Genomic DNA, 144,179 nt, shown 5'->3' with positions numbered 1-144,179 from the left:
CTGAAAAGCCGTCTAGACCCGGAGCCTTTCAGTGAATTACAAAGAGGGCGTCCTTTATCTCTAGGGTTGAGGGTATGGTAAAGAGTTTTTCATTCATATTCTCCGAGACACAAGGATGGATTGCTTGATTTACAATTTTATCACAAACAAGGTTAGAAGAGGTGAAGATGTCTTGGAAGTAGCTTGATATTTGTTCCAAGATTTGCTCTTTCTGATAGACAGCGTCTCCCTCCTGGTTCCCTAAAACTGTAAGTCGGTTTCGAGATCTCCTCCCTCTTGTAGATGCATGAAAGAAGCCAGTATTTTTATCTCCTAGTGTTAACCGTAGTTGTCTGCTTGTTTGTTTCCAGAATTCCTCCTCCATTTTGTACGCTAGTAACAGTTCCTTATTAAGGGAGGAGATAAGAAGGCCGTTCGCTGTGGTTTGCATCATCTCTTCGTCGAGGGACAGTTTGAGAGATTCAATCTCTTTCCGGCTGTTGACATAATGGTCTCTACTCTATTTGGTGATTGCTTTTGTGCAGTTTGCTATGCGCGTTGCCACTGGTAGGTTGTGTCCTTTGTTCCAGGCTACTTCAATCAACTGAGTTATCTCTGGATTGTATCTTAACCTTCGGTCGTATCTAAAGATCCGTTTTGGTTTGCAATGTGTAGGATCCAGGATTGAGAGGAGAGGTCTATGATAAGATCCTTCGAAACCAAGGTAATTGCAACGTGCAGTGGGGAAGAGGTCTGACCATTGACTGTTGGAGATAGCGCGGTCGAGCGTACAGTGGACCACATGTTCATGTCTTTTTCCCCTCTAGGAGAAGAAGTTCCCAGTATGTTGTAGATCAAACAGATCAGAGGATGAGAGGAAGCTTCAAAAGGGTACAAACGAGTTTTCAGTTCTGGTTTGTCCACCTTCCTTCTCTTAGTTGTTAACTATCTCGTTAAAATCTCCGGTTAGGAACCATGGGAAATCTCTGGTTAGCGCAATGTCTGAGAGTTGGTTCCATACTCCTTGTCTATTTGGAACATCATGAGCTCCATAAACAAAGTTGCCAAAGAAAATGTTGTTTTTGAATCTTATACTTGCATCAATCACTACAAGAAAATCTATTTTTTAGCTATAATTTTTTTTTGTAGCTAATGTTAAGTTTTCGTGGCTATTTCATTAATAGCCGCAAATAGCCACGAAAGAAAATTTGTAGCGTCGGGCTTGTGGTTATCGATTAAGTGTGGCTATTCGTGGCAACTTTTCTACGATAGAACCGCAACGTTATTTTGTGGCTAATTGCCACAGATAGTAAGAAATATATTTGTGGCTATGTTAACCACAGCTTACAACATACTAAGTCTAGCCATACAATTTTTTGTAATATTATTTTGAGCAAATATATGGATATTAATTTGTGATATAATACATTTTAAACTAATTTTTCATTATACAATTTTGTAATATATATATATATATATATATCAGCAATATCTAGACAAAAGAAATTGTTTTATTTTATAAACAATGGTATTTATGGTTTACAAATGATATCTGGTTTACAAATTGTTTTAAAGATAACCTAAATCTATGTCTTGGATAGTCTCTAGCGCCACCACGAGTATGGCTGGAGCTGAAGGGCCGTCGTGTTGCTCGGTTTCCCTAAGCGCGCCGTCGCGCTCGTACACCATCACACATTCACACTATGTCACGCCGTAGTCTTTTTCTTCTTGTTCCTCCTCTTCCACCTTCTGCTTCTCCTTCTTCAATTCTTCATCCTGAGAAAAAGTAAACAAAGACAAAGACCTTAGAGATACTGGCTTAGTCAGTTCATGGCAAGAGACAGAGAAGAGGGTTAAGCAAGCCTCTTGGTCTTACCTACAGGCAACAGCGCGAAGTCTATCGGATGACTCGCCTGGATCTCAATTCCTCCGCCGCATATGGCACCGCTTCTCCGCCGGAATCCAGTTCTTGAGACGTATGTTTGACTGGATTCTCCAATTAATCCAGTTCTTGAAACGTTGGATTGCTGGAGTTAAATACTACTGTTTGTATACAATAATCATTCTCTAATTAATCTCCACTCGTCCATTTGTGTTTGAGAGAGGAAGAGAAAGAAACAATTGAATTAGAGATATCTTCTGTTTGCAGAAGAAATGAAAGAGGAGAAAGAAGAAAGAATATGTCGGAGGAGAGAGGAGAGAAAACCAAAGAATTTTTGACCCTTAGATTAAAATGAAATTAATGGCTGAGATGGCAATCTTGGTAGTCCTGGATTAGCCAATGAAGAAAAAGGGTGGAGATTTGAAATATTGAACCATTAGATTAATGTAATCAATGGTGGAGATAGCAAGCCTTCAATATTATATTAGCCACTAAGAAATTAAAAAAAACTAATAGATTTTTATTATGCTTTATGGACATTTAATTTTTTTTTTATATATATATATATATATATATAAGTAAAATACCTTAAAATTTTATTATATTTCATACAATACTATTTACTTTACTATTAACACTATATATTTTAGTTTTATGATTTATTATTTAATTTCAATATTTAAAAGTTTAATGGTTGGATTTATAGTGTAGTTAGGGTTTAGAGTTTAAGGTATAATGGTATATGACTAAAGGGTTTAGGTTTAAAGTCTCAAAATTTAGGACTGGTAAGTTATAACATTTGTAGGTTTTTATTTAAAGTAGTCTAAAGTTAAGCCATGAACATGTGTAATTTAGAGTTTGAGACTTACGAAAGAGTTAGATCGTTTAGCTTAAAATTTAAAGTTATTATTTAAACTTTTTTATAAACTTATTAACTTTTTAATAAGAGTTAGATCTTAAATATAGCTATATTATAAATATTACTTTGTTATATAATACGTATTATCCAAGAAACATTGATCTTATTTCATACAAACATATAGAATTGATCAATATATGTTTTCATAGCTCATTCAAGAACAATTGTATTTTTGTTTATTTTTAGGGATGTGGGATTTAAGATTTAAATTTTATTATTAAAGATTAAAGGTTTGGGGTTATAATATATGGTTATAGTTTGAGATATAGTTAGGGTTCAAAGTGTGATAGAAATTTATTTTATTTAAAATTCATTATATGTGTTAAATTTTCTTTTGACATATTACTATAATTTACTTTAAAAAGTTTAGGATTTAAGATTTTAATTTACTAAAAATTATGGTTTAGGGTATAGTTAGGGATTACAATTTTCTACGAATAGCTACAAAACATGTTGTGGTTATATATTTCTGCGAAAATCTTTGTGGCTAACAGTTGGTTTTGATTTCTACGATTTATTTTGTAGCTAATTGTAATTCAATTTCTTCAAATATCCACAAATTATATTTTGTAGCTATTTAGCCACAAAAATCCACCAAGTAGCTACAAACTATACCTTTTTTAAAAATGTGGCTATTTTGTAGCAATTTGTGGTAAAAAAGCAGCCGCGAATGTTCCTTTGTAGCTAATTTGTAAGTAAAGACAATTTTTCTAGTAGTGAATGAAGTTGTCGTTTGCTGACAGTATTTGGATGTTTATATCTTTGTTCCAGAGCAAACACTGACCTCCTCCGCTTGCGCTATGTGGAGGTACTAAGAACTGGGAGTAAATGTTTGAGTCGTTTAGTTCCTTTGTTACCATCTCGTCCAGATTCTTTGTTTCCTGGAAGAAGAGAATATCAGGGGAGTAGCATTTCTGCAGCTCCTTAATTTACTGGGTTGTAATGGGATTCCCCAAACCATTACAATTCCAGCTCAGGATCGCTAAGGAAGAGGAAGGTCTCGGGTGTGAAAATCCGACGAGGATCTCACCGCCTAGGGTGCCCTGGGAAGATCTGGTCTCTCCGCTGCCTCCGCAGTGGCGGAGGCCCGTGACGCAGCTCTACGTGATGGAGTTTCATTTGAGGATTAGCCAGTGGCTCTTGCAGGTCTGGGGCTTATCAAAGACTGGAGGCGTTTACTAGCTGATGCACCCACATTCTTCCTGAGAGCAGGTGAGGGAGTACCCCTTTTTGTAGTGCGGCCCCTTTTCCTCGTTTGAATTGAGACTGTTGGTTCTTCTGTTGTAGGAGGGAGGGGTTCCTCCTCTGTGGTGTTGAGGAGTTGGAGTTGAAGTGAGTCACAAGCAGTTGTGGCCGAGGCAATAATTCTGGTTGTTCTCTCCTCCATTTATCCAAGCGCATCTCCTTGTAACACTCTTTGGCGTCTGGCAGCACTTTCTACAGGATCATCGCAGTTCATGCATTGAAGAGTGACCTCATGAAGATCATTCATTGCCTCTTCAGTAGTTGGGATAAGGGGGAGCTGTTGGAAATCACATTCTAATAAGTTGCGCTCTAAGGGTCTGGGAGACGCTTGAAGAGATGTTAGGGGATCTTGTCTCATTGCCCATGAGGATGGTGGTGTGTTCCTGATAGGGGAACAAAAGGTTTGGGATTTTTCTCTCCAGGTCAACTGAGAGGGTCTCTGTGGGGGGGGGGGGGGGGGGGGGGGGGGGGCAGGTCCACATGGGTCCTGTGAGGTGAGGCATTTCTATCCAGATTTACTGTGGACCGGGCGTCAGCGTGAGCGGAGTTTCTTGGAGGTTCCTCTGGAATCCTTGTATACGAAGAAGTAATTTTGTTCCGCAGGGGCTTTACTTGATAGCGTGAGGACGAGATTCTTTCACCAAAAGGCCTTCTGTGGCGATCAAGTCTGTCTCTGTAGGAGCTCTCTTTGTGGGTTTTGCTCTGTGTTCGAAGATCAGCAGTGTGGTCTGTTGTGTGAAACTGGTGCAGCGACACTGCGTTTGAAGACTGAGTTTGATTCAGTTTTTCTCCATATACCCTAGCTACTTTAGTAGGTGAGCTCCTTACTGGGGTGTTGGGGGGGAGCCGGGGGGCAGTCAAGGGGCAGTTAGTGGCTAGGTGTATAAGGGATTTGCAGAAAAACCCTTCGTAGTCAAGCGTGACAAGGACTTCTCCTCCAGATGCGAACTCCACAATAGTATCTTATGCTAGGGGTTCGAGCCCGTTAAGAGAAACTCTGATTCGAGCTAAAGTCTTTGAGATTTCATAGGAGTCAAGGGTTCCAAGATCCTGTCCTATATTGTATATGACATGCTCATGCCAGAAGTGTAGCGGGAGTCCTTGTAGGCGAATCCAAGAGAGGATTTGCGACGGGAAGGTTGAGGAGATAACAGGTTACCATCTTTGAATGATGACCATCCAATTGTTGAAGTGGTAAGGTCTGTTGTGAAGGACGCTTTGGATGTTGTCATCTCTTTCTAGTCTAAACTGGAAGCAGTCTAGGCCCAGATCTGCACCTGTGGCTTTTCCTTTGAGCGTCCAGCGTTGAAGGAGCTCCTTGATGAACTGGGTGATGGGTTGTTCTCTGGGGCAGGTGAATCTCCCTATGAGAGTGAGGGTGTTTTCTTTTATCAGTTTGGAGTTATCAAATTCCGGGGCTCTGACTCTTTTTCGATTTGGGGGGAAGTAGATCTGTTCCTACTTTCTTTCTTTTCTCAGCTGGTGTGAATCTTCTTGAAGACATCGGTGAAAAATGAGGAAGGAGGGGGAGGGGGGTTGTTGGTGGAGGTGTGGGTGTTGCGTCGGTTGCAATGCGTCGAGAGTGGAGAGAAATGTGTTAGTCTGTGAGAAAGATAGGTTGGTCAGACCAAAAAACCTAGCAATAGAGAAGTAAATATGTCGACTCTATTTGAAGGCCAAGCTTGGTCTGATAAGGTTGTAGTCTTCACAGTGCTTGGAGATGGTTCCATGGCAGCGACGATTATCTGGAGGGGTAGTCCGGTGGGAAAGCGGCGGCGGAAAATGGACCCTTCGACGGAGTCGGGGGTGGAATCCGGTGTAGACAGTCTCAAGGCGCGAAGAAACTGATGGGTAATACTAAAAAGGGTAAAGATTTGAATCTAGGCTCGTAAACGTCAGTGGGTAAAAGTCAAAAGAAGAAAGTCAAACGCTGAAGAAAGAGACATGACGTCTCTAGTCTAGAGGGTAAAGAACGTTCTCGAGAAATGTGCATGGGAGAGAAATCTATTTGTATATTTGGAACCCTAATAGACGTGTAGAGCGTAGAATCTCATACGCTCTATCTTTATGTGTATTTTTGCTTTGCTGTACTCATTTTGATTCCCTTTTCGCAGTTATTGTGTTCCCGTTTATGATCCCAATATCATATTTTATCACAATACTAAATATCTATCTTCTAATATACAAAGGTTATATATATGATGCATATATACGACGTATACGACTAAAATCTTCATTTTAAGCTATGACTTAAAGCTTTACTTTTCAAGTAATATACTTTAAAATAATACCGTATCATATAAAAATATTAATTTGAATCGCAATTCCGTTAGAATAAGGCAACCATTATTGAATAGTGATGATCAATCAGAAATGATCCGGGCCAGTTTAAAAGCTGACGTCTCTTGGATCCGATTCCATGTATTAGTAAATGTAGCTATTTTGAACTATTCGATTTCCAATTTTGATTCAAAGATTGACCAAAACAACTACGAAAATCCATATCTAATTCTCATAAAAAGTTTAAAATTTATAGACGAAAATATCATTTTCTACTAATCAACAATATGGTGTGTTAATGTTCAAAAAAAAAACTATATGGTGTGTGTTCTGCAGTTTTTGTATCTAAACAAAAACGTCTTCTAACAGAGTTCCGAAGATCCAGTATCGGAAATAATTGTTATGTATGTAGTCCCCCATAAGCTTCACTAGAATAGATCAACTACATTATGTGACTAGTTAATAAAGCATTTTAGACAATCCTCCAATAATTTCAGTTAGTTCTTAACTTTTGTTTGATTTTACAACCAATCAACCAATTTTCTAAATGAAAGCAAAACCAATTTTCTAAATGAAAGCAAAAACATTTGTTTTGTTTTCGAATTTGTAAGTAAGAAGTTCAAAATTTTATGCATAAGTACTGTTTTATATTGTAACTATCGAAAACAACTCATAATATTGAGAATAACATTTTCAGTATACGTTACATCCTTAGAATTTCCTAGCGTTAGCTAATAAGTAATTCTTAGAGCCTCAGTATTCATATAGTCATTAACCAAAATATCTCATGATAAAATATTATATAATATAATACTAATTTAAATAAATATGGACCAATGACAAGCAAACAAAGCTTACACGAGTTTCTCAAAATTTCGAGTTTGTTAAATGAGAGATTTTCTCCAATTTTTTTCATCATTTTTTTATATTTTATTCTTATTTTATTATTAATTTTAGTTTTGAAAAATTCTTCTAGAGCATGAGCACCGTTGAGGTACTCTAAAAAATATCTGAGATAATTTAATATTAATATCTGTATAATAGTTGAACTTTTTAATTATAATTTAGAAACAAGAAGAAGACGATGTTGGGATCGAAAACGGTTACGACGAAGTTAAAGTCCAAATCTCCGCAAAAATCAGCGTGAACATTTTTTACGAAAGTTATTCTTCGTAAAAAATCTTTACAAAGAGCCTTGCGGTAATATCTTGTTCTAATCTCGATCGAACCAAATACCGATTGTCCCAAGGCAACAGACACGAATTCAAACCGGCCACAGACAAGCTCGAGTATGACAATCGGATCACGCACAAGACAAGCTTGGTCGCTACATAGCGACCGAGCTCGAGCCAAAGCTCTGTCATTACGTAGCGACCGAGCACGCACACAAAGCTCGGTCGCTACGTAGCGACCGAGCACACACATGGATCGGTCGCTACGTAGCGACCGAGCCGCGTATGTTACGTAGCGACCGAACTCTCCCAAAACGTCGATACGACATGAATCCATGCATTCTCGTCTACTCTTTAATGCTATCTCCTAAAGGCCATGGCTAAATCATTCTTTGTTTCTCATCACTCGAAGTCATCAGTCAAACTTTACGATAAAAACCGTGGGAAGTTTGTTTTTATCGAAGAAACCGTAATAAACGTTTCGAGTCGAAGACGGCCCAAAGAGACCTAAAACACAATTCGAAGCCCACTTACGATTTCTTAACCAAAAATTCATAAGCCGTATGACGGTTTATGCTTGGTTCGTAAGACAAGAGAAATGTCAAGTTTCCGCGGATAAATGTGAAGTTTCCAAAGATAATCACGAAGATCGGGAAAATCGGAATATCTCCATTTTTGAGTTATGACGGCTTAAGGGCAGAAAGGAGAAAGCGCAAACTGACCTATGAGCAAGTATATAAGGAGTCCTAGGCGAGAGGCAAAAGGGGATTCGACACACAACAAAACTTAGCACTTAGAGCAATTTAGGCAATTTTCCGTTTTTGTTATCCGAGCTGCGACTCAATCATGTTTAGCAGCTTTAGGGTTTTAGAACTAGAAATTTCGCCGACAGCTCTCGTAGCCCAGGCTCTTACCTTGTTGTAACGCTCAAACGCGAATTCGGAATAAGATATGTCTTTGCTCTCTTTTCGATTTCTTATCTTTTATCGTCTTTATTTCGTGTTCTGATTGGTTGGCGCGTGGTATTAGCAGATATCCGGGACCTCTGGGAAAGTAGCTCTGGGAAACTAGGGTTCTCCTACTTTCCTTATTTAAACGGAAATCGACAGTGCGAATTTCGGTTCCCACAGTTTGGCGCTAGAAGGAGGGGGGCACAAATCAATCTAACTCTCAGCCACAAGACGCTGAACCAGACATGTCAACTGACAACACGAATAACATGCAAACTCCTCTCAACGGAGAAAGCAACGACGATCAAAACACTCCAATAGCAGCCGTCTCCGCGGCCAACGTAACTGCCAACGCCGCGACGCTCGAGAAGTTCAAAAAGATGTTCTCTGCCTACGAAAAGAGGTCGGGAGAACATGACAAACTCATGGATACCTTGACGAAAATGGTCGAAACCTTAACGGCAAGGACCCGTGCAGTCCTCCCCCGCGGATCGACGAAAATCCGCTGAAGAAAACTCGACTTCGCATCCCCACTCGACAGGCCTGGAACATCGCGAGAACGTTCTTCGGGACAGAACCCCAGCGAAACATCCCCTGCCGAGAAACAGAACTCTTAAAATCCTCTACCTCCTACAAAAGACACAGAGGTCGATGAAGTCGAGCATGTCGACTTGGATCCTAGCAACGTCTCCAACGATACCGAGGGGGGCGCTGACAGACATCCAAGAAGAACCAGAAGCCGATCGGCTTGGGAAGCCTCCCCGTTCGATAAACCAATGACGGAAGAGGAGGAAAACCTCTACTGGGTCGAGCAGGAGGAGCTGGCCGAGAAACAGGCCGATATTACTCGCATCAAACGCCGACAAGCTCGGAAATCTGCTGGCGAGAAATCGGACATACGCGACCTTCGCGACTACATAACCAAAACTGCAGCGGAAGTAAGGGCCGTAAAATCCCAGATCCATCACGCTACCAGCACTGGCCCATATATCGAAAGACTGCTCGAGGGGGCTCGGAAGACACCCTTCACCGCTCGCATCTTTGATACGAGGGTATCTGACCCAGGAAAAATCAAAGTACCAAAGTACGACTGATTCTAAAGCGTCCCTTCAGTCTTTCCACATCACGATGGGAAGGGCCAGACTGAAGGATAGCGAAACGGATGCCGGCTACTGCTGTCTGTTCGTACAAAATCTGGAAGGAGCGGCACTCGAATGGTTTGCACGCCTTAAGGCAAACTCCATCGGAAGTTTCCGACAGCTCACGTCGGAATTTCTCAAACAATACTCTATGTTCATAGATAGGAAAACATCCGATGTCGACCTCTGGAGTCTGTCCCAGAGGGAAAACGAATCCCTCTGCGAGCTCATGAGTCGGTTCAAGCTGGTTATGTCAAGGGTTAGCGGGATAAGCGACAAGGTGGCCATAGACGCGCTCAGAAAACGGTCTGGTACAAGTCAAAATTCAGAAAATGGATAACCCTCGACAAACCACGGATGATCAAAGACGCCCTCCACAAGGCAACAGACTACATCGTAATCGAGGAGGAAACGAAAATTTTGTCGCAAAAGCATAAACCGACAAAGCCATCCTCGAAAGATGTAGACCAAAGGACGAAAAAGAAAAGCTCTCGTAACGATAAGTACGTCCATCACGAGGGGAATAACTCCAAGGGGCGCATAACTACGCGATCAATTCAGATCAAGGGCTAACCACATGTAATACATGGACTCGCAATCAAGGATATGACGAAAACACCTTCTGCGAGTTCCACTGACCCGAGGACACTCCACGACTAACTGCAAAGTCATGGGAGCGTGGTTGGCCGCAAAGCTACTAGCTGGAGAGCTCTCCGAAGTAACCAGCGTAAAAGATCTCATCTTCGAGACCAATCACCCTCCAAACACGGACATGAATCCGCCCGCGGAGAATTTCCCCTCAAAGAAACCAATCAGAGGATAAACGCGGAAGAAGACCGGACGACAAAGGAAACGATAACAATCATCGCAGAGTCAACATGATCATCGGAGGATCGCAATATTGCAACGACACGGTCTCCGCCATCAAGGCTTACCAGCGAAAGGCCGAATGAAGTGCAAACTGGCCTACAAGGTCTCCTCCCCGAGATGCTCAAAGCAACTCGATAACTTTCACGAGAGACAAAGCCGGCGGAATCGATCAACCTCACTGTGATCCACTCGTCATAGATCTTGTCATACGAGATCTTAAAGTCGCGAGAGTCCTCATCGACACGGGAAGTACGGTTAATGTTATCTTCCGTGACACTCTCAAACGGATGAACATCGAACTCGGAGAAGTTACCCCAACGCCAAAACCACTGACGGGTTTTTCAGGCGAAGTATCGATGACTCTCGGATCGATCCAGCTACCAGTCATGGCCAAGGAAATCATAAAGATCATCGATTTTGTGGTGGTCGATCATCCTGCCATCTACAACGTGATCATGGAAACCCCATGGCTTAACGCCATGAAAGCCGTTCAGTCTACATATCACCTCGGCGTCAAATTCCCGACCCAGAGGGGGATCGCAGCCATCTGGGGTTGTCAGAAACAGTCGCGGCTTTGCTTTCTCGCAGAGCATAAGTTAAGACAAATCACGACTACCGCGATGGCAACTCGCAAACGCACAAAGTTAGCTCAGCCTTCGGCCGAAAACACTTCAAAGAAAGACGATTCGACATCATCTGCTGAAGTGAACGCTTCGGACATCGAAACTCAGCACGATTCCGAAGTCAACGGTATGACTCAACCAGAAAACCCAGACAAAAACGTCGACCCTGCCACAGTTATCCACGATTAAGGCGGTCAGCACGACAACAACCGCCTAGTAAGAACACTCGCGGCATAAAACAGAACTACGAGATGGCTTGATCCTTGAAAGAGGTACGTAAGCAGCTCGTCGAAAGACGAGTTCAGCTATCCCCCTCTCTAAAATGGGGGGGGGGGGAGTGGGTACGTATACTCGTATACTCCCACGTTTTAAAAGATGCATCATTGTAATCGAGCTTCTTAAAACGTTTACTACAATACGCATTTTTTTGAATTCTTACGCTTCAGCTACGTAAAAAGTCTAAGGACACGCTTAAAAATAAAATTCTACAAACATTTGACTCTTGTCAGCGGCCTTATCTGGCCCAAATCACAAAGCCTTCATCCTTCAACACCCAAAACATATGTATAGTCTTCAGAACTACAGCGAGACGCCGCCAAGTTAAATTCGAAACTCTGCAAACAACTGTTCGAACGCGACCATGAAATTTCAACGAATATTTATACTCCGCTCGTCGATTGGCCCCGACGAACACACCAGCCGTCTTAAACAAACGCAACCTGATCATTCTTCTGATCCTCGAACATCCAACACAAGGATAATAGCGCGCTACAAAAAAATTCCAAAATTTTGGTCTAGCACTTCCAGTTGGCTTAAAAATTGTCTCTCGATAGATGCTCGACTCATGCCATACAAGTCGTATAAGCCGATGACCTATCGCAGACTTTAAATCGGTATGAATCAGGTTAAAATCGCAACAGGAAAATCGACAGCCGGCTAGTCACCGCATAAAACCTTAAAACCGAAAGTAAACCTAGGTCTTGCCCTAAACCCAGCACACTGGTCTCTAACATCTCAAGACATGATATCTAAAAATGATACGAGATCCTAAACCATGTCTCTCCGTCCATATCTTTACGTTCACGAAAATTTCGTAAAAGTAAACAAGCGACTTTTACAAAAATTCACATCTCAAGCGAACCATCAGATTCAACATTTCGTTAGAAGTAAATATGAGACGACAACTCATATTTATTTCACATACTCAGAACAAGGTACTTCGATAAATATTCATCATATATATAAAACCGCAGAGCGGTAGGGATTCAAAGCCACCAACGACCAGTCCTGATAAAAACAAAGCGGCCAAAAAGGGCCACACAAAATCTCAGCATAGAGGCCACACTCGGCCAGAAACAGATAATAAAGGCCACATGGCCATAAACACAAGATAAGGGGAAGTCGCTCCCCGACAAATACCAACTTCGATACTCACAAATCAAAGTTAAAATTCGCGGACAAGGAAGCTCCGAATGCATCCGCGGGATAGTTCACTTCCTCATCGTCACCAGAAACCTCAGCCGCGACCTCCTCCGTATCTGGAGAAACCGGGATGGGATCCCAGAATCCCTGGATCCTCCCATCGTTCGGGGGAATAAGCGCCTCAGCGTGGGCATGGTCCTTCATGCCATCTTTCATGTCCCTCATCTCCTCCTCAAAAATGAAGTCGTCCGCCTACGTCTTCCAAAGGGTACCAACTGAGCCGCGGCACTCGCGAAAATCGCCCATCAAGGAATAAGCATCCTTGAGGTTTCCATACTCAGTCTTGAACTGAGAGGCACTGTTTCTCATCACTTCAACGATCTCTCTCCTACCCTCCTTTCCGCTCGACGGACATCCTTCTTGTGGTCCCTAGCGAGTTTCGAATCTCGCTCCAAAATCTCGTTTTGCATACAACAAATGCCCATTTCCGCTTTCTCCGCCTTGAAGCGATAAACCATGGCCTCCCTATGGCTCGCCTCAAGAGCTGAGCCGAGCATGTTCAGACCCTGCAAAAATGACCAACGCGTTAAAAAAAATGAAATGGCGCATGATCCTATCCGCAAAATTTCTAAAAAAAAGAGAGCAACTAACCCCATTGATTATACGAGATCCTTCCGCGACTATCTTAGACCTTCCCAATTCATCCACTGATGAGGGAGGATCGAAACTCGAGGGTAGACCGGCAAAGAAATCATCAAAATCTGGGATAGGCGCCTCGCTCGTACCGCTACTGTCACCATAATCAAGGTCCAGATCCCATCCTGGAAGAATATAATCATCTACGGAAAAGTTTATATCGCCGAGGTCAATGCCTTTGCCCTTCCAAGACCTTATGTTTGTCTCCTCCTCGGGATCGTCGCAAGGAGCAGGACCATCAGACCCAGAATCACTGTCCGTTTCCACGCCCCCTTCGAAATCGGAACAAACGAGCCTCAACGCCTTGCGAACTCTCTTCGGCGTAAAGGACGTCTAGAAAAACGGTCCGTTCCTGAGGAGATCCCTCATTTCGACCGTGTCCTCAGGGAATGGAGGGAGCGGGTTGATGAAGGGACCGTCATTCGGTTTACTCCGGAACAACGGAATGCAACTCTCCTCGACGGATGCATCACTTATACGGACGAAGAAGAAGAACTTCTTCCACAAGTTAAAGTTGGAGGTAAACCCCTTGATCACCGACATATGGTTCCAAGGGACCAATCGGTAATTGTCCGGCTTTGAGACGAGCTACAGCCTAAAGAGCGCTTCGAAGTGGTCGGTGGTAAGGGAGAGACCATGCTCATAACTCAGGATCACGACGCCAATGAGATGCTGGAGGCTGGTAGGATTCAACTAGCTTATCGATACCTCAAAACGATCAAGAACACGAACGATGACTTCAGGAATCGGGAACCACAAACGGCAGCGCACCCGAATGACTCGTAACAAGTGAAATAACCGTCCAGAGGACTATCGGCGCTTTCCCCACGACGAGGAATTCGAAATTCCACCGTCTCTAGAATTCGGTAGAACGACCGGACGGTCTGAAGAAAGTCACTAGTGCTTCTGCTCGGTGCACCCCTTTCGACCGAACGATGGCTCATGACAGGGAATGACTTCTCGATAGAAAGTCACTAGTGCTTCTGTCCACCACGCCACATTTTTGGCTGGATCTATCTAGTGAGGAACGAACTCGACCTTCGGTACAAGAATCTCGTCATGAACACCTTCAGACGAGAAACCGCGAGAGGTACCTCTTTTCGACGTCTTCTTTTTGCTAGACATCTTGTAAAATTCATAAAAACAAGAAGAAAGAGAGAAAGAGGAAGAGGGAAATATTTTTCTTTTCAAACAACTTCTTATGAGAATGAGCAAGTGAAAATGATGAGGAAAATTACCTTCCTTCTTATAGGCATAAGAAATTATTATTTTCCTGCGGACTTTTGGATATAAACTTCGCCCAAATACGCCAATCTTGTCTAACTCACCATACCGCACGCTAGAATCTCGTCGGAAATCCACGATTATAGCGGGATGGGGGGGGCTAACTATTGGGGTCGGAAACGGTTACGACGAAGTTAATGTCCAAATCTCCGTAAATATCAGCGTGAGCATTTTTTACGAAATTTATTCTTCGTAAAAAATCTTTACAAAGAGCCTTGCGGTAAAATCTTGTTCTAATCTCGATCGAACCAAATACCGATTGTCCCAAGGCAACAGACACGTATCAAAACCGGCCACGGGCAAGCTCGAGTATGGCAATCGGACCACGCACAAGCCAAGCTCGGTCGCTACGTAGCAGCCAAGCTCGAGCCAAAGCTCGGTCGCTACGTAGCGACCGAGCACGTACGCGACTCGGTCTTTACGTAGCGAACGAACTCTCCCAAAATGTCAATACGACACGAATCTATGCATTCTTGTCTACTCTTTAATGCTATCTCCCGAAGGCCATGGCTAAATCATTCTTTGTTTCTCATCACTCGAAGTCATCAGTCAAACTTTACGATAAAAACCGCGGAAAGTTTGTTTTTATCGAAGAAACTGTAATAAACGTTTCGAGTCGAAGACGGCCCAAAGAGACCTAAAACACAACTCGAAGCCCACTTACGATTTCTTAACCAAAAACCCATAAGCCGTATGACGGTTTATGCTTGGTTCGTAAGGCAAGTGAATTGTCAAGTTTCCGCGGATAAATGTGAAGTTTCCGAAGATAATCACGAAGATCGGGAAAACGGAATATATCCATTTTTGATCTATGACGGCTTAAGGGCAGAATGGGGAAAGCGTAAACCGATCTAGGAGCAAGTATATAAGGAGTCCTAGGCGAGAGGCAAAGAGGGATTCAACACACAGCAAAACTTAGCACTTAAAGCAATTTAGACAATTTTCTGTTTTTGTTATTCGAGCTGCGATTCAATCAGGTTTAGTAGCTCTAGGGTTTTAGAACTAAGAATCTTGCCGACAGCTCTCGTAGCGCAGACTCTTACCTTGTTGTAACGTTCAAACGCAAATTCGGAATAAGATCTACTTTGCTTTCTTTTCGATTTCTTATATTTTATCGTTTTTATTTCATGTTCTGATTGATTGCGTGTGGTTTTAGCAGATATCCGGGACCTCTGGGAAACTAAGGTTCTTCTACTTTCTTTATTTAAACGGAAATCGACAATGTGAATTTCGGTTCTCACAGATGAATCAATGATAGAGCGACAGTTGGAAATGCAGTCTCTCCACTAATTTGTTTAGTCCTAACAAAGAATTGTTTCTCACCCGGTCACGTTCTTTTTTTTTCTTTCTATTTTCTTAATGATCACAGACTGCTTAAGAGAGTATCGTTGTGGATAAGCTTAGATACTATAGATAAAAACTTTTGGGTAAACGACCTATTTACCCACCAGAAATATCATATATTAAGAAATCCACACAATCTTTCATGCTCGTCTTAATTACACACATTTTAAGTATATAAACTTATTTACTCCTATTTTCAATGATCGAATCCCAAATCCACATATTGTAATAGATGAGAACTAAAACCGACACTGAGTTGGTTTAGATTGGTTTACTATTTCTCAATTTTAGTTTTAACCTGTTTTTTTAACCAATTAGTATTAGACCAGTTAATACACTTTTAAACCTAGTTTTAAATTAAATTAACTCAATTTAATCAGATTAAATTTCAAAAATACCAAACCATAATTAACCATGTCTTCCGTAACCCGACCCGATCTCCATCTTCTTCACCGACCATATCAATATAAAAATAAAAAACTAATATGTCAACTCCAGTCCTTAATTAAATCTGTCTTCAGAAACGTCTTGGTTGAGTGAAACAGAGGATTTGACATGGAGTCTATTTTTCCGACGAGCACTGGTTATGATCAATCGCGACATAAACGGAAGAAGAAACAGCCGTCACCACCACCGTCTCAATCGTCAGTTCAGTTACGAAGATCAGAGAAGAAACAACATATCTACTCTACCAACATCATTCAACCTCTAAGAGAACTCAGGATTAGTGCCGCCGCAGATACATAGCATCCCCACCTCCTCGCAGCAGAGGTATAGTCGTACGCTTGTGAAAAAGGCTCTGCAACATTCAAATTTCTGATTTTTTTTTTAATTTTCCTCCTGTTTGGTTAATTCATTTCATGTATACAATTTCATTTAATAAAGCTTGTTGTTAAAAAATGGCGACGATGAGAGGAAGAAGAAAATGAAATTGGGTGATTTATGAATTGAATTTTGGTTTGGTTTGGTTTGGTTTTATTCTGATGGTTCTCTTTGGATTTGGGCTATTAATTTAGTTTGGTATTCAGTTTATGATGTAAACCAAGAAAACCAACGGTTACGTGGATTCGGGTTTCGATCTTTGAAAATGGAGGTAAATAAGTTTATATACTTAAAATGTGTGCAATTAGGACGAGCATGAAAGATAGTGAATATTTGTTATTATATGATAATTCTGGTAGGGAAATAGGTCGTTTCCCCGGAACTTTTAAAGAGCATCATTATTGTTGAGTATTTTTTTGAACAACTTCATTGTTATAACAAAAAAACGAAATATAAAAAACAAAAACAAGAATAGGAGAAAATACAAGCTTTCACACAGCCACTTAAATGTTGACTAGTTTTTATTGGTCCTTTTTTTTGTCAACAGTTTTTATTTGTCCAGCTTTTTCTCCTTTACCATCTTGTATTTAGTTCAATTTCTATTAAGAAAAACTGATTTTGAGAGTTTTTTTAATGCTGTTGCTCTTATGTTTTAGTATGTTTGACCATTAAAATGGCCTTTGTTACGCCGTTTATATTTGGAACCAGCCAAAAAATAGCGCCTTCGACTCAATTATTATTATTTTGTTTGGTCAACGCCTTTTGCTGCAATTCACATTGAACTTATTAAGCATTTCGGTTAAAAGTACGTTACATTTACATTGATCATTATAATATCTGATAAAATAAATTATACTATAACGCATCAAAATTTAAACCTGCAGTGACAAAAAGATTTGCGATAGAAGTAGCTAGACTATGGCCACATGCCACTACGTACACCTACGTCTAAGTATTTGTACAGTGTTCATGTACATTTGTGTACATATACACGTACGGTATTTGTAGACTTGATTATGAAACTTATGTAATAATTAAAATTAGACAAAGAATCCAAGTTTGATTTGGTAGGTATCTGACACACCTGGATTTAATATAGTAACAATATATTTGTAAGAAAAGAATGAGATGTCTATGCAAGTTCATTGCACTTAGATGCAAGATTGCTTTTAAATACAGAGAATTATGGCAAGAATAATGGACGAATTATACTGACACAAATCAGATGTCTTAAACAAATGCTGTGATTAAGTGTGTAATTAACTTGATAGTCAATAAACTTAATAAGTAATACACTCCACTCCATATGGACATACGAATGTTATTATATATTATCTTGACAAATATATTAGCGTTGCTGTGGACAAGAATTAAGTACCCAACTTAAACAGCAGCATGAGATTTTTTAGACCAAACCTTTTGTCCGATTAATAAATGGACCCTAACTTAGGCCTGTTAAATATAGTCTCCAAATTTATGAAAACATCTAGAAAATAAAGTTTATATGTAGGAGCCCGATTAAAGTTTATATAATTCAAAATGGCAACATGTGAATAGTTACTACAAAATCTAATGGAAAGACTAACCGATCGAATAGGAAAAATAAGACTTTGTAACAGAAAAAAGTAGGTTTGTGCATATAGACCGAGGACCAAAAATTAAATCAGAACCAAACCAGAAAAACTGAACCAATGTTTATAAATTATCGAGCTATTCCTATATTTCTAGGACCAACTTTTTTTTTTTTTTTGGGTCAAAGGTTTACTTCACGATTAATTAAACGGTTATACAATGTTTTGCATGCTAAGGCCTACTAGAGCGTTCTTAGCGAGACTATCAACCACAGAGTTTACTGAACGTGGAATTACAACAAAAGATATGGTTGAGAAGAGAGAAATAAGATGACTAATTTCTTGGAGAAGTCTCGCTATCTCATTCAGAACCGTCCCTGATCGCAGGGCAGAAATGAGGACACATGAGTCCGACATGATCTTGGTGCTTGAGAGTGTCGAGCTGTTGGCTACCTTTAGTGCTTCACGAATGGCCAGAGCTTCCGCAGTTAATGCAGACCCAACATACCGGCGAGCTGCAGCTCCTTTGATTTCCAACTTGGCTTTCTTATCCTGTATACACCAACCAAAACCAGCACATTTAGAGAGCGCATTCCATGCTCCATCAACCGAGCACGTCGGGAGCATCGAATCAGATTGTCCCAATGGACTCTGCCTAGGCTTTTCTACAACTACAAGCTTCTTCTTTGCACCTTCCCACTCCTTTGCATCTCTAACAGTTTTAGAGAGCGTTTCCTCCGCTGTATAGATTTTATCCTCAAAAATTCGTTTGTTCCTTATTGTCCAAAGGTTCCAAGGGATCCAGTGGGACAGCGGAGAACAAGTTAAACCCGACGGGGAAAGATTGAGGATTTTATGTGTTTGTGCTAGGAGGTGTTGCAGTGGGTTCAGTGGCATCACTTGAGGAGACTCAAGATAAATAGGAGCTAAATCCCAAACTCTTTGGGCAAATGGGCAGTGTAAGAACACATGCTCGATAGTTTCCAAGCCTCCACAAACCTTACATGAAGGCTCCACTTCCATACATCTACGAATCAGAAGGTCTGCCACCGGGAGTGCGTTGTTAAGCACCCGCCAGAGGAAGTGTTTGATTTTGCTCTCTGTGTCCAGCTTCCATACATGCTTCATCCAGTCAAACCCATACGGGTTAGGTATTTGAACATGGGGGCCATTTTATAGCCTGTCTTGGTTGAGTAGCAACCGTTGGTTTCTCCCAGCCAGACTTGCCTATCAGGTGGTTTTAAGGCACTAGGGATGAACTGTCTAATAATCTCCTCATAATGAGGTAAGTGGAGCCTTATAAGAGGTAAGTTCCAGTCATTTGAGTCAGGTAGTAGCAGGTCTTTCACTTTAAGATCTTGGTTCGCGAGCGTTGGTGGTCCTATAGGTGTCAGGGGTTGAGAAGTGGAGAGCCAAGCGTCAGACCAGACATTGATACTAGCCCCGTTACCCACCAAAAACCCAAGACCTTTTTCTAGAATTGCCTTCCCTGCCATGATTCCTATCCAGCCATGTGACGAAGTGATATCTTGCACATTTGCATTGTTTTAACTCTTCATTCTTGTATGTTTTGATCATTTAGATTAGGGATTATGCATTTTATTTTTCTTTTTGCATTGCATAAGTCTTTATCAGGTGTTGGAGTGTCCATTGGAGTTCTTGGAGTTACTTGTAAGCATTTGGGATCAAAAAGGGAGTGGGAAGTGTTGTTTAAGCGAGTAGAGCACCGGAGCGGGCAATGGGAGCGACCTACGACACCCGTTCCAGACGAAACGAAGCCAGCGCGACCTCTTGCACCGGGGTTCGGTACCCGCTCCGAACCAACACCCCGTCGACAACTCTTGAGAGTCGGAGCGACCAAGACAGAGCGAGGTCTGCAGCCCGCACGCAAAAAAAGAAGAAGTGAAGTCGGCATCTGGAGCGACGTCCCGCAGCGGGGTGAGGCACCCGCTCCGAGATCAACCTCTCGTCGACAACTTTCGAGAAGTGGAGCAACCATAGGGAGCGAGGTCCGCAACCCACGCGCAAAACGAAGGAACGAAGCTGACATCTGGAGTGACGTCCTGCAGCGGGGTGAAGCACCCGCTCTGGAAGCAGAGCGACCTGACCTACCCGCGCGCGTTTCTCTTCTTTTGATTGAAAATTTATGTTTTATTTGGGCATTTCAGGTTGTTGACTGAGCCCATTAGGTTTTAGAAGTCATATAAATACTCTCTAAACCTAATATGAGGATCTAATGTTGTTTTTCTATCTAATCACAACGAACCTTTAGGTAAAAGATCTAATCTTGATCATTATCTTGTGTGATTTCTTAGTTATATTGATCACCAATCATGATTAACACCAAATCATCATTGATTCTTGGGTTTCTCATGAAGATTAGTGAGTAGTCATCTTTGAATTTATGGGTTAGGGAGACTAAGGGTGATTAGTATAGATCCATCTTGTTCCTTGCTAGTAGAGTGCTTTATTGCAATTTTAGAGTTGGCCTCGCTAAAGTTGAGCTCTAGGCATTTCATACCCAAAAGGTGTTTGATGAAATGTCTGAACCAACTCTCCTAAGCTTTTAACATTCTTTACCAAAGAGATTTGATGTTAAAGCGACCATAGGGAGCGAGGTCCGCAACCCGCGCGCAAACCAAAGGAACGAAGCTGACATCTGGAGCGACGTCCCGCAGCGGGGTGAAGCACCCGCTCTGGAAGCAGAGCGACCTGGCGGAGCAACCTGACCTACCCGCGCGTGTTCCTCTTCTTCTGATCGAAAATTTATGTTTTATTTGGGCCTTTCCGGTTGTTGACTGAGCCCATTAGGTTTTAGAAGTCATATAAATACTCTCTAAACCTAATATGAGGATCTAATCTTGTTTTTCTATCTAATCACAAAGAACCTTTAGGTAAAAGATCTAATCTTGATCATTATCATTGCTTAGTTATATTGATCATCAATCATGATTAACACCAAAAAATCATTGATTCTTGGGTTTATCATGAAGATTAGTGAGTAGTCATCTTTGGATTCATGGGTTAGAGAGACTCAGGGTGATTAAGCTAGATCTAAGGTGTTTTAGTATAGATCCATCGTGTTCCTTGCTAGTAGAGTGCTTTATTACAATTTTAGAGTTGACCTCTCCAAAGTTGAGCTCTAGGCATTTCATACCCGAAAGGTGTTTGATGAAATGCCTGAACCAACTCTCCTAAGCTTTTAACATTTTTTACCAAAGAGATTTGATGTTAAAGGTGTTAAGATGGGTAATGGACTTGAAATTAATGATTGCTTAGATAATATTCAACCAAAGAAATTTGATGCTTGAGTTATCTTAGTCAATGAGCATTCATCTAGAGATAGAGTTTGTTTAGGATTGTGTCTAGGTCTAAGGTTGATAGATTGATTGAAAGGTACCACCTTTAGATTGAAACTTGATCACCCAAGGTTAATTCCCTTATCCCATGAGTTCTTCCATTTCATAAGAAAGGAAAGCTTTGTTCTTTATTGCATTTTAGTAGTATTCTAGCTCAAAAATCATCTTACCAATTGATAGAATTTAGATTAAGCATGGTCTTGCATTCCCTTTGCTTTAGAACCACTTAGAACTGGTTTGACATCCTTTATACTATAACATTTGATTAAGAGCCTTGAAAACTCTTAACATCAAATTGGCGCCGTTGCCAAATTCTAAGTTGATTGTGACATTGGGATTTTGTCACTTGCTTGAGACTAAATCAATTTTTGTTTAATTGTGTTATTGCTTCTCCTTCTTCTTCTCCCTTTGCATTTCAGGTATATGATCACAAGAAGCAGAGGTACAACAAACCTAGTTCCAAGAGTGGAAGACATTAGAGCACTTGAGAGGGAGATTGCAAGACAGAGAAGAGAAGTAGAGCAACATGCTCACTTGCAAAAGTTGGAGTTTGATATGGAGAATCTGCCTAAAGATGGTGATGCCCTAGGGGGCATTGATCCAAGAGCTGATCACCTTAGACCACAGCGCCAGCCACAACATACACCGCGCCAAGCTCGTGCCATTGGAGGCTATGATCAACCTCACATTAATGGTCATAGGTTGGGAATCAGAGCACCACCAGTAGAAAACAATAACTTTGAGATCAAGTCAGGACTTCTCAACACCATAGAGAACAACAAGTATCATGGCCTTGCTGCTGAAGACCTTTTTGATCACTTGTACAAGTTTGATAAATATTGTGGCTTGTCCAAGACAAATGGTGTTTCTGAAGATGCTTTCAAGTTGAAGCTGTTCCCTTTCTCTTTGAGAGACAAGGCACACCAGTGGGAGAAGACTCTCCCAAGTGACACTTTCACTACTTGGGAAGAGTGTAAGAGGGCTTTCATAGACAAGTTCTTCTCTACTTCAAGAACAACTAAGATCAGGAATGAAATCTCTGGGTTTCAACAGAAAGGTCTAAAGAGCTTCAATGAAGCATGGGAGAGGTTCAAGGGCTACTGTTCTCAATGCCCTCATCATGGTTTCAGCAAGGAGAGTTTGCTTAGCACCTTCTATAGAGGAGCTCTACCATAGTGCAGAAACATGCTTGATACTGCCAGCAATGGTTTCTTCTTGGGAAAAACTGAGGAAGAGGCAGAGGAACTGGTAGAGAACATGGCCAAGAGTGACTCAGTCTACAATGAGGAGCATGATAGGATCAACAGAAGTGATGATCAGCAGACCACGAAAGATATCAAGTCCTTGTAAGAGAAGATGGATTTACTTCTTTCCAACCAAGCTAAACAAGAGCAGATGAACTTTGTGGCTGGTCCTAGTCAAGAGGTTCCTCCTAAGGTCAATGAGGTTGATGGTTTGGAAGGCCAAGAAGAGCTATGCTTCATCAACAACAATGGTACTTGGTACAGAAATGAACCTAACTTTCAGTACAACAACTACCAGCAAAGGTCTTACTCCAACAACCAGCAAGGAGGATACCAGCCAAAGTAAAACACTCAGCAAGAGAGCTATCAGCCTAGGCAAAACATCCCTCCTGGTTTCAGCAATCACAACAATCAGTCTACTCAAGCTCAAGGAAGTTCTTCACAAGCTCCAGCTTCAGATACAAGTGTGGATGCCATGTTCAAGAAACTCTTGGATTTTCAGGCAAAGAATGAGAAAACAATGGGCTATGAGTTCAAGAACATTCACTCCAAGATCGATCGAAGCTACAATGAGCTTAACAACAAGATCCGAAATTTGGAGAACCAGTTTGCTTTTATGAACTCTCAGCCAAGTCGCCAACAAGGGTCGTTACCTGGAAAGCCAGAGCAAAATCCCAAGGAAACAATGAAGGCAATCACCCTACGGAGTGGTAGAGAGTTGCCTCCAAGAGTTCTCACCAAGGATGGTGAAAAACAAGGTGGGGAGGTGGCCATCAACATTGATGATGAAGTGGTGATTGTAGATGAGAAGGTTGATGAAGAGATTCTGGAAAAGATTGTTGAAGCTAAGGGTAAAGGAAAGGTTGGAGAAGAGAAGAGGACAGTGAAACATGGTGAAATTGCTACTCCAACAAAGGAATCCTATTTTCTTCCTCCTCCCTATGAGCCAAAGCTGCAATTCCCTGGAAGATTCAAAAGACAGATTGGAGAAGTACAAAGTACTCTTTGAGAAACAAATGAGTGAAGTTCAGGTCACAATGCCCATCATTGGTGCTTTTATGTTGGTCCCTCAGTACAGCAAATTCTTGAAAGATGCTGTGACTGCTAAGAAAAAAGAGATGGAGGGCATGATGATCCTTACCCACGAGTGCAGCGCCATTATCCAAAGGTTAGATGTTCCAAGGAAGCTAGAGGATCCAGGATGTTTCACCTTACCTTGTGCTCTAGGACCCATGGTGTTTGAGCGGTGTCTATGCGATCTTGGAGCTAGTGTCAGCTTGATGCCTTTGTCTATTGCAAAGAAGCTTGGATTTACTCAATACAAGAAGTGTAGACTCTCTTTGGTGTTGGTTGATAGATCAGTGAAGATTCCTGTTGGTATCCCAGAAGACCTTCCCGTGATGGTTGGTAAATTTGAGATCCCTACTGATTTTGTTGTGTTGGAGATGGGTGAGGAAGCCAAAGACCCTTTGATCCTTGGAAGACCATTCTTAGCCACAGCAAGAGCTATTGTGAATGTCAGAGAAAGAAATATTGATCTTCATCTTGGAAAAGGGAACATCCTTCACTTTGACATCAAAGAAGTGATGAAGAAGCCAACCATCCAGAACCAAGTTTTCTACATAGATGAAATGGATGCTCTAGCTGATGAGCTTTTAGAGGAATTGGCACTTGAAAACCCTCTACAGCATGCTTTGACAATTGAAAGAGAGGTCCAAGTGGTTGAGAACAAGGAAAGTGATGCATATGTGAAGATGCTGAATTCTCACAAGGGGATTGGTGGTGAAGATCAGAATGGGGAGCTTACATGAGATTCACCATGCTGCCTCAACTACTCAACAAGAAGACAGTCATCAAGAGGACTGGAGTGAACTCAAGGCGCCTAAAATGGAGCTTAAACCTCTGCCCCAAGGTGTAAGGTATGCTTTTCTTGGCCCTAATGAGACTTACCCTGTCATAGTGAGTAGTGAACTTAATGAACTTGAGTTGTTTAAACTTTTGAATGAACTTAGGAGGTTTAGAAAAGCAATAGGTTACTCACTTGATGATATTAAGGGGATATCACCCTCTTTGTGCATGCATAGGATACATCTTGAGGATGAATCAATGACTTCTATAGAGCATCAAAGAGGGTTAAACCCCAACTTGAAAGATGTTGTTAAGAAAGAAATTCTAAAACTCCTAGATGCAGGCGTAATCTATCCTATTTCAGATAGCAAATGGGTGTCTTATGTGCATGTTGTTCCAAAGAAGGGAGGAATAACTATGGTTAAAAATGATAAGAATGAACTAATTCCAACAAGAACAATAACGGGACATAGGATGTGCATAGACTATAGAAAACTTAACTCAGCATCTAGAAAAGATCATTTTCCATTGCCATTCATTGATCAAATGCTAGAGAGACTTGCAAATCATCCCTATTATTGTTTTCTTAATGGGTATTCAGGGTATTTCCAAATACCCATACATCCAAATGATCAAGAGAAAACAACATTCACATGCCCTTATGGTACCTTTGCTTATCGAAGGATGCCATTTGCGCTATGTAATGCTCCAGCCACCTTCCAAAGGTGCATGATGTCTATCTTCTCTGATCTTATAGAGGATGTTGTGGAGGTTTTCATGGATGACTTCTCTGTCTACGGATCTTCGTTTTCTGCTTGTTTATCAAATTTGTGCAGGGTCCTACAGAGATGTGAAGACACCAACCTTGTGCTGAACTGGGAGAAGTGTCAGTTCATGGTTAAGGAAGGGATTGTGCTGGGGCACAAGATTTCAGAGAAGGGAATTGAGGTAGACAAGGCTAAGATTGATTTAATGGTTAGTCTGCCTCCACCAAAGACAGTGAATGACATCAGAAGTTTTCTTGGTCATGCTGGATTCTACAGAAGATTCATCAAAGACTTCTCTACGACCACTAGACCTTTGACCAGGCTGCTGTGCAAGGAAGCTACTTTCAGCTTTGATGTAAAATGTCACGAAGCCTTCAAGAAGCTGAAGAGCAAACTTGTTAGTGCTTCTATTATCCAGCCACCTGATTGGGATCTCCCTTTTGAGATTATGTGTGATGCTAGTGATTATGCTGTTGGAGCTGTCTTGGGACAAAGGAAAGACAAGAAGACCCACCTGATATATTATGCGAGCAGAACTTTGGATGATGCTCAAATGAGATATGCCACGACAGAGAAGGAGTTGTTGGCCATAGTCTTTGCCTTTAAGAAGTTCAGAAGTTACCTTGTGGGTTCCAAGGTAATTGCATACACAGACTATGCAGCTTTGAGGCATCTTCTAGCAAAGAAGGATGCAAAACCAAGACTTTTGAGATGGATCCTGCTACTTCAAGAGTTTGATCTAGAGATCAAAGACAAGCCGGAAGTTGAGAATGGTGTAGCTGATCATTTGTCCAGAATGAGAATTGAGTGTGATATCCCCATTGATGAGGGACTTCCAGAGGAGCAGATCATGGCTATCAGAGCAGTGGTAAAGGTTTGCAAGACTGGCAAGAAGCTTGAAGAGGTAAAGACAACTGAAGAGAATGATCCTTGGTATGCAGATTTGGTTAACTACTTAACTACTGGAAAAGAACCATTGGATCTTGTGGGCTATGAAAAGAAGAAGTTTTACAAAGATGTGAAGATATGCTATTGGGATGAGCCATACCTCTACATTCTTTGCAAGGATCATGATCAGCTCTATAGAAGAGTGGTAGCTAATGAAGAAATTGAAGGGATCCTTACACATTGCCATGGATCTACCTATGGAGGACACTTTGCTACCTTCAAGACCATTTCAAAGGTGTTACAAGCTGGGTTTTGGTGGCCACATATGTTCAAGGACACACAAGACTTTGTTTCCAAGTGTGATTCTTGTCAAAGGAGAGGAAACATCACCAAGAGAAATGAGATGCCTCAAAATCCAATTCTTGAGGTGGAGGTGTTTGATGTATGGGGAACAGACTTCATGGGACATTTTCCTTCTTCTTATGGCAACAAGTACATCCTTGTGGCTGTGGATTATGTATCCAAATGGGTTGAAGCAGTGGCAAGTCCTACAAATGACTTAAGAGTGGTGTTAAAGATGTTCAAGAGCATAATTTTCCCAAGATTTGGAGTTTCAAGAGTGGTTATAAGTGATGGAGGATCACACTTCATCAACAAGCTGTTTGAAGGTCTTCTGAAGAAGAAGGGAGTGAAACACAAGGTGGCAACACCTTATCACCCTCAAACGAGTGGTCAAGTAGAGATCTCCAACAGGGAAATCAAGGGAATATTGGAGAAGATTGTGGGAACTAAGAGGAAGGATTGGTCAGACAAGCTTGATGATGCACTTTGGGCATATAAAACAGCTTACAAGACTCTCTTAGGCACTACCCCGTTCAACCTTGTCAATGGAAAGGCTTGCCATCTACCAGTTGAGCTTGAATACAAGGCATTGTGGGCTGTGAAGCTGTTGAACTTTGACATCAAGAGTGCAAAGGAGAAGAGACTCTTTCAGTTACATGAGCTTGATGAGATAAGGATGGACGCTTTTGAGAACTCAAGGATCTACAAAGAGAAAACCAAGGCCTTTCATGACAAGCACATCCTCAAGAGAGAGTTCAAAGCTGGGGATCAAGTTCTTCTCTACAACTCTAGGCTGAAGTTGTTTCCAGGGAAGCTCAAGTCAAGGTGGTCTGGTCCATTTGAGGTTAAGGAGGTGAAGCCTTATGGAGCAATTTTGCTTTGGGACAATCAAGGAAATAATTTCACAGTTAATGGACAGAGGATCAAGCAGTACATGACTACAACACCCAAGGAGAATGGGACATCAACCCCACTCTCTGATCCTTCTCCAGCCTAGTCTCAAAGTAAACAAAGTCAAGCTAGAGACTTAAAACAAGCTCACTTGGGAGGAAGTCTCATGTCTATCTTTGTACATACTTCACTAGGATATATATAAAAAAAAAAAACATTCGGAGCGGGGTGTTGCAGCAGGGTCTGGAGGTTGCTTTGCGTGTCGATAGCTCGAGCTTTCTTGGAGCGACCTAAGTGCTACGAGGTGATGAAACCGCACGTCAAAACAAAAAAAATAAAAGCCTGAGTTGGCGCGGGTGATGCAGTGGGGTCTGGACGTCGCGCCACGATTTGAAGACTCGGACGACGGTTCAGCGCGGGGTGTGGCAGCGGGGTTTGAAACTCGCGCGTCAAAAATCCAAAACATAAACGACGTTGGAGCGGGGTATGGCAGCGAGGTACCGAAGCCGCTCCACGATAGCCCATGTATGATTTCTTAACCCGAAACCGACTACCCGACCCGACCTAACCCTAACCCTACCCCGCGCCCGTCTCTCTCTCTCTCGTTTTCTCACTTCTCCCCCAAACACAAACACAATCTCTCAAATTTCCCAACTAAAAAAAACCCATAACTCACTCAAATCTTAACCAAATCAGCTCATTCTTGTTTCTAAATCCAAGCTTTCGCCCCTATAGTCTATTTTCTTGAATCAATTCATCTTTTCATTCTAATCCAAGCAAGGTATGGAAATTCAAAGATGAATTTCGTGGGTTCATGAACACTAGAAATTAAAAATCGAATTTAGCTTAGTTTCTTGCTTGATTCTTGTGAATTTGACTAGGGAAAGCTTATATATCATGTTGGGTTGCTAATTTTGTGGTAGAAATGAGTAGAATCGAAATTGAAAAAATTAGGGTTCTTGAGATTTGGGAATATTCGAAATTGCCAACGTTGAGTTTGAATGTTGTTTGGATTGAGGTATTTGGTTGTTTTAGAGTTTACTTAGGAAGTCCTCTCAATTTAGAGCACAATTGTTCAATGAAAACATACTTAATTGTCATTTTCATACTTGAGAACATTGAGAAACTTGCTTCTTTGGTTATAACTCTATCACTTAGGCCTAGTTCTCTATTGATATTGCAATGTGATAGTCTTGCCTAAAGCTGATTGTGCAATTGCTTGAATTCACATTTGCAACTTCATTTTTACTCCTCTTTTGTTCCTCTTGCTAATACTCTACAAAGGTTTGAATGTTACAGGTACAATGACAAAAACAAACAAAACAGATATGGATGCTAAGAAGGCAGCAACTGCAAGGAGGGAAACTGCACTTAGGGGAAAGCCCCTAGAACCTTCTGAGCCAAGCCAACAAAGAGTGGAGAGAACATCTAGACAGCAAGTTCTGGCTACAAAGAAGGCAAAAGAGAGAGAGAAGAAAGAGGGTAAAGCTGTGGCATCTTCTTCTAGGGACGAAGGAGAAGAAGAGCCAGCTCCTTCAAAGAAAGCCAAGATGTCTAAAGAAAAGGGGATTGCTGTTGAAAGGGACAGGAGCAAAACACCAACCGTTGAAGAGCTATACCATCACTTGGCTAAAGGTGTTTCTTGGGTTCCAACACGCTTTGCTGACACCAAGATGATGGAAGAGGTAGGAATCGAAGGAGATGTTAGGACAAAGCTGCAACACATGAAGATGGAGAGCTTCTATTCCATCGCCTATCCTACTTATGTGGAACCTTCATGTCAATTCCTAGCAACTCTTGAAGCTACCTTCCATGAAGTTGAGTATGTAAGGCAAGGGTGGGGCAAGATAAAGTTTAAGGTTAATGGAAAGACTCATTTCATGAGTTTCAAAGATATTGGAGCAATGATGGGGCTTGAGGACAATGAAGATCCAACTCTCCCAAGATTCAACAAGCTCCCTACATGTGTTTGGAGAGTGATAAGTGGCAATTCGCATGCTACTGGTCATGACAAGAACTTGGCCATCAGACATCTAGTAGTGTGCTATCTCCACAGGATACTCGTCCACATGCTCTACCCTCGCAAGGAGCCAGGGACAGTCAATGAAGAAGAGATGAGACTACTCTACCAAGCTGTTAGAGACAATATCACACCTGAATAGCTTGAGGAGTTTGAGGAGATTTATGACATGACGTTTCCCACAACTAACATCTTCGAAGACTTCAGAATGGTTGGTCTCTTTGTGGAACGCCTCATGTACTACAAAGATTGGGTTTGGACTACAACTGATTCATCTCCTCAGCTTGGAATTGGTGGTTTGATAACCCCACTGCTGATAGCTAATGGTGTGAACTTGGGGAATGATCCCAAAGGACCATCATTCATTGATGCTTCTTATTTGAGGATTGCTACTTACATTGGTGGGAGGTATCATGAGAAGGTTGTCTACACATACTACCACAAAGGAAAGATGGTTGAGTTGTTGCTTCCAAATAGAGAGCTCACAAACATAGAGAAGCCGAGGATCATCCACTTCAACATAGCTGAATCAGAGTTCTTTGGACTCCATGGCCCTATAGATCCTGTGACTGCTCCTAAAAGAAGGAGAGGTGGAGTGAGAGGTAGTGTAAGAGCTGGAACAAGTGCTGCTACACAAGGGGAATCTGCTACCCCCATCTATGGCCCTCCTCGCTACCACTTTACTCAGCGCTCAACATCTCTACCTCACGGCCCTCTCCGTGAAGCTCATGAGCACAATGACAATCTTCAAAGATGGAACAAGGCTCAGGACAGGACAATCTTCAAGCTAAAGACCAAGTACAAGGAGCTTAAAAAGACAGTGAAGAAGGTGGCTGATCTTTTGGTTAGAGGAGGAGTAGGAGGATGTAGTTCTGAAGACTTTGTCACTAGAGACACCTCAGTTCCTCAACCCCAACACTTTGACTCTGTCACAAACCCTTCTTCGGCCCTTGGACCTCCCCTAACTGCCCGCCAGCTCTTGCGTCTGGCACGAAAACCAGAAGCTCATGAATCCAACTCTGGGAATAAGTCTCCTTCCCTTGCCTCAACCGATGAAGAAATCGACAACGAGGAGGTTGCCAGCGAGCCTCAAGCATACTTCACTACCTTCCCCGATGACACCGGCAATGAGGCCTCAACATTTTTCCCGGACGCTTAGACAGGTACTCCATCACCTCACCATTGTATATACCAGTTTAGCTTTCATTTAACTTTCTTTTCGGTATCTCTTCTTCTCTTGGACACACAGAGACTGTGTGATTCAAGTGTGGGGGAGGTACCAAGTATTTAATCATTTTAAAGTGTTTTATGTCATACATTGTAGATACATTTTTGCATAGAAAATCAAAAAAAAAAATTGAAAAATTTCAAAAACAACAAAAAGAAGCATGTAGTTGCATTTTTAAGATTGAGTCTAGAGCATACACCTATTTGCATAGAAAAAATCCAAAAAATAGATATCTATGATCATATAGGTTGCATTCATTTGCATAGGGAACTAGGATTGAAATACCTTGTAAAGGACACATGTCTAGAACTCAATCTAGCATCCTAGCCAAACATATCAAGTAGCTTAAGCATCTCTTGAAAAAGCTTGCAAGCTTCGAGCCTTGAAAACTCTTCTTGAAACCTGTTGCTTGTTTGATGATTGGCATTGTTCTTGAAACCAACTCCAAATGAACTAAGCTTAATGAACTTAATCTCTCTTGCATATGGGCGTTTGCATACTTGATCATGGATATTATACACATTTGGGTTATCTTTCTCCTTTGTACCAATCTTTTTTAACCCAAATGGCACTTCATACCCATTAACCCTCACCATTCTTTTAAGCCAACATTAATTTGCTTGAATGAGGTCTTTTATTGATAGCATGTCATGTGCAAAATCTTGAGAGTATTAGGAGCGACAATGGAGTTGTTCTCATCTTTGGCTAGCATTAGGATCTCATTTGAGTTAGCCTCTAGGATGGTTGTTGGGGTTTGTGAGCTTAAATTCTTTTGATCTTTGGAATGAGAGAGATTGAGTGAAAGTGATGAACCAAAAAGAGTGTTTAAAGTAAGAAACCACTAGGGACAAAGAAAGTTAGAAATGAAAAGCTCTAGATTATCAATAAGAACCCCCTCCTAAACAAAAAACAAAAAAAAAAGGGAGTAAAGGAAATCAAAGAAACAATAAGTGAGTGGAGAAAAGAAAAGAAGAGAGCTAAGTCTAAGGTTTAATTTCAGAAGAGCAAGTCCCTAGTTGGTTAAATCAAAGGAAAGAAAGGAGAGTTTATTGGGTGAGGGATGAAAGTGGGAGTATTTTGGGTTTGGAAAAGAAAGAAAAGAATGATAGAACTTAAAGCTAGTTAGGAAAATGGTAGAATAATGAGAACAAGCATTGTATGCATGAATTGCTCATTTTCTTAGATAAATTTTGCATAATGATCTTGCTCTTATTCTTGCGTATGAGCCATTATAAATGATGCAATTGAAACCCATTTTTCTTCACATTAGACCATTTTTTCTCACTAAACCAAATGATTGAGATCAAATATCCATTTGCAAGAATTCACCTTGTGTGTGTGTGTGTGTGTGAATGAATGTGAGAGTTGGCTAAGGAACTTGTTGGTTGGATGACAATGTGCCTTGTGTAGAGATAAAAGAGTCTTGATAGGCCTTGAGAAACTAGAGTGCAATAAGAAAGTTGCTCATGCTATTTGCTATGTTTTCCTTAGGATGATAGGTTGATGGCTAGAAAGTGTCCTTTTGGTTATGAGTTCCCATTTCCAAACCTCTCTCCCTTTTGCTCTTGAGAGTTTACTTGTGGACAAGTAAATGACTAGTGTGGGGGATTTGATATTTTGCACATTTGCATTGCTTTAACTCTTCATTCTCGTATGTTTTGATCATTTAGATTAGGGATTATGCATTTTAGTTTTCTTTTTGCATTGCATAAGTCTTTATCAGGTGTTGAAGTGTCCATTGGAGTTCTTGGAGTTACTTGTAAGCATTTGGGATCAAAAAGGGAGTGGAAAGTGTTGTTTGAGCGAGTAGAGCACCGGAGCGGGCAATGGGAGCGACCTACGACACCCGCTCCAGACGAAACAAAGCCAGCGCGACCTCTTGCACCAGGGTTCGGTACCCGCTCCGAACCAACACCCCGTCGACAACTCTTGAGAGTCGGAGAGACCAATACGGAGCGAGGTCTACAGCCCGCGCGCAAAAAGAAGAAGTGAAGTCGGCATCTAGGGCGACGTCCCGCAGCGGGGTGAGGCACCCGCTCCGAGATCAACCTCTCGTCGATAACTTTCGAGAAGTGGAGCGACCATAGGGAGCGAGGTCCGTAACCCGCGCGCAAAACGAAGGAACTAAGCTGACATCTGGTGCGACGTCCCACAGCGGGGTGAAGCACCCGCTCTGGGAGCAGAGTGACCTGACCTACCCGCGCGCGTTTCTCTTCTTCTGATCGAAAATTTATGTTTTATTTGGGCCTTTTGAGGTTGTTGACTGAGCCAATTAGGTTTTAGAAGTGATATAAATACTCTCTAAACCTAATATGAGGATCTAATCTTGTTTTTCTATCTAATCACAAAGAACTTTTAGGTAAAAGATCTAATCTTGATCATTATCTTGTGTGATTGCTTAGTTATATTGATCACCAATCATGATTAACACCAAATCATCATTGATTCTTGGGTTTATCATGAAGATTAGTGAGTAGTCATCTTTGGATTCAGGGGTTAGGGAGACTAAGGGTGATTAAGCTAGATCTAAGGTGTTTTAGTATAGATCCATCTTGTTCCTTGCTAGTAGAATGCTTTATTGCAGTTTTAGAGTTGACCTCTTTAAAGTTGAGCTCTAGGTATTTCATACCCGAAAAGTTTTTGATGAAATGTCTGAACCAATTCTCCTAAGCTTTTAACATTCTTTACCAAAGAGATTTGATGTTAAAAGGTGTTAAGATGGCTAATGGACTTGAAATTAATGATTGCTTAGATAATATTCAACCAAAAAATTTTGATGCTTGAGTTATCTTAGTGAATGAGCATTCATCTAGAGATAGAGTTTGTTTAGGATTTTGTCTAGGTGTAAGGTTGATAGATTGATTGAAAGATACCACCTTTAGATTGAAACTTGATCACCCAAGGTCAATTTCCTTAGCTCATGAGTTCTTCCATTTCATAAGAAAGAAAAGCTTTGTTCTTTATTGCATTTTAGTAGTATTCTAGTTCAAAAATCATCTCACCAATTGATAGCATTTAGATTAAGCATGGTCTTGCATTCCCTTTGCTTTAGAATCACTTAGAACTGGTTTGACATCCTTTATACAATAACATTTGATTAAGAGCCTTGAAAACTCTTAACATCACGCGGCTAGCTTTGTGGTGCTCTCCATGAAGGAGCTTTCCCAATAATACTTCCCTTTTAGCACACGCCTCTTGGTTGTTCAGAATTCTCCACCCCAGTTTCGCAAGGAGTGCATCGTTAAAGGATTCTAGATCTTTAAAGCCAAGCCCACCCGCACATTTCGGGGTTGCCATTCGGTCCCATGAGACCCACGCCATTTTGTGCTTGTCCGGAGAACTATCCCACCAAAATCTCGTGAGGATTGATTGAATCCTCTTGCAAAGTGACTTGGGGATTTTGAAGCTTGACATGGAGAAGTTTGGTAGTGCAGAGAGGACGGTTTGGAGGAGAAAAAGTTTTCCAGCGCCTGAGAGGAATTTTGTTGTCCACGAGTGGGATCTCTGACGGATTCTATCAGCCATGCCTGTAAAGACATCTCTCTTGCACGACCAAAGGTTTCGGGTAAACCTAGATACTTGCCCATGCCTCCCGCTTTGCCAATCCCAACTAATGCCTTTACTCTGTCTATGATTACTGTCGGGTTTTTGGAGGAGAAAGTAATAGTGGATTTAGCCAAATTTATACACTTCCCCGAGCAGTCTTCATATCGATTTAATATGAAAAAGTAATAAGAATGAAAATTGTTGAGATTTTCATCATCGAGATATTTTTTCGTATGACCTTTCCTATAATATTGTCACCGCAGTAGAGTTTAACCACCAAGTTTAAAAATAGTTTATATATCTAAAATATTAATGTATTTACTTTTAAAACTACTAAATACTGTAAAAAATACTAATTATAAATCGATCTACTTGAAAGCCTGAATTACCCAAATATATTTTATCCAAAATAGTTAAAACTATCCAAACTATCCTAATAACTTTTTATAAAATATTTATATTTATCCAAATTATTAGAATTTAATCTAAAAACTGAAAATATCTATTTTTACATGATTATTCAGAAAATCAGAATTGAACCGGAACCGAAACTGAAATGAGACCAAAATTTATTAGATAGTAGTTAGTTTCTAACATCGTTATCTAAAGTGAACAAAAAACGAAATAACCTAACAAAAACCAAACTGAATTTCATTAATATTAGCTAAACAGTTCTATATCTTAAGAACTGAAAAACCAAAAACCTAAAAACCTGAATAAAATCGAATGCCTAAAAGAATTTAGGGAAGAAAAGTTGATCAACACAATGTTAGACTGAATTAAATTACATTTCGGCCCACTCTCTAAATTTATGTAAAGGCTAAAAATGTACAAAATAAAACTATCAAATAAAATAGAGTAGTTACTTCCACCGGTGAGAAGACAGTTTACGTCCGAACAAGTAAAAAAACTATCATATATGTAACGTATTCATCAACATCAGTGCTCGACGATATATATAAGAATACAATTCTAAATTTAACTGTATATATGCAGTGGATATAGTCCGTGAAAAGGGAAAATTAGGTTGAGAGTAGGAACCGGAAACAAAAAAACACATACAATAATGTTGTCGGTGTATTTTAATATCTCGCAAATGAAATTCTGATAACATTTCTATGACTAAACTCCGATAAACATTTTTTATATATAAAAAGCTGATACATTTGTTATTATAAACTTTGATGAAACATTATTGCTAGTGAAAGATTTGAATTAATCTTAAGTTAAAAATCCCAAAGGAATTTTTATTTAATACTTTTGCGCCAAATAAAAACTCAAGATTAATATAAATGTGTTTGACACAACATTGTTAAAAAAATTGTTAATGTTTTTTTACTGAAAATTTGTTAATGTTTTCTTAAAATTTTTTTGAATTTATAACTATATTACAGATGTAATTTAAAATCAACAATAATATTAAAAGGAAAGGCCAGCAATAGAAATTTCACAAAACTAACTTTAACTAAATTTAATGTCTTTGGTTTCCTAAAATAATATATATTATAATGTTGCTCAAATTTTAAGATGGTTTTCCACAAACAATATCCAATTACTATATAGTCCAAATTAATAAAATTTGAGTTTAGTTTATTACATTTTAATCAGCAGTTTACTAACTAATGGCATGCATATTATTAGTATATTGTTTAATATATTTAATAAATGTGAAGACGACGTTTTTTAAAATTATTTTCAATAGTTTAATCATGCTGATGTAAATGATTGCTGGCCTTTCCTTTTCTCATTCAGCCTTTTCTTTTTTGGTTATTACATAAACCTGCATAAACCTAATCGACGGTGATATCTTATACATAATTCAGTTTAAGGGAACCCTTAATCTCTTTGTCATATATAGCATGAGGGTTGTACATTCTGTTGTGAATGAAGAGGGGAACTTGTGTGTATTATTAGATCGACCAACTGGTTTTTATATACATATGGTAATGACGGTCTAAGTACTGGATCGACATGAGATCGTACTTATCCTTAACTAGATAATGACTAGCAATACGTAAGATAAACACCAACTATAATGTAGATAAACACAAGAGTAGATAGGCGCCAGTATGATCATGCGGATGGGCTTGGCCCGTCTTGCTACACGAGCTGATAAATGGGTCGATCACTAAATGGTTTATAACACTCCCCCTTGATCGACACATCCGGTCAAGGTTCTTTCATGCTTTGGATGTTGCCTCATTAAAACTTCTCTTGACAAACCCAAAACCCAATGTGGTAAAAGGAAAAACAAGACAGGAAAAAGAGTACAACACATGAACTCCCCCTGATGAATGCATCACCGAAGATCCTTCAGTCGACGCATGCCTATCTTCCATATGAGCTTCTTGAACGTTGAGGTTGGTAGTGACTTGGTGAAGAGGTCGGCTGAATTCTCACTCGAACGGACTTGCAATACTTGGACATCTCCTGCCTTCTGAAGCTCGTGTGTAAAGAAGAACTTATGAAGAATATGTTTCGTCCTATCTCCTTTAATGTATCCATCCTTAAGTTGTGCGATGCATGCTGTGTTATCCTCGTATAGGATGGTCGGTGGATCCTTTCCTTTGATCATACCACAAGTGGTACGAATATGCTGTGTCATGGATCTCATCCATACACTCTCACGGCTGGCTTCATGCATGGCTAATATTTCTGCGTGGTAAGAGGATGTGGCTGCCATGGTCTGCTTCATGGACCGCCAGGATATAGCTGTCCCACCGTGTGTAAAAACATAACCAGTCTGAGATCTAGCATAATGTGGATCAGAGAGATAACCTGCATCAGCAAAACCAACTAAATCTTCCTTAGATTTGTTAGTAAACATAAGACCCAAGTCTTTCGTTCCTTGTAGGTAACGAAGTATATGTTTAATCCCGTTCCAGTGCCTTTGGGTCGGACAGGAGCTGAACCTAGAAAGTAAGTTCACAACAAAGCTGATGTCTGGTCGTGTGTGGCCAGCTAAATACATCAGAGCTCCTATGGCACTGAGATAAGGCACTTCGGGACCAAGGACTTCCTCATTTTTCTTCTTCGGACCAAATGGGTCAGTGTCCGGACCAAGACTTCTCACGACCATGGGGCTAGTCAATGGGTGAGACTGGTCCATATTAAATCTTTTGAGTACTTTTTCTGTATATACCTTTTGATGCACAAGAATTCCATCTTTCATATACTCAAGTTGCAATCTCAAACAAAACTTTGTTTTTCCAAGATCTTTCATCTCGAATTCTTTCTTGAGATATTCAACAGTTTGAGAAATTTCTCCAAAGGTTCCTAGGATATTTAAATCATCTACATATACTGCAATGATTACAAAACCCTTATTGAACTTCTTTATGAATATGCATGGGCAGATCTGGTCGTTTTTGTATCCTTCTTTCATGAGATATTCGGACAGTCTATTGTACCACATTCGACCTGATTGCTTTAATCCATAAAGAGACTTGTTCAATCTGATACAATGTTGTTCTCGAGAACTCTCTTTGTTTTTCAATTCAATACCATATGGAATTTTCATGTATATCTCATTATCCAGTGGACCATATAAGTAGGCAGTTACAACATCCATTAACCGCATATCAAGACCTTCTCTTACAGCCAGACTTATTAGAAATCTTAAGGTCGTAGCATCCACCACAGGGGAATAAGTTTCCTCATAATCTATTCTTGGTCTTTATGAGAATCCTTGTGCAATAAGTCGTGCTTTATATCTCACAACTTCTCCTTTCTCATTTCTTTTTCTCACAAAAACCCATTTGTATCCCACTGGTTTTATGTTGTGAGGTGTCCGGATGATCTGTCCAAACACTCCTCTCTTTTTCAGTGATTATAACTCCACATTAATAGCCTCTTTCCATTTCAACCAATCTGGTCGTTGCATACATTCTAGTATATATGTGGGTTCTAGATCCTTATTATCCATCAATTCGACTGCTACATTATAAGCAAATATATCATTCATGTCGACATGTTTTCTATTTCATTTCCTTCCAGACATGACATAATTTATTGAGATCTCATTATTGTCAGGAACTTCATTACCTTGATTCTTAGCGTCCCAAGTATCTTTTGGTGGTACATGAGTTTCCTTTTCCATGTCTAGAGTTTCCACTTTGTCGGATTTCTTTGCACTCTTTCTTTTCCGAACTTCTTTGTCTTTGGAACCTACTGGTCTACCACGTTTCAATTGTGGTTTAGACGTAGTAGCAGCCTGATTATGTCCATCATGGACATCAAGTCTTATTGGTGCATTTGCAGCTGGTATGTATGACTTGGTTACTCTATTTGGGTCAGCAAAGGAATCTGGCAATCTGTTAGCTAGCTCTTGAAGATGTATAATCTTCCGGACTTCTAGATCACAATCTCTAGTCCGAGGATCCTGCCATGTTAAGGATGTTTGATTCCATTTTATATCCTGAACCAGCTTACCATAATCTCCCCCTAATGCTGGATACTAGGATTCATCAAAATGACAATCAGCGAACCTGGCCTTAAACAAATCACCTGTTGTTGGCTCTAGGTACTTAATAATAGAAGGGGAATCGTATCCAACATATACTCCCATCCTCCTCTGAGGTCCCATCTTTGCTCTCTGTGGTGGTGCTATAGGCACTTGGACGGCACATCCAAAAACTCTTAGATGGGATATATCTGGCTCATGACCCATAATTAGTAGTTGGGATGGCGAGTATTTGTGCTCACTAGATGGCCTGATGCGAATTAGCTCAGCTGCATGTAGTACTGCATGTCCCCAAGCTGATACTGGGAGTTTGGTATTCATTAAGAGTGGTCGGGCAATCAGCTGGATCCGTTTTATAAAGGATTCAGCCAGGCCATTCTGAGTATGGACATGTGCTACAGAATGTTCATTAGTAAGAAAATAATTGGATCATTCACATACTCTTTCAGTCGGATACAAGCAATGCAAGTAAATAACAATATTTTTTTTTCAATGATCCAAACGATTTCATGTATATGCAGGAAGGTAAAGTTAAACCTATACATCTTGGATAAAGTTAAATCCATTGCATGAAATCTGATCAGTTTTATCAATTTTCGACATGAAAGTAAACTGATCAGTGTGAATGATCTATCCTAATCAGATGATTTCATGTGATATGCAGGAAGGTAAAGTTAAACCTATACAAAATCGAGATAAAGTTAAATCCATGCATGAAATTAGATTAGTATACATTTTCAAAAAAATGCAATCATTTCTTACTTTTATTTGTTTTCGATATTTATCAGATTAAATATAATGATTTGATAATGCTAGTATATCAGTAATAATCCGAAATTTATTTATTTTCAGATAAATACTAGTAATTCCTATTCCTAGTAGGATTAGGAAAAAAAATAAATCGATATTTTTCTGATAAATGCTGAAAATCCTTTTTTTTAAAGATAAAGATAAAAGGTTTTTTTAAAAAAATAGGAAAATCGAATTAAAATATATAATATATTGTTTTCAGTCGGATTTATAAAAAAAAAATCAGATTTATCTTTAAAAATTTCAGATTTATCTATAAGAAAAATTGGATTTATCTTAAAAATATTTAAAAAAATTCTTTCAAATTTGAGACAGGTTCTAGTCGATTTCAACATATCAGAGAAAGACTTTAAACATTCAAGAACAAGTTTCTAATGCAAGCAAACAATCAGATTAAGTTGATGCAGCAGTCGGATATGTAAAAAAAAATTGGTGTAATTGTCAACCTAAAAGGTTCTAGCAATTAACTCACATCAGGAAGATTAAAAAAAATCAAACAAGCTTAAACAGAGTGAAACAAGACGAGATTTAAGCTTTGAAAATAGATTAGGGTTTTAGATTTTATTCTGCAAAGACATACGGCTAGATGTAGCTGTATGTATGCGGCTGAGGGTTTAAATCCTTTTTGGTTTTGTTTTGAGTTTTCTGAAGATACCTGAACCTTTTGTGATGAGTTGAACGGTCTGTGAGGAGAGAGAGCTGCTGCTGGTTGCTGACAGAGAGAAAAGGAGGCGACTGGAAGAGCTTTAGGAGTCGCCGGAAAATAGCAAGAGATCGTTTGGTTTCTGATTTATGGGTGGTGGAATTTTGGAAGGGTTTAGAGAGAAGGTCGTGCTGATAAAGTGTTGTGAATGAAGAGGGGAACTTGTGTGTATTATTAGGTCGACCAACTGGTCTTTATATACATATGGTAATGACGGTCTAAGTACTGGATCGATATGAGATCGTACTTATCTTTAACTAGATAATGACTAGCAATACGTAAGATAAACATCAACTATAATGTAAATAAACACAAGAGTAGATAGGCGCCAGTATGATCCTGCGGATGGGCTTGGCCCGTCTTGCTACACGGACTGATAAATGGGTGGATCGCTAAATGGTTTATAATACATTCCCTTTTGTTTCTGGAACTATACACATTATTTCTCTTTTATATGTACTTTTTGTTGTCTCGCATCTCATATCTTTAGTCACGGACTCACGGGGAGTAATTACTACCTCTCAAAAATGTCCGTGCACTTACTTATTTTATAATTGCCTATAACGGAATAAACATTGTTCTGCTTGTACAATACATATATATTCATTCTTATCCTTTTCTTATATTTTTTTTTTGTTAAAGAACTTTTTCTTATATTCACTAGTAAAATTCCGCCGACCTTGATTGTTTAATTCAAGTTACGGATGATAGAAATAATAAATGGTTTTTCATATATGTAACATACAAGAGGTCAACATCCCTTTTCCGCACTCTCACGTATCTGTCTGCCTCATTTGTTTTGGCAGATTACATCGTCGCATATGCCCGCACGTATTTGATCAGTTGATCTTCATCACTCTTATGTTTTTTTTTATATCCACACTTTCTACAGTTTGATCACTATTTGCGACTGTACCTGTGTTTCTAATGTTGATGGCATGTGAGAGAGGATCAAAGTTTCTAATACTATTCTAATAAATTAAGAATTGGATTAAGTCTCTTCCCCTGCATCATATCGTCCATATATCAAAATTATGTTTATAGACAACCATTATAATTTTTCCTATATAAATGACTTAATTTTGGAGGATATTTCATGTGTTGGATTATATAATGTCAAGACACATCTAAAATATAAAACAACTTGAACTTAAATAGTATAAACCATGTTTCAAGATTAGCATCTTAAGACTGTTTAATTTCTAAATGGTAATTGACAAACAATAACAAACAACTTATAATCATCATTCATCAAGCCAATATTTTGAATAGAATGTACACACTTTTCCAGTGGATAATCAAGTTGTCCCGAAATTGGATGCATATGTGGTAGTGGATGCTTGAGCTAATTATTCTTTGCCAGGACTTTTCTGATATGAAAGTTCACATTCGTCCCAAAAATTCATTTATAATCTCTATAATCATGTAGTTTTAATTTCTATTAATGATTAATATTGGGGGCAGTTAAAGAAATGACGTTAGATAAAGGTCAAGTTGCCCTTATATAAACCCCTTCACTAATCAATCAAATATCATAAACTAATAATCACTTGCAGTTAGTAAATAAATCACTCAACACCGTGAAAATGGCGGACTCTTCCTCCACCACCGTAACGGATTTAATCTCCACCGTCCATCAAGACATCATAGAGACTCACATCCTCACGCGCCTCGACGGTCCAACCCTAGCCTCCCTCTCCTGCGCCTCCACACTCCTTCACAAGCTCGCGTCCAATGAACTCCTCTGGTCCAAAATCTGCCGGTCCACATGGCCTTCCACCGCCACCATCTCAGATAACCCCCGTTCTTTTTTCTCCGACGTGTATTCGGTTCTTGACGCTGGTGGTTCAGTTTCTGATCTCGACCGTCCCTTTCCAGAGCTGATCTCCGCCGTGGATCTGCACTACAGAGGGAAGTTGATTCTCAGTAGAGTCGTGAAGACGGAGACGACTATGGCGTGGTTCCTTAGCTCGCCTCTGAGGATCGATCTTGTTGATGCGAAGGACACTGTGGTGACGCCGATCAAGCGAGGACGGTGGACGGAGGACACGTGTCGTGATCTAGAGCAGGATTTGACTTTGAGCTGGATCGTGATCGATCCTATCGGAAAGCGTGCGGCGAATCTGTCGAGTCACCGGCCGGTGACCGTGCAGAGGAACTGGCTAAGCGGTGAAGTGGAGGCGAAATTCGCGACGGTGGTGGGATCGGTGGAGTGTGTGATCACGGTGGTCACATGCGGAGAGGAGGAGATGCACGTGAAGGAGGTGAGCCTTAAGGTGGAGGCGATGGAGGGAACGAGTTTGAACGGGATGGACAGTTTGGTCATTTTGAGGAGTGTAATGGAGGGTAAGAGGGGCAATGGAAGAAGGAGAGAAGCGGAATCGAAGTGGAGACACGAAGAGTTCATGGAGAAGAAGAGAGAGTTGAAAGAGAAGAAAATAAGGGTAGAATTGGTATTCGACATTTTAACTGTCGCTGTTGGGGTTCTAGGGTTTGGAACACTTGTTGGGTTTTGTCTTTGGTCTCGTTGACTTCTATTTTTAGGTTTTAGTATTACAATCAATATTTAAGAGCCTCTAGATGAATCAAAAGCTTTGCAATAAAACGTAAAACAACTTCAATTACTTTACCCACATCATGATACTCACGCACAAAAAAACATCTATAAGTCCGTTACGATCTTTACAAGAAAGAAAATGTGAAATCAATGCCTTTTTAGGACAATGGCTGAAATGACGATGAGAACGATGAAGAAGACAACTGCGATAGAAGCGGCTACAACTGCGCTACTCACGGCTTGGCAGAAGTCTCCAAACTGCTGACAAATGGGGAGCCAATTGGTGTTTGGGTTCCCATTATGCGCAAGGTAGACAATTGCGGCTGCCGCAGCCGCCGCTGATGTGGTAAGTGTGACGACCACCTTCACCATAGTATAAAAAGAGGATGAGTTTCTACGAAATCTATAATTTTGTAATAAAATTTGGAATATGTTTGTTAGTGAAGCTACCGTATCGGAGACGAGGAGGATCAACCGGGGTGCGGCGGCAAGTGGACGGATAATAGTTACAATGGAGAAAGGAAGTGAAAGGACAAGATAGCTGGCGACCATGGCTATGGCTATCACAAAGAACCTTCAAAAATGATTTACATTTATCTTACTAACCGGACAAGTTTAACAAAGTAAAGACGTATGTTACACTCTAGTTAGAAATATAATATATATATATATGATTTATTGTGTAAAAACATGATGTTAATTAGTAGTCATACGTTAAGAATTAAAATGGACTTACTGAAATGTGGCAAAGTCATCGTAACCGGCTTGGAACTGTAAGAACTGGGTAAAAAAGGGAAGAGTCTCCTCGGCGGTGTACATGACGGAGGAAGCAGTGATAGTTGTTACTATGGCCGCCAAACGTAGGAGGAAATCGAATATGGCCAAACCTCTCTTGTAACCGCCTCCTGCGGTGGCTACCACAAAGCCCTTCTTCTTCTTCTCGTCCACAACGACATGGCTTGTACTTTTGGTCATGGTGCTAGGCTCGCCGACTTCAATGGTGGTAGACTCTTTCGCCATTCTCTCTTACAACTGGGATTTAGATATTAAAGAAAAAGTGTTTATGTTTGTGTGTTGAAATGCTTTGTACTTCTGGTGGGAAACAAATGGGAGATGGACAAATGTTTATATAGTGATTGTATTAAGTAATGATTGACTAGGAACAAATAATTATAAGCTAATTAATGACGAGGTTATTAGTTGTTTAAGATTGAGGTTAGTTGATTTGTTAGGGGTCAGAGAAGAGGAGTAGTTGCTTATTACAGTTACCCACTTAATTGGGTTTGAGCTAACAATTAAACTCAAAACAAAATGCTATATTATTATGTGTAAAGTCTAATGAAGTGGGAATATCCATACGCAGACACGAGAGCTTGATTATGTTCGTTTTATTCCATGCATAGTACAACCAAACTTTGTTAATTGAATGACTAACTACTTTCAAGTTAGTTATTTTTAAGTGAAGCACAAAATTTCCGTATGGTTATTAACTTAGTCATGCATAATTAATTATTCATTTAGTAAGCAACATCGCTTGATCTCTTGGAGTTTAGAAAACAAGGATGAACCAGCTGATATCCACCGGCACGAATTAATTACCACTGATCTCTTATTTAATTACTCTTTTGATTTAAGCCAAGTACAGAGCTTGAGGACGATGTTCTTCGTTATACATTACCTATTTATCTTTATGAAAATACACCAAATGTTAGTTCGTTTCATTAATTTGACATGTTAAAAGATTAGCTCTTAAGTTCAAATCAATGTTGAGAGAAAAATGTACTTGCATGATTAAAACAATTCTATGATTTTTATAGAAATTATGCTTGTGTGAATTATGTGTCAGGTAGGACTCATTGGTATTTGTTAGAAATTTCTTTAACAAAATTGGAAATCTAGTATTACAAGTAATCTAAAATACTTTCGTTACTTATATCCTCTATAAATTGGTTACAAAATTACAAAAAGGTAAGTATATATAATATATGGTTTTTCGGTTCATGCATGTTCTCATCTTGCATTTGCTCGTTGATATCGTTGGAGATTGATCGCTGGGAAACAAAAAAAAACACAGCAATTCTTACAGTACAATCTAAGATCACTCGAAACATTAGTGAGCTTAATCGATCAAGGGCAGTGGCTGGACCTGACTTGACCTCGATTATGAGAAGTTTGAGCACTATGATGACTTTGAGATTAATCGCTTGTTGGGTTTGCTTTTAGTTCACATTTACTTTTCTAGGATATACTATCAATTATTAAACGAGAACCTTTTTACTTACTTATACACATCGGAAGATTTCAGGCTGAACCAAGACAATTTTCCTTCAAACATATGAACTCTTGTTACACTTCCACACCATAATGATACCACATATACTTAATATCTCATGTTACACAAATCACACGCCACAAACATATACATGAAATAACCTAGATCCCTTTCGATCTTCACACTCGGGAAATATGAAATCAATGCCTTTTTAGGGCAATGGCTGAGATGACGATGAGAAGGACGAAGAAGACAACCGAGATAGAGGCGGCTACAACAGCAGTACTCGTGGCCTGGCAGAAGTCTCCAAACTGCTGACAAATGGGGAGCCAATTGGTGTTTGCGTTGCCGTTATGTGCAAGGTAGACAATTGCGGCAGCAGCAGCCGCTGCTGCTGTGGTAAGCGTCAGGACCACCTTGAAATATACATTAAAAATAATGAATAAGATGATGGAATTAAATAAAAATCGGAGAATAGAATTGTGTATATATGAAAGGGGGAATTACTGTGTCGGAGATGAGGAGGATGAGCCGGGGTACAACCGCAAGTGGACGGACAATAGATACGATGGAGAAGGGAAGTGAAAGGACGAGATAGCTGGCGACTATGGCGATGGATATCACAAAGAACCTTCAAAAACGATTTACATTTATAAATTTTATTGTCACTGACCGGACAAGTTTAAAATATATAGCTGTACATGACTTGATTTACAAGTAACACGAGTTTATATACTCGATTTCAGAAGAAACTATAGCCATAGTTAGAGATATAGTATCATTTATTATGTAAAAACATTATATAAATTAGTAACCATACGTTAAGAACATGATAGGCGACTTACTGAAATGTGGGAAAGTCATCGTAGCCGGCTTGGAACTGTAAGAACTGAGTAAAGAAGGGAAGAGTCTCCTCTGCGGTAAACATGACTGAGGAAGCCCCGATGGTGATTCCTATGGCCGCCAAACGGAGGAGGAAATCGAATATGGTCAAACCTCTCTTGTAGCCACCCCCTGCGGCTGCTGCCACAAATCCCTTCTTCTTCTCGTCCACTGCGACATGACTTGAACTTTTGGTCACGGTGCTGGGCTCGCCGATGTCGATGGTGGTGGACTCTTTCGCCATTAATTCTCTCTTGCAATTGGGATTTAAAGAAAGAAGTTTGTTGTTTGTGTACTGAAATGTTTTGTACTTGTGATGGGAAACTAATGGGAGATGGTCGAGTCTTTATATAGTGCTTTGTAATTAAGCAGTGATATATTATAAATATTTTGTAGCTTTTTTATGGTGAGCTTTCAGAAGTGTTGATTAATATTGAGTTTAGTTGATTTGTTAGGGTCTCGGAAAGTCGGAAGAGGAGTTGTTGCTTCTTACTTTCCCCACTTAATTGGGTTTGAGCTAATAATTCAAGACAAACGAGAAGCTACATATATCCTATGTCAACTAATAAGTTGGCATCCGTATACAGGCAAAAGGGCTTACTAACGTTTGATTTATCTTCATTTTATTTCATGCCAATTGTACAACCGAGCTTTGTTAATTGAAGGACTAAAAAATCTTTTTTCAGATTAGTTAGTTAATTTCAACGAAGCACATATCTTCCATATGCTAATTTGGATGATCTTGATCATTCCTTCCTGAATTATGCTAAAGATCAATATTGCCATTTTCTTAAAGATCGAGTACTGTGGGACTCTGATTTGGACCATAATTGGCATCAGCATCACTACCCTGTATCATATATGCATGTCCGTTAAGGCTAAAGCCTAAAGTCAAGTCGAGCCCAATCCCAAAAAGAATTTTTTAATTGAATAAAATATATGTTATGTTATGAACCAAATTGTGGATGACTCAGAGATTATGATTTGTAATATTTCCATTTATCTATGACGGTGTAATCTCCTATATAAGGAACCTCTATGTTATGAATAAAGATAGATTTTTCCATTACTTTTATAACACGTTATCAGCACGAAACTCTAAATCCCTAAGCTAATACCCAAATCGAAAAACCCTAAAACCCTAACCCGATCGCGTCTCTTATTCCCGCATCTGTTCCAGCTCGCGTCCCCGATCAGCTTCATCCCAAGGCGTTCATGATCCTAGCTCAGACGTTCGCGACCCGAGAGCAGCTCCAGCACGCGACCTCTTCCTCGTTCGCGACAGCATCAGACAGCTCGCGTCCGACGATCATGGCGTTCCCGATCAAGCAACAAAGGACATCCGTGACCCGATAGAAGCGACTCGATCCATTCCAGCTCGCGTCCCGTTCGTGTCCAGCTCGCGGCTCAACTCCTTTGGTGGTTCGATTCAACAATCATCTAAGGTTAAAAGGTAATTCAAAACCTAAGAACCCAAAATCGAACATGGATTAATTGATAAAGAATGAAACCTTAAAACCCTAACCTTTATGAATCAAAACCATAGGGTAATAGATCAAAAATCCTAATTGAGTAAATCGAAGCTCTAAAAGTTCGATACCCCAAACCCTAAATCATGTTCCTACATGATTAAAACCCCAAATCGGTTTTTACAAGTTAAAATCAGATAAACCCTAACCATATATCTATAAACCCTAAATTATATAAGTATCAGAATTAATTATACTATAATTATCAAATCACATATTAAAACCCTAATCGAATATTTTGAAATCAAAACTGTTTTCGGTTTTGATCATTGAGGTTTTAAATCTGATTGAATCTGATGCTATGTTGCCAGAATTGTTTGACCGTTAAATTGATAGATTTATTTTCTCATCCTATTTGGTTAATTGTTCATCTGATTTAAAATTGTTTAAACCGACCAGCCTGTTAAAACATTGATTGAATCCAATAGGTTTCTAGCTTGCTTTGCTTATATAATCCGATAGGTTGATAGATTGATTGAGGTTTACTTGTTTAAAATCCGAATGATCTGATTGCATGATTCTTGAATTTTAATATCATCTGCTAGGATTGATAGTTTTGTAATCTGATCTGTTTTAAATAGAAACCCTAAATAATCCGTATGATATGTTATATTGATCTGATTTGGATGTCCACTACAAGAAAACAGCAAGGATTCTGAGGGAAAAAATCGTCGGAATTTCGTCGGAATATCGTTATTCCGACGACATACCGACGAAACAAGTCCTCGGAAATAATTCCTCAGAATTTCTTCTTTCCTCGGAAATTCCTCGGAAATTTCCGACGGAATTCCGAGGATCACTAGTTTGTCAGAAATCTCCTCGGAATATAACGAGGGAGAACTTCGTTGGGATATATCCTCGGAATTCATCGATCGATGCGTTTTTGGACATATATACATCGATCGATCGGAATATACCGAGGGACATGTTCCTCGGAATATTCCGAGGAACATGTCCCTCGGTATATTCTGAGGAACATGTCCCTCGGAATATTCCGAGGAAAATGTCCCTCGGAATATACCGAGGAACCGTTCCCTCGGTATATTCCGAGGAAAGGTGTCCCTCGGTATATTCCGAACGTTTTTTATAAACAGATCGATCGATGGACTTATGTCCAAAAACGCATCGATCGATCGAGTAAAAAATGTAATGAATTTCCTCGGAATGTAAAAAGTATTAATTTTTTTTAAAAAATAAAATTTTTGAAATTTAAATTCGAAAATATAAAATTAAAATTAAAACTGAAATCATATTAATTAATATTCAAAGTTTCACAAATAAAAATAAAACATTCCGAGTTTTTGGAAAAAAAAAACTACGGGTCTGGCACGTCCGGGAACACCTCGTTCGGGTACATCCTCTGCATCATGTCCATCATTTTCTGGTTCAGCCTCCTCTGTGCCTCATAGCCCGCCTGTTGAGCCGCCATCTGGGTCTCCAACAAAGATATGCGATCATCCTTGTCCTTCAACTGAGCCGTAAGTACTTCTGGATCAACAAAGGGCGGTGGTGCAGAAGAAGGAGAAACCGACCGGGTGCGACGAGCCAAACCGACCAAGCGTCCCTTCTTCTTTGGAACCGACTGAATAGAAAATAGCCAAATGTACAAATTTAAACCAAGAAATAAATGAATTGAACTTTAAATGATAAAATCTAATGTCTAGGTTGATAGATTCATGATAAAATCTAATGTCTTGAGGTTTAAGATTGTATGCTAAGTTCGATTAAATTGATTGATCTGATTATATGTTTTTGAGGTTTGATAAATTCGGATACTAGATAAATTATTTACCAATCAGCCTTGAAACTGATTCATTGAAATTCATGCTTGAAATCTATATTCTAGTATTGCTAAAATCAGCCTCGAAACTAATTGAGTGATTAATAAATCTTTTTACTAGTCTTGCTAAAATTCATTGATTGTTAAACCCTAACTGCATGATTAATTGAATTTGTTTTTGCTAGCCTTGATAAACCATAATATTATGAGCACATAGAAATAGTATTGCTGAGACTTGCTAGAAATTGACTGATTGATTAAATGCCTTTAAGATTGATAGTCTCATTGTCCTCACAAGATTGAAATCCGAATTGATTGTTTTTAAGAGTAAGGCCGCATGAAAATTATACCTGAATATTGAGTGATATATGATTTGAGATGTCGAAAATCAACCTGGATTTTGCTGCCCTAAATTTCTCTGGAGATAATTATTTACGGTGGGCATTGGATACAAAGATTATCCTAAAGTTAAAAAAACTTGGTGAATGTATCATAGAAGACAATAATGCCAATGAGAAAGATTGATACATGGCAATATTAATTATTAGCCATCATCTTATTAAGAGTCTCAAAGATCAGTATCTGACTATAGAGAATCCTCTAGACCTTTGGGCAGAGTTAAAAATCGAGATATGATCACCAAATAATGGTGTTATTACCAAAGGCCCTATTTGATTGGAGGAATCCCAGAATCCAGGACTATAAGTCCGTGGATGAGTCTATTGCTAGGTGGGCAAAATAATGGATTACTGATGAGAAACAGTAAATTGAGACCTCCTGGATTAACCCCATTACCTGATACCAATAAGGCCGCAGAAAAAAAGAGGTAACAACGTCCAGAATGATAGACCACACGGTCATGGCCGTGGAGGGTGGAAAGGACATGGCCATGGACACTATAACACATTTGGCCGAGGGAACCACTATGGAAGAGGCCGTGGGAACCACTATGGCAGAGGCCGTGGGTATCAACCCAATTTGAGCCATGGTCAAGGCAGTGGCCGTGGTATATCCTTTAAACCATAAAGCTCGACTAATCAGTGTGCCATAGATGTGGACTGGGGAACCATTGGGCTAAGATATGAAGGACTCCCAAACATTTTTGTGACCTCTATCAAAGGGAGTCTGAAAGGGAAGAATCCTGAAACCCACTTGGTCTATAAAGATAGTGAAAATAATTTCGAACATGATCAAAATGACCTTATGGAATATGAGACTTATGATTGCCTAAAAGAATCAAGTTGATAATCTGATTTCGACATCAAACTTGTGTGATTGCTTTGCTTGTATGTTTTCTCTGATTTTTATCTCCTTGAATTTATTTCTATTACATTGTCTGCTTATATTAAATGAATGAATGATTTTTTCATATGAGTACACTGAAAAACGCCAATATAAGTACTAAAACAGGTATCGCCAATCAGAAAGAAGACTATGGCTAGGCTAATATATTATTGCCTAAGGGTATGCATCTAGAAATCAGTGATGCCTTATATTCACCCAGCTCTAAGAGCAAGAGCAGCCTATTGAGTTTTAAAGATATAAGAATGAATGGTTTCCATATTGAAACAATGGGCGAAGGAAACAAAGAGCTCCTTCAGATATATGTATAAAATCACCCAAGGCCATAATAAGTCCTAAAGACTGTACATGCATTCTCTACTGACCTAGACTATGCATAGATCAGTATGATAGAGGCTAAAAGCCTGCGAAAATATACACTTTATGGCAAGACCGGATTGGCCATCCTGGTCCAAACATGATGCGAAAATTGATATTCAAAAGTCACACATCAAAATATAAGAAGAGTTATCCCAAAGAATCTCACGTGTGTAGCATGTACACAAGGGAAACTCATTAGGTCATCACCAGTAAAACTGCTACGAGCCCCTTTTTCATAAATAAAGACTATATGTCTAGATAATACTGGTGAATACATGTCCCAAGCGTTTAAATGATTATGGTATGTCCATGGGGGTAAGTGTGGACAATTCTGTGATACATTTTCATACCAAGAACGGCTTGGCCGAAATCTTTTAAAATGCAAATAGCTGATTGATAGACCATAACTTATGAGGTCAAAACTCCCATTCACAGCTTGGGCCACACGAAATTTACATGCACCTAAGTTAATACGCATCAGGCCATTTAGTGAGCATAGATATCCCCTATCACAATTATTAACGGGTCAAGAGCCAGACATACCCCATCATAAGACATTTGGATGTGCTGTCTATGTACTAATTGCTCCACCACAGAGAACTAAGATGAGACCTCAAAAGGAGGATGGAGATATATGTTGGATATGGTTCTCCCACAATAATAAAGTACTTTGAGCCAACTATGGGTGATTATATTTGAGGCCAGGTACACAGATTATTTTAAGACCAGAGGAGAAAAAAAAATAAAGCTGGTAAAAGAATGGTAAAAGAAATAGAATGGAATCAACCATCAATGTCTTGACAAGATCATCGGACTAAAGAATATGAAATAGACGTCCAAAGATTATACATTTACAAAGCTAGCTAATCAAATGCCAGACACATTTGCTGACCCGAAAAAGAATGACTAAGTCATATATAAACCAGCTTGTAAAGCACCAACGAATTTGATGTCCAAGAAGAGACACAGTCAAGTTGCTACAGAGTCTAGACAACGTATGAAACGTGGTAGACCAAATAGGTTCCAAAAGATAAGAATCCTCGGAAACAAAAGAAAGGTGCAGAGAATGATAATCAAAATCCAAATCCGAGGTTACTAAGGAAACCATCCCAGACATGGAGATAAGGCCGGCCGGCTCTAAGGTACAGGTATCAAACAATGTAGCTTGGGACGCCAAGCTGCAAAGTATTAAAGGTCCTGATAATAATGAATCTCAATCGATTATATCATGTCTGGAACATAATGGAACCAATAAGGAATGTCGACATAAGATGATTTATTTGCATACAAGGTAGCACTTGAATTTATGAATATAAGCGAGGATCATGAACCCACGTCAATATAAGAGTGCGCACTCGTAGAACAGGTTGGATTGAATGGAAACGTGGGGTTAAATAGTTTAAGGAAGAAAGGCGTATTTGACCATATGATTAAGACGCCATATGATATTAAAATCAGTGGATATAAATGGGTCTTGTGAGGAATAGAAATCGTGAGATATAAAGCTGATGTTGCACAAGAATTCTCACAGAGACCAGTAATAGATTATGAGGAGACATACTCCCATGTGGTGGATGCAACTACTTTTAGAATTCAAATAAGTCTGGCTATATAAGAGAAAAAATTAGACTTGCAGCAAGTTGATGTAATGACTGCATATTTATATGGTCCACTGGATAATGAAAGTAATATAGGGTATTGAGCTGAAAGTACAGCAAGTTCTCGAGAACAATATTAATAATCATCAAAGTATATGATCTGAATATCCTAGGAACCTCTGGATACAATTTCCCAAATAGTTGAATATCTCAAGAAAGAGTTTGAGATGAAAGATCTTGGAAAACAAAGTTTTGTTTGGGATTACAGCTTGAGTACATTAACAATGAAATCCTTGTGCATCAAATAGTATATACAGAAAAGAGTACTCAAGAGATTTAATATGGATCAGTCTCACCCATTATCTAGTACATGGGCGTGAGATCACTTGTTTTGGACACTGATCCATTCAGTCCAAAGGTGGACGATAAAGAAGTCCAATTAGTCTTGAGATGGACGATGCAGATGTCTTGTTTTAGACATTGATCTGATTGGTCCATAAGAAGGACGATGAAGAAGCCTTTGATTTTGGTTTATTTTATACTAACTAGCCCAAAGAGGGGTTATTTGGTTTTGTTGATTTGTTTTCAGACAGGTTATGTTTTACACATGGTGGTACACGCATATCACAGCAACATCATCCAAGATTTCGTGTGTGTGTATTTGAGGTCGATGACTCAGTATGTTCGATTAGGTTGTGGCATGACCGATAGTAAAGAAGAACCAACTATCATCTTCGAGGACGAAGCATATTCTGCCCAAGATCTTCATCACCCACGGATTGCAGAAAATTGGAGAGGTCCAAGGGACCTTCAGTAATGTCCAAATCAGGGGGAGTAATGTGTGTTGTACTCTTTTTCTTTCACCATGGTTTTGTCCCAATTGGGTTTTCCTGGTAAGGTTTTAATGAGGCAACATTAAAGCACATTACAAGCTCTAAATGGTTATGGCATCCAGTGCAGAGTGTTATGAACCAGATTGTGGATGGCTCATAACCAAGAGATTATGATTTGTAATTTTTTTATTTATCTATGACGGTGTAATCTTCTATATAAAGAATTTCTATGTCATGAATAAATATAAAATTTTCTATTACTTTTATAACATGTTAGACTTGTATGATACCGTTGGATTAAGTGGATCTGCGATGTAGAATAAGATTAATGGAATTTTAAATTACATTGTTTTAGAAGGAAAAAAACTCTGGAAACCAGACCCGCATGATATATTGCTGATATTAACTAAATATTATGCAAAATTTTAGAGAAAAAAATCATTGTCTCAAAAACGTTTTTTTTTTTACCATTGGGTTCGGTCCTTTATTTTATGTTTGTTTGTAAATGTATAAGCTCGTGAACTTTATATAAGTGTGCGTTTCTATATTTTTCAGGACAATCATAAGGCTAAACCCATTTGTCAAAAGCTTAGGATAATATTAAAAGATGGCACTCACGAAACAAAGTGAAATGGTTGGGTCCACTTTCATATGAACAAAACTAAACACTTTTTTTATTGCGGCCAACCCTTTCACATTTGAATGGATATTTCGGTATAATTCAGGTTAGATTTGTTTGATTAATTCAGTTTTTACTTTGATTTGAATTGGTTCAATTCATATATAGATTTGGTTCGGTAAATTTAATTTCAAATACATTGAATGACTCATATTTTACATGTGCTAATTTAATATTAGTAAAAATAATGAAGGAATCTGGTTGGTAAATTAATGTTTATGTTGTGAAACAAGAGAATAGAATTTGTATGCTTCTATATTATTCATAAACATAAAGAGTCATTTATATATATGGAATTACACCGTCATAAAATAATGGAAAGACTAAAGAAATGAAATACAAATATGGAAATAGTACAAATCATAATCTAATAATGAAAAGACAAGATGCCGATTTTCTCTCTCTCTCTCTCTCTTCACGGCCGAGTCTCTCTCTCTCTCTCTAGCATTGGGCCGGTTATGAACCGAGCCGGTTATGAACCGGACCGGTTATGGACATCCACAATACGATTTATAACACTCCCCTTAGATGCCATAACCATAGAGAGATTGTAATACGCTTTAGATGTTGCCTCATTAAAACCTTACCAGGAAAACCCAGTGGGAAAAAACCATGGTGAAGGAAAAAAAGTACAACACGTATTACTCCATCTGTTCTGAATAACTCGCGGCTGGCCTCATGAACAGCCAAGATCTCCGAATGGTTTGAAGATGTGGCCGCGATCGTCTGCTTCATGGAACGCCATGATATGGCCGTTCCACCATGTGTGAAAACATAGCCTGTCTGTGATCGAGCATTGTGTGTATCCGAAAAATAACCTTCATCAGCAAAATCAACTAAACCTTATTTGTTTTGGTTAGTATAAAATAAATCCAAGTCTTTTGTTCCTTGCAGGTAACGAAGAATATGTTTAATCCCGTCCCAGTGCCTTTGGGTTGGACAAGAGCTAAATCTAGACAATAAATTCACGGCAAAACATATATCTGGTCGTGTGTGACTAGCCATATACATCAAAGCTCCTATGGCACTGAGATATGACACTTCGGGACCAAGGACATCTTCATCGTCCATCTTAGGACGGAATGGATCAGTGTCCAGGCCGAGATACCTCACGGCCATGGGGCTAGATAAGGGGTGAGATTCGGCCATGTTGAATCTCTTGAGTAATTTTTCTGTATATGCCATTTGATGCACAAGGATTCCATCTCTTATGTACTCAAGCTGTAATCCCAAACAAAACTTTGTTTTTCCAAGATCTTTCATCTCGAATTCTTTCTTAAGATATTCAACTGTTTGGGAGATTTCTCCAGAGGTTCCTAAGATATTTAAATCATCAACATACACTGCTATGATCACAAATCCTTGGCTGAATTTCTTCATAAAGATACAAGGGCTGATCGGATCATTCTTATATCCCTCTTTCACTAAGTACTCACTTAGTCTATTGTACCACATTCGGCCTGATTGTTTCAATCCATAAAGTGACTTATTCAACTTTATACAGTGTTGTTCTCGAGTACTCGATTTGTTTTTCAACTCTATACCCTCTGGTACTTTCATATAAATCTCATTATCCAGTAGCCCATATAAGTATGCAGTTACAACATCTATTAACCGCAAGTCTAATTTTTTTTTTCTCTTATAGCCAGACTTATCAAGAATCTAAAAGTAGTAGCATCCACCACAAGGGAGTATGTCTCCTCATAATCTATTTCTGGTCTCTGTGAGAATCCTTGTGCAATAAGCCGTGCTTTATATCTAACGACATTACCATGTTCGTTTCTCTTTCTCACAAAGACCCACTTATGGCCGACTGGTTTAACATCATAAGGTGTCCGGACTATTGGTCCAAAGACATCTCTCTTCTTTAAAGAGTTTAACTCCACGTTTATAGCTTCTTTCCATTTAATCCAATATGATCGTTGAGTGCACTCATAAATAGACGTGGGTTCATGATCCTCATTATCATCCATGATTTCAAGTGCTACATTGCATGCAAATATATCATCAATGTCGACATTCTTTATGTTCCATTGTATCCCAGACAAGACATAATTTATTGAGATCTCATTATTATCAGGACCTTCAGTACCTTGAATCTTGGCGTTTCAAGAATAAATAATAGATACATCAGGGCCGGCCGCATCTAAGCATTCATGATCGGCCACGATCGCTATTAGGGTTTTGGATCGGCCACGACTAAGTCCCGGGATTTAGGAACAGCCGCGGTCGTGTCTAGGGTTTTAACAACCTCGGTTTCATTATCTGCACCTTTCTTAGTTTTTCGAGGGTTCTTATCTTTGGAACCTATTGGTCTACCACGTTTCAAACGTTGTCTGACTCTGTAGCAACTTAATTGTGTCCCTCTTGAACATCAATTCTTATTGGTGCATTAGCAGCTAGTATATGTGACTTAGTCACCCTTTTCGGGCCAGCAAAGAAATCTTGCAATTGATTAGCTAGCTTTTGTAAATGTATAATCTTTTGGACTTCTAAATCACACTCTTTGAGTCCGAGGATCTTGCCAAGATAAGGATGTTTGATTCCATGTAATTTCTTTTACCAGTTTACTGCTATCTCCCCCTAATGTTGGATGTTCGGATTCATCAAAGTGACAATCCGCATACCTGGCCTTAAATAAATCACCCGTAGTTTGCTCGAGGTATTTTATAATCGTGGGAGAATCATATCCAACATATATCCCCATCCTCCTTTGAGGTCTCATCTTTGTTCTCTGTGGTGGTGCAATTGGCACATAGACGGCACATCCAAATGTCTTAAGATGGGATATATCTGGCTCATGACCCGTAAGAAATTGTGATGGGGAATATTTATGTTCATTAGACGGTCTGATACGAATCAGTTCGGCCGCGTGCAAGACCGCGTGTCCCCAAGCTGTGGTCGGAAGCTTAGACCTCATAAGCAATAGTGTAGCAATCAGCTGAATTCGTTTTATGAATGATTCAGCCAAGCCGTTTTGTGTATGTACATGTGCCACGGAGTGTTCCACACTTACCCCCATTGACATACAGTAATCATTAAACGCTTGGAACGTGAACTCACCAGCATTATCAAGACGTATAGTCTTTAAAAGGATGGTCATTTGTATTCAAAAACCGGTCGTGCCAGAGAGTAAAAGTCTCAGTGGCCACTTTATTAAATGCGGCATTGGCCTCCATCATACTGACCTTGGCGTAATAAAGGCCAATAGAGAGCGTAGGTATAGACTCTAGGACTTTCTTATGTCCTTGGCCAATTTCTATGATCTGAAGGAACTCTTTGTTTCCTTTGCCCTTAGTCTCAATATTAAAACCATTCATTCGAATGTATTTAAAGCTCAATAGTCTTCTCTTAGAGCTAGGTGAATACAATGCATTAGACCTCTAGATGCGTACCCTTAGGCAACATGATGTTAGCTTGGCCGTAGCCCTCTATGAGACTGGCTATACCCGGAATGATACTTTAGAGACTTCATATAAAAACTTTCATTCATTAATAAAATAAGTTCAAAGCAATCAAAACATGGAAAACACTAAACATAGATGTCGAATTCAATTTCATTCTTTTAAACAATCTGAAGTTTCATAATCCATAAGATCGTCTCGTTCATGATTGAAATCATCTTCACCATCTTGATAATTAATATGAGCTTCAGGATTCTTCCCTTTCAAACTCTCTTGGTAGAGGTCAACGAGATGTTTGGGAGTCCTACATGTCTTAGCCCAATGATTATACATACCACATTTATGGCACACAGATTTGGTCGAGTTTTGTGGCTTAAATGATGTACCACGGCCTCCATAAGAGTTTCCTTGGCCACGGCCATATGAGTTGCCTTGGCCTCGACCAAACGAGTTTTGGCCTCGACCACCACGTCCATGCCATTTTCCACGACCATGGCCGTGTTGGCTATCACTCTGGACATGGTTCGACTCTTTCTTATCCTCTACGGCCGCATGTGCCTCAGGTAATGAGTTTGTTCCAGGAGGTCTCAATTCACTGTTTCTCATCAACAGTTCATTGTTCTGCTCAGCGAGCAAGAGACAAGAGATCAGATTAGCATAAGTTGTGAAGCTCTTCTCATGGTACTGTTGTTTTAACAACACATTACTTGTATGGAAGGTGGAAGAGGTTTTCTCAAGCATATCCTTATCCGTTATATCCTCACCACACAGTTTCAATTTAGAAACTATCTTAAACAGGGCCGAGTTATACTCGTCCATGGACTTGAAGTCCTGGATTCTGAGATTCCTCCAATTATACGTAGCTTTTGGTAATAACACCGTTCTCTGGTGATCATATCTCGTTTTCAACTCTGTCCAAAGGTCTAGAGGATTCTCAATAGTCAAATACTGATCTTTGAGACTCTCAATAAGATGATGGCGTATAATTAATATAACTCCATATCTATCTTTCTCACTTACATTCACCGAGTCCCTTGGATTTTAGGATGATCTTAGCATCAAGTGCCCATTACAAGTAATTATCTCCAGAGAGATTTAGGGCAGCAAAATCCAAGTTGTTGATTTTCGACATCTGAAATCGTATGTTTCATAATTTAGATTTAAAAGTGTTCAAGCGAATGCAATCAATATGCTCAAGCAATCCGGATTCTAGGTATGATGCAAATAGGTCATTCGTATATGATGCATACATGTTCAATCTTAGCATTCAGATTCTATATGCAATCAGTTCGTACTATTATGCATGCATGATGCAAACAAGCCGCACGGCTACAATCTTAGCAAACGGTTTCAATGCAATCAATACAATGGTCATTCGTTTTCAATCTTAGCAAATGGTTTTCTAAGAGTTCAATGTGTAATTACAATCAAACAGTCGAGCAATGCATCAATTAGGGTTCATTCGAGAATGTATGAAAACTATCAATACTAGTCGGATCATTATCAAGACGAGAATGCATAAATCATTTAACCTAGCTAGCGATTTCTATTTCAGTTCAAGCATTCGGTTTTAATCAATCAAACAAGATAGTATTCGATTCTAATTTCAAGACATTAGGGTTTCGATCAAACAATCAATACGACTTCAATTTGAAAATCATTCAATCGGTTTTATCAATTCAAACAACCAAATTCAAGAATGAGATTATCAATCCTAGCAATCGATTTCTATGTGATCAAATTCAATACGGTTTTAATTAATCAAGGCTAGCATACTATATCCAAACATACAATCATTCAAACAATCAATTTCGATCTCAAAGATTAATTAGGGTTTGGATAAAATCGATTATGCATTAGCTTTAGGGTTTTAATCGATTTCATGCATAGCATGCATTATGCATGTATGCGGCTAAAGGTATTAGGAAAACGATTTTGATCATTAGATCAATTGGGGTTTAGGGAATCGAACTAATGATTATGAGCTTCGATTTACTCATTGGGGTTTTGATCTATTACCCTAAGGTTTCGATTAGGGTTTAAGGATTACCTTAACCTCAAGTAGGGTTGAATGGACCACCAAAGAGATGAGGATCGCGAGCTGAACATTGAGATTGATACGCGAACGAGCTGAGGTCGTCTAGAGCTGGAACGTATCGCGAGCTGTCCTTGCTGGTATCGGGAACGCAAGCTGAAGCTGAGATCGTCTGATCACGAACGGAAACAAGCTGTTATCGCGAGCGGTATCGAGTCGTCTATAGCGAGCTGGCTGAGATCGTGTCTCGGGATCGAGCTGAGACGGTCTGAGGTCGTGAGCTGGGATCGTGTCACGAACGGGAACATGATGAGTATTAGGTTTAGGGTTCGTGATCGGGAGTTCTCAACGGTTAGGGTTTATCGTCGAGGGGATTATGGATTCGCCGGCTAGGGTTTGTTTAGCTTAGGGTTTAGAGTAATCGTGCTGATAACTTGTTGTGAAACAAGAGAATCTGGATGTTACTATATTATTCATAAACATAAGGAGCCATTTATATATAGGGAATTACACCGTCATAGAATAATGGAAAGACTAAAGAAAGGAAATACAAATATGGAAAGAGTACAAATCATAATCTATAATAAGGAAAAGACAAGATGCCGATTCTCTCTCTCTAGCATTGGGCCGGTTATGAACCGAGCCGGTTATGGACATCCACAATATGATTTGTAACAGTTTAATATTAAGTGGTACATCAAAATCTTCGTTCTTTTAAAGTTCATAACCAATAAACCAAAGCTAAATTTACAACATTGATTAAGGGTGTGAGTGGTTCAAATGCAGCGATTGCGGTTGCGGGAGTTTGCGGATGCGAGTGATTGCGGTTACTAGCAGTTTTAAGAGATTTGTGCGACTGGTACTGTGGTTAGAAATTGGTGCGTTTGCGGGATACTTATAACTGGTTAACTGCCAAATGCAACAGCGGTTAAATAATTAATTAACAATATTTACATTTTAAATAACTATAAAAATATCAAAAATCATAATATTATATTAAATATAAAAATTATATTTAGAAAATTATAGTTTTAAATTCTTTTAAATTAAAGAAAATATTTTTATTTTAAAATTTTATAATATTAGTTAAAATATAATAGATATATTTTATTATTTTTATAATTCCAATGTAAAATTTTTATTGAATATTTTCATTTTTGTATTTATACTGTTTAAAAAAAAATTATCCTCCTACAACCGCAAACACTATCTGAAACTAATTTTTGAATTTAAGAGATTTAGAACGATTTGAATGATTGTTCCGAAATACCAACAACCGCTATTAATCGTAAAAACTGTGTTTACGGGTGGTAGCAGAAAAACCAATCAAACCCTAAAAATAGAGAGTGCGGAGTCCAATAAGCAATAACTAAGCAAAACGCAAAACACTATTAACTATGAATTATTATATTGTTGTTGCTATATAAGACTACTAACTAGGAATTTGAATGTTGAATTTACTAAGGAGTGCTGTATATGATGATATATGCGGCTAATCTACTTTTTCAGTACAATCCGACTCGATTCGTACCGTTCTAGTAGTGCATGTAGTGCAAAATATAGAAAAATTTAGAGTTCAACAATATTTTTCAGTTCATAACTAACTATTCTAATATCTTCTATCAAATACCAATATGTTGAGGATTAGATTTATTGACCTCAATTACTGCATGTAGCATGTAGTGCAAATATAGAAAAATTTAACTAATAGATGAAACAAATTAAAAATCAAAAGACTAATATCAATTAAACAGGACTAGTTTATTATATAATTGTGAGTAAGGTTATTGTGATGAAACCTATAAATTTATTGTTTTAAAAAAAAAATTCTTAACAGATAGAATTACATGTGATTGTAAAGTGTTTTCACTAGCGTTGCTAAATTGCTGGATGCACACTTCGTTGGCATTGCCAACCCACTAATGATAATTGCACATGGCCTTTTATTTCTAACAAAAATTATTTTTGTAAAGTTTCTGAATAAAGAAAAACGTATAGATATTCATTTACAACTTTTTATATAATGTATTTTATTTACTGAATTTTAGTCATTGTTAAAAAAAGCTTACCAACTGTTATTATATAGTGGATACTGGATAGTAGTATATGCAGTTGATATAATTAACGTTGATAAAAGATAAACAACTAAAGTGATTAATTGTTCAATTTAAGAAACTCTACAGAGCTGAATCTTTTTAAATTCGTTGAGAGAGTGTCGATTGGCCTGCGGAAGATAAGCACCTAGAAAAGGATTTCTCTGGGTTTGATCAGACATGCTCTTACAAAGTCAGCAGAGAAATGAAAACACAAGGTAACACTAGAATTTTTATTCTTTAGTAGCCAGGGAAGAACTTTGCCTCTTTATTAGAAATGAAATCACAAGGTATCACTAATCTAAATAGGTTAATGACGTTTATATTTATCGCGTTAAACTATACTTTTTTTTTGTCAACCGTTAGAATCTAATATATTAAAACATAATTACAAATAGTACTTAGCTCTAACTTTTTCTAAAAAAATTACCATCTCACGTCACTGCTCTAACTTTTTCTAAAAAATTACCATCTCACGTCACTGCATAAAATACGGCCGTTTGAAATATATTCCATTAATAAACGATTTAATGCTATTGCCTTTTAATACCGTCACTTTACAAAATTAGTTAACCACCGAAATAATAGTGTAAACCGGATATAGATGACTCATAACTATTCATCTTTCGGTTTAGTATCGTCTAAAAAGTCAAATCATATCTATCCAAAATTCAATTAAATACTTTTATATGCCAATTGTGTACGTGTTTCAAAACCATTTTTTTTAGGTTTAGTGATGTTTAGATGTCAACAGAATCAAATTCAACCTTTAGAAAATTCTGTTGACTACTTTTATACCAACTTCGTAAAACGTCCATTATATAACTAAACCGATTACATGTTTTGGTTTCTATTTTTGTTACAGTCGTTTGTTTCTCGGTTTTTCTTCATAGTATTTACAACCATTTTTGACAATAACTCTTTTTTTTTTGTTTTATATCCAAAACATATTGAAAATGCTAAAATTGATTATAAAAAGATATTTTCTGTCCACCAAATCTAAAATAATAAATTCATCTATACTATTAAAGCAGGATCCTATTGTCATAATTACCTTAGGGGCATGTTTCCTTCACTAACATTGCATGTTTCATTAAGGGCAATTAAGTAATATTAATAACAAATCTATATTGGGTCATTATTTTTGGATCTAGCCCAAATCAAATCTCTCTTGGGCCATTTGGGCCTATTAAAAAATCAGATTCAATTCTCACCTTTATTTTTCCTTTGGACCATTGAGTCCAAGTTCAAATAATTTTTTTTCAACTATTCTTAATTATTATTTTTTTCTTTTCTTAATATAATTTAAGCATTCATAAAAATAATTGAATTTTTTTATTGAAAAGTATAAATTTTTATTAAAAGTATATAATTTTTTAATTAAAATATTAACCCCATAATAAAATTAACTTGTCAGAGTTATACCAACTTAATTCATTAAAAAAATAAAGTTTAATTTTTTTAACATAAATAGTCATTTAAAATGAAATACGATAAATAAAGATAAAATTTTTAAGTCTTTTATAAAATAAAACACAAATATATGAAAATGTGACATTTACTAAATATTTGTCAATTGAAAAAAAAAACAAAAATAAACCCGCGCTTTGAAATCGCGGGTCAAAATCTAGTACCGCAATTAAATTACATGTATCATTTAAAAAACATTTCCTATTTTAAAGCAATCATCGTAACTAAAAGGATAGTTTCATATTCTGTTATCAAATCTTGCAAATCACGTATGTTCGTTGCCCCTGAAAGTGAATGTAATGTTATCTCAATCCAATTCCGATTAATTAACACACATTCTTTCAAAATCCCGTTTGACTTACCTAAATAATGAATATACTCTTTTTATTCTTTTAGCAATAATAGAATGTATATTAAATTAATCACTAAACATATATTCTGTTTTATATGCATTCAAATCACAATTGGATATAGTTTAAAAGATAACATTTCATCTAATACCTATCTATTTATTATGGGAAATTGCAATAAATACCATATTTATAGTATTATTTTTATGTTTCCACTAACTATTTTTACCTTCACTTTTAATGAACGGTAAAAGACATTTATATCCCTAAGGTTAACTAATCAATATTTAAGGTTTAGAGTTGATGGGTTGAGTTTTTGAAATTTTAAATTTAAGATTCTAATAAATATATAAATAAATACTAAAAATATAAAAAAATTAAAAAATAGTTTCAAACATAACTTTTGATTTTCAAAAAGAAATTTAAAAAAAAATCAAATTTGAAAAAGTATAATTCGGAAACATAAAAAAAAAAAATTATTTATTTAAATAATTATTTATTATATATATATAGAACAAGGGTATAAGAGTCTTTTGTCACTTAATGAAAAATGTATTTTTGAAAATATCCCTTTAGTAGTGGTAAAAATGAATAATGGTACCATAAAAATGGTAAACATGAAATTCTCTCATTTATTATTAAGAACCAAAAAGTATATTTGACATAAATAATGAGTTATTATAATAAAGAAATAATATATAAACAAAACAAATAAATAATAATTCAACAATTAATAGATTAGATATCTTATTTCATTTGGAAACTATTATATACATATAAACAACTAAAACAAATGATAATTTAAAACAAATAATAAAATTGATGCATATAAACTATAAAATTATATTAAACATCTATTAAATATTGCGAAGGTGTAAATATACATTAAAAAAAATTAAAACAATATAAAAGTTAAAAAACATCCGCGTGGACGCGCGGATCAAGATCTAGTTTTAATTAAAATGAAGAGTTTTAGTCCAAAGAAGGCCCATTACAAATAAGACGGAAAGCCCTAAAGGAAAGCGAAGAGAGCAGCGAAAATCTTGATGTCCTGAGAAACACCGTAGATTTTTTTGTCTTTTGTTGATGACTCTGATGAGTGTTTGGTTGTCGGAGTTGATCTTGATCCTGGTTATATCAAGAGAGATTGCCGATTGGAGGGCCTCACGGATCGCTAAAGCTTCCGCCATCAAGGCTGAGCTTACATGATCGCGTTAAACTATACAAGAGCTAATATATTTGTATTGTTATTACGGTATGAACGGACGAATAGAAACGGAAAGAGTAAGCATATATATACATGCTACAATAACGTTGTGTTGGCTACCCTCTATGCTACAAATTAAACGATATTAGTTATTATTGAAGGCCAACAACAAATGATTCATAATATAATGGTGAAGAGAGCAGAAGAATATAATATAACTACGTAACTCAACCATATATAACCTAACTTTGCTCAAAACACTAGGCTCTGAAAGAAAACAGAAGCTGGAACCTAACTAGCGAGATCTCGTGAGCAACTAAGGTGTGATATGCAACCTTTTATTGCCTTGCCAAACATTAGAGGAGCCACTAATAAACACAAGTTGCTAGGAATTGATTTTAAATTTTCAAAGTTAGTATAGACATAGGAGTGAGTCAGATATCCATAAAGAACAATATGATAATATGTAGAAATTAGGTCTGATTCACTATACTTGATTATATAAATGTCATTATGCAATGTGGGAGACACCAAAAATACACACAAGCGGCACTATATACTTAGTGATAAGTGAATCTGAAATTATTAGTGTTCGTTATATGATAAAACCAGTAGCGGCCTCGAGGGGAAGCCAAGGAAGCTCAGGCTTCCGGCGTTTATTTGGTTTAGTAATTTAGCGGCCACTTATTTATAAGAACCTATAATTAGCCTAGTGGTTAATGATCATCAAAGTTGTGAGATAGGTTTTTGGTTCGATTCCCCGCACATGCACTTTTTAAATTGCTTTCGGTCTTAAAATATATAGGGCCGGTACTGGATAAAACCCTTAGGTAACGAATGAATGTGGATAAGAGTACCGGTAGATTCGGGTTTATTACGGACTTCCAACTTAAAACCAATTGGTGATTAGTAGATTGACCCTCAACCTTTATATATCACTTAATGTTCCTTAGAATTCCCGATGTGGGATATAATATCCCTAATAAGTACATATCAGTCTATCGCACATAAACCATTGATGATCGATAAAATATGTTATTATGGCTTATTATCTGATGCGCTATGCCACTAATACTCTAGATGTAGAATTGGAGTGCTTTCTAAACTGATGGAGTTTGTAAATGAACGATCAATCAAATAAAAATCACGAAAATGTATACTGTGAGTGAGTGATAAACTTTTTTTTTTTGGTATGAAACGTCTTAAAACAAACATTTCACTCTTATGTTTTACAGTGTAGATTTTACTCCATTTATATCTTAAATATTGGTGGTGTACATTGTACCATATGATTAATTATACACTACAAAGCCGGCATATAAAAAAATAATGATTTATAATGACACTAAAGCAACAAAAAAAATCATAGATACACTGGATGGAATTGATAGGTGAGGTTTGGGGCCCAACAACTGAACTTTAGGACATCTTATCCTATGTGCAACTAACGCGGTTGGGTCTGGTGAAATGCCTATAAATACGGATACATTCTGAAGCAAACTCATCACACAACAAAATCGGAAGAAGAAAGAGTGAAAACATGGCTAATCACAAAAATCTTTTCTTCCTATGTCTCTTAATAGGTTTAGGGTTGTGTTCTGCAAGACGAGCACTTCTCTCCTCCTATGAACCCGAGGATGAAGTCGTTGGCTATGGCGAGAAAAGTAGTTTGCATGTTGGTTATGGTATTGGAGTTGATGCTGGTGTTGGTGTTGGTGGTGGCGGCGGAGAAGGAGGTGGTGCTGGTTACGGTGGAGCTGAAGGCATTGGTGGAGGCGGAGGCGGTGGACATGGTGGTGGTGCTGGTGGAGGTGGTGGTGGTGGTCCTGGAGGAGGATCTGGTTATGGAAGTGGAAGCGGTGAAGGTGGTGGAGCTGGATACGGAGGCGGAGGAGCTGGTGGACATGGTGGAGGTGGAGGAAGCGGAAGTGGTGGTGGAGGAGGAGCTGGCGGTGCGCATGGTGGTGGATACGGTGGTGGAGAAGGTGCTGGTGCTGGAGGAGGATATGGAGGTGGCGGTGCAGGTGGACATGGAGGTGGTGGAGGCGGTGGAAATGGAGGAGGTGGAGGAGGTGGCGGTGCACATGGTGGTGGATACGGTGGGGGAGAAGGCGCTGGTGCTGGAGGGGGATATGGAGGTGGCGGTGCAGTTGGACATGGAGGGGGTGGAGGCGGGGGAAAAGGAGGGGGTGGAGGAGGAGGAGGTTCTGGCGCCGGTGGAGCTCACGGTGGTGGTTATGGTGCCGGAGGTGGAGCTGGAGAGGGATACGGTGGTGGTGGTGGAGAAGGAGGACATGGTGGTGGTGGAGGCGGTGGTGGTGGAGCTGGAGGTGGCGGAGGAGGAGGTGGAGGTTATGCAGCTGCTGGATCTGGACACGGTGGCGGTGCTGGTAGTGGAGAAGGCGGTGGTGGCTATTAACACTGTGAAATTATCTATGTGGAGCCTAAGGGCCATTGAGTGAAGTGTCATATAACTCGCAAGAAACATATTTACAACATATATGTGGTAATAAGTACGCAAGTCCTCCTGTATAATAAGCCCTAAAAATGGCTATTGTTGAAGTTTCTAATTGTACCAATGTTGTATGCTGCTTCGTGTGTATCAAGTTTATATAAACGAAAATGAAGATATCATAAGTGTTCCTACTTTCATTTAACTAATATATATGAAGATATCAACGAGACGTACGTGCATGGTGAGGGTTTACTATGAGTTGTGTATTTGTCATGTTCCTATTTCCATTTTACCAATATATATGAAGATATTAATCAGATGTACATGGTGAGGATTTACTATTGTGTTAATGTGTTTCTCCTGTGAGAAAGGTAGGGCTATTGACGGAAGAAATTGGTTTGTCAAACATAAAATCTAGTTAGTAGAAGAAAATTAGTGGATTAGATATATGCAAACTGGATATAATGGAAAGTTTGGGTTTGAGAAGCTTAAAGGAGATTTACACGGTAAGCTGTTTAAAGCTTATGGGAATTTTCTCTCCCAGTTCACCTATGTGAATGAGATATGGCTGCGAAAATATTAGATTCGTGAAGGAATTATTATCTGGTCGAGAAGGGAAACAAAGTAAATAAATTCATGGATGCAGTAAAGATGAGATCATTAACTAAATCTTTTCATAAGACATTCAAAGCGGAAATAACACATCATTCTGGCATGAATTGTGGTCTAATTTGAGGAGACTCTGATATGATGGGGGAAAAATGTCATATATATATGAGAATTCCAGAGAATGTCATGGTAGATGAATGAATTCAAAGACTTGGAAGACGAGGATATTTTATAGATGCGCTGAATAGTTTGGAAGATGTCATGAAGAACCATAAACTACAACTTGAGCGCTATATATAGAGAAGTAAGTCATGAAGAACCAAGAAAGATAGAATCAGATTCGTCGAGTGCATGTTCATCTTATCATCTACCATGGACAAAGAGTATTTGGTTCCCAAATGGAATCAAATGGAATGACAAAAAAATACTATTTTCTCATGTTGGTTGTTTTCACAACTGAATTTTTTATATATCTTGATTTTTATATTGGTACAATGTCGATATATCCCCGAATGGCCACCACACTGAACATGGGAACAGAAGAGTTGAAGAGAAAGTAGCATTTTGGATTAGCACCATATCAAACAAATAGATCAATTCTCATTTTCTCTCAAATTCTAAACAGAAACATGTTCTTTTGGTATAATTTAACATTCAGTTAAGATAATAATAATGAACTAGGATAAGACAAGGTGAGTTTATTTGTATATATTATCGATAATTTTTTTTTATATATTTGATCATTTTATTTATACATATATAATGTTTTTTGTTGTTATTATATAATTTCTTTCCGATGACCGGATCAATTTTTATTAAAAATTGTGAAACTAAATTATAATTAATATATCATGTGTTGATCGGATTGGACATTAAACAAATTATGACACAAAAACTTTATTTTTTCCACCGAACACATTCTTGAAAATATTCAACAGTACTGTTTCCACAGTTGAATTATTTGGACATTTATCTTCCATATTATTTTGAAAGGTTTCAGATCAACCATCGAATTGATACATGTCATTTTAATATTTTTAGTCATATTCTTAAAGAAAACTAACATTTTTGTAATTTAAAGTCGTTTTAAAAAATTCAGAAGATAACATATAATAAAAAATCTAACATATAAGAAAAGTATAACATATAAGGTTTACTCATTTTTGTAATATAAAGTCGTTTTAAGAATTAAAAATATAACATATAAGGTTTCCTCATTTTTGTAATTTAAAGTCATTTTAGAAAATTCAAAATATAACATATGAGAAAAAAAAATCTAACTTTTTATTATATGGTTAATGTCACTGTTTATTGTTTTTAATAATATAAAATTAAACAAAAATTTAGAAGGATGCAAAAATTGTTATCAAATATTTATTATTCATAGTCATTAATTGTCATATATATGTTAATCATATTAGGTAATTTCGTAGCTTTTATTTAAAGAAATAATATACGCTTCTTATATTTTTGGTTAATATAATGTTTTCTCGTAATTAGATTTGAACCAACATTAGTTAAATTATTATCCTAATTAAATGATACACAATCGAAGTTTTTTTTAATTAGTACAAACTTAAAATTACAACTTTTTAAATAATCTTCAATTAATATACTGGGGAAACTAAAAGACCTTGTTATATAACTACCGAGATATTTGATCGGATTCGCATAAGCAATATTTAATAGCCTTGACCGCAAATTCTCAATTGATATGCCCTCACATAGAGGTGTCAAAATGGATAATCCAACTCAAACCAATCCATAACCATGAACCATTTAGTTAATGGTTAATGGATAAACCTAATCCATTTAGTTAATGGTTTGGATCTACCCATAACTCATTTAAAATAATGGTTTTAATGAGTCGACTATCAATATTACAAATATGAATCTGGTTTTAGTCAGCTTAGTCACACATACTCTGACAAAATAAGAATCTTTTAACATAGTAAAGATGTTAACATAATTAATTCCCTCGAAAGATTTTGATCCGGTAACGGTTACCGGGTAAAGTTACCAGAAAACTGATTCGACTGGTAAAGTCAAGGTTATATAAATAATTGTTTGTAACACGATTTGATTGACAAAGAATAGACAAAACTTGTAGGAAACTATCACATTGGTTCATAAAAATGAAGTGCTTCCTTGGGAGAATCGGCAAAACGGCGAATGCGGAAAGAGGGAGCCTAGACAGACAAAACGTTTCCTATGTGAGATTTTCATGACTGCGTTATCAGTTTGAGAGCCATCTCCTCAAGCTCAGCTGTGGAGATGGCATCTGTATTGATTTTTCCTCCTTCCTTTTCTTCATCTCCATCACCATTATCATCAAAGTACATCTTCTTTGCTCTTTTGCGTTTTCGTCCTGTTTCTTCTGATGATGATGCAGAGCCTTCATGGCCTTCTTCTTCTTCTTCCTCCTCCTCCATCTCTCCTTGCTTCCTCTTAATCTTTTCTTTCATTCTCTTCTCCCTCCTCTTTTCCCTCTCCACTTTCTTGTCCTCATGATCCACTTTCCTCAGTTGCTCTCCCAGTTTCTTATAGTAATCCTTCCTTGCCTCTGCCAAAAATCAAAGAACCAATTCCATCCACATACGTTGTAAATAACTGTATCATTGCTAGTTTGTGGGAACAGAATGATAACATAAGTCGAGCTTGCTTTACCTTCATCAAGGGCTACTTCAGTCTCAGTTGTGGCAGCTACTATTGCTAAGGGAGCCACTGGATTGCCTTCCTCGTCAAACTTAACCCTGGACCCACTTGGTCTGTGCTGGCTGATCTTCAGCTTCCTGATTTTCGAAACCCGAGTTCCTGGCCTGAAACTCAACATGAATTTTATTCACATACTGGATTTGAACGAACACAGAAAATAGTACATTATGTAAAACACACATACATGGAAACTTGAGTTTTTGTTGAACCATTAAAACCATCAACAGAAGCTCTACGATACAAAAAAACCCACAACGAAAACAAAATACTCACAACGAATATAACGATCGAGAAGATGGAGATGAGATCGAGCCTCTTAGGTGACGAGATACGTCAGGTGACGAGATGAGATACGGTAGATGGAGATGAGATCGAGCCTCTTAGATGACGAGATACGGCAGGCGACGAGATGAGAAACGGTAGAGATCAATTGAAGAGATCGAGATCAATCGAAGAGATCGAGAGGGTTGCGGCCGAAGAGGATGAAATAGAGAGGGTCGCGGCCGAAGAGGGTGATCGAGAGGATCGCCGCCGAAGCATAAAGGGTCGCCGAAGGCGATCGTCGGAGCTTTCGAGAGAATCGTCACTGCTTCTAAATTTTTTTAATGGAATTAAAGAAGAAATTGGTTTGGTTTGGGTTATTCATTAACTCATATTAGTCCAACCCATTCTAAACCAAACTTATTAAACCCACTATCCATTAAACCCAATTATCCAAATTCTTGACTCTTTAAAGTCCATGGGTTGGTTTAGTTTGGGTTAATCCACTAAATTATACCCATTTTCACATGTCTACCCTCACATATAAGCTCTATATATTATTTAGTTTCCATTAGTTCCTTAGGCTTAATTAATAGTCTTGGCTACAAAGTCTCCCACTACGATGAATTTCCATAGGTTAACGTGTTAGTTTATAAAATACAAGTATCGGTCCGGCCTACGCCCGAGTTTTTTGTTTAAATTGTATATTTATTTTGGTATATAAGTATCATAATCTATTATAAAAATATAAGTAGCTGGAAAATTATAAAATTATTTTCAATTTTTTATTTTTTCTGTCTTACAAATTTCAAAAGTTTTAATATTCAAATCTCTGATATTAGATTTTTTTTGTTATTGGAAATTATATTTAAGGTGATAAGCAAAATGAAAAAAAAAATGATTAAATTTTAGCTATGTGTTTGATTGGTTGGGTTATAGAATTTTTTTATTTCACTTACATTTTTTTATAAATTTTGTTTTTAATTGTTCTCTTGGTAATTTAGTTGACCCTCCCTCCTCTTTACAACTACAATCCTTTTAAAATATATTTTTTCTTAAAACACCGGTTTAAAATTGTAATATTTTTCAACATTAAAAACTTACAATTACATCACTACAACCTAAAATCTACAAACTTCTTACAACAAAATTTATGCACTTACAACCCATCTTACCAGACCCATAATCAAAATATTCATTTATCTTACTTATATAAGTTAATTTATAAGACTATAGATTTTATTCAATATTATGCAAATCCAACTTCCATTCTTTATTTTCACAATCTCTTCCTTCTTGTCTATATTAAACCATTTTCTTAGCAGATTTCATTATTTTTATCAGTAGTATACAGAACTTGATATATCAGAGAATACCGTTATCATCTAAAATTCTATTGTAATTATCAGATTATCCACCGAACCTTTTTTTTTTTTTTCAATATATTAAAAAAACATCCCAAAAGGGGGTCGGAGAGTACATCTCGACGTCGGAGAAACGACGGTACCTAACAACAATGGCTAAGACAAAATCAAGCAAACAAAGCACAGCTCAATCCAGATCGAGATCTAAATCTAAGAGAATAGAACTAAAGCGAGGGTGAGAAGATGCAAGGAGCACAAAGCCCCAACTCCGACGAACACGATTGGAATAGAAAATCCCGATGTCACCAGAAGTTCACTCTGGCCGGCGTGTTCGAAACCCACCATAGATCCCTCCACGGCTAACCGACGACCCACCAGAGCCAACCTCGGAGGCATCCCGCGGCCCCGAACGCCAAGATCTGACAAAACGCCGGAAGTCGGAGCTCCTCCCATGCGAGATCTACTTGTTTGAGAGAGTTTGAGATAGGCGCGTCTACGTCACTCTCGCCACTCAAAGGCCTTTTGTTTTATCCACCGAACCTAGTCTGTACACGTTCAAGTGAAACACCACAACATCACAAAGCAACTTGATTTATTTAACGGCTGAGAATCAGAATTTTATGAAGTTAAACAAACAGAATATAACCTGCTTGAAAAGTTGAAAACCGTTGTTGCTAAGGAGCTGCCTAGACATAAAATTTATTTGATATGGAGGGACCAAGTCGAGCTTTATATCAATCTCCTCCGATATGTATTTACAAAAGTTTCACTGTTAGAATAAAAAAACGAAAGACCATTTTCAAAATGTGATCACCCACTCACACTCACCTTAAGTAACTCCTCTCTTGAGACAACTATCGTATATCAACTCTGCCTTCTAAATCAATCCTTACAGCATCTTTTACTTCATCATATATACTGTTCTTGTGTAAGCTCTCTACCTCTGATGTTGAGATCTTTAGATGATACTAACAGTGAGTAATTTAAGTTGGTGTTAAAATCATGAAGAAGAACTGAATTAAGATGAAAAAAAGAAAAAAATATCTAGATTGGTTTTACTGGGTTTAGTAGAATGATGACTTAACAGCCTTTCAGGTATTGGCATCAGGGATATAAATACGACCTGGTCTATGGATTGTGACTGAACCAAAAAGACACAATGTAAGTAATCAAAAGAAGCCTAGAAACCTGTAGTAATAAAACAGAGAACTAAAGAAGCTAAAACATCCTTAAAGATGAGCACCAAGTGAACAGCAGGGGCTCATCCAAAGAATTGAATATGCTAACATCAACATTGTAGTTTGCAGTAGCTTTAAACACACGGCCTCAGTATTTTCCTTTGACTGACATAACTTGCAAGGAACAAAACCGATCAAATATGTTTAAACAACATTTAAAGATAAAAAAAAAAGTTTGTTGAGTTGAATGGAACTAACAACTGAACACGGCGCAAATTAACAATTCCCATGAGTCAGATCCAAAGCTACAACTCTGATATATGACTGAGAAAAATCCAGAGCATGAGAATCACTACATGAATGCCTTAAAAGATCAGATTACAGCAAAACGGAGATCCCAAAGGATGAATAGCGGAACAAAACCTGTCAAGGAACGGCGAAAGGAGAAGTCAATGAAAGAGGATAACTATCAATCTCCTAGATTATATATTATCCTAGAATATTCTGTATAATCAACGATAGTATTCCTGATATCTTGTAACCAAATGTACTATATATTGTGAGGAAATATACGTAACGATTCAAGGGAAACTGATTAACTTTCATGGTATCAGAGGGTTCTTGTTCCTCAAACCTCTTTTTTCTTCTACTCTAAATCCTCGATCCTTACACGCTTTCTACTCTCAAATTTCACTCTCTCAAATGGCAAATAACGATGCTGTTCTGGAACGCCCGTATGGTGTGACAAACATTAAGTCACACATTCCCCTCATTCTTGACATCGATGACCATAACTATGATGCCTGGCGTGAGTTGTTCCTCACTCATTGTCAGATCTTTGACGTTGCAGGCCATCTCGATGGCACCACCTTACCAGCTGATGACAATGATGACCTCTGGAAGAAGAGAGACGGAATCGTCAAACTCTGGCTGTACGGCACACTCTCGAAGGACCTCTTCAAAAGCACTTTCAAAACTGGAGGCACTTCAAGAGAGATCTGGGTGCGTATTGAAAACTTCTTCAGAAACAATAAAGAGCCTCGAGCAATCCAGTTGGACAACAGTCTCAGAACCAAAGAGATCAGAGACCTCACGATTCATGCATACTGTCAAGAAATGAATCTCTAGCCGATCTCCTCACCAACGTTGATGCTCCGGTGTTTGAACGCACTCTCGTCACATACATGTTGAACGGTCTCAGTCCTCGCTTCGACAACATCCTCAATGTCATCATGCATCACCAGACATTTCCAACCTACGACGAAGCGCGTTCCATGCTCATGCTAGAGGAGGAGCGTCTCAATCGTTCGAAAAAATCTGGCTCTTCCCTGGACGGTTCCTCATTGTCTACCAAAGTCTTGGTTACTGAAGCTTCCACTCAGAACCGCAAAGATGAACCTCCAACTCAACAACGCCAACAACGAAACACAAATAGAACAGGCGGCAGAAGAGGTGGAAACTGTGGACGTGGACGCAACAACAGATATCAACCACGACCACAATATCAACAATGGCCTGCTCCTTTCTGGACAAACGGCTATCCGATGTGGCAACAACAATATGCTCCTTGGTCTCCAGTTCCTCATCAGATGGGTCAACAAGGAATTCTTGGTCCCCGACCTTCACTCCAACAGCAACAGGCGCCGTTCCTCTCCTCAAAGCAGAAATATCAACCAACGGCGGACTTTGCCAACGCCTTCAACACCCTGACTCTTGTTGATCCGACAGACAGTCAATGGTACTTGGATTCTGGAGCAACGTTACACTTCTCAAACTCCGCAGGTAGTCTTAAGTCTGTTTTTAATTTAGGCACCAAAAAGGAAGTCACCGTTGCTAACGGAAGCAAGATTCCAATAACATCATCGGGTTCCTTATCTTTTCCATCTCTTTCTCGCCCTTTATCACTAAACTCAATCTTTGTCACTCCAACAATACTTAAAAACCTTGTTTTTGTTCGTCAATTTACTCGTGATAATGCATGTTCTATTGAGTTTGATCCTTTCGGTTTTACTGTGAAGGATCTCAAGACACAGATGACTTTACTCCGCAGTGACAGTACCGGAGATCTATATCACGTCCTTCCTCATTCCAATAAGGCTACCACTGGTCATTCTACTTTCCTGACGACTTCCTCAGATGTTTGGCACCGCAGTTTGACTCATCCTAGCGACCAGACACTGAACAAGCTTCTTTCTACTTCAGCTTTATCTTGTAATAAGAGAAGTTCTTCTCCTTTATGTTCTGCCTGTCAGCTAGGCAAATCAATAAAACACCCGTTTTCTGCTTCTCAAACACTAAGCTTAAACACCTTTCGAAATCATACATTCAGATTTATGGACCTCGCCAGTCTAGAGCCTCGGTGGTTTCAAATTCTATCTCCTCTTTCTTGATCAATACTGTCACTTCTTATGGGTATACCCTCTACGCCATAAAAAATGAGACTTTTAGCAAATTTCTCCAATTCTGAAACTATATTCAAAACCACTTCCAGAAAACTATCAAATTTTTGCAATGTGATAACGGTGGTAAATACAATAACACCCAGTTTCACAACTTCTTTGCCTCTAAGGGGATCTCTTTTCGGTTCTCTTGTCCCTACAGCTCTCAACAGAACGGCAAATCTGAGTGCATGATTAGAACAATAAACAATGCGGTTTGTAGCCTTCTGTTTCAAGGTCAACTTCCTCCCACCTTTTGGGTCGAAGCTCTTCATGTTGCTGCTCATATCATTAACCTTCTCCCCTCCAAAGCCATTCAAAACAAAATACCCTTTACAACTCTCTTTCAGAAACCAGTCTCTTATTCCCATCTTCGCACTTTCGGGTGCCTCTGCTACCCAAACACAAACCATTCCACAACCTCAAAACTCTCACCTCGCTCCAAAAAATGCATTTTCCTTGGCTACCCTCAAAATCACCGAGGGTACTGTTGCTTTGACCTTGAAACCAAAAAGATCATCCTTTCAAGACATGTTAACTTCGACGAAAACAGCTTCTCTTATCCGAAAGCTGCAACTAGTGAGAACCTCTCATACGACTTTCTTGATGTCGAGACTTCCCCACTATTTCGTCAAATCCTCCAAGCCCTGCAGGTAACAACTTCTCATGTTCCTGCTTCTCAGCCTGAGCTGCCAACTCAAACTATTCAACCAGTCCCTGAGGCACCAAGGCACCCCATGACTACTCGCTCTAAGCATGGGATTTCTAAACCAAAACAAGTCATATCTCTTTAGCTCTAAATCAATAACCCCTTCCAACGAGCTATCGTAAGGCACTCGATGATCCTTTTTGGAACCCTTCTATGACAACTGAGTATGATGCCATAATTAAAAGTGAAACTTATGATCTTGTTCTGAGGCCACCTAATACTAATGTTGTTCGATCTATGTGGTTGCACAAACACAAGTATGATGCAAATGGAGTATTCAAAAGTCATAAATCCAGACATGTAGCCAATGGAAAATCACAGGAGCAAGGCATTGATTTTGAAGAAACGTTCAGTCCAGTGGTCAAACCGGCAACCATCAGAACTCTCCTACATGTTGCGCTTTCACATGACTGGCATGTTAACCAACTGGATGTCCAAAACGCCTTCTTACATGGCACCTTGGATGAGACTGTGTACATGATGCAACCACCGGGGTTTCTTGATCCTTCTAAACCTAATCATGTTTGCAAATTGAATCGTTCTATTTATGGTCTGAAGCAGGCCCCAAGGGCTTGGAATGCAAGATTCGTCACATTCATTACCAAACAAGGATTCAAACAAAGCAAAAGTGATACAAGCCTATTTGTCTACAACAACAGGGATCAACTGGCATATCTCATCTTGTATGTCGATGACATAATCATCACAGCCTCAACTCCAACGCTCCGTGACTCCGTAATTTCAGTCCTGAAGTCGGAATTTCCAATGACCGACTGCGGCACCATTAACTCATTCCTCGGAGTCTCTGTCAAACACAATGCAAAGGGTTTGTTCTTAAACCAAACAAAATATGCGGAAGAAATTATAATGCGTGCAGGAATGAAAGATTGCAAACCTTGCAAGACGCCAGTCGATATGAAGAGCAAGCTTGCAGAAGATGATGGCGTCAAATTAAAAAATCCAACTGAATACAGGAGCCTGGCAGGAGCGTTGCAGTACCTTACATTCACACGCTCTAACATCTCGTACGCCGTTCAGCAACAATGTCTGGTCATGCACGATCCTCGTGACACTCATCTTCTCGCCCTTAAACGAGTGATACGTTATATCCAAGGGACAAAATCACAAGGTCTCCAGCTTCTGAAACATCAGAAGATGAACTTCACGGCCTACTCCGATGCATACTGGGCTGGATGCCCCACGACTCGCCGATCAACATCAGGCTATGCAGTCTTCATGGGGGATAACTTGATCTCTTGGTCAGCAAAGCGTCAATCAATTGGTGTCACGTTCCAGTGCGGAGGCCGAATACAAGGCCGTAGCAAATGCGGTTGCGGAGTCTTGCTCATTACGGAACCTTCTGCTCGAGATGCTCATTCTCCTGAAGCAAGCAACTTTGGTTTACTATGACAATGTCAGTGTCGTCTACCTGTCAACAAACCCGGTTCAACATCAAAGGACTAAACACATCGAGATTGACATCCACTTCGTGCACGAGAAGGTCAAACTTGGCGATGTGTGCGTCCTATACATACCAGCATCAATGCAATACGCAGACATCTTCACAAAGAGACTTCCTTCAACACTGTTCGACAGCTTCAAATCCAGTTTAGGCGTTATCCACGTTCCAACTGTAGGAGGGTGAAAGAGGATAACTATCAATCTCCTAGATTAGATATTATCCTAGAATATTATGTATAGTCAACAATATTATTCCTGATATCTTGTAACCAAATGTACTATATATTGTGAAGAAATATACGTAACAATTCAAGGGAAACTGATTAACTTTCAGTCAATCTCCCGAACATGCTGGCCATCTTCAACTACAATTCCAATGATTCTCAAGGGATGAACCTTTTTATAAGTGGAGATCCACCGTTTGAAAAGGAATAAGAATCATTAATTGAATGATCGTAGTTGTAGTGGCTCAGAAGAATAAGATCTTGTTAATGACGTTAAATCAATGGAACTTGTAACGCATGTGAGGAGATGAATCGAAAACGAAACAACAAAACACGAACCGACGTAGACGCCAACTGACGATGACTCGCCTCTGTGAAACTTTCAGAAACTCATACCTAATCAACTTTGGGAAACGACGATAAACTCTAGAAACAAAAGCCGCTTCATGTGTAGAAAGGAAAGACACCTAACGGGTCAAAATTTATGTAACTTTTCAGCCCAATATCTAGAATAGGCTCACTCTCGCATGAATGTCGTTAATGAAACGGTGTGTTTTGATTAATTGACACGTGTCGCACTGAGAAGTTTTGACTTTATGACGTGGTTGCCTATGTGTCCTCACCAGGAGGGAGAAAACGTATCTTTATATATAAAGAATAGGGTCGGACCCGCCCTACGGGCGGGTATGCAAATGAACGTTTATTTTATTATAAGAAAATTAAACAATAATACATATCTAAATTTTAATGAAAATTTTAGTTTATTTTATTATAAATTATAATATCTTTACTATAAAATTTACTATTTTTTTTGTTTTTGAAATTGTACATTTGTTACTATATTTAAACAATTCATCAAAATATAAATATTTTACTTTATTCACAACATTTGCTTTTCTTGAATTTAATGGATTCTAAATACATTTCTTCTCAAATTATATAATTTAAAAAATCGAAAATGAAAATCCAATTTTTATCTTTTTAAGAAAAATAGGCAAGTAACCTCCTCCCTTTTCTTTCTCCATTTGGGAACCTTACCAAAACCTACATTGTCACGGCAAATAAACAGTCCACGTGTACCGTAAATACCCAACAAAAGCAAAACAGAGAAAGTAATGAATGGCAAAGAAAAGGAGGAGAACTTACGTGTGCAACATCAGGTACTTTCTCAGGATCGTCTCCAACAGCAAGTACTTTCTCTGGTCTCATTCTAACTCTATCAGTTTCTCTCTCTACAGCTTCACGCTCGGCTCTCTCCTGAGCCTCCTCTTCTTCTTTTCGTTTCCTCTCTGCCTCAGCAGCTTCCCTCTCTAACCGCTCCTCCTCTTCCTGTCTCTGGCTCTCCCGTGCCTAATCAACACAAAAAAAGATCCCCCAAATTTGGCCATTAGACTAGTCACAACGGATCTTGTAAACTCCAGGAACTCAAACTTACTTGATCGGCCTCAAGAGAAGCCCTGTAAGCAGCATTTTGTTCCTCTCTCAGACGCAAATTGGTTCTTTTTTCCTCTGCTTCAACCTTGCAGTTAAAAGAACAGGTGAACTATCTTCCACGACTCTTTGAAGTATAGCAATCATTTCTTGTGGAGTTTATGATCCCTCCACCTGCCACAATTAAACAGTACAATAGAACTAAGAACGCCATCTCCCGTCATACCACATATATTACTAAACTCACACATGTTTAGTAGCAGAATGACTACAATACTGGGTGACAGATAAAAGCAGAATCAAAAACCTATCTCTACAAACAGGAAAAGATCCAAGCAAAAAAATAAATATTTTGATGAACAAACAGGAAAGGTTCACCCGTAGGTCACCACCACGACGTATCTTCTCTGCAGCCTAATTATTTTGAAGATGGTTAGCCTCTTCAACCATCAAACATCTCATAATCAACAAAGAGGAAGAAGATCCAAGAAAACAAAATCATGAACAAACACTAAGAGGTTCGCCGATTCAAAAAAATGTCGATGAACAAACAGTAAGGGGCTCGAAGGAAATGAAAAAAAAAATTGTTGAACAAACAGTAAGGGACTCGCCGAATCAAAAAAAAATGTCGACAAACAAAGAAGCATCCATAACACGATCAGTTAGTATGAGATTTAAGAGATGCAAGATAAGATGACATAAATGGAGAAACACTCACACATATTTATACCCAACAACAACCGCCTTTCAGATCAAAATGAAGCATTGAAGACGAAATAGTGGGGGAGTGAACTAATGGAATTGATCACGGACCGTTTCAGTCGATGAGAAGAAGTGGAATCGGCATCTGGTTAGCATAGCACGTACAGGGAAGAAGACACTCGTTTTTCTCTGGAGTCAAATTAGGGTTACTTAGGACTTCTGCTCTAACGGGCCATACACAGCCCAAAACACAACACATAAACGATGCCCACGTAACCAGCGAAAAAATAATGCGCAGCATTTAAATAAATCAGGACACGTGTTGCCCTATCGTCGAACGACTTAGTGACAATGCCTTGGCCACAAAGACTTAGGGGGTGATTGGTAGTTGTTGTAGGTGCTGTCCACAGCCCTATTTATTTCTAAAACACCAAATTCAGAGCAATCAAGCTTTAAATTTTTTTTTGAAACCACAACTCTTGAAATAACCTATAGCTGTACAAGTGCTCTGCAGAGCCAAATATCCAAAGCAATTTTTTAGTGCTTTCCATAAAATTCTACAGCAATAAAATCTAAAGCCACAACAAAAAATTTACAGATTTTTTTTTACAGCAAAAATTTTAAAGCTACAGCCATTACCAATCAGATCCTTAACAAACATATTTTTATGGGCAGCTTTCCATGGGCAACTTTACCTTCAAAAAAAATGAAAAATAAAAAAATTGATTAAATTCGTTTAACATAAATACCAAAACTGGTAATGATTGATTTAACATATCCCTAAATTAATTTGTGATATGAACCGGTTAAATTGTAAAGCAGTACTTTTTGAAACACATGAAACTCAAAAGTAATCTGCTTTTTTGTGATTTAACACGTCGAGACAAGTCCGGGGCAGGAGTTTCATCCGGAGAGCCGCCGCGACGCGCCCACACGCGCAGGAGGAAGATTCGCGCGTGAATCTCACGCGCCACCGTCTCCGCCGGACGTTCGCCGGAGCTACCGCAGCCGGCCAACGTCCGTTCGCCGCCGCCGCATCGCCACCGCGCCTCCGCATCGCCACCGCGCCTCCGCCGCCGCCGGTGATTTGCCGGTAAGCCACCACCGTTGTTGGCCGCCGCCGGCGACTGGTCTCCGGTGACTCGCCGGTCGACTCGCCGGTAACTCGGTGACTCGGCCGAGTCGACTCAGCGAGTCAAGCCGGTTTGGTTTGGTTTGTTCAATTGATTTTCGGTTTGATTGGTTATTAGGAATTGATTTCCGGTTTGGATTAAACCGATTTGAAATCGATTTGAATCTGGTCCAATTGAAATCGAACTCGGTTAAGGAAAACCGGGTGGTTCAATTCGATTTCAATTTGGTCAAGGGTTGACCGGTTTGGGTCAGAGTTGACCGGGTTGACCTTTGACCAGCGGGTTGACTTTTTGACCAGATCACCGTTTATCCGTTTTGGACCGTTCGAAGGGCGTTCTGACTCGATTTTTTTGCCCTGATTTCAGATTTGGAGTTTGTTTGAGCAGCTGGAGTTCATAGCTATCACTTTTACACAATTGCTAAGGTGAGGGTCTATTCCGTAAATCTCGTACCAGTGTAGAATTCTCTATATCGTAGTTTAGATTTCGAATCATGATCCGTCTGTTTGAATTGAGTCGGTTTGACTCTTGATTGTTAGTCAGTTCATTCATTGTAAACTGGAACTAGGGGTCTAGAGGATTCAACCGTTGATTTGATTGTGTGATGTTAAGAGATGCGATATATATATATATGTTTGTATACATAGTTATGAGTAGGGATTATGTGAGAAGGCGGGGTCCAGAGATGTTTGGACTAGCGACACAGCTTTGGTGGGCGGGGGCTCAGAGACGTCTGGGCTAGCGACGCAGATTGTGTGGGGCGTGGGTGCAAAGACGTTTGCATTCAACGCAGCTTTGGAGGGCGGGGGTACAGAGACAGACTGTACTAGCGACGCAGCGTATGTATATATATATATTCGTATGAGGAGATGTGGGGTGTACGGACTAGCTATATGCTATCATCGCATTGTTTGTGTTGTGTGATGCTTTAGGCATCTTGTTTGTTCATGTTATAGCTAAACTTCCATAGTGGGAGTTCTATTTACTCAAGTCAGTGGTTTGCGTGTTTAGCATCTCACACCTCACGGAGTAACTCCCATGTTACTCACCCCTCCTATTCCTTCCCCGTTCAGGTGAGACTGACGAGCATGAGTGATTGCTATCGGACTGGTTCTTTGGGAGTTTTATTTCTGTCTTTTTCAGACTTGCGGATTTTATGCTTTTATCGATATTTTCGGGATTTATTATGTTATTTGGATTTATGGCTATTTATTGGATTTACGACTTTGGAGTTGACTTTTGAGAAGTAATAAATGGAGATTTCAGACTTTTTATTTATTTAAGTTATTTCGGAAAATACGGGTGTTATCGCCAAGATTAAGGAAGTGAATGAAGCAACACATATAGACAGATACTCGGTGTTCTCAATGATCAAATAAAGAGTAAAACTATGATAATTACGAAAGTACCTGAGGCAAGAGTTTATGTAACGGTTCCCTTTAGTGAAAGCATCTAAAGCTGCAAAACTCATTAAAAAAAAGAACAGCAAACTAAATCTATTTCTCCAAGTTCCTAATAAGACTATACAACACCAGTAAACTCAAAAACGTGTAGTGTCTTAATCTCACCACTTTCCTGGAGCAGTCCTGCTGCATCTATAAAGCACACTTTGTGTGTTTCACACTTGCAAAAGAACTTAACAGAGAGATAAATTATAAAAGGAGTAAGGATTTTGGTAGGTAGGTCCATTGGCATCTTTAGTTAGTGCCTTCTCATTGATGCGCTGCTCAGGCATCACAGATGTCCTGGCTTTTTCTGTTGATAACACAATTTCATATCATCACATCTGTGTACGTGAGATAAATTTGCAAACACCTCTCCAATGTAATGGAGAACATAGTAAATAGAATTGAGGGTTAGAACTAATACCATCCGTCAATATTCTGGTGTTTTCTGACTACAGTAGCGCTACTTTTGACCTCAATGATTTAATCTGAGATAACGAATTTCACAATTCGTGAAAAAATTAACTCTTTTGTTTTGGTCAATCGGCAAAGAAACAGGACAACACTTCCACATAGAACACAAACCTGCGTGAGTATGAGTGGTGCTAACGCAAATGTTGAAAGCTTTTAAGAACTAAAACTAAATGTATCATTAAAGAACTGAAGCCTAGAATTTGGAAATGTCAATCTTTACCTCTTCTTGTAGTAACTTGATTGTGTCCTTGTCACTTCCATCTCCTTCACAAACTCCTCCTCTGATCTCTCCATCTCCTCCACATCACGTAAAGCTCTCTCCCCATCTCTTGTCTCCCTCTCTTTCCTCAACTTCCCTTCCTTTCCCTACCACCTCGCCTCCCAGACTCATTCCGCTCCTTCTCCACCGTCTCTTCCTTCCTCCGCCGCACGGCCACTCAGGACTTTACCTCGCCGTCTCGGTAACCTCACCGTCTCCTCCATCCCCGTCTCCACCTCTGGTCTCTTCGTCATCCTCGGAAACATGCACCAGATCGTCTCCCTCACCATCTCCTAAGCGAATCTCTCCGGCAAACAACATATTTACCGTGAACATATACTATCCATCACAACACTGTGTCCTTTTTGTAAGAACAATCATCTAAATTTCTGTCTCTTTTTGTATAAGCATAGTGTAATGTAAGAACGATGTCATTAATTTATAAATCTTCTTATGCTTCGTTTTTCAAAAAATAAATATAAAGGACTTGACTATCAATCTTCTAAAGCTCGTGGTTTGTACGTATTAAACATGTCTTCATATGGTTATGGTTATTCGAAGATACTATGCAGTGAAAACTCTATAAATTAATAATGTTGGAACTACACCAAAACTATAATTTTTTATTATAATTTATAGAGATATTAATTTATCGATATACTAATTGAACAAAAAACTCAATTTGGGACTATAAAATTATATTATTTTATAAAAAATTTAGTGTATATTAATTTATAGAGTATTAATTTAAAGAGGTTGTAGTGTAGTTATTAATATTATATGTCCCTAGCGAATATATACAATCGATTGTGGACCTATTTTTTTCCAATTGAATGTAAAGCTGCCACGTAAAGTAATTTGGCATCTTAATTGATTGACAACTCAGCAAAGTTATTTTTTAATTATTACAAATTTAAGGTTACATCTTTTCAAATATTCGTCAATTAATATATAGGAGCTTTTAGACCAAAAATTCTCTAGAACAAACTGAAGAAGGACCCCCCAACCATTCATGCAAACAGACATAGTTACGACCCTTTAAACAATATCATAGTACATATTATAAAGTTTTTTTATCAAGTGACTGAATTTTTTCTGGTTAAACCACGTTTGCTACATATACAATATAATTAATAAAGTTGATATGAGAAAATCAGGAAGATTAACTGAAACTTGTGTAGCGTAGTTCTATTACAGTGGTGAATGTTCTTATTAATCAAGGTAAATAATATTAACTGACGATAATGTTCCTGTCAATAATTTTTGTAAGTGATGTAGGTCTGTTTATTTTCGTACATAATGCATAGAAAATTACATGCTCTATTTTCTACGTACATACTTGAAGTAAAATGAGAACATTTGATAGTTATCCCCTATAAAATGTATTCATAGACGTTATTAAATAGTTATGCTTACATGATAAGAAAAACATATACAATAAATAATACTGATTGATTACACTATGGTTTGACATAGCATAGGCGCACATGACGTTTTTTTTTAGACTATGTATATGTGACTGCCAAAAATTGTATTTGGCTAGGGAGTTAATTTATAAACTATGCTATTCTTAATGTATTATAATTCTGCCACGTCAGATTTTAGAAGACTTAAACAACTGCCACATAGGATGGAGTCTTTTTTTAATTTTTACAAAATTCAAGTTATAACTTTTTTAAAGATCCTTAATTAATATATAAAGGATTATATAGCTTATCAGCCGATAAGGATCACCTTATAAAATCATAATTTAAATTTGATATTTTTTTCATTTTAGTGTTCCCAGTTATCTACTTTTGGGTAACTAAGTAAGTTTTTGGATGGTTTTATTTAGAGAAAATGACTAGGATAGCACTAAAAAAGTTTTTGTCACAAATATAGTTTTTAAGAATAAAAATGATCAAAATAGCACTAATTGTTTTATCAAAAGAGATAAATATACACTTATACTCCAATGGTAAATTAATTTAGACATTAGAGTTTAGAGTTAAGGGGTGGGTTTAGGATTTAGGGTTTAGGGTTTAGGGTTTAGAGTTAAGGGGTAGAGTTTAGGATTTAGGGTTTAGGGTTTAGAGTTTAGGGTTTAGAGTTTAGATTTTAGGATTTAGAGTTGGGGATAAGATTTCAAATTTTGAAAAATAAAAAAAAATTAAATTTTTCAAAAGATAAAATGATATTTTGGTCATTTTAGTTTTTGAAGGCTATTTTTGTGACATAAACTTAGAAATGTGCTATTTTGGAGATTTGCCCTTCTATTTATATATATATATATATATATTCGAAGTAATTTATTAAAAAGGTGTGAGTTATTTTGAACAAAACTTGTCATATTTTATTTAAAAAAATATGCTAGAGATTTCACAAGAAAATACCATCATTTGTACGAAAATATTTTAATAAATTTTCATTTTCAAACAAACTGAAACACAAATAAAAACTAGCTAATTTTTTAATTGCATACATTTTGATCCGTTTTCTCTCATGGCATCATCATTTTGTGGCATTGTGAGATATACACACAATGGACTTGCGCTAGGCCCAACTGTTTTGAAAATCTCGGGTCGACCCATGACTGAGAAAGAATCAGATCCGACCCGATAAGGACTTTACTAGAGTAAACGTCTTATGACTCTCTCACTAGGTTCCTCACGAGTCGCTGCTCTCTCTCTCCGAAAAAATGACGGCGAGACCTGAAGGAAGTCCACCGGAGGTTACACTTGAAACCTCCATGGGTCCGTTCACCGTCGAGGTTTCTCTCTCTCTCTCTCTTAATTGCATTTTTATTAGGTTTCTCACTGTTACCGCACGATCTTGAGATCTAGATTTAGGGTTTTAGAAGGGGGTTTAGGGTTTACAGTGATTTGATTTTTGTAAGTTTGATCTCAGATGTATTACAAACACTCCCCGAGAACTTGCCGGAACTTCGTGGAGCTATCAAGGAGAGGTTACTATGACAACGTTCTCTTTCACAGGATCATCAAGGTCTGATTTTTATTTTCCTAATCTGATTTTTTCGTTGTACTGAGATCGCTTTGATGATGAAAGTTTGTGATTTTGTTTCAGGATTTCATCGTGCAAGGTGGAGATCCTACTGGAACTGGAAGGGGTGGCCAATCCATTTACGGGTACATTCTCTCAATCTCTTTCTTTGTTCAATGCTGGTTGATTCCATGGATATATAGCAAACGAATTGGGATCAGAATATGGCTAAGCTCCGATGAAGGTTTTATAGTGAAATTAGCTCTATTAGGGTTTTAATTGAGGTTATATTCAGTGTGAACAGATTTAAATAAGTTTTTTTTTTCGTCTAGACTTGCATAGATTTTGAATGTGGGCAAAAACGTTATTCATAACTTCTGAACATGTTATATATAGTCGACTAAGGTTCTAGATATCTCAACAATCCTCAGTTTACTCTATTGATTTGATTCTCCGCTTTACTTGTTTTGCGTCTGCTGATGTGTGTTTAGAGGCTTAGAAACAAAAAGCTACTACTTTATTGGTTTAGAGATAATGGGTCTTTTGCCACTGTTCTTGTGATAGTTCCAAGTTTGAGGACGAGATAAAGCCTGAGTTGAAGCACACAGGAGCTGGGATTTTGTCAATGGCAAACGCTGGTCCCAACACCAACGGGAGTCAGTTCTTCATCACTTTAGCTCCGGCACCGTCCTTGGATGGTAACACACATCCATCTCTCGAAAACACTGGTCTAATTTGATATGATGTTTTGAGTATCATATGAAGAGAATTGTCACTTAATTGTGTTCTTCTGTTCATCTTCCAGGAAAGCACACGATATTTGGCAGAGTCTGCCGTGGTATGGAGGTGATCAAGAGGCTCGGTAGTGTCCAAACCGATAACACCGACAGGCCAATCCATGAAGTGAAGATTCTGAGGACCAAAGTGGTTGATTAGAAGCAGCATTACTAAACGATGATGACATGAAGAATTGTAACTCTGTACTGATCCTTGCTACTACTATGGAAATGGTTTTCTTCCTGACCAATAAAAAGTTTCAAGCTTGATTTAATTCAGTTCACCATCTCTGTTTTTGTAATATGGATCGTTTCTAGCAAAAATCATCTTTTCCTAGTTTCTCTATACCGTGTGGGATTTGATTTCATCATACATTTGCACAAATAAATGAATATTGACTTTACAACGGGCCTTTCAAATTGAAAGGCCATTTGTAGCAAATGTTTTCCCTAGGAAGAAGATGGTGTTTCTCTGGGCACCATTAAGCTTGCGAAAGAGAGAATGATTATATTGAGATTCGAAACTCTCCTTTTTAAATCACAATGTTGAATCATTGAACGTTCAAAGCTGGAATAGCTCAGTTGGTTAGAGCGTGTGGCTGTTAACCACAAGGTCGGAGGTTCGACCCCTCCTTCTAGCGAATGTGAATATATGATTGTTATTCTTATGTAATCTTTTTGTTTGGCAACAGTGGGCGAATGTGCAACTCTTCCTCTAAAGGTAATTTGTGCTTCTGTTTTCGATTGATATAATTTCAACAATTTTGGGCTAAGATCAGTTGAATTGTTGATTATGAAAAGTTTAAAACAAATTATCAAAACGGATACCCTGTCAAATTCAAAACACATCAGCATTTCGTACACTAAGCGCTAAATATATTTAAGTACATACATGAACAAAAGACAGTTTGGCCGAGTGGTCTAAGGCGCCAGATTTAGGCTCTGGTCCGCAAGGGTGTGGGTTCAAATCCCACAGCTGTCAAATAACTTTTTTGTTTCTTCAAATTAATGATACGACGTCGTTAATCAAGGCATCAACAAATGAATATTAAGTATATTATTCAGCCCAATACTAATGAAACACAGCCCAAAACGAATATCGAAACCCTAAACGAAAGAGCTCACTCACAAACCCTAATTATAAAAATCAATTTTCATTTTTATCATGCACTCTCTTCCTCTAAGCCAAGGCGGAAACTACAGAAGGAAGAAGTGACCTTGCTGTGATCTTTAACAATGGTAAGCTCCGTCTTTACAAAGCTTCCACATTTCTCAATTTATCTCAGATTTTGATTATACATCGTTATCTGAGCGTTGAATTGTTTAAGCATTAGATTTGCTTTGATCTTTATTATATTCATAATCAAGCTCAATCTGAGATGGTGAATTGATCGAATAAGAGTAATGAAAGTTTTAAGTGTTATTGCTGTGTATAGTCGAGAAGAAAGACGAGAGAGCCCAAGGAGGAGACAGTGACACTTGGACCAGCTGTTCGCGATGGAGAGCAAGTCTTCGGTGTTGTCCACATCTTCGCTTCCTTCAACGACACTTTCATTGTATTGTTTTTTTTTTCTCACCAATTTATTTATTATATCTATAGAAGTATATGGGAAGGTTACTTACATTGTGTGACTCTGATACATTTTTTGCAGCACGTTACTGATTTGTCTGGACGTGAAACCCTTGTCCGTATCACTGGTAAGCATCTATTCATTGAAAACACATATGTTGTTGCTGCTTCTGATGTTATTGTCCGTGTGCTGTTTTTAGATGTAGTGTGTTACTTTAATCTTACTACCTCTATTGAGTATTTGTTTTTAGTACCCTTAGGACACACAACTAGTGAACTAAATTGGGTAATGTATTTTTTATTTGCTTGGTTAGGTGGAATGAAGGTGAAAGCTGATAGGGATGAGTCCTCACCTTACGCTGCTATGCTTGCTGCGCAAGATGTTGCTCAGCGATGCAAGGAGCTTGGAATCACCGCAATGCACGTGAAGCTCCGTGCCACTGGTGGAAACAAGACCAAGACACCTGGTCCCGGTGCTCAGTCCGCTCTCAGAGCTCTTGCCCGTTCCGGCATGAAAATTGGCCGCATTGGTAAGTTGCATTGCCATAAGCTAATCTTAAGTAAAACTTTGCTTTTAATGAGCATTTCTAAGCATTGTATCTTGTTGTTGTTGTTGTAGAGGATGTGACTCCGATCCCAACGGACAGTACCCGCCGAAAGGGTGGTCGAAGAGGAAGGAGGCTCTGAGTTTTCTATGGCTATTTAAGCACTCATGCGTTTAGAACAATGTTTCTTTGAGTTTTGTGAACGAGTTTCGGATTGAATGCTTTTTTGTTAAATTGAACAACATATATCTACTGCCATTAGTCTATGTCCTTTGTGAATGACTTCATTGGTGTTATCATTATCGTCAAAAGTCGCTTATACAAGTTTGCAGCATTTTTATTTTGAGATCTGTGGTGTTGTTATTTCAGTTTGATGAATTAAATCGTTGCTCTTCTATCATATTTTTCCTTCGGACAATAAGCCAGAAAACTAGAATATATATCTTCCCCTGATTTTTTTTCTTTTGGTAATAATCTTTGTGAAATAATGGGTTCGACTGCTAGAGACTGTGATTTGAATTAGAATATAGGTTGGAAGTTTCAATTTCTATTGTTGTATAATATTAACTGTATTCTGATCCGCGTGTCCGCACAAATGTATTTTTTTTTAAAATATGATACTATTTGTTTTTTATGTCACTATTTAGGATTGGACAAAAAAACTCGAATTCGAAGAATCGAACCGATCCTAATTTAAATAAGTAGTACCAAATTTGAACCGAAATTGATTAAATATCCGAACCAATCCGAATAATATTAATAACTTTCAAAACACTAAATATAAAATTATAGAAAAGTTGATTTTCAAATTTAATATGTTTTCCATTTTAACTTATGAGTTGTAGGTTTAAATTATTTTTTTTTTAAAACACGATTCATAAAGTGACTGTAAAAATAAAAAGAGCTGTGTGGAACAGTGGAAGGTACTCAAACTACATACCAATCACCCCCAATACATAAAGAACATCAACAGTTTTCTCTTTATCATATTACAAAGGGAAAGATTCATAGGCGTAGACGTAGTTACTTTCAAATTCAATATCAAGGTGAGTAAAGTTGATGTTTACAGTTTACTTTTAGACGTTCATTATAGAGAACTCTTCTTACATGCTCCATTCATCTCGATATGTATGCAGAGCTGGGCTTTAGATTAATGTCCAAAAAGCAAAAGATTTCGGCAAAAGTTGAGAAAAATAATCAAATGTTGTTGTGGGTTACACGAGTCGCTCAATCATAGTTTGACATTTCACATTTATAAAGGGACGTCGAAATGTACATAAGTTTGTGGGCTTAAGAATCGAGAGCCCAGCCCATATAAAAAACCCTAGAAATGGAGGAGGGGACTTTAAATATTCTTCTTCTCCCCTCTTTGTAACTTTTTCTGAGACTTGCGGCGGAGAAGAAGAAGATATGCAGATATTCGTGAAGACGCTGACGGGCAAGACCATCACCCTCGAGGTGGAGAGCAGTGACACCATCGACAATGTCAAGGCCAAGATCCAGGACAAAGAAGGTAACACCCAGCTCCGTCTTGTTAAAGTTGTGAACTTGTGATCTAATCTGTTTTTGCTCTGTTTCAGGGATCCCTCCGGATCAGCAGAGGTTGATCTTCGCTGGAAAACAGCTTGAAGACGGCCGCACCTTGGCTGACTACAACATCCAGAAAGGTTTAAAAACGATTCTTTTAATCTCTCTCTCTCTCGAAAATGAAAATGAAATTGATTTTAATTGAGTGCTCTGTTTTTGGATTGTAAACAGAGTCGACTCTGCATCTTGTCCTGAGGCTTAGGGGAGGTATCATCGAGCCGTCTTTAATGGCTTTGGCTCGCAAGTATAATCAAGACAAGATGATCTGCCGCAAGTAAGCTTTTCTTCTTTGTTTCCGAACGTGATTGGTGAATCTAGTTTAGTATTAGAGTAATGGTTAGAGTTTCTATATCATCTCATTGTCTATGTGTTACTTGTGTTGGTGTCGAACCATGAATTGTAATTTGAGAAGCGTTAACACCAATTATAATTAACACTATGTTATTATTTTTAATCTATATACAATACTGGTATTGTGGATGAAGTGTGTGTTTTCTTCTATGTGATGTGAGTGTCTTTTGTGTCTCATGTTTAGTAATATAATTTGATTTTTAGGTGTTACGCTCGTCTGCACCCAAGGGCTGTCAACTGCAGGAAGAAGAAGTGTGGCCACAGCAACCAGGTTTTGCCTCTCTCTCTCTCTTTTCATTTTTGTTACTTTATAGAGTTTTAATTGTGTGATGAGTTAATTAATTTATGATTTCTGAATCTTTTTGCAGTTGAGGCCGAAGAAGAAGATCAAGTGATCTGTTTTGTTTTATCACAACAAACTTATTTATCTGTGTGTGTTTTTTTCTTTCAAAGACATCTCAAGTGTTTTGACACAAACTCGTTTCAGTGGATTTTAATCCTACAAGATTTTCGTTAGTAATCTGAATTCTCTTTGGCTTTTTTTTTTTCTTTACAAATTCCAGCTTTTTATCTTCTTATTTAATTTGCCAATAGTTGAGTTAGTTGACTTAGAACAAGCTTTAAATGCAAATACAAAATAGATAGTCATGATTGATGATTCACATCCATTATCACTAACTGCCCCGCAAACACGAGGCCAAAAGTATAATGAGAGTAAAACTAATCCCAAAACGAAACTTGATCCAATTCCTTGCAAAAGAAAAATAAATGATAGAACCAGTCAACCAAACACCAAACAGAATCAAAGAAGAGGAAATAGATGCTCATGCAGTAATAACTCATCGGTAAGAAGAAAGCGGCAAAGCTTAAAACTTCAAAAACATGAAGAAGACAGAGCCATGCTAGACCCACAACCCAGCCAAAACCGAGAAAGAAGCTGGTATATATAACCCAATTATGTACATCTACGTAACAGAAGCTACGACACAACTACTTTGAAGAGACCAACTCCAAAGAACAAGGCCACTCAACAAACCTGATAACGACTACAAGACCACCAGAAGAACACTGAAGACAAGGATCAATGGAAAAACAAACGCCTTGGACTTCCACACTACAACTTGACGGCGAAATTGGTAAGCCCAAACCGCTTGAGAGAACCTTCACCTCACGAACCCAAAGACCAAGAGAGATTTCATCACTACCAACCATCGCAACAACAGAACCAAAGCTGCAATCACCAAGTCCACAAGAAGACTCATCAACCAAATGAGAGGATTGAAACGAACAATTGACAATTATTTCTTAAAGTATATAGTTTGTTTTTTTTTTCTTTTTGTTTTTTTTTTGTAAACAAACGTTTGATTTTAGATCCATGTAATTGGTTTCGGAAATAAACTAATTCATTTTTAAAATAAACTAAGAGAAGGTTGGTGGAAATTGGATTTGTATATAGTTGGTCCGATTTTAAATGTTGAGAAATTTGTTAAATAGAAAAAAAAAAAATTTAAATATCCTATAACATAATTTTAAGAATATAAATGATGTGTATTCATTCTTAAGAATCTTGTTTATGAGTTAAATTTTTCAGAACACAACTCTCAATAACACTAATTTTAATCAATATATAAAAATCAATAAAATTCAATTTTTTAACAAAGAATTTGTATGAAATTTAGAACCATCAATCCAGTAGCACTAGTTTTATTAAGAATGTAAAAATCTATAAACCAATAACAAAATAGTCTAAATACTTTAACCATCATTATAAAATTAACTTCCACCAACATCTCTTAATTGGTTTTGGGAATAATTATTTTTTTAAGGATCTATGTAATTGATTTTTTTTTTTGAAATATACTTTTGTTTTTGATGTAGATCATTTAATAATTTTTTGGAATTAAACTTCTTGTTTAAATTAAAAGATTTAAAGAATCACACATTTGTTTTTATGCTAGACATAACACATAAGTACTCACATTCTCTATTGTTCCCTATAAAAATCATCAATTAGAATTTTTCACCATAAACATTAGTTTTTTTATTAGATCGTCTATGATTAGTGATTTACGTTTTTCTCAACCCTATATCTGTTTGATTATTGATGTTTTTATAATGTTTAGTTTAATTTGAGTTAGTACATGTTATAGATTTAAACTATCTGACATTCACATAAATGTCTTACTTCAACTACTAACTACAAAAATGTTACATTAATGTAAAAATTGGATCTTTAAATGAAAATGATCATTAAATGTGTCATTACTATGTTTATAGTTGACCATATGAACATATCTTGTGCACGTTCAAACTTTTATTTATCAAATATTATGTATTATACTATTATAGTTTAATTTTTGTTATTTCGGTATAACATGTAAACTAAATTTGGAATGCAAGTGTGCATTGGGTTTTTTTGTCTCATAGTTTAAAATTTCATATCTTTGCCTTGACTTCTATCTTGTAAGCACATCACAATGTACTTCTATCTTGTAAGCACATCACAATGCAACCAAGTCTCTGAAATCCTTGTGTATTATTCCTTTGGAGTGTAATCAATGAATTCTAAGTTATCTTAAATAAAATTTTTATTTGCTTCTTCAATTATCCTAAATGGTAGTTTTTAGAGTTTATAACACATATAGGCAGTTGTTGAGTTTTTATTACATGAAAGAGCAGTTGGTTAAAGTCGTCTTTGTCCTTAATAAAGGCAAACCAGGCATGGACATATTTTTAATAGAACATTTGTTTCTGGTTAATCTGGTTCGGGAGTTTAAAATTCAAAACCGTTGGAAGCTGATTGGTGGATTCCTTGGGCATAGTGTTGTTTGGTTTATTATCTGAGTTTGGGCCCGGAAAAAGGTAAAACTGTAATATTTGTTTCAATTTCTCCCTATCTGTAAACCTAATTTTACCTTTCACAGACGGTTTTGCCGACGACGAGCGACGGAGTAAATCGACGGAGAGCAAAAGCGATGCCAATTAGCTGTAAGCGCTGTGGCAAGACATAGACGACGGTGAGTCCTTTTTTTCTCCAATAAAAGCAAGAACGGAGACCTGAGAAGCCGACGAACGGAGAAGCCGATGAAGAAGATTTTTGGACGGAGAAGACGATGTCGTCTCGAAAGCGGAGAGCTTCAAGGGGCGATGCTAAAGGTTAGATACTTTCCTTCATCCCAGTTTCATCGATTTGGATTGAGGATTGAGGATTAGAGTTTCGATTTCTGGGTTTTGATTTTTCGAGTTTGGTAAGAGCCTCGACGTGAGGTGTTAGGGTTTCGATTTGGGGGCGCGGTTCTAGATCTATGCAAAACTCCCATTAGGGTTTTAATTTGTAGATTAGGTTTTCATTTAGGGGTGTGGTTCTAGATTTCCAAGTTCTCTAAGTTTTTTTTTCTGGTTTTTGTTTGTTTTACAGAGATGGCGCAAACTGAAGAGGGAGTAAAAGGTCGAAGCTTGTTGCTAGTTTTGGTGTTTTGACAAAATTGTGGTCGGATGTACACCAACACGTGTGTACATATGAACAACCAGGATTTTATACATGTGTACACGCGTGTATATGTACATAATAAGTAATGTTGATATGAGTATTCTTGTTGATAGGTTGGCATGTATATGTTGTGTTTGTTGGTGTAGGAGCCGGTGCATATGAATAATATCCATGTGTACACCGATGTAATGATATTCACATGTACACAAAAATGTAAAATTTCCAAGAATATGGCAATACCGATCTACTCCATTGCAAATTCAATTTTATTTTTTATTCGAATACTTTCTACATTGAGAACCATTTAAAACATTATTATAAACTGGATCACATATTTCATTGATGGGGTGGATTTATATTGTTTAAACCAATCATCTGTATAGTGAGTGAAATAAGTGTACACAAAGGAATGTGTACATATGGACATTAGAAAGAGTGTGTACATATGGACAATCGAGAGAGTGTGTACATATGGACATTAGAGATCGAGAACTCGTGGATTGCAATATAGTCATAAATGTGTATTTGTATGACTTCAAAAATTTGATTGCTTTATGTTAGATAGTTCTATGTAGTATCAGTAGATGTATTTTGTGTTGGATGAATGGACTGGAACTTTGTGAGAACAATACTCACGTGTACACATGAGAACAATATCCACGTGTATACCTAAATACAATATCCACATGTACATGATATCCATATGTACACACAATTCACATAAACAAAAGATGATATCCATATGTACGCAATCATCATAACTAGTTCAGTTCATGTAATGTTGTCTTGACTCAGTTTGAAATGACCGTAGAAGTACAAGACAAATCCATGGTGGATAAGCATGACCGGCGGTGTGGAGATTCCGGTTACAAGTTCCTTTGTGTTAGGCGGCCAATAACTCAAAACCACCAGAGGTGCCGCAGCCGTGACGGTGAAGAACTTGTTGACGACATTGTTTTGTAATTCAAGCAAGGACATATCTGGGAAAACGAGAATAATTTGTGACATGTTTTCCTTGTCCATTGCGAAATTCCAACGAGAGTCACCGGAACTCCATTCGCCGACAATGAATCGAGAGAGATGGTTGAAGGTTGGGATTATCGGATTTATGAGGACAAAAAAGTCAGCCGATAAAGATGATGATGTGTTAAAAAGATAAGATGAATCAGGACCATTCATATCAAAGTTACAATAGTAGATCCAATGGTCATAAAATAAGACAAATACAAATTTTGTTAAAGTGTAGTATTATAATTAATATTGTCTGTCAGATAGGAGAGAAGATGTGTGGCTGAGGTTAATTCCCGCTTATTCTCTAGTTATGTCAATAAGTTTTAGAGTTACAGTTAGTGTATTTTAGTTAGGATTCAATAGGTTGTTGTAAGAAAGTGTGTGTGTAGCAATAAGTGACTTATTATAATATAAAAAGATAAAAAGTGACCCTGAGTGTAATTGTTTCTAGTTTTTAACACTAACAATCCTGAGATGTTATTTTTCTTTTTTGAAATACAACCCGACCCCTACCAATTTGATCTAGATGTTTCATGTCTACAATATTGTATTTTAATTTGAAACAAGTACGAACATCACATATGTTTTGAATTATACCATGATCACGATCATCTTGAACTATACCACTGACATGATCACCTACAAAATTTTCATTTATTCATTATGAGACATTAATTATGGGTTTCCTCCATAAAGCTGTATGTTTCTCTGATTAATTTGTCGGCCATTTAAGGTGAATATATTTGGGTTTTAGGTTTCTCTTCTCCACTGCTATTTATATTTGATCATTGTTGTTCTTACAATATTTACTTAAATTTTATTCGGTATAGGTTATGGATTGAGACCATTTGACATTCACATGGACTCATGTCTTGTTTCATGATAAACTACAAAAATGTTACATTAATGTAAAAATCTTTAAATGAAAAGAATCGTTAAGTTAGTTACTAGTCCACCAAGTAAACATACTTGGTACACTTTCAAATTCTTATTAATGCAAATATTATATATTACTTCTGTTTTTATTTGTAAGTAGTTTTAGTTAAAAGTGTGAATATTAAAAAAAAATAGCATTTAATACATAAATTAAACCAATAATAAAAAGGTATGAATTATTTGATTGGTCACGCAACATGTAATAAATGTAAAAAGTGTTTTGGATCATGTAAACATCTTACATTGCGAAACAAATATTTTTTGCTAAAACTACTTACGTATCAAAACAGAGGGAGTATCATATTATTATAGATTAAATCTTCTTGTATTTTGGTATAACGTGTAAACTAAATTATGTTCTTGATGAAAAAAAAAATTGTGAATTTAAGATCTCGAAAAATTAGACTAATTATGATAAGTTTAATAATTTAATAATTTAACCAGGGGCGAAACTAGGATTTATTATGACCGGGTGCAAAATAACATATAAAAATAGTGTAAGGCGATTGAGCTCGGGTTCATTGGAAACTATGGGAGCATCATTACCAAATTAGCCACTTACCTCGTACTCGTACTTTTTAAAAGTAAAATATTAAATGTTTTAAATAGACTGCACGTGCACCCTTAGTCATCAACCTAACTTCGCCCCTGAATTTAACTTGTGTAGAGTTTACAATTTTCTATTATTAAAAAATTGATGAGCTGTTGCATATTTATTTTCTGTTAACCAAAGATGGTGAGAACACAAGATGTTGACAAAAATTAAATTTACTTGCATGTATCGAACAACTGGATAAAAATCAAGAATCTGCATGTATCGAACAACTGGATAAAAATCAAGAATCTAACATGTCAGGTTAAAACCAGACCGCACAAATACATAACGAACCTAATATGTCCAAAAAGTGAAGCAAAGAACCTTGGATTACTTTGAAGTTATTGCATTGAACTTACTTCCGACACAAAACTTAAATTTCCGGTATGATTCAAAATCATTGTTGTCATAAATCCGGTTTACCTTCAATCCAGAGACACTTTTTTTTTTTTGAGAAATAAAACCAGAGACACTTCCACAACTATTTTTGCTAGTTATGATGATTCCAATTGCTATAGTTGTGAAACGTACATCACCCACATAAGCTTTGTTTAAATGAGCCTGCAGTACTATCACCAAGTCTCGTGTTGCTTCTAGTTATGCATTGTTGATGGTTCCACTTTCTAGATGAATGACCAAAATCACTACCAGTATCATAAGATGTTATTTTAAGCTTTATAAGCTTACAAACGAGATTGCTCAGTTATAAAACTTTGTAAAACTAGCACGATCAAAAAGATGTTCATAATTACACTCTCAAATGGTTATAGAGGATTCTATCGGAATCTCCTCTGCTCATGATATCCAGAAAATTTTATGGTATTGTGAGAAAGATGACTCTTTCAAGTGGCACAATGACTTGGATTTCACAAATGCTACTTGATTTCCCACTGAAAATGTTCATCGTTGGGATTTGAAAGCATCTTCTTGTTTGAGTCATATATAGAAAGTGATCAAATGGTAAACAAGACGAGCAAAAAGGGTCGAAGATTCTGCATTTTGTTGATGCTTTAGAACAACCCTTTTTGAGATCTTAGACTGCTGTAAGTAACCCCACAACTGAAACAAGAAGCATATATTTCAATGTGTCAAAAGACATAAGAATCTGACTCTTTTTTGATTTGTTGATCCCACACTTTCACAAACGTGCACACAGATAATATAGTTATACAGACACTGCTTTCAAAAACTAAACGAGCATAAAATGGAACAGAGGTGGTTCCCTAGTTGACTTGTGACAGAGGCGACCGTGTTAGCTGTTGCGGTTTTGATTCTTTGGCCGCAAAGGATTCATAAGAGTTGTTTTCGCGGAATGCCTCAACCAATGACTCCACTGGCTTTGCTCGTAGTGACTCAATAGTGGCTTTGGTTGGGACCTCCGGTTCACTCTTACACGGAGTTGTCCCTGTGGGCTCATACTCCTGTGTGATTAACCAAACCGGAGCTTGTGAATAAGAATATTCTAAAAGTGAAGCCAATAACGTTATTAGCATAAGAAACAACTTACCATGTATCTTTGTTGAAAAGTTTCTTGAGCTTTATCCTCAATGCATCTGGCTTGGCAACAATGATCCTGTTGGAAACTTTCAAGAGATTTTTCATGTGTCTTGACATTGTCCAATATTTGTGATACAGACACTTTCTCGTCCTCCGACATGCCTGAAAGATCGAAAGGATATTAATTATAGACCAAAGAGATATCTTTTAACCAGAGGAACAGTCATGTGTAAGAAAAGAGAACTCACGATCAATTTGCTGGATTATCTCATCGCTGTTTTTGGCTACATCTTTCTCAGCCGCAGTCCTTGCAGAATCCACTTCGGTGTCGTGCTCCTCGTTATTATCACAAGCACACTTAACAAGTGAAGAGACATCTGCGACTTGCTTACTGTTCATCACCTTTAATGATTCATGAGTCGTCTTGCAGTGCTTAAAAGCTGATTCCGCATGACCCACACTAACGCATAGAAAAATAAAAATGGTTCATATACACTAACTGGAAAATTGTAACTGCCAAAAACATAGCAATGATCTTACGATTGCTGAAGCAGTAACTCCATTCGACAATGCTTTGCAGCCGAGAAATCAGCACCTTCTTTGGCGTCATTCTCAGCTTGCATGGAAAATGTCTCCCATTTTCTTTTTGCGTCTTTAGCTAGATTGTTTACGGCTGAGACGTGTTCATCCAAGAAAGTTTTGTTGGAAGAGACGGCATCTTTGAAGTTATGGAGTCTTGAATCCACCTGCCAGGAAGAAAGACAAATAAAGTTTTATGTATAATGAAGTGGAAGACAAAAAGAGACAAGAAACAACGAACCAATTCGTGTTGGCGACGAACGTGACTTGAGACCAGGTTAGTTAGATCCGCTATAAGTTTCTCTGTATCAGATTTTGACTGAGCCTGCACAGCACACGCCAGTTATAGATGGGAACAAGTACACATGTTAAACACGAAACTTGTAGAGAAGTAAATATAATTACCTCGTAAGTCTTCTGGAAATCGATAATGCTGCTTATTTGACTATCATTTGCCTCTGCAGCACGATTCTCAGCATCTTTAGTCTCTTGCATAAGCTTCTGAAAGAACGTACTTGTGTATTCAGACATCTCCTGTGTTTGCTCCATTGTTGTGTGGAACTTCTGCGTGATAGGAAAACAATCCAGCTTTTGTAATTTTCAAGGCCGATGTATAAGTTAACAAATTGTTGTTATATCTCCGAGAACTAACCTGTCTCAGTTCCCTCGCAAAGAGAGCCATTTCTCCCTGGTGGGACGTCAGAGCATTCTGAAGTTCATCAAATAACGAAGATGTTGTCTCACTTCCTGAAGCAAGAAACTGAAATCCACAAGACAACTACATTTAGAACAAGCCATAGTAACTAGAAGAAAAGGAGAGAAATTAACAAAGGCATGCCTCATCAATGGAACATGCACTTGAAGTCGTCAATGCCGAAACTTCCTCAAGACAAGCATTCGAGTTTGCCTTGTGCAAGCGGACTACATTCTGCAATTCCTCCAAGTGAGAACTATATATATCCCTAGACGCTCGAACCTTCTTTTTCATTTCGAGTATGGCCTGGAAAAACAAATTTACAAATACTGTTACAAAGCCCTTGAAAAGATAATAAAGACAAGAAACTGCTCATTGATTTTTAGAAAACCAAAGAATAACAGTTGATACCTTGTTGTGTGCCTCTAAACGAGATTGGGACAGTTTGTTAACACCCTGAAGGTGTGCGTTTTGCTGGGACAGACATGAAGCAACCATATTGAACAAACTCGAAATTTGTTCAGAAAGTTCTGCTTGATAATTGTCTACCACTTTTCTGTTATCCGCACTGAGCTTATCCTCTCTACCTGCACATCACCAAATATATATTAACAATTCTTATAATATTGCTGATGGAAAGGACAGCCAGAATAGTAAAAACACATACCAATTTTTTGGTGTAATGAAGCATTTTCTTTAGTAGCCTTCTCCAAGTTGGATTGTAAAGTACAAGCTTGTTGAACCAGTACATTTTCTGGCAAAATGCATAAGCATGTTAGAGAAAACTTTTCAAGAACTTGATCAAAGTAATGATTTATAAAGTACCAGATTGTTTCTGCTCTGAAATGATGAAATCTTTCTCCTTCATGGCATATTGAGATTTCTGCAATTCCTCGTTTGTGGAAGCAAGCATTTTGCTCGTTTGGCTCAAGTTTTTCTAGACAGCACAATAAAAGTCTTAAGAGTATGTTGAGATAGTTATAAATAACATCTCCCATCAAAAGGAAGTAAACAAACCTCGGTGTTATCAAGTCTGCTAGTCAGATCAGAGCACTCCCGCACTTGACCAGTGTACTTGTCTTGCAACTCCTCAAGTTTCTGGTCAGAAAAGTATGTAAATAATCAAATTTCCAATGTAAAACGTAAGCAACAATTGATCTATTGAGTAAGAAGAAACAAACCTTTTGATAATTCTCTATCTGACCACTCATCTGCTCAATCTGTTCAGCCATTGCCTACAAGAAGAGCAAAAAAGATTACATTAATAGACGAGTAAGAAGGTGATGAGGTTACCATTTCCTTTTCATAGATTGTGTTACTTCATTCTATGAAAAGTTGAGGAACAATTAGGCTCAGAAACTGAGTACCTTTCTTTCACTCTCCTCTTGATAGTATCTCTCTTTTGGCATATAAACACCATTTTTCTCACGGGAAGCATAGACCTCTATAAAGATAAGCAAAGAAAACATATGAGTAATAGACAAGCAGGGGAGTCAGAGCAGAAGACTTTGTAGCGAATAAATTTATTGAGCTAAGTTACAGTCACCCCATCCAATTATTTCTATCCACGGCTACAGTGAGAATGCGTCTTACCCGCCTTTAGTCGTTCTATTTCACCATAAAGGTCCTTTATCAAAGTAGATTTCATCATTTTCTGATTAACCTGCAACAGCGAAATATAGAAGGGTGCGAAGATGAGTTCTGGTTTTTCAAAGGTTGGCCTAAATGGAAACAAGAAAATAAAAATGAGGCTTGAAATTGATGAATGAAAAATACCTCTGGTTTGTTCCTAATATGCTTTGCCCTGTGTGCATAATCTAGAGTACTTAAGGTTTCCTCGAGACAGTGAACAGCAGGTGAAACTGTGGCTATTATACAAGTCTTCGTTCTCCCACCAAGTGAATCACGTAGTAAGCGGGTGAGCTTGCTATCCCTAAAATTCAATGCAAGATATAATTACAGGATTCAGCATAGCTTAAAAGACTGCTACATGATCACTGACATAAAGCAAAAAAACCCCAGAAAACGAGTTTAAACCTGTAAGGAATGTGTCCAAGATGTTCTACCAAAGCACTGATAACTCTCCCTAATGTAAGAAGACTTTTGTTAATTTCACCAGCTTCTCGAGCGCGGCCCTATATAGAGAAAGTCTATTGAGTGAATCCGACGTATAAACAGACATGAAATCTAGAAATTGAGAGGAAACGCTCCAACTCAATTGAACAGTAAGAGACTACTTACATCCCTAGCACCAGAACGTGATATATTTTCTGATCCTGCCAAGTCAACCAAGTTCAGCTTGCCACACTTGATTAACTCTTCACCTTCTGGAGTAGCTTCTTTGATATGTATCGTTATTGAGAAGAGAGAATGTGACCGACTGAAAGCAAAGAATTCCGTTATGTAAGAGAGACCTTGACATCAAAAATGCAACAGAAGACAAACATCAAAGACCTTACCTTGATTGTTTATTCAAGAATGTTTCAGCAGTTCGCCGTTTAGAGGAACCTCTCTCGAGCAAAGTGAAGATTTCATTGGCACTCGTCACGATTTCCTCTTCCAATCCTCTAACAAGAACACCACCTTTGCCATCCTCCATGAGAGGTAAGGGTTTCTTTTGTTTATCCTCGGAAACAACTCTGGATATATCTTCAGGAGCGAGCAGATCGGTAATCTCTTCATTGTAGAGTTCCAAAAACGTGACTTTAACACTGTACTCAGCTTGCTGACCCTCAAGCGTATCAAAGATTTGCTTCACAGCTCTAGGGATAACACCTGCTTCTGCTGGAAGACCTCCACTAGGCCCGCCCTGTGCCAATTAAAATGGAGGTAAAACAGCTTAGCCAAGATTAGGAAAACACTACCAGCAAAACTTATAAAGCAAACACATACCTTGGACCTTCTACACTCTCCTTCCATTGTGTATGTTTTCCCTGTACCAGTCTGGCCATACGCAAATATCGTACAGTTAAAACCTTCAAGTACTTCGTTCACGATGGGAACAACGGCCTGGTCATACAAATCCTTCTGCTGTGCCGATGGTCCAAACACCTGCGCTCAACATATAAAACACACATTCAGCATGTAGATAATCACTAAAGTCCATCAACATTCACATGATTAAAGTAGTTCTACTTTACAAAAGCAAAAAACTTCACACCTTTCTCTATACTGTAAAACACACCAAAGTACACTTAAGTCTCTCCTAAAACGCACAGTGATGAGATCCAAGCATACACTTTAACTAGCTACACACACTCAAACAAACTTCACTGGACTGAAAACAAAGAGCATCATCAACCATCTGAATTTAAGTTGTAAAGACTCTCTCCACTAAAAAAAGAATACCCTAAATAAAGCTCAGATTCAGACAGTATCAGCACTTCACATGTTATTAAGGAGCCTCCAGAATCAGAAAATCCCATTTTTTTGGGTACCTTATCGAAAGTGAAAACTCTATCAATATGCTTCCCAGCGATGTTCTGAGAGACGGCAACTTCTCTCTGCAAATCGTTACAAGTGAGAACCTGAGGAGCATTGTTCCTCAACTCATCATCGCTAAATGGCCTGTCAAACAAAAAACGGCAATACAGTGTGATTCAACACAGTAGCGAAAACCCCCCCAAAAGCTAATTTCAATCAGAAAAGTGCGATTAGACCCAAAAATAGCTAAACCCTAAAATCAATTTCGAGAAATTGAATATACCTGCATCGGAGAAGGACTTGAACGTTAACGCCTTTCTCTTTGTCGTGACGGCCTGACATTTTTAAGCGGCGGACGGACGGTGAATCCAGAGATACTGATTTCAAATCTGATTCGACTCCGGGGAAGATCTCTCTTTCTGTCTCCGGCGACGGGATCTTAGAGGAGATAGAGAGAGAGAGAGAGCGTTGGTGGTGGATTTGAGATTTGAATTATTTGAAGACGCGCTCCTCTTTTTGAAATTTAATTAAATTTCATACTACCGAAAATTACCATATTGCGTTTTTTATATCATGGCCCTCCCAAAATCGAGGTCCACAAGTTATTAATCAGCCCATTTAAGGCCCAAACGGCTATTACATGGGAGTTCAGTGTTACTACAAGATATTTAGAAGTAATCAAGATGTGGCCTATGATGTTGCTTGCTATCTTAGGAACAATTACAAAGAAGAAAGTGATATATGTTATGAAAGCAGCAGAAAATATAAAAAGATGTGGGGTCCGCTACATTATTTGTACAATGAAATCCTACTTTTTAACTTCTATATAAACGATTTATTCGATCGTTTATAATACACACCGAAAACACTTCTCTTCTCCTTAATAAGAAATTCTCTTTCTGTATCAGTGTTATTATTTCTACGGGTATAAAATTTCGCTCTTATTTAAATTCTTGTGATACAATAAATTTCTATTCTTTTTATAACACGTTATCAGCACGATCACTCTGCGATTCGGTAAAATTTATTTGTATCATTTATACCCTGTTATAATGGTCGGTATACCGCCTCTACTATTACTTATATCATGTTATAATGGCCGGAATACCGCCTATATTATTTACTAGTAATTTAATTTATTTATTGGTCGGCCGAACCGCCTTATATCATGTTTATTATTTATTGGTCGGCCGAGCCGCCTTATATCCTGTTTATTATTAATTGGTCGGCCGAGCCGCCGTATAATTTATTTATTACTCTGCATTGACCGGCTGAACCGTCACATGATTTATTGTCATAACATAAATATTTCATTGCCATAATTCTTTACTTTTATTAATTTTTATGAAATTTTATATATTTGATTGACTGTTTAATACAATATTTTCAGACTGATTTTTGGTGCACTCGATTTAACACCAACGGTCACAAGGAAAATTTTCAAAAATTTCCCCTTTCTCCAACGGTCATGAACAGTGATTTTCATCTATAAATACAACTCATTTTCACTCCATTTTCTCATCCAAAACATTTCATCTTCTCTCAAATATTTCCAAATCGCTCTTCTCCGATTTTTCATTTCAAGAAAGATGATTCGCGCACTTTTGTTTTTATGTGCCATTTTTATTTGTGTTTCTATTTATGGTTTATTCGTTGGAGAATTTACTCCGAGTGAATTTAAGATGAATATCGGTTTAATTTTCTTTACATCGCTTCTCCTTGTAATTGCTTGCATGATTAATGTAAACGGTTCCTTTTAATATTAATAATATTCTAATAATTTTTATTTTGTGTCTTAGAAATACAAATGGAAAACGTAGAGAAGCTCCAATTTTCAGCTTTAGACATCACTGGTACCAACTACATTTCATGGGTTACAAATGTTGAACTTCATCTTGAATCTCTTGGTCTATCCCAGACCGTTAAAGAGAATAATACTTCAACGCCTCAAGAAAATGCTAAATCGGTGATCTTCCTTAGAAGACACCTTGATGAAAGTATTATTTATGACTATGCCAACATGAGAGACCCTAAAGAGCTATGGAAGTCTCTGAAAGATCGTTTTGATCATCAGAAAGACATAACACTTCCACTTGCTCGGGATGAATGGCAGAGTCTGAGATTCCAAGATTTCGACAGAGTGATGAATTACAATTCTGTTGTGTTAGGAATTGTGGCCAAATTGAGATACTGTGGTGAAACGATCACCGAATCTCAAATGCTTGAGAAGACATACACCACATTCCACAAGAGCCACATCACCCTGCAACAACAGTACAGGTTGCGGGGATATACCAAGTTTTCAGAATTGATTGTAGCTCTTCTCATAGCAGAAAAAAACAACGAGCTTCTGATCAAGAATCACATGACCCGTCCAACTGGTTCTAAACCGTTTCCTGAAGCAAACACATTAGATGCGAAGAAACCACTAAAGGAAAATAATACCTTTCGGGCTCGCGGTCGCGGTCGTCAAAACTACCGTGGACGACGACGAAAGTACAATCCAAAAGACAGGAAGTCATTCCAGTGGGTCCGCTCTGAACAAACCCCTAAGGGAAAAGAACACCAAGGAAATACCTCCCAGAAGCGAGAAGAAGCTTGTTTCAGATGCGGTACTAAGGGACACTGGTCTCGTTTATGTCGTACCCCTGCACACCTTTGCGCTCTATACAAGGAGTCCGTCAAAGGGAAAGAAAAAGAAGTAAACTTTGCGGAACACTCTCAGGGAACAACGCATCTCGATGCGTCTGACTTTGTGAATGATTTCGAAGAGGCCGCTATCACGGAAGCTTAAGTGCCCATCATGTGACTCTTGAAATTCCACAATTATACCATAAATAATTATTGTTTGTGGAAGATTAATGTATAATTATTGTGTGTTTTTCACCTTCTTATGTATAATTATTGTGTGTTTAATGTTTCCTAATGATGTATAATATTTTATGAATAATATTATCTTATGTTTGTCTCAGAAATGGACATTACAAATGGAACATCAACCAAGATCAATACTAAAGATATTTGTATACCAGATAGTGGAACAACGCACACTATTCTGAAACACAGAAAATATTTTTCTGAACTAAAGCCGACAAATATCACTGTTAACACAATATCGGGTCCTGCAGACTTGATTGAAGGGATTGGTAAAGCCCATTTCACATTACCTAATGGGACAGAATTCTCGATAAACAATGCACTATTTTCTCCAAATTCTAAAAGGAATTTGTTGAGTTTTAAAGACATATATCTTCTAGGATTTGATACTCAGTCTGCAACTGAGGATGGGAAGAAGTATATGTATATTACTCTTGAGAAATCGGGAAAACAAAAGGTATTGGAAAAACTACCAAAACTCTCTTCTGGTCTGCATCATACATATATAAGTGCCCTTGAATCACATTTGGTGATTAAGGAAAATTCTCATGATTTTACACTATGGCATGATCGTCTTGGTCATTCAGGCACTACAATGATGCGAAAAATCATCGAGAACTCACATGGTCATTCACTGAAACCCCAAGAAGTTTATCAAGAGAATAAAATGACATGTATTGCGTGTTTTCTTGGAAAATTGATTATAAGACCATCGCCAACCAAAATAGAGAAGGAGTTACCAAGGTTCCTTGAACGAATTCAAGGCGATATTTGTGGACCTATACATCCACCTTGTGGACCATTCTATTATTTTATGGTAATGATCGACGTGTCGAGTAGATGGTCACATATTTGTCTATTGTCCTCTCGGAATTTAGCATTTGCGAAATTTTTATCTCAGATAATCAAACTAAGAGCTCAGTTTCCTGATTATCCGATAAAGAGAGTTAGACTGGACAACGCTGGTGAATTTACCTCTCAAGCATTCAATGATTATTGTATGGTAACTGGAATTGATGTTGAACACCATGTCGCTCATGTTCATACACAAAATGGTTTGGCTGAATCATTAATTAAACGTCTGCAACTTATTACGAGACCATTGATCATGAAATCTAAACTCCCAACTTCCGTGTGGAGACATGCTATTTTGCATGCAGAAGCACTGATTCGGGTGAGACCAAGTGCATATCACAAATACTCCCCAATACAGTTAGCATTTGGACGAGAACCAAATATTTCTCATTTAAGAATTTTTGGTTGTGCTGTATATGTGCCAATTGTACCTCCCCAACGTACAAAGATGGGACCCCAAAGGAGGTTAGGGATATATGTTGGTTATGACTCTCCATCAATTATACGATACCTAGAACCGCAAACTGGTGACATGTTTACGGCACAATTTGCCGATTGTCATTTCAACAAGAAAGAATTCCCAACTCTAGGGGGAGACAATAAGCAAATAGGAAAAGAAATCAAATGGAGTGTACCATCGTTATTACACCTTGATCCTCCTACGAAACAGTCAGAACTAGAAGTTCGACGTATCATGCATTTACAAAATATAGCAAATCAGCTACCTGATGCATTTGCTGATACCAAAATGGTAACTAAATCACATATATCCGCTGCAAATACTCATGCTCGTATTAAAATACCACAAAACGGTGGAACGGCAGTTGAGACACGTGAATCAGGAACACGTTTAAAGTGCGGTAGACCTATTGGTTCAAAGGATAAACTTCCTAGAAAACGTAAGGAATGTGAAAAGCATGATACTCCCAAAATAGGGGAAAATATTTTGGAAGAAGCGAATTGTGAATCTAACGACAATATAGAGCATCATGAATCTGAAGGAAATCACGAGATTTCTATCAATTACATCCATAATGGAAAGATATGGAAACGAAATGAGATGGATGATATTGATGACGTTTTCTCATACCTTTTAGCAAAGGAAATTAATGAAGAAAACGAAGATCCAGAACCAAAGTCTGTATATGAATGTCAAAAGAGACATGACTGGATAAAAATGGAAAGATGCGATTCAAGTCGAACTAGATTCGCTTAACAAACGAAATGTATTCGGACCTATTGTGCTCACACCCAAAGATGTAAAACCTGTTGGGTACAAATGGGTGTTTTTCCGAAAAAGAAATGAGAAAAACGAGATTACAAGATACAAAGCTCGTCTCATAGCCCAAGGTTTCTCTCAAAGGCCAGGAATTGATTATGAGGAAACTTATTCTCCTGTTATGGACGCAATCACATTTAGATTCCTGATGAGCCTAGCGGCCAATGAAAATTTAGAAATGCGTCTCATGGATGTCGTTACGGCATATTTATATGGATCATTAGATATTGATATCTATATGAGAATCCCAAATGGATTTAAAATGCGAGAAACGTTAAATTCCAAACCTAAAGAGTTATGTGCAATAAAATTGCAAAGATCATTATATGGGTTAAAACAATCTGGACGAATGTGGTATAATCGTCTCAGCGAACACTTAACAAAAGAAGGATACACGAATGATCCTATATGCCCTTGTGTTTTCATAAGGAAAACAACATCTGGATTTGTGATAATCGCTGTGTACGTTGATGATCTTAATATTATTGGAACTCAAAACGAAATCCCAAAGGCATCAAACTATCTGAAAGGAGAATTTGAGATGAAAGATCTCGGGCAGACAAAATATTGTCTAGGATTACAAATTGAGCATTCTCAAAAGGGTATATTTGTACACCAGTCTACATATACCAAACGAGTATTGAAACGCTTTAACATGGATAAAGCAACTCCTCTTAGAACCCCGATGGTCGTTAGATCACTTAAAGTTGAAAATGATCCGTTTCGACCATCTGAGGAGAATGAAGAAATACTTGGTCCTGAAACTCCATATTTAAGTGCAATTGGAGCTCTTATGTATCTTGCAAATTGTACTTGACCTGGCATATCTTTTGCCATTAATCTTTTAGCGAGATTCAGTTCGTCTCCTACGCGAAGACATTGGAATGAGATTAAACATGTCGTTCGTTACCTTCAAGGAACAACTGATTTAGGCTTGTTTTATCCTAAAAGTTCAAAAGGTCAAATGATTGGTTTTGCAGATGCAGGTTATTTGTCAGATCCACACAAAGCTCGATCCCAGACAGGATATGTTTTTACAATTGGAGGCACTGCCATATCTTGGCGTTCTCAGAAGCAGACATTTGTTGCTACTTCTTCAAATCACGCTGAGATCATTGCACTCCATGAAGCAAGTAGAGAATGTGTATGGCTAAGATCAATAAGCCGACATATCTGTTCAAGCAGTGGGATTGACGAAAATACGGAGCCAACTATTATATATGAAGATAACGCGGCATGTGTTGCTCAAACGAAGGAAGGATATATCAAAAGCGATAGAACCAAACATATACCTCCGAAGTTTTTCTCATACACGCAAGAGCTCGAGAAGAATAAGGAGATTGAAGTAAGATATGTTCGATCATTCGACAATGCAGCCGACCTCTTCACAAAATCACTACCTACCTCGGTATTCAGAAAACATGTCCACAACATTGGAATGCGCCATTAGAAGGATCTATGACTGCTCATTCGAGGGGAGCTTACGTAGTTGTACTCTTTTTACCTTACTATGGTTTTCCCATTGGATTTTCCTGGAAATGTTTTTAACGAGGCAACAAAGACATTAAGCGAGAATGGATAGTGACACCGGTCCCCAAGGGGGAGTGTTATGAAAGCAGCCGCTTTCGTTGAAAATATAAAAGGATGTGGGGCCCGCTGCACCATTTGCATAGTGAAATCATACTTTTTAACTTCTATATAAACGATCGATTCGATCGTTTATAATTCACACCAAAAACACTTCTCTTCTCCTTAATAAGAAATTCTCTTTCTGTATCAGTGTTATTATTTTTACGGGTATAAAATTTCGCTCTTATTTAAATTTTTGTGATACAATAAATTTATGTTCTTTTTATAACAATATATAGATTAATTGATTTGTTAGGGAGCTAGATTTGTTATCGCTACGAAATAATAGTGTGATTTTGCTTTTTTTTTTCAGGCAGTTCTTTGTCAATGTTGTCGACGTATCAAGCTAATGTAAATGTTTATAATGTGAAAAATAAACAAATTAAGGTACTAAGTGGAAGTCTTCTATTTAAGGCAATTTATTAGTTAATGCTGATTTAATGAAGACAATGCTAAGTCTAGAGACAGTTTCTCTTTATTATTTTTGTATTTTTAATTTTAAAAGGTTTGGTGAGAAACCACTAGTGTGATGTTTTCAAAGAGGACTGCGATTGCTCTCTCTCATTACCCTCTCAATGTCACAGATTTGCTCGCAGTCTCAGTCTGTCGATGTTTTTAGACAAGTTTCTGACTCAACTCACCAACATGTCTTCACACAAACATCCCAACATGTTCTGACCAAGCATTCTAAAAGGAAACCAAACAAATATGCCCAAAAAAAGAGATAATTATGTATTGATATATGAATACAATTATTTCCACGATAAAAAAATAATTCCACACCACGCAACGAAAGGGGTGTTGGATTAATGTATACAATCACAAATTTCACTATCAGTCCTATAAACGATTATATATTTTCCTAAAAAGACCTAAGCAATAATCTATTTTTTATATCAAAACGAAAACAAAATGATCAACAAGAACGTTAACGACGTCTTGGAAATGTTCTTTGGATTAATTAAAATCAAAGAAACTCCTCCACAAAATCTCCGAAATCGAAATTGCCGTGACAAGACTCGATGGCGTTAACGACATCTTGGAAGACAGAGAGGCTACAAGGAATAACCAACATAACCTTCTGCTGGAGACAGTGTAACTCGTCATGTGACTTGTTGAGGAGCATCCTGAAGAGAGGATGCTTCAAATAGCTCGTCGGCACTACCCGCCTCACGCGCTCTTCCCCTACGTACACCGCAAACGTTCCCGTAGGCGTCTTTGTTGCCGCCGGAGACGTGTCCTCCGTCTCACCCATCAGAAGAGACATGCTCTGAGTTGACTCGGAGCCGCCTTCTCTCGTGTTAATGCTCTTCACTTTCTTGGCTAGATTCTTGAACGAAGCTATTCTTTTTCCCAGCATTTTTTTTACATATATAAAACTTTTGTCCACGGAAGCTCTTAAGATATGTACAAGAGTTAAGATTGTGAAGATGAAGAAACTGGGAGAAGAAGATGGTTGGTGATTCTATATTAAGATTAGATTATCATATATATAAGAATATAGTAAAATGAGAACTGGCGAGTTATTGACTTTTATATTATTTTTATTTTCGATTATTTTTTTTTGTCTGTGTTGACTTCTAATAGTGGGGTGCATTTCTTTATTTTTTTGCTAACAGAATATCCTGGTCCCACCGAAGTGGTCCAGACTAGAGATCGAAGTGAGCATGGACGCTAACAGGGCGTCATCATGTGGTTCACCATGTAACGGTCTTTGGTCTCGGGTGCTGCAGCCCACATGTAAATTCCGCAGCAGCCAAGGCTCGAACCCAGAATCAGACACTCCAGCTGGAGCTTCAATGCCACTAGATCAAAGCAACTTGGTTGTGGGGTGCATTTCTTGGCGGAGAGAATTGCACTTTAAATATTATGATAATAAAAATGCATATATCTCGTCGCAAATCGTGGTTACGTGATTCATGTCTTTGGAGTCTATAAATGAATAAATATGGCACCACTTATTATTTATATACCTAGATCATTAGGCAAGCGATAGGTTATCACGGAGGTTCGTATTCGTACATGCGGTCCGTGGCATTTAACTAATATATAGAACTTCATGCTTGATTCAGGATTGTATATATGTGGCCCCTTTATTCAACTAGATGATTGCTTGAATCACAAAAATAAACCAATAATTACTAATTAATGGTTTTCTAATGACCAAATATTCAAATCCAAATAAGGAGCTGGTGATCATCTAACACCTTATCGGATATATATAAACACAACTATAAGACGAAAATTAATTACTTTTTAGTGAAAGAAAACAAAAAGCGTCGAATCCGATAAGCAATAGGTAATCTGACATAAAAAAAATTAATTTGACATAAACTTTAATATTTTAAAGTGATGTTTCTTATATATGTGCATGTGCATCTAACCATGTACATATAGTATTTGGTAGTAGGTAAGATGTCATAAGTAATGTCGTACTGTAGTATATAAGATTTATATATTGTAATGATATATAATAATGTCAGCCGGAGTAATATAATAGCTTGTTGACATATATATGCATGAATTGTTGGCTAACTTGTGAATATCTCATAAATAAATAGGAAATCATTCAAGTTTTTGAAGTAGTTAGTTTGAGTGGTTGTATATAATGGAAATTATTTCATAATTATCAAATTCCTATTAAAATAGTATTTTAGTTTTTATATCGGAAGTGTATTGATGTGTTTAAAATAAGAAATTGTGATTTGCAGGGTTTGGATATGTAGAAAATGATGTGTGTTAAACATAAAATTGTGTGTGATTTGTAGGGATTGTACTAATGTAAGAAAGAAGTATATTATCAAGACGGCTCTTTATCACGGCTGCTCCTATACAGAGAGCGCCTATAACGACTTCTAAACTATTAAAACATTTGTTGTAATTATTGATAATTATAGTTCAATATGTATCCTGCTGACCACAATGGTCAGCATGACGAAGAAAACAAAATTGATTAAAATTTATATCCAATTTTTCAAATCGTTTTATAACTTCTTATTTTTTAGTTATTAGCCAATTAATGATTGGATTGAAAATGTTGTACACCAACCTGCCAGCATAGGTTTTTTTTAGTCTTCAGTTCTTCATATTATTTTTTTGAGTTTTGTTTTAAAATTACAAATCAGTTTTTAGCAAAAATAAAAAATACAAAACAGCGGAAATTAATATAAACGTAGGAAAAATTAATAAAAAAGAAAGTAATATTAAACCAAATCAAACAACTTAAAGACCGGTCAACCAAACCGGAGGGCGAGTGACATTACGTTAAAAAAAAAGAATTTTAGGGACATCATTTGATTTGTAAAAAAATATTGACTTAAATAAAATATTTTTCGCAGAACCTACTACAATCATAAGTATTTGTATTGTTATTGTTTTCTTAATAATGAAATAGTAAAGAAACCTAAGAGCATCATTGGTGGTTAAATGCCCATTTAGGTATTTTATTATTATATTTATTGTTATTTAATTATATATGTAAACCTTTAAATAACAAAAATAAAAATGAGCCAGTGATAGTTTGACATCAAAGGGTTGATCTTATAAACTTACGCTGCAGATGCCCTAACACATCTACTCGTTTCTTTCACTGTAAATAAAAAAGAGATTAAACTTTTATAGGAATTATAACTTTTATAAGCAAGCAACTACAAGGTGACCTCTTTCTTATTCATCAGCGATCACCTAGTTTTCGAAGCCACCCGAAAAAAATTTGGTGCCTAAACAAAAAGTTTATTGACAATACAAAACTCGGTCCTGAGCATAAGCTATACGATGGTCTTCTAAAGCTACATGTTTATAAATCGTAACTATTTTGGTTTATTTAACATACATATTTTTCTTTTAATAACATGGAAACAAACATATATATACGAACTATGAGTCTTGATGACAAAAGAAAACGAACTATGAGTCCATGGCAACAGAGAATAAAAGCTTTAGTTCCGGCTCGTCAGAAAATGGGTAAAGAAAAAGTGATTTTTTTTTTTTTTTTTTTTTTTTTGATAATCCAGAGTTCTCCGCTTCGCGGATCATTCCCTGGACCCGGTTAGGCAGCGGCCAGCTTCACCCGTGATTTTCGTTGTTTATGGACCACTCGAGTAAATGTAGTAATTCTTTTGTTTGCGTTTACTTGCTAAGCATAGGTCTACAATGAGAATGAATACGTTTTTGTTCTCATGTAGATACTTATGTTTGTGTTTACGTTAATTACAAAAGATGATTGATAGAAATAGTAAAACTTTTGATTTCTATTAAAAAAAAAAGAACGATATTATTTACCATGTACACATTTTTTTACCATGTACACTTTTTTTTTTGAAAAAAGGAGGAAAACAAAAAAGGCAAGACTTCAGTTGTGTAGAGTTTTAAACCCAAAAAGGCTTTAATTGTGTAGAAACATATGCTACTGAGTAGTCATTTATATTAATTAGCCTACTATGATAACTGTATTTTTTTTTCTTTTATTCAACGATCAATCTCAGTTCGTAGTGGAAAAATATTGTGGGAAGGGACAACAAAGGTGAAAAGGATGGTTTGAACTTTGAAGCGGGGAAGTGTTGAGAAGGGATACAAGTGGAAGAATTATTGGACCATACATTGGGCCACCATACTTTTGACTTTGTCGATAGTCAAAGGTTTAGAGCTTCTCGAAATTCTTCTAATAGCCCCATTAAACTCAAGTGATCATTTGTTCAAAAAAAAAAAAAAAAAACTCAAGTGATGTTATAAAAATAATATAAAATTCTATCTTTATTCATAACATACATGTTCATTATATAAGAGATTACACCGTCATAGATAAATGAAAAGATTACAAATCTTAATCTCTTGGTTATGAGTCATCCACAATCTGGTTCATAACACTCCCCCTTGGATGCCATAACCATTTAGATCTTGTAATGTGCTTTAATGTTGTTTCATTAAAACCTTACCAGGAAAACTCAATTGGGACAAAACCATGGTGAAGGAAAAAGAGTACAACACACATTACTCCCTCTGATTTGGACATTACTGAAGGTCCTTTGGACCTCTCTAATTTTCTGTAATCTGTGGGTGATGAAGATCTTGAGCAGAATATGCTTCGTCCTCGAACATGATAGTTGGTTCTTCTTTACCATCGGCCATGCCACAATCTGATCAAACATATTGAGTCATCGACCTCAAATACACACACACGAAATCTTGGATGATGTTGCTGTGATATGCGTGTACCACCATGTGTAAAACATAACCTGTCTGAAAACAAATCAACAAAACCAAATAACCCCTCTTTGGGCTGGTTAGTATAAAATAAACCAAAATCAAAGGCTTCTTCATCGTCCTTCTTATGGACCAATCAGATCAGTGTCTAAAACAAGACTTCTGCATCGTCCATCTCAGGACTAAATGGACTTCTTTATCATCCACCTTTGGACTGAATGGATCAGTGTCCAAAACAAGTGATCTCACGCCCATGTATTAGATAATGAGTGAGACCGGTCCATATTAAATCTCTTGAGCACCCTTTTCTGTATATACTATTTGATGCACAAAGATTTCATTGTTAATGTACTCAAGATGTAATCCCAAACAAAACTTTGTTTTCCAAGATCTTTCATCTCAAACTCTTTCTTGAGATATTCAACTGTTTGGAAAATTGTATCCAGAGGTTCCTAGGATATTCAGATCATATACTTTGATGATTATCAATATTGTTCTCGAGAACTTGTTGTACTTTCAGCTTAATACCCTCTAATACTTTCATTATCCAGTGGACCATATAAATATGCAGTCACTACATCAACTTGTTGCAAGTCTAATTTTCTCTCTTATATAGCCAGACTTATGAGAAATCTAAAAGTAGTTGCATCCACCACATGGGAGTATGTCTCCTCATAATCTATTACTGGTCTTTGTGAGAATCCTTGTGCAACATCAACTTTATATCTCACGATTTCTATTCCTCACAAGACCCATTTATATCCACTAGTTTTAACATCATAATGCGTCTTAATCATATGGCCAAATACGCTTTTCTTCTCTAAACTATTTAACCCCACGTTTCCATTCAATCCAATCTGTTCTACGAGTGCGCACTCTTATATTGACGTGGGTACATGATCCTCGTTTATATTCATAAATTCAAGTGCTACCTTGTATGCAAATAAATCATCTTATGTCGACATTCCTTATTGGTTCCATTATGTTCCAGACATGATATAATCGATTGAGATTCATTATTATCAGGACTTTTAATACTTTGCAGCTTGGCGTCCCAAGCTACATTGTTTGGTACCTGTACCTTAGAGATGACCGGCCTTATCTCCATGTCTGGGATGGTTTCCTTAGTAACCTCAGATTTGGATTTTGATTATCATTCTCTACACCTTTATTTTGTTTCCGAGGATTCTTATCTTTTGGAACCTATTTGGTCTACCACGTTTCATACGTTGTCTAGACTCTGTAGCGACTTGACTGTGTCTCTTCTTGGACATCAAATTCGTTGGTGCTTTACAAGCTGGTTTATATATGACTTAGTCATTCTTTTTCGGGTCAGCAAATGTGTCTGGCATTTGATTAGCTAGCTTTGTAAATGTATAATATTTGGACGTCTATTTCACATTCTTTAGTCTGAGGATCTTGCCAAGACATTGATGGTTGATTCCATTATATTTCTTTTACCATTCTTTTACCAGCTTTATTATTTTTCTCCTCCTGGTCTTAAAATAATCTGTGTACCTGGCCTCAAATATAATCACCCATAGTTGGCTCAAGGTACTTTATTATTGTGGGAGAATCATATCCAACATATATCCCCATCCTTCTTTTGAGGTCCCATCTTAGTTCTTTGTGGTGGAGCAATTAGTACATAGACAGCACATCTAAATGTCTTATGATGGGGTATGTCTGGCTCTTGACCCGTTAATAATTGTGATAGGGGATATCTATGCTCACTAAATGGCCTGATGCGTATTAACTTAGGTGTATGTAAATTTCGTGTGACCCAAGCTGTGAATGAGAGTTTTGACCTCATAAGTTATGGTCTATCAATCAGCTATTTGCGTTTTAAAAGATTTTGGCCAAGTCGTTCTTGGTATGGACATGTATCACAGAATTGTCCACACTTACCCCCATGGACATACCATAATCATTTAAACGCTTGAGACATGTATTCACCAGTATTATCTAGACTGATAGTCTTTATTATGAAAAAGGGGCTCGTAACCATTTTACTGGTGATGGCCTAATGAGTTTCCCTTGTGTACATGCTACACACGTGAGATTCTTTGGGATAAGTCTTCTTATCTTTTAATGTGTGCCTTTTGAATATCAATTTTTTCATTATGTTTGGACCAGGATGGTCAATCCCGTTGTGCCATAAAGTGTATATTTTTGCAGGCTTTTAGCCTCTATCATACTGATCTATGCATAGTCTAGGTCAGTAGAGAATGCAAGTATAGTCTTTAGGACTTATTATGGCCTTGGGCGATTTTCTACATATATTTAAAGGAAGTCTTTGTTTCTTTCGCCAATTGTTTCAATATGAAAACCATTCATTCTTATATCTTTAAAACTCAATAGGCTGCTCTTGCTCTTAGAGCTGGGTGAATATAAGGCATCACTGATTTCTAGATGCATAACCTTATGCAATAATATATTAGCCAAGCCATAGTCTTCTTTCAGACTGGTGATACCTGCTTTAGTACTTATATTGGCGTTTTTCAGTGTACTCATATAGAAAAATCATTCATTCATTTAATCTAAGCAGACAATGTAATAGAAATAAATTCAAGGAGATAAAAATCAGAGAAAGCATACAAGCAAAGCAATCACACAAGTTTGATGTCGAAATCAGATTATCAACTTGATTCTTTTAGGCAATCATAAGTTTCATATTCCGTAAGATCATCTCTTTCATGATCAAAAATCATCTTTACCATCTTTATATACCAAGTGGGCTTCAAGATTCTTTCCTTTCAGACTCTCTTGATAGAGGTCACAAAGATGTTTGGGAGTCATTCATATCTTAGCCCAATGGTTCCCCATTCCACATCTATGGCTTACTGATTTGGTCAAGCTTTGTGGTTTAAAGGATATACCACGGCCACTGCCTTGACCATGGCTCAAATTGGGTTGATAAATACGGCCTCTGCCATAGTGATTCCCACGGCCAAATGTGTTATAGTGGCCATGGCCACGTCTTTTCCACCCTCCACGGCCATGACCGTGTGGTCTATCATTCTGGACGTGGTTACCTTTTTTTTTCTTCTGCGGCCTTATTGGTATCAGGTAATGGGGTTAATCCAGGAGGTCTCAATTCACTGTTTCTCATCAGTAATCCATTATTTTGCCTAGCTAGCAATAGACTCATCCACGGACTTATAGTCCTGGATTCTGGGATTCCTCCAATCAAATAGGGCATTTGGTAATAACACCGTTCTTTGGTGATCATATCTCGATTTTTAACTCTGTCCAAAGGTCTAGAGGATTCTCTATAGTCAGATACTGATCTTTGAGACTCTTAATAAGATGATGACTAATAATTAATATTGCCATGTATCAATCTTTCTCATTGGCATCATTGCCTTCTACGATACATTCACCAAGTCTTTTTGACTTTAGGATAATCTTTGTATCCAATGCCCACCGTAAATAATCATCGCCAGAGAGATTTAGGGCAGCAAAATCCAGGTTGATTTTTGACATCTCAAATCATATATCACTTAATTCGGATTTCAATCTTGTGAGGACAATGAAACTATCAATCTTAAAGGCATTTAATCAATCAGTCAATTTCTAGCAAGTCTCAGCAATACTATTTCTATGTACTCATAATATTATGGTTTATCAAGACTAGCAAAAACGGATTCAATTAATCATGCAATTAGGGTTTAACAATCAATGGATTTTAGCAAGACTAGTAAAAATATTTATTAATCACTCAATCAGTTTCAAGGTTGATTTTAGCAATACTAGAATATAGATTTCAAGCATGAATTTCAATGAATCAGTTTCAAGGTTGATTGGTATTTAGCATAAACCGTGTGTAAATAATCTATCTAGTATCCGAATTTATCAAACCTCCAAAACATATAATCAGATCAATCAATTTAATAGAACTCATAAGCATAATGAATTTAGGGTTTCAAGTTTCAGATATGCGGATTAAGGTTAGGACTGGAATTAGGGTTTCATGATTTCTAATCAGATCAATCAATAAAATCGAACTTAGCATACAATCTTAAACCTCAAGACATTAGATTTTATAATGAATCTATCAACCTAGCATACAGATTCTCAATTCTTAAAGACATCCAAATCAGATCAATATAACCTATCATACAGATTATTCAGGGTTTCTATTTAAAACAGATCAGATTACAGAACTGTCAATCCTAGCAGATGATATTAAACCTCAAAATTCATGCAACCAGATCATTCGGATTTTAAACAAGTAAACCTCAATCAATCTATCAACCTATTGGATTATATAAGCAAAGCAAGCTAGCAACCTATCGGATTCAATCAATGTTTTAACAGGCTGGTCGGTTTAAACAATTTTAAATCAGATGAACAATTAACCAAGTAGGATGAGAAAATAAATCTATCAATCCTAACTGTGATTAAAGCATTAATAAAAACAAGCAGGTCAGATTTAATCAAGACTTAAACAGATCAGAATTATTAAACTAGCAGGATAGAATAATAAATCTAACAACTTAACGGTCAAACAATTCTAGCAACATAGCATCAGATTCAATCAGATTTAAAACCTCAATGATCAAAACCGAAAACAGTTTTGATTTCAAAATATTCGATTAGGGTTTTAATATGTGATTTGATAATTATAGTATAATTAATTCTGATACTTATATTATTTAGGGTTTATAGATATAAGGTTAGGGTTTATCGGATTTTAACTTTTAAAAACCGATTGGGGTTTTAATCATGTATGAACATGATTTAGGGTTTGGGGTAGGATTTTTGATCTATTACCCTATGGTTTTGATTCATAAAGATTAGGGTTTTAGGGTTTCATTCTTTATCAATCAATCCATATTTGATTATGGGTTCTTAGGTTTTGAATTACCTTTTAACCTTAGATGATTGTTGAATCGGACCACCGAAGGAGTTGAGCCGCGAGCTGGACACGAACGGGACGCGAGCTGGAATGGATCGAGTCGCTTCTATTGGGTCGTAGACGTCTTTTGTTGCTTGATCGGGAATGCCTTGATCGTCGGACGCGAACTGTCTGATGCTGTCGCGAACGAGGAAGAGGTCGCGTGCTGGAGCTGCTCTCGGGTCGCGAACGTCTGAGCTAGGATCAGGAACGCCTTGGGCTGAAGCTGATCGGGGACGCGAGCTGGAACAGATGCGGGAACAAGAGACGCGATCGGGGTTTAGGGTTCGTCGGATCGCCGGCTAGGGTTAGGGTTTTAGGGTTTTTCGATTTGGGTATTAGCTTAGGGATTTAGAGTTTTGTGCTGATAACGTGTTATAAAAGTAATGGAAAAATCTATTTTTATTCATAACATAGAGGTTCCTTATATAGGAGATTACACCGTCATAGATAAATGGAAAGATTACAAATCATAATCTCTTTGTTATGAGTCATCCACAATCTGGTTCGTAACAAGTGATCTATACAAAGAAATCTGTAAATCAAGTTTCAGATTACATTCAGACATGTATTGGCGACTTCTATTGACTCCGGTTATCTCTATTTATTATTCTATGTAGCTTCGCCCCTTTTTTTGAATATGTATTGGTTACCTAGCTAGGTTTTACTCCTATGTTTTTGTCTTCATACATGACCAATCGGTCACTAACTATAACTCCAGTCAGAAATTTTCTAATATGCAAGAAAGCGACAATAGCTATGACGTCAGTCTTTAAATGTTAAAAGTAATCATCTGGCAAGATAAGATCGGATCATCACATACAATTAGTTTAGTGGGATCACATAAAAACATTTTTGCACTCGCTTAATATCATTATTACTAGACTACATATAATTGCAAATGATAAAGAAAATATGAAGCAGTTTATTACTAGATTACATATAGCTAGAAATGATAAATAAAGCAAATATGAAGAAGTGTATTACTAGATTACATACAATTACAATGTTAAAGCAAATATGAAGAGGTTTATACTAGATTACATATAATTACAAATGATAAAGCAAATATGAAGAAGTTATTACGGTCAAACAAATGCGTATCACTTTATATATATATATATATATATATTTGATTTACGATCGTATTCTTTTGAGTTTTTTTTTTTAATATTGAGACGAGATTATTATTATAAGTTGTCGGCATTTTTACTAAATGCCATTTTCACATGGATGATCAGTGATAGATAGAGTTGTAGTCAAAGGTAAACGATCGAGTCGTCGTAGCAACCATTCAGCATTATGAAACACTTGTTTATATTGATAGATATAGAACAATATTTGGTTCAAATGTTTTCAAGAACCGTAATAAGCTTCAAATCAAAACTAAATGTTATGTCACTGAGTAAAGAGGTATATATCATTCATATTCTAATGTTGGTTTCTTCAAAATTTCGATGCGGATCACTAACACATATCATTAAAAATGATTATATGACTTGATGGCATAATTTTATATTTCTATAACTACATATGTTTGAGCTTATAGATTTTTGATAGAGTATTATGATTTGTATGTTATATCTGCCTTCTGTACGTAGTCAAGCGGTAGACAGGACTTGAAAATGTGATACAATATTTTCTTAGAGGTTTGGACTTTCATTAAACAATTACAATTATGTGAAAAGTTTAGATTTGAGTTTCAGCCTAAACAATTATATAGTGTTACGATAAATGATCTGGTTACCTATTGATATTATAGTCGGAAAATATTCCAAATTTAGATTATGTAATATACTGATTTTTTGAGAAAAAAAATTACACTAGAACACTACAGTCACTACTAAATTTATTGTCATTTGGCCGATCAATCGATGGAATATATCAAACAAAAAACACATGTTTATCCGTGCTAGTGCACAAGTCCGATAATATCAACATGCGAATCAAAGTTGGTCTAGAAACTACACCAAATTTGTTGTTTTGGTGTCATGATCTTTTTGTCATCTCCAACAAAAACACCAAATTTTAAATATTATATATTATTTGATGTTTTCAGTTTTTAAAGTTCTATATTTTTATTATTTGTAATGTATGAATAATTATTTTTTCACATTTAGATTATTATTTATATTTCATTATTTGTAAATGATAAATAAAAATAATAATTTAGTGATTTATTTTGAAAATAAAAATTAATTTTTTTTTAATTATGTGAAAATAAATTAAAAATACAAATCACATAATATATGTATGTTTAATTATAAATTTGATAGCAATAGAATTATATTATTAATTAAAATATGTATTTTAAAGTTTTGGTGTGATAAATAGTGTTACACTAAATTTAGTGTAATACTATTTACATTACACCAAATTTGGTGAAATGGTGTCAAATTTAATGTTTTGTTCGAGAATAAATTATACAAAATTTGGTGTTTTGATGTTTTGTTGGAGATGGGGTAAGCAAAAGAAAAAAGAAACAAGATACGCCATTCTTGACAATGGTACATGCATGAACGTATGTTAATCTGGTGATGGAATCTATCAAATAGTTCAAGGGCATGTGCACATTTTATTCATGAATCTTTCACTGCAAGCGTGGCAGCATCAGACATGTAATCATTAATCAATCAAATCATATTCACATGACAAGTGATGATTCAATGAATAACAACGAATACTACTATTTTGAAACTTCTGCGAAGAAGAAACCAAAAAAAGAAGAAGCAAACAGTGATTTAGAACTGCCACTGTATGATCCACTAAGATAAGACGGGATGATTAGTAATGCATCAACAAAACGTCAATTATGAAACAACGTACGCCTTTAACGTATACGTTATTTGTCACAATTTCATTGCTTCGTGTGTGTTTCCATATATACATTTCACCATTTCAAATGTTTTTTTTTTTTTTTTGATAAAAGGTTTTCAATTAAAAGCATAAGAGAGCAAATTTGGCTTAGTAGGCTAAGTACGTAGCATTTACATTTAAAATAATCCAATCTAAATTTGTAGTGCCCAAAAGGAGAGAGCCCAAAAATGGAGTAGTTTTAGAGCCCAAGTGTTAGAGCCCAAGTCTTAACACCAGTGAAACTTTGGAAATAACGGAGTGGTCGACGATCAAGTTGAGATCACTGGAGGGGGGAGAGATGAGGCAAACCAGAGGGTAAGCATGACGGATGAGAGTTGAGGGTCGTCAGGTCTGATGCTGGCAATCCTTCTTTTGATCGTTCTATCTATGTCGGAGGTTAGAGAGGAAGCCGATCGGTAGTTGTTTCGGTGAAGCCTGTGATTCCTTTCTGTCCAGAGAGCATAGATTGTTGCCTGCCATGTGAGCAATAATAGGTACCTCTCTGCTTTAGTTCCAGCGAAGTTATGGAGGAAGTCAAGAATCTCAAGCCACGAGCAAGGGGATTGGTGTTGCATACGGTGGATGAGGGAAGACCAAATATCCCAAGAGAAGCTGCAATCAAAGAAAAGGTGAGATCTTGTCTCCAATGAAGAATTGCAAAATAAGCAGGCTCCGTCTGTGATAAGTCCCCAGTTCATAAGTCTATCTCGAGTTGGAGATCGATTTAGCACCATCAGCCAAGTGAGGAACCGATGCTTGGGGATTCCCTTTGAGAACCAAACCTCTTTATACCACGAAACCTGAGGGAGTTGTTCCTGCAGCAAGTTGTAGACTTGTCGAGTGGAGTATCGCGTTTTTTGTGAGCCACCAGGACACCAGACATAAACATCAGCTTCCCCTGTGATGGTGAGTTGAAGCAGAAACGTGTATATTCTAACTTGGTTATCGGACCTTGCAGGTGGGAGGACCCAATGATCAATTTCCCATAGCTCCGCCAGTGTGGCTGTTGAAGGAATACCCGTTCTAGAGGAAGGCTCATCCCTCAGATATGTTGATAATCTGCCGTAGGGCGACCAATTACAGGACCATAAGTAAGTAGTTTCTCCATTTCCAATACTTCTTTTGATCCAGTCGTAGACATGCTCTCTTAGTAGAAGAAGTTGATTTGCTTGCCATGAATTTTTCTGCTTTGTATTTATGACCCAAAAATTGTTGAGATCACCATCTAACACTTTTCTTGTGAGCCAGTTGGACCAGATCGATTCCTGCTTGAAGAATAATATCCAGATCAGCTTCAGTACAGATGCCAGATTCCACAAGTGCAAGTTTTTGAGTCCTAATCCTCCTTCTTTCTTTGGGGTGCAGACTGATGTCCATGACACTTTTTGCTGAGTAAGGACCCTCTCTTCAGCCCTTCCACCATTTCAAATGTTGTATCTGTACAACCTTATTTGCCTTATTTTCAACATGCCAACCTGTTGAATTCTAATTCGGCGATGGATGCAAATGCACGTCATCTATATTGTCTCGTAAAATCATCGCATGTTTTATTGAACATCAACATCAATTATGATGAAATCTCATAGTTGATTGGATACGGAAACCAAATGTTTGTGGTAAACAATCATGCCACAAAGTCAATGCATTCTCACAGGCCCGGCCCAGCCAATTCTAAATTTAGTGCCTGGTTGATTATCTTTAAAAGTATGCAATTTGCACTTTTCCCAAGTTTCCTTGTGTTTTCGCTAGACTAGACAGTTTATAGAGACCCGAAAATCTGAATTTGAATCGACTAAAAATACAGGTTAGGATTCAGTCTGGATACATATATTTATCAACGTGGCGATGGACATAACATATAAACTGTTATGTCGTTTTCGAGTGAAAGAGTGACATATTCGTTACATTGCTAGATCAATACTGATAACATTTAAAAAAAAATAATAATAATAATACTGATAACATAGATTTCTTCTAATATATAGTTGACAGATTGTGGCTATTTCATCACAATAAACTTCTACCGACTAAACGTCTAGCTGGCTAAGGCGTCAACTGTCAACAAGTCTAACAAAATGTTTAGCAAAAAAAAAAGAAAAAGAAAAGAGAATAAGTGCGACTATGAATTATAATAGCCTATGTTACGTTCAAGGGAATGGTAGTTGGGTTCCATTGGACGACCGGTGGCGCGTCCGCGCGCGTGCCGGCGTCGGTGGTTCACCTTTTTCCGGTTAAGTCAAGGATCTCCGCTGTGGGCTTCGATCTACCGATTTCCCCGACATGCTGACGGCTCTGGGCTAGGGTTCGGCGCCAAGAAGGGCTCGGCTTGTACGGTGCTCCATACGGCGGCGTTGCTGTTTTCTCTGGATCCGTGGTGAGGGGTGAAGAACGGTTAATCGAAGCGGCAGTCGACTCGTGAGTTCAGTTGGTTTCCGGGGAGTAGAGGCTCTCTCAGCTTTACGACCGCCGGCCTTTGTTCCCGGGAGACGGTGGCTCTGTTAGCACCGTCATCGCCGGCTCCTGCTCCCGGAAGGCGGTAACTCAGTTAGTATCGTTCTTCTCGGTTCTGGTTTTTTCTTTTAGCGTTAGTCTTTGTAGTTCTTTCTGGATCTTCTTTCTCTGTGTAGTCTGATTCTCAAAGTTTCAAAGCTCTTCCGCCTCTTGATCTCTCACCTGAAACGACTCGTGAATGTCGGGGGTGTTGGGTCAATGGTAGACGGTTCTCATGAATCTACGCAGATCGTGTTTGATGTGTGTTTGGTCCTGTCGGTTTGGGATACAGTTCACTTGTGTTGAAGTCGGTTGCGGTGGTGCTGGTGTGGAGTCAGTGAGCTCCGTCGGGTGAATCGACGGTTGGTCACCCGGTGATGTTTCGAAGCGAGGGTGACGTCGGAGCCGCAGCGTTTGTCCGCGCGGTGGCGGAGCTCCGTTTTGGTTTCATCGTGTGTTCGTTGATGGGTCTTGGACCCGAGTTGTGGTTTGGTTTTTTTGGCCGTTTCCGTGGGCTTTTGTCTGTTTCTCGGTTGGGCTTTCAGGCCCTTTAATAACAAATATTTCAATTTGGGGAAAAAAAATAGCCTATGTTACGTTAAGTTATCGCATGGGGTAGAGATACAAAAGAACGTTGATAATAATAGATCACTGTCATAGATCACTGTCCATATATATTCTCTCTTCTATTAACTCGTATACTTTCTGGGGTTATTAATTAACAAGAATAATATAGACGCTTCAAAACGCTAACAATAGTTATCCATTTGATGTATAGTTTTCTTGAAGTAAACCCATGTTCGAAAACGCGGTCTCGGCGGCCGGTTAATCGCCGGATTTGCGTGAAACGGTGTGGAGCCGCGGCGTTTAGTGATACTCGGACAAAAAAATCGGAAAACTAAATTAACTCACATTTTTTCTAGATTTTAAGTTTGTAATCACATCTACGTCATAGTTTTGTTTTATTTTAATGAAACTCTACTAAAATAACAACAAAAATCATTGAAATCGAAAAAAAAATATAAAAACAGCGGTAGATGAAAAAAACTCGTAGAGGCAAAAGGTTGAAGACATGGTTGTTTTGGTCATTTAAAGGTCATTAAACCTATTTTTTTTTTAAAACAACAAAATGAGCTTTGAACCCTGGGTAAGCAGTGGTAAACAAAAGCCAATTTCCACTAGACTAAATAATAACAATGGTATTCATACGCATATCTAATATATATCCTTAAAACCTATTTAAAAACCCTAAAACTACTCCCCGATTAATCTTGTATAATCTCCGCTTAATTGATTCGGCACTAGGCGTTATCTGATCGCACGCGTAACTTCTGGCGAATTTTCGAACATGGAAGTAAATTTAATACGAAAACACTCAGACAATTGATTGAGGTCGTATTCGGATATATGTTGCAAATTAACTAATATCTTTATGGGGGGACCGAAAATGAAATAGTCAAATATGTCATTCGTGAGGTGAGGTGACGAAAACAAAAGGCAATAACTAGTTGACCAAAAAAAAAAAAAAAAAAAAAAAAAAAAAAAAAAGGCAATAACTAGTTTTGTTTTCCTTTATCAAGGCAATATAACTAGTTTAGCTTCTAGAGTTGTGGAGTGTGCAGAGCTCTACCTTGACTAAAATTACGATTTTACTAGAAAATTCGAAATGTTCTTCTTTTTCTCATTTCTGAGTTTCTAGAACATATTACATTTTTATCCCATGAGAGATACCCGAGTCCCGAGTTGAAATAAACATATTTTTAGGATCTATAATATAATTTTATAACTTTAAAATTGTTGATCTAATATAAAACTGAATGCCTAACCGATGACATCTAGCTTAACAATCTTGTAACTAGCAATTAACCGAGCATACAGGCTACAGCTGATTGAAGTAGATATATGAAGCTCAGAAGCTGTCATGTTTGCCATCTTCTTCTGATTAATTCAATCGACAGAAAATTGAACAAAGAAAATTACTATACTCACCTAGTCTGAATTTTCTTGTTCGTAGTTAAGGGCAAAGAGAGATTCTAGAAACCGTTGTGGAAAAACATTATAGTAGAAAGGAGCATATACTCGTTTAAAAAAAAAAAAAAAAAAGCATATACTCGTTTATTATTATTTTTAATGTGTTGATGTATTTTAATTAGTCTATGGGCTGGACATTTGACAGAAAAAACAAGTTTCAAAGCCCTTGACGCTTACCTTACATTCTCATCACAGATTAAGTGAGATTAGTCAATGACTGATCAATGGGATCACCCCTTAGCCGTCTATAACCAGCCCTCTAAAGTATTTCTTAACCTAATTTCCAAGATTAATCAATGTCCCTTTTTCATATGACAAAAGAAAACGGCAAAATATTGACAAGAAATTAAAATATTTTATTTTGAAAATTCACCTTTATTGTTTATGGAGCACTGAATATTAATCTGTAGACAGATAAAAGAACATTAAATATTCCATCTAACCAATTCTGTTCATACGAAAGGACACTATTTAATTCTTAAACTTTGACTAGTACTTCGGATAAAATGGAAAGAAAAGTTAATTAAAAGCTAACACAAGAGTTGAAAACTAGAAAACAATAAGAATAGTTAGCGTATTGATTCTTATGCTTTATGTAAAGTTCCATAAAGCCAATTAAATTAGTCTATATTTTATCAAATGATGCGATATAAAAAATAATTATCACGTTACTTCGGTTGTGGGTGGATATTTCATTTTCCAAATGCGATGCTGAAGATGGTAAAGCCCTAAGAGAGAAATCTGTCTTCTAGAAACCTATATATCGCACTAAACTATATATTTATTTTCATGCTACAAAGTATTATTTTTTCTTAGGCTAGATATCAATGAAAAGGATGAAATGTCAAAATAAGTCGACGCGTACATTGTACGTGATATGTCGGAATGCACAGAATAAGTTAAAACGTTCGATTGGATCAACTCAGTTTTATGTATAACAAATAAAATATTATTGAAGGTTGTCTTGTGCTGTAGCGGATCATGCGTTACGTGGGCCTTGGCTCGTCATAAAGCCTTCGCCAAGTTTTAAGCTTTGTTTTCTTTTTTGGTTTTGTTTTATGATTCGATAACTATGAATCTTCATAGGATAGGATTTTATTTACTTAGTTTATATACAGAGCTTTCGTCTTTGTAAAACTTCACGTTTTATTGAATATAATTGCAATTGCAACCAGAGCTTTAAGAGCACTTAGAGGAGTACTCTAACCTTCTTTGATCTTGTCGAGAGTATCGTCATCTTCAAAGTACCCTTGTTTGCGTTGAGAGTATCAACAACAACAAGCTTCCGTTGATTCTTCGAGTTCTCGTTGAGTTCTTGTCGAGTCTTTGTTCTCTTAGCTTCCGCTTCTCTATCAGTTGGTATCAGAAACCAAACGTTTCGGGAATTCCAAACCTCTTGCAATCATGCAGTCTAAAGAAATCAACCGATGCTCCTACCAGTGGAGATCTTTCTGATTTTCGCAAGGATTTGCTGGCTTTGCAGGAAAGTATGCAAGCAACAATGCACGCTTCTTTCATGGAGATGGGAGCGATGCTCGCTGATCGCCTAGCACAACAAAATCCCATGTTCGAAGATGCTGAAACAGAGGATGTTAGATCAATTGAGTCAAACCCATTTGCAGTAAACAGAGATCGTCGTCGCCCTTTTCGACGGCAACGTGATGATGATGATAGAGTGCGACTGTATGACCAACGTTGGGATTCTGCTTTCAAAGTGGAAATACATGAATTCCATGGAGGTCCTCGAGGCGAAGCACTACTCGACTGGATCGCGACAGTGGACGAACTTATAGACTTCAAACAGGTGCCGAAAGAACGTCGTGTGCCCTTGGTGACAACGAGATTTCGTGGTCATGCTTCATCGTGGTGGAAGCAGGTCAAAACAACCAGACATCGCACCGGGAAACCACCTATTGTTGCTTGGCCAAAGCTGCAAAAACACCTCAAGGCTACGTTCTTGCCTCACAATTATGAACGTACAACGTACAATCGACTTCAGAACCTGTGTCAGGGTTCTCGCAGTGTGGACGACTATGCAGAAGAGTTCTCACTCTTATTGACCAGGACTGAAATATATGATAGCGCGGAACAGCTAGTGTCTCGCTTCATTGGAGGTCTCCGGCCTCAACTTCAGACTGCGTTATCACAGTTCGATCCACTAACAATCACAGAAGCCCATAGGTGTGCGGTTACCTTTGAACATCAACAACAATGATCGTCAACTTGGACTGGACAGTCAACGCGTTCTCGTCCAGCAGAGCCAACGACATCACCAACGGGGGCAAAAGAAACCAATGGTCAACAACAAGCGCCTCGTCAAACTGATGAGCAAAACGTACGGCGCTCTACACGGCCTCCAGCACTAAAGTGCTATGAATGTGGAGAAGTAGGTCATTGCCAGTCTGCATGTCCTAACAAAAACCGGTGTGGGTTGGTCCTGGACACGACACATGAGGATACTGAGCCAATATATGATTCATACGGCGAGGAGGGTGACAAGGTTGATGACAATGTCGTTCAGACGGTGGGAGACACAGGGCACCTTCTTGTGCTTCAACGCTCATGTACGGTTCCGCGCCGCCAAGATACACAGTGGTTACGCACGAACATATTCAAATCGACGTGCACCATCAGAGGCCGCGTGTGCACCTTTATCATTGACTCAGGGAGCTCTAAGAATATTATCGCAGACGACGCTATCAACAAACTGGGACTTGTCCGCGAGCAACACCCTGCGCCTTACACACTAGGCTGGATCAGCGAAAACAGCAGCATGCGTGTTACGCAGTGGGTACTGGTCCCTTTCTCCATTGGCCCGCATTATAATGACCGTACTTACTGTGATGTCGCACCAATGGACATCAACCACGTCATTCTGGGTCGTCCTTGGGAGTTTGATCGCAAGATCAATCATGATGGAGCACGGAACACCTACAGCTTTATCTGGGAGACGCATCAAATTGTTCTCGTCCCGACTCCTCCTGCTGAACAGACTCTGCCTCCCATCGCTTCGACCACTCCACCAACGACCTTGTTGTGTTCTTATTCTTCGTTTCTATCAGAGATGCGTACGGAGGGATTGGCGTTTGCCCTTTTACCGACAACAACATATCACAACCTGCAAACGACGCCCGCCCCATCTTTGGTCACAGTACTCGACGAGTTTCGCGATGTCTTTCCAGCAGAACTTCCCGATGGTCTGCCTCCTCTTCGAGACATACAACACCATATTGATCTTGTGCCTGGAGCTACGTTACCAAATAGGCCTCACTACAGAATGAGCCCTTCAGAACATGAGGAACTGAGGCATCAGGTCGAAGGTCTACTGCAGAAAGGTTATATCAAAGAGAGCTTAAGTCCTTGCGCAGTACCGGTTCTCTTGATCCAAAAAAAGATGGATCGTGGCGAATGTGTGTTGATAGCAGGGCGATCAATAAGATAACAATTCGCTACCGCTTTCCTATCCCACGATTGGATGATCTCTTAAACCAAATTGGAGCTGCTACGATTTTCTCCAAAATCGATCTCAAAAGCAGTTATCATCAGATACGTATATGGTCGGGTGATGAATGGAAGACAACTTTCAAAACCAGAGAGGGTCTCTTTGAGTGGTTGGTCATGCCTTTTGGCTTATTGAACGCACCGAGCACCTTTATGCTTATCATGAATCAAGCATTGCGACCTTTTATTGTTCAATTCGTCGTTGTCTATTTTGATGACATCTTGATCTTTAGCTCCTCGCTAACAGCGCACGCAGAGCACATACGATCAGAAAAGCTATTCGCGGCCAAGCAGAAGTACGAATTTGGCGTGTCTCAGGTTCTCTTCCTCGGGTACGTCATCTATGACAAGGGCCTATCTATGGATCTTTCTAAAATTGAGGCTGTGAAGTCTTGGCCTGTGCCTAAGACGGTGTCCTAAGTACGTAGCTTTCACGGACTGGTGTCATTCTATAGACGATATGTAAGCCACTTCAGCACGATCATGGCTCCGATTACAAGTTGTATGCGAGATGGCAAGTTCTAATGGACTCCTGAAGCAACTAAGGCCTTCGAACTCATCAAGGACAAGCCAACAACGGCCCCAATTCTAGTCTTGCCCGATTTTAATAAGACCTTTGAGCTCCATTGCGACGCGTCCAAACTCGGCATCAGTGCATTTCTCAGTCAAGCTGGTCGCCCCATTGCCTTTTATAGTTAGAAACTAGCAGGAGCGCACAGAAGGTATAATACGTATGACGTGGAGTTCTATGCAATTGTGCAGGCAATCAAACATTAGCGCCATTACCTTGTTCATCGTGAGTTTGTCTTATTCACGGATCATGATGCTTTAAGACATCTTGATAGTCAGGAAAAAGTGTCGGCACGACACGCAGCGTGGATTTCGTACCTGCAGCAGTTTACGTTTTCTATCAGACATCAGTCCGACAAAACCAATAAAGTCGCCGATGCTCTTAGTCGCCGTCATGACCTCTTGACAACGATGCATTCGCGGGTTATAGGATTTGCTGCACTTGCTGAGTTGTATCCGTCTGATCCATTCTTTGGTCAGATATATCTTGATGCAGTCAATGGCGTGCGCAGAGATTACACTTTGCAGGATGGATACTTGTTTAAGGATTTGCGCCTGTGCATACCTGACTGTAGTTTGCGGCTTCAGATTGTCAGTGAACTTCATAACGAAGGTCATGTGGGTCGTGATCGAACCCTGCAGCTGGTTAGTTCATCCTATTTTTGGCCGTGCTTGCGAAGGGATGTCGAGAGATTTGTTGAGCGTTGTTGCGTGTGTCAGCAGGGCATAGGCAAGGCTTCGAATTCTGGCCTTTATCTTCCTCTTCCCATTCCGACGCAACCTTGGACAGACGTCAGCATGGATTTTGTCTTAGGCTTGCCTCGTACACAGCGTGGCTTTGATTCCATCTTTGTGGTCGTCGACCGCTTTTCGAAGATAGCTCATTTTGTGGCTTGTAAAAAGACCACAGACGCTGTGAGTGTGGCAGTCTTGTTCTTCCGTGAGATATACCGTCTCCATGGTCTACCCTCGTCGATTGTATCAGATCACGACACCCGCTTTTTGAGCTACTTCTGGCGATCCTTATGGAAGTTACTTGGTACTTCTCTTGATATGAGCTCGGCGTACCATCCGCAGACGGACGGTCAAACGGAGGTCACTAATAGGTCGCTGGGCAATCTGTTGAGGTGTTTAGTGGGTGACAACATCAAATATTGGGATTCTAAGTTGTGTCAGGCCGAATTTGCTCATAACCACGCCATGAATCGAAGTTTAGGATTCTCACCATTTTGTGTGGTGTATGGAACTGTCCCTCGTTTCCCTTTGGATTTGACTACGCTCCCAGACAGGACATGCCATCATGGTGACGCAGTGGAGTTTGTCAACGACCTTCAACAGCTTCATCAGCAAGCGCAAAACAACTTGGAGACTTCAGCAGCAAAGTACAAGTCGGCGGCAGATGCAAATCTTCAGGAGGTTCTCTTTGCTCCCGGGGACTTGGTCTGGATTTACTTGACTAAAGAGAGGTTGCCCCTGCGTAAGTACAACAAGTTAAAGTCAAAGAAGATAGGACCGGTTGAGATATTGGAATGCATCAACCCCAATGCCTATCGTGTTCAGTTTCCTTCCCATCTGCGTACGTCCAATGTGTTCAACGTCAAGCACCTGTCTCCTTTTCATGGCGACAATGTCCTTCCAGATTCGTGGGCGAATCCTTCTTCCCCCGCGGGAACCTGATGTAGCGGATCATGCGTTACGTTGGCCTTGGCTCGTCATAAAGCTCTCGCCAAGTTATTAAGCTTTGTTTTCCTTTTTGGTTTTGTTTTATGATTCGATAACTATGAATCTTCATAGGATAGGATTTTATTTACTTAGTTTATATACAGAGCTTTCGTCATTGTAAAACCTCATGTTTTATTGAATATAATTGCAATTGCAACCAGAGCTTTAAGAGCACTTAGTGGAGTACTCTAACCTTTTTTTATCTTGTCGAGAGTATCGTCATCTTCAAAGTACCTTTGTTTGCGTTGAGAGTATCAACAACAACAAGTTTCTGTTGATTCTTCGAGTTCTCGTTGAGTTCTTGTCGAGTCTTTGTTCTCTTAGCTTCCGCTTCTCTATCATCTTGTCTGCATTTCATGGAAAATGAAAAGACATGATTCTAATAGACACATGAAGATATACCAATGCGGAGATCTTTGGTTGGTCTACTGATTTTAGCTACTTATCTTATAAATATCTCTGTCTAGTAAACAGAAAAAACACATATATCTACGAAAATGTTTATTTACAGTAAAATGATTTCTTAATATGGATAGGTTTCTGCTTCTAATTGACACTATTTTAAAAAAGTCTTTTTTTTTAAGTTTATACACTTAACACTTTGATACTGATATTCCATATGAAAATAATTAAGGAATTGGTATAGAAGCTTCCAAATGATTTGGTGCCACTTCAATTCACTAAAAGAAGGAGATATGGCATCGTAGGAGTCGTCAGCTAACTGGATCCAACCCCTTGAAAAGTACGAACATTCATCCCGCTGGACTATGCATGTATACACACTTCTTTAAGACAACCAATGTGCATCGCACCAAAAAAAAACAAATCGCCTTGGCCTAGTGGTAAAGACGCTCCAGCTGGAGTTTCTGTCCTGAGTTCGTGTAGCATTGACCACTCATAGATACTTTAAGTGACAAGAAAATCCGAATTTTTATAATTTCGTGAGATTAGTCTTTGGACCTAAAAAGGTTTACGGTATCTTCACAGTTATAAAAAAAAATGACGATAATTTTATCGTAATCTATACATATAAAGAGCAAGAAAACATATAAAGAGCAAGAAAATATATAATAGAAACCGTGAGCATTTAAAAAAAAATTAAGCTGGTTTCTTTTACATTTTTTACCTTGAATCGGTTAGATTTTTTTTTTGTTGACAAAGAACATGGATCAACTATAAGTACATTTAGATACAAGATGCATTATTTGTAAAAAGAAAATTTGGTTGAATAAATTTAACATTCATTTTTTAAAAATATGTATCAATTATACTAACAGCATAAATAATATTTCGATAAAAGAAAAAAGATTAACACTGTCACTGATTTGACATGGATGTTTAATTATAAACATGGATTACTGAAAGAATTATAGTGATATTTAGAAGTATTTTAAATATTCTTTTCTTACAATTATTTTAATCTAGTCATGTATAAACACCTGGAGGATTTAAATACGTTTGAATTGACCTATCAAATAACAATTCCAGTATATCGAAAATTTACAATTAATTATCTTTACTCAATTCTATTATTGGTTATTGTATTTTTCCGTCGACATTTCAGCCCCCAGGTTTCTCAAAGAAAAAGAACAATCATTTTAATACGAATACAAAAAAATAATATGAAGTAGAGCCTTTCGTGTCTTGTTCGTAAATATAAAAGGCCCCATACTCATCTATTGTCTCCTCACCTCTTTTTAAAAATCAATATCTCTCTCTCTAGTCTCTACGAGCTCAATGCCTCAAGTGGATCTCGAAGCTTTTGTTTCTTCAGTATGCGCCGGTGGTTCAGACCGGAAGATCGCATGCGAGTCCACCTACGTCGACGACCCGGACACTCAACCTTACTACAACAAAAACTCCACCGCGAGTCCGGCTGATTTTCCACCGGAATCTTATTACATAACCAAAGATGCTCAGCTCGAGTGGCTCACCGACAACGCCTTCTTCGACCGCAAAGAATCACAGAGAGGAAGCTCAGCACACATCAGCTCCAACCCCAACTCGAACCCGAGCTCTCAGCGGTTTCTACTCAGCTCCAAAGCGTCCATCATCGGTTTGCCGAAGCCGCAGAACACCTGTTTAAAGGAGGCGAAGCAGCGGAGAAACGGCGGCAAAAAGGAAAAGAACAACATAGTCTTCTTGAAACGGGTCGGGTCGAGAATGAAGTCGGATCCTTCGCAGCTCGAACCGTCTTCTCCTAAAGTCTCTTGCACCGGTAGGGTGAGGTCCAGACGAGAAAGAAGCCGACGTATGCGCCGTCAGAAATCGGTTCGACCGGAGAAGGCGAACCGGGTCAAGAAACCCGGTTTATTTGCGAGTTTCAGAGCTATCTTCAGGAGCAGAGGCAGCTGCAAAGATGGGGCCCACACGGCGCCGATTATGGCACGCGACGACATCAGGAGCCGGCTTCCGGCGGAAGAGGTTGAACCGGTGGTGGTGCCCAGTTTGGGTGGGATGAACCGGTTTGCTTCTGGAAGGAGAGGGGATTTGTTGGGTGGATATTGACAAGTGTAATGTTAGTGATTGGTTGTCTGGTCCTGGTTTTGGTTTTGGTGGGACCTGCTTTTAGCGTTTTAGTTGTGTGTGTTTTGAAAAGTCGTTGGCGCTGACGTGGCGAGTGGTTAACGTTTTTCAGGAACACGGCACCCCGTAGGCGGTGTGAATCCTACCCACCACACTGTGTGCTAAGTGTTCTGTTTTGTATATTGTTTATATGGAGCCGCTGTCTTGCATTCAGTCATTAATGTAGATTTTTTGTATTTATGCAACAGTCAAGTATTTTTATTTCAAAAGTGAATTTATCAGCGGTGGATTCCCTAATTCAGTTTATGCAATTGGATTCAGTCAGATATTCGGTTAAGTTTTATTCTGATTTTGCATAGTTAAGATATTAAGATTTAAGAAGAGTATAAAACCATATAAAATTGGGATCGGTTTGGATTAGTACTTCTAGTTTTAATCTGGATTGGATAGTAAATTTTAAAACTAGCAAATAGTTTTCGATTTGGTTAGACTTTTCTATAAAATTTTGAATAATTTGTATTAAATAATTCAAATTATGTAGATAAACGAAATTGTCATGGATTATTCTTTTTTAGAAAATATTAAATTGATGAAGGTTATTTGATCTACATATAATTTAAATTAATTATTTCAAATATAAATATATTTATATTTTTGTTTCAACCATATATATTATTGTATTTTAGATATTGTTTTTTTCAACACCAAATTGATTAAGCTCTAGACCAAACTAGTTGGAAGGCAAAGTCAAACTAGTTAGATATTCGGATGTTTATTTGTACAAGATTTTAGATATTTGGAATCTTTCAAGGAAAAAAACCATTCACATATTTATGACTATTTATTTCTATTACAGTTCAGTTTTTTTTTTTCTTTCAATTATACTATTTGAACAAAGTCAAATTAGCAATGGAAAAATTCATGAAAAATATTCATCATCATTGGATTCTTGACTCTTTCAGAAAGATTAGTTGAAAATTGATACTCTTATACAAATAAAACAAATCAAAAGACTAAATTGGGGTTTTCAATGGAGTGCTGAAGAGTTCTTGTTGCTGGTGATGCCAAGCAACAACATCTTTGTAAGGTAGATTACCACCAAAAATGTCCAAGGCACTTCCCACTGTTACATCCACACCTCCCTTTCCTGCTTCTTTGATCCTCTCTACATCTTCCATCACTGTCACGCCTCCCGCATAAGTTACTGGAATCTGTAATAAAGTCAAAACTCCATCTAAGATCCCTAATCCAAAGCTAAACACATCAAGAAAAATGTGTGTTGTGATACTCACCGGAGAATAGTTGCCAAGCAATGCAACAAGCTCTTCATCAATCCCTAGCCTTGAGAGAAAAAAGTATTAAGATCAGTTACACACTGAGTAATTTAGAATGAGTCCAGTCCACACACTGAAAAGCACAAAGCTTACTTCTTTCCTTCAACATCCACACCGTGCACTAGAAACTCATCTGCAAACCCTCCAAGAAACTCCAATGATTTCTCATCAAGCAAGACATCGCTAAACTTTCGCCACCTATCAGTAACAATCGCGTATCTTCTTCCATCCTGTGCAGGGAAAACACGGATCGGTTTTCATGATAAGAACATCCAAAACATGTCAGAGAGAGAGAATCAATCACCTTCTCTCTGCAGCTAACGTCCAATATCAATCTCTGTTTCCCAACAATCTTCACAAGATCTTTCAGTCTTTCAAGATCAAGCTTCCCATTGTTAAACACATACTGTAAAAAACAATCAACAGTATTAAACATGATTATTACAACTAACAGAAGCCCCTATGATAACAAATTAAAAAAAGAGCTATTACCGAAGTGACAATAACATGACTTGCTCCCTCCTCTATACAACTCAAACAATTCTCTGAACTGATTCCACCTCCAACTTGCAAACCGCCTAGAATCATCATCGTCTTGTATCAAACCAAACAGTAAGAACAAAACCCACACCAAAAAGGCATACCGGGATAAGCATGTAACGCTCCAAGAGCTGCAGCTTGGCTTAAAGGGTCAGCTCCAAGCATTATCACATGACCACCAGTAAGCCCATCTTCTTTGTACATCTTTGCGTACTCTTCCGCAGATTTATCTGATTCGAAGTTCGTAACGAGAACAGAACCATCTTCTTTTAAGTCACTTAGAGTGGATCCAACTATTTGTTTTACTTTCCCCTTCAATGATATGAAAAGGATTCAGCTTTCAATACCTTGTGGATGTCGATGCAAGGTCTGAACTGAACAGCGGACGTGACTAGTACCCTCGAGGGTCCTACAAGACATAATCATAGATTCATTACAGAGATTTGGGAAATTGAAAGTAAAAACAGAACCAGGTTCGTACGTTTTGTCTTGATGGGAAACAGTGGTCCGGAGAGTTTGAGATGGTTGTTCAACGAGAGCTATGGTTCTTGTGGAAAGAAGAGACTCCACCATTGGAGTACAAGTGAGAGCTGCAAGTTCTCATCTATGGAACAGGTGAACAATCCAGGTAGGCGAAGCCGTGATGATCTATGGCATTGTTGGTTCTACTTGGGGTTACTTAGGTGTGGCATGTAGGCCTAGTGGCATGGGTAACTAACCGAACCAAAACTTTAACCGAATTAATATAGAAGGAACCGAACCAAACTGAACGATTTTAAATAACAGAAAAATTTCTAATTTTCTATATTTATATATCAAACGTATCTAAATTGAAATATCCAATTTCGGTATGAATAATTTATAAATATGATAAAATTAAGAGTTAATTGGTGTCTGTATACCTATGGTACATCTATATTGGCAACCTACCCATACTTTTTTATTAATAATTTCAAGACCATAATACCCTTAAAAACTTTGCGCAGCTAAAAACGTTGCCAGTCTCGTGGACATGAAGTGATTATTAACTCGAATTGAAACGAGTTTCTGCTTTGATGGTGTCCGTTCGACAAGACATAATCATATAATCTATGTTGTTCCTAGCTTATCTTCCCTAACCCCTTCTCGTTAATAATTTCAAATTATGAATTTAATTAACTTTTGGGAAGATTATGGATATTTTCAAATTCGATTAATAATTTTTAAATTATGAATTTAATTAACTTTTGAGAAGATCATGGGTATTTTTTCGAAGTAAATAAGATGTTATAAAATATTTGTTATTAATTGGTACTTAATTTAGTAGCTCATAAATGTTTTGGTAAATAGTTTGTCGACTTATACATTGCTTCATACATGAGTTGTTACTTGATAAATTGGTAGATACATAGTTTGCGAGTTGATATATTTTTTGATAAATTGTTTATTATCTGATAAATTAGTTTGTTACATGGTACATGTAATTTTAGCTTATACATATTTTGATATCAAATTATTAATAAATTGTTGGTATGCTACATAGACTTGTTATTATCTGATAAAAAATTTGTTACATGGTGCATGTTCTGTTACCTGATATATAATTTGATATAAAAAATCAATAGATTATTTTGTTACCTGGTACATGTTATGTTAGCTGATATATAATTTGTTATCAGGTACATGCTATGTTAGATCATATATAATAATATGTCTTAGCGGTTACAAATTACATTAGCCGAAATCTTTACGTGTTGTCGTTGTTGTTACACGGATTAGAAGATCCCCCAAATATATTCCTTTTCATATGCTCGTAGTTTTTCTGAACTGAGACTAATAAAGAGAAATTTGCAGGACATATATTTTTTTGGCGAAATTATAAATATCATAAAAAAATGAGTTAGTTATATTGTTATATTGTGGTGGAGAGATAGTTTGTTTGGTCGGTGTATAAAGAGATAGTTTGTCCTAGTAATTTTTTTTATATTGTTATGATCATATTGTTAATTATTTTTCTCCATTAGTTTCTCTTCATAAGCTACATTTATCTAAACTAGAGGCAGTTCCGGGTTACGTCCGGGTTATTTTTTATAAAATTTATTTGCAACGCAGGACATTTAATGAAACAGTTAATGTTAAATTGTGGAAAAAAAGTCAGTTTACACATTAGTATGTTTGGATAATATAATGTTTTGAGCAATCGATTTTTGTAGGGGAATAGAGTACTTGAGTGTGCTTTTTTTAATAGACATAGAAAGATGTTATGTAAATTTAAAAATAGTTGAATGGTGTCATTTGCTTTGCTGTCTTGATATCAATTTTGAGTTATGCAAATGTTTTAGTTGTTTTTGATTCGTTAAATTTTTTTGGTTGTTCAAGGTATAGTCAATCAGTTATATGTATTTGCTGTAGAAACTCAACTCTTGCATATATGAACCGGAAATACAACCCCCAAATCAAACAAAGATAATAACCTTGATCTCTTCAAAATTTATGTTTGTTATAAATTATGTTTAGAAGCAAAATTGTCATTATCATTATTAAGAGCAAATGTCAAAGTCTTAAAACATAGAAGAAAAAATCATAAGTAAGAGGACTTTCGACAAAGAGGGTGATGGATGTGAAGGAGTTTTTCGTGTTGGGGAGCTTGAAATTTATTTTTAAATAAATCAATGAACATAGATTAGTGTTACGAATCAAATAATTAGTTAGTAGAGTAGGGAGACATACTTGTAAGTAGTCAGGTGTCCATCATCAGGGTAGGAGTTTTAGTTCTGATTCGTTTCTGATGGTACCTCGAGTACTGCATAGCAGGTAAATGTGAATTATTAGATAGATAACCACTTTAGAAACAGTCAATGAGATTCTGAGTTTTAAATTTTACTTACACTCTTGGGAACGTAGGCGGTTGAAAATTTCTTTGTAGACTACGTTCTTCACTTTTTGTTTGTGTGAGTCTTCGCCTTTGATGATTTTTAGTCCTGCTTTGCTTGTTATACGTGAGAGAGCCACATACAGTTGACCATGTGCGAAGACCGGTCTAGGAAGATATAGGATGACATCTTTTAAGCTTTGGCCCTGGCTTTTGTTGATTGTCATTGCATAACACAATCTGATAGGGAATTGTCGTCGACGTAAAGTGAACGGTAGCTTTGTATCCCCATGCAAGAAGACTATTCTTGGGATCAAAACTTCATTTCCAGTGTGTAAGCCAGTAATTATATCTGCCTTAAGCACTCTTTCATCTATGTGGGTTAGGATCATACGGGTACCATTACATAATCCTTTTGTTTGATTTATGTTTCGCAGAAGCATAATCGGGGCCCCAACTTTGAGAGTGAGTTTATGGGAAGGCAATCCTGGAAACTCCATGGAGTTGAGATACTCAATGGCGTATAGTGTATCATTTTGGTTAGACTGAGTTTCCGAAACCTCAAAGCTATCGTAACTGTAGTAGTCTTTTGACTCTCCGTCGGTTTGCGAGATTGTATACGCATTGATTTCATCGACTGTATCATTTCGGGGTGTAAGGATAGCTTTATCGGTGTAGGATAGTTGACATCACCATACGCAGCATTGACAACTTGCTTTAATGACTCATCCTTAGTTTCTTGGACCAATGAGGGGTCGACGGTTAAGATTTGGTCTTGGTAGCCATCGTCCTCATCTTTTTGTTCTGATTGTGGACGACCTTCACCGAATTTGAGAAGCCAATCAGAGAACTTTTTTTCGTCCTGGTTGACTCGCATATTTGTCTTCAGAGGGAACTTGTGGCAGGTATTCCATAGATATGAATGACTTATCGAAGCTAAGACAGCATCAGCTCTACTCCCTTGTGGAACTACCGGAAGGAACTGTCTAAAATCACCACCTAACAAAACAGTTTTTTCCGCCAAAAGTTTGATCCTTTGCGTGTGGATTTTTCATAGACATTATGTCCTTCAAAGTTTTGTCTAATGCTTCGAAGGCATGTTTGTGCGTCATAGGTGCCTCATCCCAAATTATGAGGTCCGTTTTCTCAATGAGTTTAGTGAGCATCGTACCTGGTTTGATCTTGCAGAGCTTATCTTCATCGAGCTTCAAAGTAATATTAAAGCGAGAATGAGCTGTTTTTCCGTTTGGTAGGAGCAATGCGGCTATTCCTGAAGAAGCTACCGGGAGAACGATTTGTTTCCTCGAGCGAAGTCTGGATATAATGGTTTGATAGAGGAATGTTTTTCTTGTGCCCCCTGCGCCATGTACAAAGAATAGTTTGCCATCCTTTTTATCGACAGAGTCTAATACTGATTCGTAAATCGCACGCTGCTGGGCGTTAAGTAAGTTGTACTGACTGACATGTCTGAGTGTTTCCTCGGCAACATCGTAATCCATTTCTTGGTTCCACAAACTGTTCCCCAATTCTTTTAGCAAACAGCTTTGATCTTTGTCATCTCTTTAATATCATTTAAAGAACGGTCTTGCATGCGCATTAACTTTTCCACTTCGATTAACGTGTATTGCTCTAGGGTCTCATCATCCAGTTCCAGATTTGTGTGGCCTAAGATCCTTTGTCTCTTGTGAAGTATGTCCTCGCTTATTGATTTCCATGAGTGCTCCCATAGTCCTTTGGGGCTTGCAACGAAGCAAGTGTTTAGGAATGTGACAAACATATCGCGGAGTTGGTATGGGGTGGCTGTTCTAGCACCCTATGACATACTCTCGAGCCATTCAACATCATTGTCCAAATAGCCTCGTGCGTGGCAAACTGATTTGAAGTCAGGGTATTTCACGTCGTTGAAAGTTTTCAGCTCGTCATAACTTCTAGGACCCTTAATCTTATTAATGAGGATCCTCAGATAGTATCGATCACCTGCTAATGGATGGACAGCCACAATTCACCCAATGGTTTTTCCTTTCTTACGTTCAGTCCAGACTTTGGAATTGTTGTTCCATACGAAATATTCTGGTATTTAAACATAAGTTAATGTGCGTGCCAATTCTGACCTTCTGCATAATACCATCCATTCAGTAAACATTGTCTTCTCAATACCTGGTTTGCGGATTACGCGGCCGAGGTTGTCAGTTTCTTTAATTGTGATGTTATGTTCGCCTTCTAAGTGAATGATAAGCTTCTCAACGGACGGCTTTCTTTTGTGTATGTGAAATGCGAAAGTTCACCACATGGACTCACAAGCTGATAAATACCGAGCTTCGATGTATTCTTGGGTCTCATTCCGTTGCTTAATCACTTTTTCCTTTGGTTCTCCAGAAGCCACTGTGTCAGAGGTAGTTGCTGTATTTCCTTTTTCAATAACTGCGGATGCTCTGTCAACACTCTTGGTTATGTACTTGAATAAGTACTTCACTGCACTTGTACGATTACACCATTCCACATTAATATGAGCCTCGTACTTCTTTAGGAGATTAATGTTATGAGGTACAACAAACGTGTTGTTTAAATTTGCCCCATTTTTAACCACATACTCATTTTCATTCCGGCGGCGACGATATAACACATACCCTGATTTGTCAATCAAAGTGCTGTCATTATACGGCCGAGGATACTTCTTTGTGCACACATTATTTTCCATACACGGTGACTTCGGATTAATGACACCACATGGACCATGGATCATGTGTTTTGTCACTAAATTATAAGCTTCTGGGTCTTCTTTTTTGTTTGGGAGCTCGGCTGAAATAATCTCATCTACTTCTTCCGAACTTGGTGTTCTGGAAGACTTTCCAAACCACAATAATATATGTGCATGAGGGAGGCCTCTTTTTTGAAACTCTATTCTGTGGAGAGCTGCTGTGTATGGCTTGAAGAAAGTTCATTTTTTGAAATCCTTCAGTAGCTGATCTAACTTCATTTTAAAGATCCGACATTCGATGTCTGGTCTATCATTGGGAGAGTCTCCACTGTATATCTCAAGATGTTCCTTAATCTCTCTCCAGTTAGGATTGGCCGTCATTGTGATAAACAAATCCGGGTTCCCATATTCTCTGCAGATAGCCATCGCATCATGGTATTTCTCAACTAAGTATTGAGGCCCGCCGGTGAAACTTGGCGGCAGTATGAACCTTTGTCCAATGATTTTAGCATCAGTGTCACCCTTGCTAACAGCATCGAGTACTTTACTATAAAGCTCGGCTCGCAAAACATCTTGATTATTTCTGGCCCACCTTAGCCGGTCTTCTTCGATTGCCGTAAAAACGTCCACAACATATTGATGGAGGAGACGACCCCCTTAAACCAATGTCATCCCCTGGTTAAGACGTGTTTGTATCTGAGCAGCGTAGTACTGGCGTAACGTAATGAATTGCCTTGTTCTCGAGGTGCCTGTTTTGAGATGTAATGAGA

At 37.9% G+C, this 144,179-nt stretch overlaps 12 protein-coding genes, 2 long non-coding RNA genes, 3 other non-coding genes and 1 pseudogene across 18 annotated transcripts; 9 read left to right on the top strand and 9 right to left on the bottom strand.

Annotated features, from left to right (window-relative positions):
* Nucleotides 1–1,470: 1,470 nt before the first annotated feature.
* Nucleotides 1,471–2,516, bottom strand: LOC106396964. The gene is made up of 2 exons (XR_001279608.3): nt 1,856–2,516; nt 1,471–1,755 (listed from the first exon to the last, which is right to left on the bottom strand). It is a non-coding gene; the product is annotated as an uncharacterized LOC106396964 (long non-coding RNA).
* A 20,061-nt stretch (nt 2,517–22,577) lies between these two features.
* LOC125586519 lies at nt 22,578–22,684 on the bottom strand. Its single transcript, XR_007323051.1, has one exon. It is a non-coding gene; the product is annotated as a small nucleolar RNA R71 (small nucleolar RNA).
* A 19,016-nt stretch (nt 22,685–41,700) lies between these two features.
* On the top strand, nt 41,701–42,930 carry LOC106454711 (probable F-box protein At2g36090). The gene has a single exon (XM_013896828.3). The coding sequence runs from the start codon at nt 41,893–41,895 to the stop codon at nt 42,835–42,837; it is 945 nt and encodes a 314-aa protein (XP_013752282.2). The 5' UTR covers nt 41,701–41,892; the 3' UTR covers nt 42,838–42,930.
* An 80-nt stretch (nt 42,931–43,010) lies between these two features.
* Nucleotides 43,011–44,793, bottom strand: LOC106395645 (casparian strip membrane protein 1). Of its 2 annotated transcripts, XM_048754624.1 has the most exons (3): nt 43,600–44,793; nt 43,314–43,437; nt 43,011–43,226 (listed from the first exon to the last, which is right to left on the bottom strand). In XM_048754624.1, exons 1-3 carry the CDS (start codon nt 43,881–43,883, stop codon nt 43,011–43,013), a joined length of 624 nt encoding a protein of 207 aa, XP_048610581.1. In that variant the 5' UTR covers nt 43,884–44,793. The 2 variants fall into 2 exon arrangements, with proteins under 2 accessions (XP_048610581.1, XP_048610580.1); XM_048754623.1 differs by having other exon boundaries at nt 43,011–43,437.
* A 333-nt stretch (nt 44,794–45,126) lies between these two features.
* LOC106396013 (casparian strip membrane protein 1-like) lies at nt 45,127–46,866 on the bottom strand. The gene is made up of 3 exons (XM_013836310.3): nt 45,981–46,866; nt 45,643–45,766; nt 45,127–45,551 (listed from the first exon to the last, which is right to left on the bottom strand). The coding sequence occupies exons 1-3, from the start codon at nt 46,259–46,261 to the stop codon at nt 45,336–45,338; spliced, it is 621 nt and encodes a 206-aa protein (XP_013691764.1). The 5' UTR covers nt 46,262–46,866; the 3' UTR covers nt 45,127–45,335.
* Nucleotides 46,867–66,138: 19,272 nt separating this feature from the next.
* On the top strand, nt 66,139–67,288 carry LOC106396600 (glycine-rich protein DOT1-like). The gene has a single exon (XM_013837037.3). It carries the CDS (start codon nt 66,198–66,200, stop codon nt 67,074–67,076), a length of 879 nt encoding a protein of 292 aa, XP_013692491.1. The 5' UTR covers nt 66,139–66,197; the 3' UTR covers nt 67,077–67,288.
* A 2,537-nt stretch (nt 67,289–69,825) lies between these two features.
* Nucleotides 69,826–73,487, bottom strand: LOC106392700. Its single transcript, XR_007322413.1, has 4 exons — nt 72,708–73,487; nt 70,710–72,606; nt 70,389–70,540; nt 69,826–70,284 (listed from the first exon to the last, which is right to left on the bottom strand). It is a non-coding gene; the product is annotated as an uncharacterized LOC106392700 (long non-coding RNA).
* Nucleotides 73,488–86,105: 12,618 nt separating this feature from the next.
* On the top strand, nt 86,106–87,607 carry LOC106396548 (peptidyl-prolyl cis-trans isomerase CYP18-2). The gene is made up of 5 exons (XM_048754622.1): nt 86,106–86,264; nt 86,402–86,497; nt 86,579–86,640; nt 87,059–87,192; nt 87,300–87,607. The coding sequence occupies exons 1-5, from the start codon at nt 86,193–86,195 to the stop codon at nt 87,428–87,430; spliced, it is 495 nt and encodes a 164-aa protein (XP_048610579.1). The 5' UTR covers nt 86,106–86,192; the 3' UTR covers nt 87,431–87,607.
* A 230-nt stretch (nt 87,608–87,837) lies between these two features.
* On the top strand, nt 87,838–87,911 carry TRNAN-GUU. Its single transcript has one exon. It is a non-coding gene; the product is annotated as a tRNA-Asn (tRNA).
* A 261-nt stretch (nt 87,912–88,172) lies between these two features.
* Nucleotides 88,173–88,252, top strand: TRNAL-UAG. Its single transcript has one exon. It is a non-coding gene; the product is annotated as a tRNA-Leu (tRNA).
* A 100-nt stretch (nt 88,253–88,352) lies between these two features.
* On the top strand, nt 88,353–89,731 carry LOC106396547 (40S ribosomal protein S14-2). Its single transcript, XM_013836963.3, has 5 exons — nt 88,353–88,509; nt 88,707–88,826; nt 88,923–88,968; nt 89,155–89,370; nt 89,460–89,731. The coding sequence occupies exons 1-5, from the start codon at nt 88,507–88,509 to the stop codon at nt 89,525–89,527; spliced, it is 453 nt and encodes a 150-aa protein (XP_013692417.1). The 5' UTR covers nt 88,353–88,506; the 3' UTR covers nt 89,528–89,731.
* Nucleotides 89,732–90,671: 940 nt separating this feature from the next.
* LOC106396497 (ubiquitin-60S ribosomal protein L40) lies at nt 90,672–91,843 on the top strand. The gene is made up of 5 exons (XM_013836899.3): nt 90,672–90,898; nt 90,966–91,052; nt 91,144–91,246; nt 91,528–91,594; nt 91,692–91,843. Exons 1-5 carry the CDS (start codon nt 90,796–90,798, stop codon nt 91,716–91,718), a joined length of 387 nt encoding a protein of 128 aa, XP_013692353.1. The 5' UTR covers nt 90,672–90,795; the 3' UTR covers nt 91,719–91,843.
* A 6,572-nt stretch (nt 91,844–98,415) lies between these two features.
* LOC106396498 (kinesin-like protein KIN-5C) lies at nt 98,416–104,083 on the bottom strand. Its single transcript, XM_013836900.3, has 22 exons — nt 103,832–104,083; nt 103,563–103,692; nt 103,018–103,176; nt 102,585–102,934; nt 102,367–102,505; nt 102,163–102,260; nt 101,902–102,058; nt 101,719–101,788; nt 101,493–101,569; nt 101,307–101,360; nt 101,143–101,223; nt 100,951–101,062; nt 100,793–100,879; nt 100,537–100,712; nt 100,270–100,431; nt 100,084–100,191; nt 99,837–99,995; nt 99,673–99,756; nt 99,393–99,598; nt 99,101–99,312; nt 98,863–99,014; nt 98,416–98,776 (listed from the first exon to the last, which is right to left on the bottom strand). The coding sequence occupies exons 1-22, from the start codon at nt 103,888–103,890 to the stop codon at nt 98,579–98,581; spliced, it is 3,030 nt and encodes a 1,009-aa protein (XP_013692354.1). The 5' UTR covers nt 103,891–104,083; the 3' UTR covers nt 98,416–98,578.
* Nucleotides 104,084–105,355: 1,272 nt separating this feature from the next.
* On the top strand, nt 105,356–106,342 carry LOC106392702. The gene has a single exon (XM_013833502.2). It carries the CDS (start codon nt 105,356–105,358, stop codon nt 106,340–106,342), a length of 987 nt encoding a protein of 328 aa, XP_013688956.2.
* A 4,398-nt stretch (nt 106,343–110,740) lies between these two features.
* Nucleotides 110,741–112,006, bottom strand: LOC106396499 (auxin-induced protein 15A-like). Its single transcript, XM_013836901.3, has one exon. It carries the CDS (start codon nt 111,546–111,548, stop codon nt 111,156–111,158), a length of 393 nt encoding a protein of 130 aa, XP_013692355.1. The 5' UTR covers nt 111,549–112,006; the 3' UTR covers nt 110,741–111,155.
* An 11,409-nt stretch (nt 112,007–123,415) lies between these two features.
* LOC106392703 lies at nt 123,416–124,523 on the bottom strand. Its single transcript, XM_013833503.1, has 2 exons — nt 124,377–124,523; nt 123,416–124,330 (listed from the first exon to the last, which is right to left on the bottom strand). The coding sequence occupies exons 1-2, from the start codon at nt 124,521–124,523 to the stop codon at nt 123,416–123,418; spliced, it is 1,062 nt and encodes a 353-aa protein (XP_013688957.1).
* A 10,592-nt stretch (nt 124,524–135,115) lies between these two features.
* LOC106390245 lies at nt 135,116–136,267 on the top strand. The gene has a single exon (XM_048754621.1). The coding sequence runs from the start codon at nt 135,198–135,200 to the stop codon at nt 135,966–135,968; it is 771 nt and encodes a 256-aa protein (XP_048610578.1). The 5' UTR covers nt 135,116–135,197; the 3' UTR covers nt 135,969–136,267.
* A 637-nt stretch (nt 136,268–136,904) lies between these two features.
* On the bottom strand, nt 136,905–138,576 carry LOC106394677 (annotated as a pseudogene).
* Nucleotides 138,577–144,179: the final 5,603 nt, after the last annotated feature.

This window comes from Brassica napus, chromosome C4, assembly GCF_020379485.1.
Source record: "Brassica napus cultivar Da-Ae chromosome C4, Da-Ae, whole genome shotgun sequence".
NCBI lineage: Eukaryota > Viridiplantae > Streptophyta > Magnoliopsida > Brassicales > Brassicaceae > Brassica > Brassica napus.
This window is presented reverse-complemented; position numbering and strand designations above follow the sequence as displayed.

Bases quoted from the DNA above. Each gene is read 5' to 3' on its own strand.
- LOC106454711 (XM_013896828.3), top strand. From the start codon at position 41,893: ATGGCGGACTCTTCCTCCACCACCGTAACGGATTTAATCTCCACCGTC.
- LOC106395645 (XM_048754623.1), bottom strand. From the start codon at position 43,883: ATGGCGAAAGAGTCTACCACCATTGAAGTCGGCGAGCCTAGCACCATG. The intron at 43,438-43,599 runs GTAAGTCCATTT...TCATTTTTGAAG, and splicing joins GATGACTTTGCCACATTTCA to GTTCTTTGTGATAGCCATAG.
- LOC106396013 (XM_013836310.3), bottom strand. From the start codon at position 46,261: ATGGCGAAAGAGTCCACCACCATCGACATCGGCGAGCCCAGCACCGTG. The intron at 45,767-45,980 runs GTAAGTCGCCTA...TCGTTTTTGAAG, and splicing joins GATGACTTTCCCACATTTCA to GTTCTTTGTGATATCCATCG. The intron at 45,552-45,642 runs GTAATTCCCCCT...GTATATTTCAAG, and splicing joins TCCTCCTCATCTCCGACACA to GTGGTCCTGACGCTTACCAC.
- LOC106396600 (XM_013837037.3), top strand. From the start codon at position 66,198: ATGGCTAATCACAAAAATCTTTTCTTCCTATGTCTCTTAATAGGTTTA.
- LOC106396548 (XM_048754622.1), top strand. From the start codon at position 86,193: ATGACGGCGAGACCTGAAGGAAGTCCACCGGAGGTTACACTTGAAACC. The intron at 86,498-86,578 runs GTCTGATTTTTA...ATTTTGTTTCAG, and splicing joins TCTTTCACAGGATCATCAAG to GATTTCATCGTGCAAGGTGG. The intron at 87,193-87,299 runs GTAACACACATC...TTCATCTTCCAG, and splicing joins TCCGGCACCGTCCTTGGATG to GAAAGCACACGATATTTGGC.
- LOC106396547 (XM_013836963.3), top strand. The intron at 88,969-89,154 runs GTAAGCATCTAT...TTGCTTGGTTAG, and splicing joins AACCCTTGTCCGTATCACTG to GTGGAATGAAGGTGAAAGCT. The intron at 89,371-89,459 runs GTAAGTTGCATT...TTGTTGTTGTAG, and splicing joins CATGAAAATTGGCCGCATTG to AGGATGTGACTCCGATCCCA.
- LOC106396497 (XM_013836899.3), top strand. From the start codon at position 90,796: ATGCAGATATTCGTGAAGACGCTGACGGGCAAGACCATCACCCTCGAG. The intron at 91,053-91,143 runs GTTTAAAAACGA...GATTGTAAACAG, and splicing joins TGACTACAACATCCAGAAAG to AGTCGACTCTGCATCTTGTC. The intron at 91,247-91,527 runs GTAAGCTTTTCT...TTTGATTTTTAG, and splicing joins GACAAGATGATCTGCCGCAA to GTGTTACGCTCGTCTGCACC.
- LOC106396498 (XM_013836900.3), bottom strand. From the start codon at position 103,890: ATGTCAGGCCGTCACGACAAAGAGAAAGGCGTTAACGTTCAAGTCCTT. The intron at 101,224-101,306 runs GTTTGTTTCTTC...TTTTCTGACCAG, and splicing joins AGATAGAGAATTATCAAAAG to AAACTTGAGGAGTTGCAAGA. The intron at 99,599-99,672 runs GTTCGTTGTTTC...TCTTCCTGGCAG, and splicing joins TTCGTCGCCAACACGAATTG to GTGGATTCAAGACTCCATAA.
- LOC106392702 (XM_013833502.2), top strand. From the start codon at position 105,356: ATGGAAAACGTAGAGAAGCTCCAATTTTCAGCTTTAGACATCACTGGT.
- LOC106396499 (XM_013836901.3), bottom strand. From the start codon at position 111,548: ATGCTGGGAAAAAGAATAGCTTCGTTCAAGAATCTAGCCAAGAAAGTG.
- LOC106392703 (XM_013833503.1), bottom strand. From the start codon at position 124,523: ATGGACATCAGTCTGCACCCCAAAGAAAGAAGGAGGATTAGGACTCAA. The intron at 124,331-124,376 runs GTTAGATGGTGA...AATACAAAGCAG, and splicing joins AACTGGCTCACAAGAAAAGT to AAAAATTCATGGCAAGCAAA.
- LOC106390245 (XM_048754621.1), top strand. From the start codon at position 135,198: ATGCCTCAAGTGGATCTCGAAGCTTTTGTTTCTTCAGTATGCGCCGGT.